The sequence below is a fragment of the Pleurodeles waltl genome, chromosome 1_2 (assembly GCF_031143425.1).
Source record: "Pleurodeles waltl isolate 20211129_DDA chromosome 1_2, aPleWal1.hap1.20221129, whole genome shotgun sequence".
In the NCBI taxonomy this organism is placed as follows: domain Eukaryota; kingdom Metazoa; phylum Chordata; class Amphibia; order Caudata; family Salamandridae; genus Pleurodeles; species Pleurodeles waltl.
In genome coordinates, this window is record NC_090437.1 from 941,138,015 (window position 1) to 941,282,193 (window position 144,179).

Below are 144,179 nucleotides of genomic sequence, written 5' to 3' on the forward strand. Positions count from 1 at the left end.
TGGGTCAGCCACAGGGGTATGGGATTGGGAAGAGGAAGGTAAAGGGGGGATGGAATACAAAGGGTGACTGGCTGCCATCAGTGTGGAGGCCAGAGCCTGAAAGGATCTTTGTAGACCAGCCAGTGCACAGTGAATGGCCTCCAGGAATGCATTACTCTATTGGACTTGAGTTGCCAGTCCCTGGATGACATTGACAATGGTCGACTGAACCACAGAGATGGACCTCAGGAGGCCAATAGCATCCTCACTGAGGGCACCAGGGCTGACATGGGCAGGGGCAGAGGCATCTGCAGCAAAGGAGAGCTCCACCCTCTTGGTTGAGTGGGCAAGACCAACTGGGTGGGGAGCTACAGGGAGGACGGTGGTAGTAATGGGGGTTGGTAGACAAAGATGGTGTTGGGATGGTCCCAGATAGGTCTGCCACCACCAGGGATTTTCCACTGGAGGAGGATTCTGATGATGAAGAAATGGATACTGTCTCCTCCGTGGCACTCCCCTCACCCTCCAGGCCACTGGGTGTGTCGGGATCAGTGGTCTCAGCACTCCAGGACCTGTGGCCGACAGATTCCCCACTCAGCTGCCCCTATCTCCTTCACCAGCCGATGCTGATGTACAGAAAGAGAGAGAGAGGGAGAGAGAGAGACAGAGAGAGAGATAGTCATCACATTCTTCACACACACACACAGATATTACAACATTCACATCACTAGCTATACTGTACATCTTCTCCTAGGAAAGCCCCAGTTAGAAACCCTTCAGAGCCTACCTTGTGTCACAACAAGATACTTCCAAATCTCCCACTTGACAACAGTCTCACCGACAACATAAGCCAAGTACCTGACCACTACTTGACCATCCCATCAATTCAGCTGTAACTCAAAAGCATCATGCACATGATGGGTTGGCTAAACCAAAAAACTATACCCATACAGATCATCACTGTCCATCATCATATCAGTCTAAGGAAACGCAGGTGACTGATAACACAATATAATGCCTACTCCGACTCCATACCTGCCCAGTCCATCACCAAAAGTCATGCTCTATGAAAGTTAACTCATCCCACTTCACATACAACACAACATTTTGCCTTCCAATCAAATGCTCACTGGTTATTCTGTACATAGCTTACACAATGGCAAAAATCTCTGATCAGTACACTACATGAGGCATTCCCATACAGTGGGCATCAATCACAAAATGACATACCATGTCTGTGAAACATCTATCTAAATACTAGAAAATGGTTAATTAGGAGTTTGTGCACCCACTAATCTGATACATTGGCACATCAACAGCAACTCCATGTACTGCAATTAGGGCCTACTTAGCACACAAGATACTTCCACCGGGAGCATAGCTACACAAACTAAACGATAGACACCAAACAATGTGCTTGAATGGCTCATACCATTTCACCAGCGTTGCTGAATGGAAGCCTCTACATGACAACATTAGAACACCTACTTCACTAACAACTGCCCTGACATGTGATTCTCACTACCTATGTCCAGATCTAACACTTACACAACTGATTACCAATGTACCCATGAATGACACATACACCTAGATTCAAGCAAATTTACTGACAGCATATCGCACAACAGTAACAGGTGCATGTGATATGGAACTTCTGCTCCACCATTCAGTCAGGCAGAAATGAGGGAAACATGTCCATAACTGTCCAAACAGCCTCAGATCAGCAAAGTTAAGTCTGGGAAAAAAGGCTACAATATCTAATCAGCTGCAAAATGTTAATTGACATATGCTGTAGGCAATAAATAGCATATGTAGCACTCGTATAGGTATGGCATTGGCCTACGTAGCATGGAAAATACACATGGGCTAAGGGTTAAGCAGCCTTGCCGCTTGCCTTCACTACATTAAAGATATTGGGACATACACTATTTGTACATATGTCAATGTAATATAATGAAATGTGATGGTCTAATTGTCATCATGAGTTACATATTGTAGGATGCTCATCCTTATCAAATTTCACATTTCCCAATGTATGAATCTGACATGACAATGGGGACTCCTCCTCAGACCTAAGAGGGAGTGTACTAAGTTGACCATACCAAAAGCCTGATTTGGATGACAGCCACACATGAAGTGTCCAACTATTTCAGGACTCAGGATTACTTAGCCCTGTAAGTCATCTGTCAGACCCAATGGTGCACATAAAGTAGATCCAGTGAAATATGAATGGGAAGACACCTTAGAGCTAAATAGCTCACCTTTTGGGTGAATGGACTTGGGGACACCAGGTGGGAATGATCACGGAGCAGGTAACAAATATATATGGATGAGTAGAGTCACACTTATGACTCAGTCACAAGTGCATCTCCATGAAGTCATACTATTTGCTAGACACAGGTGATCAACATGTTCCTGTGCACAATACAATGGCAGGATCTGTGTTTGTGTATTGGCAACAGTAACAAGCATGCCTAATAGTCAACATACCTGTAGTATGTAAAACATTGCCACAGCTGCCCACATAGTCATCATACACTAAACTATCAGAGGAAAGTACATGGATTGTGTCAGTACTTACGTCCTTGTGGCTGCTGGATTACCCTCAAACATCCATCCACCTCAGAGTAGGCCACTGCCAAAACCCAGGCCAAGTGGGGGGATCAATGCCTGATTGGCACCCCTCCCTCATTAGGAGGACATTCCCAGCTGGGCCTCTGCGGTCTTCCAGGCCCAGCATCTCAGGTCCTCCTACAGTGGGTGCTCCACTAGCTGTGGACCCCCAGGGTCCGCACTTGCTAGGCAATGGCACTCCAGATTCCCTTCTTCTGATGGGTGTTGACCTGCATAGATAACATAAACAAAAGGAACAAGTCATGTCCACATGCACCATACCAATAGCAGTGGACAAAACACTTCAGTGACAGCAAGTAGGCAAGTATTCCCATCCTCTCAGCTCACACTCCTTTACAAAATACCATCTGCATGCATCAACACCTTCACTACTTTATATTTTAGGTACGCCATTATACACCACATCTATCACACATTGGTATTACATTAGACTCACCTGCTTCTCTAGTGTACCATATAGCTGTTCATACAAGGGTAGGACCTCCTCCACTAACTTCTCCAGCTCTTCTGGGGTGAAGACTGGGGCCCTATCACATGCACGATGTGGCAGGATAGCTCTCAGAGGCAGTACACAGCCACTCGGGTTGTTGAGGTTTTCCCGGCAGTAGTGTCAGGAGTCAACTGAGCAACAGTACAGTAGAATGGCGGTCATTTCTGCCACGTACATGATTGTCACCACTGGTGGATATCACCACTGTCCCAAGTACACCAAAGGCAGCAATGTGTTCCAATGGCAATTAACACAGCAGTTGTGACTGCCTACTGCCAGGGCGACATTCGACAGCAGACGTAGGTCACTTTCACATGTCCAGTCCATTAGGTCAGGTGGCTGCCATTTTAAGCACATTTCATGTATGTTTTATAATCTGTGTCATTAACCATACACCGTATCGTGCAGTACATCTGTAAGTCCTGCCCTCATGTTTATGTGACGTTTTGTGCCTCTGTGCTGTAAATGCTGTTATTAAGGACATGTGGTGATAGCAATGTACAACTACTCTGAGGTTCCTATGTCTTTCGACAATGTAGATTATGTCCAACTATATGTCAAAACAATTGGACTTACAAACATGTATAGTAACAGATTAATTTGTATGTGTAATTCCATAGTTAGTTGAGGGAATGTGCACCAAGGAGGGTGTCATCAGATGCATAGCTATGTGTTGTACTGTACATGTCAAAGGTTGTAGCCATTCACAACAGCAGTTATGTACAGTGGCCCAACTGCAGGGATATCTCAGCCCATGTTCAGTATGGCCTTGAAGGATGTACTGTGTGCATTGTTTAAACACCTGGACAGCTACATCAGGTTTCCCCAACGTGCCGATTTGACCTATGTGAAGGCAGAGTTTTATGCTGTGGGACAGATTCCACATGTGGTTGGAGCAATTGATGACACCCATGTAACCTTGATTCCCCCCAGTTCCAAAAGAACAGGTGTATAGAAACAGGAAAAACTACCACTCAATCAGCGTTCAAGTGGTGTGTCTGGCAGACCAGTACATTTCACAAGTCACTGCAAAGTATCCAGGATCAGATCATTATTCTTTCATCATGCAAAACAGCAATGCCCCACTGCTGATAACATGAATCTACACAGAGAAATCCTGGCTCGTTTGTAAGTTACAATTGAAATGTGTGTTTGCAATGTATGTCTCCTGCCATAATAATGTTGTTTGTGTTGTTCAACCAATTTGTTTACAGGTGACTGGCTATCCAGTGAGGTACCGAACGGTGCCAGAGGAAGTCCACTGCAATGAGGCCCATGGGAGCACAAAGCTTGTAGTTGTGTAGACCTTTGGGCTCATGAAGGTAAGATTTAGGTGCTTTAACTTATCAGGAGGAGCCCTCCTCTACTCACCCAACAATGTATGTCAAATAATAGTTGCCAGCTGCATGCTCCACAATCTCACCCTGAGACGTCAGACACCATTTATACCAGATGAGGGGAAGACAACAGACCCTGTGGGTAGAAATGCAGATATGCCAAATGAAGAATACCCAGGGAAAGATGAAGTAGAAGTCTCTAGGGCAGCTCTCATCAATCAGTACTTCAACTGTCTAATAGGTATGGCATGTAGTTGTATTGTTGTGATCTCATTGTGCAACCTGAAGTTGATGGCTAGCATGTGGGGATGTAGATACCTCCAATGTCTATGAATGAGTTGTGCTTGCAGACTGCAAGTTTGTGTTGTGTACAGTACAGAGTGGTTTACAGTATCATTGTTAGAAAGGGGGTCTTTGGTTGACAGTCAGGTTACCCCCTGTTCAAGCAAGGACCCTCACTCTAGTCAGGGTAAAAGAGAGTCACCCTCAGCTAACCCCTGCTTCCCCCCTTGGGAGCTTGGCATAGCAGTAGGCTTAACTTCAGAGTGCTTGGTGTAAAGTATTTGTATCAACACACACAGTAACTTAATGAAAACACTACAAAATGACACCACACAGGTTTTGAAAAATAGAGAATATTTATCTAAACAAAACAAGATGAAAACTATAAAAATCCACAATACACAAGTCAAGTTATTAATCAAAAAGCAAAAAGAGTCTTTATGTAGTTTTAAACACACATTAACACTGTTAGTGTGAAAATTTACCTTAGGTGCGTCAAAAATAACCCCGCACGGGCGAGTGTGCGTCAAAAAGGGCTTGCGATGCGTCAATTTCACTCACGAGCGAGACCTTACGCCATTTCTCCTTTCATCAGGTCGGGGCATGTCGTTTCTTCTCTCCACAGGAGAGCAATGCGTCGATCCGGTCAGCACTCTCGGGTCCGGGCAGGCCTTGCGTTGTTTTTACACGCAGCAGTACTTGCATTGGAAATCCAGCCGCACGATGATCTAAAAACCACGCAGCATGGGTTGCGATCTCCCACCCTCCGTCAGCGATGCTGCACATCATTTCTCCAGGTCCGTGCATCGATTCTTCAGTCACGTTTCCGGCGAGCATCAATTTACAGCCGCAAAGCAGGCGGCGCTCTGTTTCTTCAGCCGCAGATCAGAGTTGTGTTAATCTTTTCCCCGCACAGTGGTCTGTGCATGGATTTCCTCCGCTTAGGCTGCCAGCTTCTCCTTTAAGGGTCCCAGGAACTGGATGGGCACCACAGGGCAGAAGAGGAGTCTCTCCAGAGACTCCAGGTGCTGGCAGAGAGAAGTCATTGCTGTCCCTGAGACTTCAAACAACAGGAGGCAAGCTCTAAATCAAGGCCTTGGAGAGTTCCACTCAAGATGGAAGGCACACAAAGTCCAGTCGTTGTCTCTTACTCTGGCAGAAGCAGCAACTACAGGATAATTCCACAAAGCACAGTCACAGACAGAGCAGCACTTCTTCCTCAGCTCTTCTCCAGGCAGAGGTTCCTCTTGTTTCCAGAAGTGTTCTAAAGTCTGTGGTTTTGGGTGCCCTTCTTATACCCAATTTCTCATTTCAAGTAGGCCTACTTGAAAGCAAAGTCTCTCCTGAATGTGAAATCCTGCCTTGTCCAGTCCAGGCCCCAGGCACTCACCAGGGGGTTTGAGACTGCATTGTGTGAGGGCAGGCACAGCCCTTTCAGGTGTAAGTGACCACTCGTCCCCTCCCTCCTAGCACAGATGGCTCATCAGGAAATGCAGACTACTCCCCAGCTCCCTTTGTGCCACTGTCCAGTGTGAAGTGCAACCAGCCCAACTGTCAAACTGACCCTGACAAGGAATCCACAAACAGGCAGAGTCACAGATATGGCATAAGCAAGAAAATGCTCACTTTTATTAAAGTGTCATTTTCAAACACACGCCCCGCCACAGGACCACCACACCAGCACCCCACCCCCTGCAGACGGACAACCACCACGCAAGTGGTCCCTGAGATCCAGGAACAGGATAGAGCAAGATGGCAAGACCCCCGCCAGGAAATGAGACCACCCTGATTGTCCTCCCACTGTCCCACTTTGTTACCCTGTCCATACTTAAACTGCCCCAGCTCCACTTCCTATGTCCATATTGGCAGTGCACCTGTGAGACTAATAGACTGGACTCTGCCATGGACATTCCTCCACCATCACCCATCACCATTTTTCAACCCCCCTCCATTTTTGAGCACTTAAATAAACACCCTTGAACCACAAAACAATGTCGAGTCAGTCTATGATTTGGTAAAATGTATTATCAATGACAGCGTCAAAATGCATTTCTAGTTGTAAAGGCAACATACCTATGTCACACATCACAAGTCCTTGAAGGATGCATGCAGATGACACACGTTGGTAACCACACCTGTGAAACCGTAATGGAAAGGTACAACTCAGTTACCAAATAATGCTATGAAATTACACACAGGATAGATGAAGACGTGTGACAGTGAATGTAATGGTAAAAATGAAAATGTTCTCACCTATGTGTCACTGGAAATATTGCTGTATGACTGACTCCCTGTTGTCGTTGTCTTCTTCCTCAGCTTCCTCCTCATCACCGTCCACAGGCTCCACAGCTGCCACAACACCGTCATCTGGACCATCCTCCTGCAGAAAAGGCACCTGGCATCGCAATGCAAGATTGTGAAGCATTGAGCAGGCGATGATGATCTGGCACACATTCTTCGGTGAGTAGAATAGGGAACCACCTGTCATATGGAGGCACCTGAACCTGGCCTTCAGGAGGCCGAAGGTGCGTTCGATCACCCTCTTAGTCCGCCCATGGGCCTCATTGTAGCGTTCCTCTGCCCTGGTCCTGGGATTCCTCACTGGGGTCAATAGCCAGGACAGGTTGGGGTAAGCAGAGTCTCCTAATAGCCACACACGGTGCCTCTGGAGTTGACCCATCATATCAGGGATGCTGCTATTCCGCAGGATGTAGGCGTCATGCACTGAGCCAGGAAACATAGCATTTACCTGAGAGATGTACTGCTCTGCCAAACATACCATCTGTACATTCATCGAATGATAACTCTTCCGGTTCCTGTACACCTGTTCACCCCTGTGGGGGGAGACCAGAGCTACATGGGTCCCATCAATAGCACCTATGATGTTGGGGATATGTCCAAGGGCATAGAAGTCACCTTTCACTGTAGCCAAATCTTCCACCTCAGGGAAAATGATGTATCTCCTTACGTGTTTCAGCAGGGCAGAAAACACTCTGGACAACACGTTGGAAAACATAGGCTGGGACATCCATGATGCCATGGCCACTGTTGTCTGAAAAGACCCAAATGGAGCACTGACAGCACCTGCACGTCAGGGGGGATTCCAGTGGGATGGCGGATTGGTGACATCAGGTCTGGCTCCAACTGGGTACATAGTTCCTGGATGGTGGCACGGTCAAACATGTAGGTGACGATTAAATGTCACTCCTCCATTGTCAACAGGTCCACCAGCGGTCGGTACAACGGAGGATTCCGCCATCTTCTCAATTGTCCCAAATGACAGTGCCTAGGAAGGACAACAGCGACCACAGAGTCAACTTTTTTCCAGGTATGTACCCACAGTTACACAGAACACGACACCAAACACAAAACCCTTACTGTATGTGTGTTGAGTGTAGGCCTAGCTATGTGTGACGCAGAAGTAAATGAAGCCATGTGGGCCCCTGAAATGGCGGCTGCCTGACCTCTAAACTGGGACAATGGGATTGTGAGGTAACCGTGCTGCCGTTGCACACCGTCGCGGTAGGCTGTCGTAGACCGCGACGCAATGCTGCATTGGTTAACATTGGACCCTATGGGTCCCAGGAGCCAATGAACAAGTGCGCCGCCGGTGATGATACGCACCGCTGCGGACGTCACCGCCGCGGACGTCACCGCCATTTTCTATCTGTTCAATCACTAGATACCTGATCTTCGACAGGAGAGGACCTACACTGCAAGTGCTGCTGCGACGATGGCTGCTGCGTCTGGGGAAAGGGCCCCTGCCTTCACTGCTCAGGAGTTGGAGAAACTAGTAGACGGGGTCCTCCCCCAGTACACGCTACTCTACGGTCCTCCAGACCAACAGGTAAGTACACAGGTAGCACGTTGTATGGGCTAGGCCTGGGTGGAGAGGGCTGGTTGTAAGAGGGAAGGGGGCAGAGTTCAGGGAACATTAATGCATGTGAATGAATGTGCCACATGGCTAGGGTAGGGAGGGGGGACACTCACATCGACGGTGCAGTTGGTAATGACTTCTCTTCTTCCCTTGTGCATGTCATGTAGGTCAGCGCCCACCAGAAGAAGGACATTTGGCGTGCCATCGCCAAGGACATCCGGACCCTGGGGGTCCACCAGAGACTCGGCACCCACTGCCGGAAAAGATGGGAGGACATTCGCCGCTGGAGCAAGAAGACGGCAGAGGCTCAGCTGGGGATGGCCTACCAACGTGGGAGGGGTGCCCGTCGCACCATGACCCCCCTGATGTTCCAGATCCTGGCGGTGGCCTACCCGGAGTTGGATGGGGGCTTGAGGGCATCACAGCAGACACAAGGGGGTGAGTACACTCTCATTCTGGGGACTTTGCGCGCAGTTGAGGTGTCTGGGTGGGGGAGTAGGGCTGTGGGTTTCCCTATGCCAGGGCGAGTTACGTAGGCTAGGCCCCTCCGTAATGCAGGCCATGTGCCACTCCACCCCACCTCTGTAGAGTGCCAAGTACAGGTATACATGCCCCTGTGGCATCCATGTGTGCAGATGTCCACCATAGCCATGTAGGCCAGATCCCAGAAATTGCATCTGTAGAGGCCAGAAGCACAAGTAGTGCAGGGGGCAGCTGTGTCTGTATTGTCCGCCAACGGTAGCGGTATGCCATGCACTCAACCTGTCTTTCTTCTGACTTCCCCCCCCCTTTTTGTGCTCTCCCTGTTCTTTTGTGCATCAGCATCATCAGGCGGAGGTACAGTGTCACCGGAGCACGAGGGTGCTGCATTCCACATGGCTATGGAGGGCCACACCATGGACTCAGAATGCACCAGTGGGACGGAGGGCGAGGAGAGCTTCACGTCGGCCACCGGATCACCAACCAGCAACACGGACTCGTCCACCGATGGGAGCTCCCTTGCGGTGGCGGCACCATCTGTGCCCCCCACTTCTACAGGTACAGCCACCACCCCCCCTACCAGCACTGCCCTCCCAGCAGCCCCTCAGCGTTCGTCCCGTGCCCGCTCACCCAGGAGGGTGGGCATCACCTTCGCCCCAGGCACCTCAGGCCCTGCCCCAGTCACCCCTGCTGCCCTCAGTGAGGAGGCCATTGACCTCCTCAGGGCACTCACTGTTGGGCAGTCTACCATTGTGAATGCCATCCAGGGTGTAGAAAGGGAGTTGCAACACGGTAATGCATTCCTGGAGGGCATTCATTCTGGTCAGGCTGCCCTTCAGCGAACCCTGAAATCTCTGGCCTCAGCACTGATGGCAGCCATTGTCCCTGTGTCTAGCCTCCCCCCTCCAACCTCCTCCACCCAGACCCAATCCCCTGTACCCCAGCCCATCCCAAGCACAATATCAGACCAGCATGCACACACCTCAACACACAAAAGTAGCTCAGGCAAACATAGACACCACACAACCCACAGGCACTCACACAAGCATCACACACATACAGACACAGCAACATCCACTGCCTCCACTGTGTCCCCCTCCTCATTGTCTCCCTCCTCCCTCCCAGTGTCGTCTACACTCTCACCTGCATGCACTATATCTACAGGCACTAGGACTCGCTCCAGAACACCCAGCACCACACCCCGCTCACCTGCACTCACCACCCCCACTACCATTTACACGTCCCCTGTGTCCTCTCCCAGTGTGTCTGTGACGCCCCCTCCCAAAGTACACAAACGCGGGCACCCACACACTCAACATCCATCCACCTCCAGTACCTGCACCTGCACCCAAAACACCTAAAGTGACACCTCCTACAACCACCTCTTCTTCCTCCACTCCTAGACCCCTTCCAGCTACCCATCCCAGTGTTCGTCAGAAACTGTCCCTCTGCAAAGTTTACCTTTTTGCCCCCACCCCTCCAATTCATCAGTCCCGTCGTAGCGCCTCAGCAAAAAGCCTCCAGTACCAGTGGTGCGTGTTCAAGGTGTGTGGAGTGCACCGGCCACCAGGGCAGGCAGTGTGACACAGAGCCAAGGCACTGCCAGTCCACCCCCTGTAAGGGCTCTGAAGTTGGAAAGTGGCCGACTGGACCGAGTGAAGACTCCTGGAGGCAAAACAACTCACAGGGGTCCCAGGGGGATTGCAGAGTCAGCTGTGACTCCTCCAAAGGTGGGGAAGGGCCAGAAGAAGTCTGCACAGCCTGGTGTGAGCATCACGGCGGAGAAGGGCGGCATCCTTCCCGGCGGCCGGGACGCCACCGCCAGCACTGTCGTCACTGGTCAGGAGACCACCGCCAGAGTCATTGCCCAGGAGGGCACAAGTATCGTCACTGGTCAGGGGACCACCGCCAGAGTAATTGCCCAGGAGGGCCCAAGCATCATCACTGGTCAGGAGACCACCGCCGGAGTCAGTGCCCAGGAGGGCCCAAGTATCGTCACTGGTCAGGAGACCACCACCAGAGTCATTGCCCAGGAGGGCCCAAGTATCGTCACTGGTCAGGAGACCACCGCCACCGCCGGAGTCATTGCCCAGGAGGGCCCAAGTATCGTCACTGGTCAGGAGACCACCGCCAGAGTTAGTGCCCAGGAGGGCCCAAGTATCGCCACTGGTCAGGAGACCACCGCCAGAGTCATTGCCCAGGAGGGCCCAAGTATCGTCACTGGTCAGGAGACCACCGCCGGAGTTATTGCCCAGGAGGGCCCCGGCAGCCACAGCCCCGCTGGCCAATGAGGGACCGTCATGCCACACACCAATGCCCAGTCCAGAGAACGTCATGCCACACACCAATGCCCAGTCCAGAGAACGTCATGCCACACACCAATGCCCAGTCCAGAGACCGCCATGGCAAGGCACCGCTGAACAGTCCAGACACCACCATGGCAAAGCACCGCTGAACAGACCAGAGACCGCCATGGCAAAGCACCGCTGAGCAGTCCAGAGACCGCCATGGCAAAGCACCGCTGAACTGTCCAGACACCGCCATGGCAAAGCACCGCTGAACAGGGCATGCACTGCCATGGCAAAGCACCGCTGAACAGTCCAGACACCGCCATGGCAAAGCACCGCTGAACAGGGCATGCTCCGCTGAACAGGGCAAGCACCGCTGAAGAAGGAAAAGACCGCCACATCAAGCATCATTATCCCATGTGCAGCTGGGACAGTGACAGGACAGGAACTGTCACGGGGAGACTAATCCAGTCTGGGCACCAGTCCCCCTCCAGAACCAGTGGAGAGATCTATCCACTCTGTCAGTCCTTCACAGGATGAAGCACTCTGGGCACTAGTCCCCCTCCAGAACCAGTGGAGACATGCATCCACTCCGTCTGTCCTGCACAGGATGAAGCACTCTGGGCACCAGTCCCCCTCCAGAACCAGTGGACACATGCATCCACTTGTGAGACTGTGGCTTTGCACTCCCCAGGATGGAACAGTGGGCAACCCACCCACTGTAGAGACTTGAGAGACTGGCTTTGCACTCCCCAGGATGGAACAGTGAGCAACCCACCCACTGTAGAGACTTGAGAGACTGTGGCTTTGCACTCCCCAGGATGGTCCAGTGGGCAACCCACCCACTGGAGAGACTTGAGAGACTGTCGCTTTGCACTCCCCAGGATACATCAATGGGCATGGAGCCCCGTCGTGGATGTGGCGTGTTGCTGTAATCCGGCTGAGGTGCCCCCCATTCCCTTCCCCCTGAGGTGCCGGTTTTATTTCTCTCTCATGCCCCGGCAGTGTTCTCTCTGTTTGTGGACAGGTATCTTGTGTGGGCCTCGCCCATGCATTTTTGGACTAGTGGTGCACGGACATTGATATGTGCATATCTGCACTACTTCTCGTAATGTATATACTTTTCAATTATTTTATTTGTATATATTTGAAACATGTATATTGATATATTACCATGTTTGAACTGATTTCGTTTTGTCTTTGCATTCTTCCGGGGTGGTTGGGGGTTGTTACTATGATGTTTCTAAATGCATTGGTGTGTGTGTTGTATATGCAAGGGTGGAAGTGGGGGTGTTGCGTGTGTATCCCCCTGACTTTTGCTTCCCCCCTCCCCTATGTCATAGGTGCAGTACTCACCGTTGTCTTTGTCGGCACCGGCATTGGTCTTTGTAGATGAGTAGGAATACAAGGGCCGGTAGGATTTGTAATTCCGGCTCCATGGGGTCCTCTTTCCTCTTTCCTCGTGGGATGTGTTCAGGTGAGTGTTTTCCCATTGCAGAAACTGTTTCCGCCGTGTTTTTATCCACGGTGAATCCGCCCCGGAAAAGGTGGCGGATTGGCGGGTTGTGATACTATAGGCGGTACATTGTCTTCCGCCTGTCTGTTGGCGGTGACCGCCGCGCTGCTTGTCTGTACCGCCGTGGCGGGCGGTGTGTTAAAGTGGCAGTCTTTGTTGCCGGTTTCCGCCACGTTCATAATTCCCTTTTTTTGTCCGCCGGCCTGTTTGCGGTATTACCGCACCTTTAACACCATCCACCAGGGTTGTAATGACCCCCATAATCTTGAAACTTGCTTGGTTTTCTGACCACACCTACTGATTTTCTCAGCACTGTTCTCAGTTTGATTATCCGAAACATACTGTTCATTAGCCGCATGGCCAGAATCCAAATGATTTGTTTTTTTCCAGTCCAAAAGCCAATCAAATTTGCATTGCTTGTTTGCCGGAGTGACATCCTGTGCATGAATGATTTCCACCTTTTTCTTCTCAACTGGAAAAGAATCACAATTGCCACACATAGCTACAGACAACAAATGCCAAACCTTCCCATCGCTCAACAAAACTGAATTACAGTAAATCTTTTCCACCCTAAGGGGATCTGTAAATCGATTGCAACCCTTCCTAATGAACCCAGGTTTCATAACCTTCACCCAATCCCCAATTTTGATGATCTGTTCAGAACATTTGTGTTTTGCATCAAAATAATGTTTACCTCGATCTTGAGAGCACTTAATATTCTGGGTAACTTGTTCAATAGTCCAATCCATTTTTTTACCCCCAGTCAACCAACCTACATTATCCTTCCCCACAGGAATTCTACCTCTCACTAATACAAAAGGGGAAAATCCAGTAGAATCACACCGTGTAGCTCTGTAGGACCACAAGTTTCTCATTAGTTCGCTCGTCCAATCCTCATTACTGCTGTCGGCCAACTGAATGACACTCTTAATCACTCTATTAAACCTCTCAACTGTACCATTTCCTGGAGGGTGATATAAAGATGAGGTATTATGCAACACACTCTTCCTTTCCAAAAACTCCTTGAAAGTATGAGAAACAAATTGTGGACCATTATCACTAACAACACACTTAGGTAAAACCTCTCTCAAAAAGACTTTGTCTAAAAAACGCATTATAGATTCAACATCTGCCTTATAAACAATCTCCACCTCAGGCCATTTGGTGAAATGATCAAACAACACCAGTAAAAACCTTTCGTTGTCATTATGCATTATCGGTCCCGCAATATCAATTCCAATTCGTTCCCATGGCCCATCTGGACACCTTAACGGATGCAAAGGTGGTTTTAGTGTTACCTGTGATTTATCAGAATTAACACAAGCTTGACAGTTCCTAACTTTCTTTTCAATATCAGCATCCAATCCAGGCCACCAATATGCACATTTTACCTTATTTCTGGTCTTCCCAATGCCTAAATGTCCCTCATGACATAAATCAACAATTCTTTGTCTCATAGAACTTGGGGGAATAACTCTGCCATTTCTCAATACCAAATTACCTTCTAAAGAAAGTTTGTCTCTTAACTCCCAAAACACACAAAACTTCTGATCTAACATGCGCTTTATGGCCACCCCTTTCTAACGTAATCACTCACAACCATAAGCTCATCATCCTGCATAAGTGCTTGTTCCCACTCCCCCTTAGAGATGCCAGGTAGATCAGCAACTAAATTTGCGACTGTAAACAAGTCAAGATCAACCTCCTCACAATCCTGCGCGGGTAACGGCATTCTGCTTAGAAAATCTGCAACCACATTTTTGACACCTGGGACATATTGTATGTTGTAATTAAAATCCAAAAGCCTAACAGACATGCGGGCTATACGTGGTGAAGCTGTAATTAAACCTTTCGTCGTCAACACCTTTGTGAGAGGTTTATGATCACACCTCAGCAACACATTGTAACCCCAAATGTAGTGTCTAAAATGTTCCAACCCCCATACACAAGCTAATGTTTCTCGTTCAATCACTGAATATCTTTCTTCCGTGAGCGTAATAGAACGTGAGGCAAAAGCTATGATTCTCTCAACACCCCGACTGTCAATTTGAGATAGGGTTGCGCTGATACCTTTGGCACTAGCATCTGTGGTTACAATACTTTGTAACATAGGATCAAAACCATGCAACAGTGGAGCACTAGCAATTTCACTTTTAATAACTTCAAATGCACTGTCACACCGTTCATCCCACACAAATTTGCTGCTAGATTTAAGAAGTTGTTGCAAAGTAAACGTTTTTTCAGAAAAATTGTGTACAAATTTGGCTTAAAATCGGCAAGTCCTAAAAAAGCTCTTACATCATCTTTAGATTTTGGTCTAGGTGCATCCTTCACTGCTTCCACTAGTTCAGATTTAGGTTTGATACCCATCTCAGAGATCTCGTGACCCAAGTAGTTTATCTTATTCTCTGCAAATCTGCACTTACTAAGTTCAGCTGTTAAACCATGCTCGCTTAGTCTTTGCAAAACTTCATCTAGAACACAGTTATGTTCCTCCAAATGTTTTCCCATTATCAAAATATTATCCTGAAAAATCAGTACATTCCTCATGTTGGTTAACACCTTATGCATCAGACGCTGAAACATGGCAGCAGCGGAGGCTAACCCAAAAGGTACTCTCTTGAACCTAAAACAACCAAAAGGGGTTATAAGAGATGTGAAACTCCTACTATCTGCATGTAATGGAATTTGATGATATGCAGCTTTAAGGTTTATACTTGAGAACCACTTGATACCTTTGGTTGTAGCTAGCATTTCATTAATCCTGGGTAAAGGGAACTGATCCACTACAATACTCTTGTTAAGATCCCTAAGATCAACACACAACCTCAGATTTCCATTCTTTTTCTTAACAACAACCAAAGGTGAAATCCACTCTGATGCCTCTACTGGTTCGATAATACCATCCTTCTGTAATCTAAGTAACTCCTCTTCTACCTCTTTCCTTGCCGAGACAGGAATACATCTAACTTTATGTATACACGGAGGGGCGTTAGCTTTCAATTGTATTTTATGCTGGAAACTTTTAAGTTGGTGCGTACTCGCAGCGTAGCGTTTCCTTAGCATGGAAACGCCGTATCTGGATCGTCTATAATATAATAGCTTTGAACTATACAGCTTTCAAATACTGAGCATATAAGAACCAAGGAACTTGATGTATGTTTGTGGTGTACTAAGCAGTCATAATAAGAACAGTACCTACCTTTTGAAGTAACATAAAATTATTTGGAATTGGGAGTATATAAGAGCCCTGAAGAAGTCATTGGGGACTAGAGGACTTTCCCATGACGAAACACGTGTTGGCTCGGAGTGTATTTCCATGAAGGATGCTGTAAATTTGAAGATGTGATCCAATAAACTTCTGGATTGGATTGGACTTTATAAAAAATTGGCGTGAAATTTCAGATTGCGTTCTTTTGAACTTTACTCACTAGAATTTTGACTTACTTGATTTGTGATTAGAAGACTTTGGGCGAGGGGGGCCTCACATTGTGTTAAATTATTGTTGGATTCATTTTGAACCTTGAAGGGATGGGTGTTTTTCCCTTGTGTAGGCAACCCCTAATGTTATATTTGGCCAATTAGTTTCCTAAGCGCCATTAGTCCCCTGTTATTACACCCCTTTCACTTATTAAGTTTCCCAATGTTACCTGAAAAAACAGTAGGGAATTATTTTGCAATTCTTCCCACAAAATCTGTCTCTTGCTGGACCACAGACACGGGAGTCGCACTGCTGGGATCCAAAACTATACCCAGTTCACCTTGATCCCTCCTTCCAAGCACAGATGGCCCTGTGTCCGAAACATACACCTTGCACATAGCCTGCTTATGTTTGAATTTAACTAAAAGTTTCCTGTAACCCATGATATTAATGGATTCACCAGTGAAGGTTTTTGGCGCAATGTCGGAAACTTCAAAACCGTTCCCCAACACAGGTTCAAAATATTGCCTCCAAACTTCTCTGTTGATAATGGTGTAAGGAGAACCTGAGTCAGCAACTACAGAAATTTCAATGTCTTCTTTTGAGATTTGACATAAAGGCCTACAACCCTTACCTTTTACCTTTTGATCAATGTCGATCACATTCAAAATGCATAAGTTAGAATCTGAATCTTCAGAAGAACTATTTTCATGCAGTTTAGACTCATTCACGCACTTAACGTAAGACTCATGAGCACTCATTTTCTTTTTACCACAAACTCTAGCAAAATGTCCCAAGACCCCGCAAATTGAACACTTCTGATTGCGAGCAGGACATTTCTTATCATTCGCCAAATGAAACTTACTAGCGCATCTAAAACAAGCTCTCTTGTCTTTTACAAAAACATCTTGTCTGTCTTTGCGTAATTGTCTGCTATTCCTACTGAAGACTCTGTTGCTATTCTTCACAAAATTAATGGAGGTTTTTTCATCCAGATTTGTTGAAGGCTTGTCCTCGCTGCATAGTACAGCTTTGGCACATCTTCCTGTTAATTCAGCCGTCTTGACCATTTCAATGACCTCCTGTAATGGTGCTTCTCCTCTAGCCCATAACTTCTCTTGTATGTGAGGGTTAGCAGTGTGCATTATCACTTGGTCTCTGATCAAATCATCGTGTAAGGCTCCAAATGTGCAGGAAAGTGCAAAATTTTTAAGTGCAGCAACAAAGTCTTCCACAGATTCTTCCTGCTGTTGTTTCCTATGAAAGAATTTGTACCGATCCACAGCTACACACACCGTGGGTTTAAAATATTCAGAAAGGTCTTCAAGAGCGTGCCTATAAACGTCACCTTGACCAGGCAATCTTGTTTTTTTATGTATACTGTTATAAATCTTTAAACCCTTTGCGCCCAAACAATGCAATAATATATATTTTTTCTTTTTTGGTGTGAACTCTTCTTCATTTTCAAATGTAGAAATATAATTCTCAAAGTATTCTCTCCACTCTTCCCACTTCAGCAAAGGTTCTCCTTCCCTAGGCATGAAAGGTTCAGGTGCAGAAATATTCCAGATGTTTCCTGAAGCCATAGTGGTTATAAAAAATAAATAAACTGAAAACACTGAAGAAAAAATAATAATAATAATAATCACGACGTATACATATGTCGAGATGTGAAAAAAAAAAAATTTGCAGGTTCCAATAAATTGTAGGTTGCAACAAACGTTGTACAGTGTGAATTCCTACTTCCAGAATCCACAATTATACTTAAGGTTCCGAACAGGTAAACAGCGCGTTCAACAATCACAGTTCTGTGCGCTCATTTCAGTGCGTGACTCATAGGCAAGCAACATGCGCGAGGAGCAGTACGCGCGCCCATGGAAAAAAAAAATCAACAAGACGCACAATAGGTGGTACGAGTATAAACAGAGCGTGTTTCCGCAGAGCTACATCAAAACGCACGCAAGGTAGTGTGCGTGCCAAAGTTCCTGGCTGAAACACGCCACAAATACGCCGATCAGTAGTAACAGAACAAAAAATATATATATAATACCGAAAGTCCAGAAAGCGAGTTGATCGCTCACCATAAGTTGCGCTGTAGAATTCTGCTGACGCAACAAAGTCCTTAATAAGATCCAAGCCGTCCAAAAAAAAAAAAAAAAAAAACTAATGGCTGGATGAGCATGGGTTCGCAGTCGGGGCTAAGCTCATTGCCAATTGTGTTAAGAATGGACCAATTCAGTAAGGTTAACAAGAGGTTTATTGTCCAAAGAAGAGGCCCCAACAAAAGTAAACGGCACAGCGCTCCTCGCACCTCCCGTCCCGAGTTTCTCCCAGCGTCCCTCTCTGAACCTGGAAAGCCTTCTCCCCGTTGCTATGCTCGGAACAGTGACACGTAAGGCAAATGCCCGTGTCACTGAGCGCGAGCATTGCAACAGTAACCAAGATTGTTATACCGTCAGGACACTGGGATGGAATTGTGTTTTCTGGAATATTTTACCTGTTGGGTACAGGAGGTTGCCAAATGGTGTATTTTCTGTCTGGAGATGTGTCTGACTTAAGTGTAAATGTAGTATCATAGCCTCTCCCATCCCAGTGGGTTCAGTTGTTTGTAATCTACCTTGGACCTAGCTCTCAGTGTATTCCTACTTTGCAGACAAATGTTCATGCCACTGTGGACTGACATAGGTGAGCGACATGCATATTGGTATGGTACCAATGTAAGTGAAAGGTTTCAGGACTGGGTATCTCAGTACTCGTCTTTGTATGTACGATGAGATATGAGATTTTGGAGCTATGGTATTGATATGTGATAAGGCTTTAGCAGGCGATATAGAGGACCTATCAGTGTGCCTCCTGCCTTGTAGGAAGATTACCATGACCCTAACTTCTGTATCCTGTGTTTTTGCATTGTGTGACACCTTAGCAAATATCCTGATGCTACTCTCAGTTATGCTCTATATTCTGTTCGCATATCTACCTATACATGTGTGCAGATAGATTTCAACTTCTTTGCAATCTGTCTTGTTACATTTCAGTTGTAATGAATCTCCTGTTTATGGAGTCCCCTTTGATGACCATAACAAGACGTATACAATACAGAGTGACGTATTCAGAAGAGAGTTGGCATGCATAACCATTGTACATGGATGATAAATGACACATACACAGGACCTGTGTTTCAGTGTGATTTAATGGAGATATAAAACCAGAATGTGACTATTAATGTTAAGAACAAAACAAACTAGTGAGTGGTGAAGTCATGGGGGATGAAATAATCAGGGTAGATGCTACACCATTTGAAAACACAAGTCCAGTGTTCTAGTACCATAGGAAAATGGAGTTAGATTTCAGAACAGTCAACAGGATGTATCTGTGGCACACAAGGGGAACAATTCAGGAGAGTCCTGGCAGTGGGTTTGATCTTTGCATCTTCTCTTGCTGGATGTCTGAGGATTCATCCATATTTGTGGGGGGTTCTTCAACTACAGATTGTGGGGTGTCTGAGGCATACCCTTCCCCTGGCAGGGCCTCCATTCCACTAGCAGCTGCAGATGTTGAAGGGACTGATGTTTCATTGCTCATGGAAGGGGCCATATGTTGGGAACAAATCCTACTCAGGGTGGAATTCATGTCTCTCAGCACCTCTGGAATAGAAGCCAGGAGGACATTTTGTGCCTGCCACTGCACCATGACTTCCTGGTGGTTTTCCCTCTGCAGCATTTGGATTTCCCCAAACATGGTGATGACTTGGCCGATTATGCCTTGGGAACTTTGGTAGGTTCCCAAGACTTGGGAGATCATTTCCTGGTCAGTTGTGTCCCTTTGAGTCCCAATCCTCTGGCCCACAGCATCCCTCCCACATACCCTAAGCCCACATCCATGTGCCCCTGGTATAGTGTGCCCACTCCCAGCGGTTGCAGGCCCATCATTGTCAGGGATGTCAAAGTAAGGTAACTGTACTGTGGGGCACACAATAGATGATACAGTCCTTGGGAGACATGTTCGGGGTGAATGATTGCTTGTGATGTCGATGCAACAGGGCTGGGAGGAGTTGATGTGGGCAGGGTGAGGCTGAAAGTTGTTGACTGACCAGGTGTCCCAGATGGGCCAGGTTTGTCATCTTTGTCCAGACATCCAGGGGTGTTGGCCTCACTGGGGCCTTCATCCAGAGTGGAAGTGACAGTCTATGGTATACTCTCCATGGTGGCAATGGCAAGGTTACCTGTGGAGGGAGTGAGACACAGAGTTCAGGTTAAAATGGGTGCATTGTTGCATTTGTGTGAGATGCAGGCAGTGCCTTACCATGACCCCCAGCAATGACATTGACAGCTGCTGCACAGTATACGTTAGTTCTACATACTACTCTATGAGTTGAATTCCATACTGCATGTAAAGAGTTGTTAGAGTAGGTTGGTAGTAATATTACTGCTGATGGCATCTGATATTGTCTGTGTTAGAAAAAATATGCCAATTAGTTATGAGCCAATCATACCAATTTTAAAAGGGAGAGCACATGCACTTTACCAGTGATTAGCAGTGAAAAAGTGCTCAGAGTGATAATGTCAGCCAACAAAGGTCAGAAAACTAAGGAGGCAAAACGCAAAAAGTCTGCGGAATGACCCTGTAAAAGTCTGATTATAGACATGACTGTTTACCATCTTTCACCTAGTGAACTGTCTGACATGCTAAATGGAACAAATAAGAGCTGTACAGTGCACATTGGTGTCCTTATAGGAACAGAGTATGTGAGTAAGCAAGGGACATTGATCTGTCTTGGGATGTACTGCACGTGAATCAACTCAGCCTTCTGACTTTCCAACCCAGGTGAGACTATTTCTAGCTTGGGATCTTTAATCTGTGGCCATAATAAATGGGCACTCAGCTACAGCTGTGTTTTGCTTGGATGCTAGTGTGAGTGAGCCATTGCATTGCTCTCATTGTCATGCACACTAGAACAATCAAGATGGTGTAGATAGTAAATTCATTAAACATGCATGACGTGATATTTTGTGCACATCCCATGTTTTTACAATGATGGTATATTGCATTCTGGGAGTTGTAGTGATATGATTAGCCAGTACTTCATGTACCATTTCAGAGGGTTGTGGGGCTAGATGAGATCAGTGGAAAAGTGGCATGCCAGAGAAGGGTACTAGGTGATTTGGACAGAGGTGTAGCGTGTTAAATGTTAATTGGGGTGAGGGAGCATGCAGGACAAGACAACTGTGTGACATGAATGTTGTGGGTACTTACCAGACTCCACTCTCCCATGTATCCCTGTCAAGCCCTTAGGATGCAGTATGTCCAAGCCCTTCTCCTCCCAAGTTGTAAAAGTCTGGGGAAGACTGAGGGGGCCCATCGCCAGTCTTGAGGACTGCCAGCTGGTGCCTGGATGCCATGGAATGTACCTTCCTCCTGAAGTCGATACGCCTCTTCATGAAGTCTTCCATTGTGCATGGATAACTGCCTACAAAATTGACCATGTTGACTATTCTTTGCCACAACTCCATTTTCCTGGCCACGGATGCTTGCTGGACCTGTGCTCCAAACAGGTGTGGCTCTACTCTTACAATTTCATCCACCATAATCCTCAACTCAACATCAGTGAAATGTGGGTGTTTTTGTGAGGACATGGTAGTGGTTGTGAAGATGGTATGTGGGGATGTTGTAAGTGAAACGGTGCAGTGTGTGGGAACTGGTGAGAAGTAGGTGCTGTGATGTGAGTGGGTGACGGTTGTAGCAGATTGTGTGTGCTAGTAATGTGTGTATTGTGTATGTTGTGCTGATGTAGGGAGAGTGCTTAGTGAAATATATATGTATGCCTAGAGTTTAAATAGCTAATTCTAATTTGTTTTGCTTCTCAGGGGTTGTCTGTTCTGAATGCAAAGGATTGTGGGTTGGTTTGTCGGGTGTGTCAATGTGTATCAGGTGTAGGGTATTCAAACAATCCAATGTGGTGAGGTGTTCTGACTGAATTGAGTTTAGACTGTCGCAGTTCGCACTGACAATGGAAGAACCAATGTTGTGTATGGTGGATCGTAATATGATGGGAGGATTTTTGTCTCTGTGGCGGTGTGGGTAGTAGGACCACCTCTTTTGAGTCCTACATTGTCCTGGCGGTCTCAGAAATTTGGCAGTTTTTTTTAAGAGTTCACAGTGTGATTAATAATACGGCGGTTGTATGACCGCCATCATGACGGTCTTTTGGCGGCCGCCACTGCGGCAGTCTTCACAAAAGACTGCCAAACATATAATGAGGCCCTTCGAGTCTGCAGTAGTAGGAGTCAACCGTGTTTAAAGTAGTACTTGTCTGGATAGGTAGGTAGGTTGTGTCATTATTTGTATACATATCTGACTGACTGTATCAGTACCTCAATGAGAATCTCACCAGATATTTAAGTAAATATGGTAAGTATGGGGATATGTAGCTGTGTGTGCAACTGGTTCCAGTACTGCTGGAAACATAATTGCTGTCTGAGTGTCTGTATGAATGTATAAACATCCCTCTCAGAGTCTGAGTGGCTGTGTCAGTGTCTCTCTCCTTTTGATAATAGCTATATGAGTAGCAGTATGGCCTGGACACTGAATATATACGTGAGCATAGGTGTATGCAAGTGCATCTCTAACTCAATGAAACTTAGAAGGACGTTTAGTGTTTTAACGACAAAGCACCCTGCTCTGTCAGCTACCTACTGACTAGCTGAGTGCTCAGGTTTCTGAAGTAAAAAGATAGTTTGGGGCATCTCAAGCAGCCTTTCTAATGGGAACCCGAACTTCCAGTAAAAAAGTGCACATTTAAACCCTGCATTAGTACCATGTTTAAAGTAATACTTGTTTGGATAGATGAGTAGGTTTTGTCAGTATTTTTCTATGTTTCTGACTGACTGTATCAGTATTTTATTTTATTTAAATACATTCGGTCCAAAAAGTTTGGACCATTTAGAATTAAAAAGAAAAAAAACAGTCTTACATAGTTGTATAAAATCCATTGGGATCGCAATAACTCATCATAATTCATAATAACAATCATTCAAGGTACTGAAAAAATCTAATAATCAACTAACATATAAAATATTCAGTAAAATCCTTACAACTAAGGTTAAAATCGGGCTTAAAATATGACAATTAGCAAGTTTTGGCATAAAAAAAGATCTCTGTAAACTTGTGCGATCTCAATTTGCTCCTACAAAGGGCCACGAATTCTTACTAAAATACAAAAGGGATGTCGCATATAAATTAACAGGTTCAAAATAATAGCAAGGTACGTGGTACGTTTAGAAAATAAGGGGAGGAACGAAGGAATATGAATCTTGTTGAAATCTCCCTCTATAAACAAACAAAGGCTCAGCCAGCTCTAGGGGCCCTTCAGAGAAATGAGCCTACGGCGGATACACCAAGCCTCCGATAAGAATTTGGTAACTGAGGAGGCTACCAGTGTAGATGTATCATATTTGCATATTCTGGTGGCATTGGCTCTGTCCAGCAGTGATACATTTTTACAGAGGGGGATAATCCACTTTCCTCTAGGGCTCTTATCTAAAGGACAGAAGAACAGAATATGCTCGGCTGTTTCTTTATAATAAGGGCAAGATATACATCTATCAGTTGAAGGGTCGCTGGATGGCCAGTGGCCCGTATGATTATTAATAGGCTGTATCAGTACCTTCATGAGTGTCCCAACAAATGTTATATGGTGAGTACAGGGGTATGTAACTGTGTGTGCAACTTGCTCCAATACTGTTTTAAACATAACTGCTTTCTAGGTGTATGCATGAATGTATAAGCAGCCCTTCAAGTGTGTAAGTGGTTGTGTCATTGTCTCTATCCTTCTGTTAATAGGAATACGAGTTGCAGTATGTATGTCAGAGTCTATATGTATGGGGGCATAAGGCTCTGCAAGGCCACCTGTAACTCAGTTAAACTGAGAAGAACATGTTTCACTTCTTAATTACAAACTAGCCTGATCTATGAATTACCTATAGATAATGTAAGGGTTGAGCCTTGTGTGCTAAAAGGAAACAATAATCTTTCTTTGCTGACTATTATATGTTTCCTTATTGTTAACGCATAGTTATTATTTATATTCCTTTTTAGTTGGTATGAACATGCTGCTCACTCTCATTCATCTTATATACAATTTTACCTGTAGTAACACATGTTAAATTAAAATACATTATACTATTCATACCTGTTAAGTGTGATAGTTAGTCTCTATATTTGTCTTTCAGTATCAGTAAGGATTTCTTCTCAATCAAAATACATAAAAACAAGCAGAAGAATGGTACACCACTCTCATGCAAGACAGCCATTAATGGCAACCCTTTGAACTTTGCTTTCAAAGTGACTTAATCACAAAGCCAATCATAATGTCTTTTTCATATTTAACTTTTGCTACATATCTTCTAATGGGATCTCATAGTTAACCTTTTCCAACACTCCTCAGAAGATAGGAAAATGTGATTCTGGTTTTCACCGGATCCACGGATCCACTGCGGCCATCAGCACACCCCACCCGTGTAACACAGTGGGTGGATCTGTGTGGGAGTACACATTTTATTTTTTCAATAAGCTGTGAAATACTGATACATATATATATATATATATATATATATATATATATATATATATATATATATATATATATAACCAGCAATCAAACGTTACCTGCACGTGAAAATGAAATACCGTGCAGACGATGGACCAAATCCACACAGCGAATTTTATTTCAATAACAGCAGCGTTACAGCAGCATTAAACCCAACACGTTTTGGAGCCCTCGCTCCTTGATCACAACTGGTTCGGGTATCTATTACATTCCACCAAAGTAACTCCTATAATATGAATTTGATGTGCTCATAAACAGCAATGACGGACTAACAAACATTAACAAACAATTAACACACTATTAAGAAACGTATTGGCCATTGTGCAGCATTTCGTATACTTGTTTAACCTTATCTCTACTATAATTATTTTGTTTTGTGGCTGCATATCATATCAATCATGAGGCTGTTTTTCAGAATAAAGTTGAAGAACCATTGCTTATAAAAAACTCTATTGTTATCATTTCTATAGAGCACTGTGCTCAAAAGACACAAAAAACTGACATTCAATCCTTCTCTTTTTCTATATAGTGAATCTGCCATTTTAAATTTCCCAAATACATTTCGATATTTTTTGTAATGTTCATTAGAATCTGACTTAGTAGCCATAAAATTACACACAATTTTTTGGAAATCTAAACAATTGTTTACAACAGCTTCACTATAATTATTTTAGTTAAAGAATTTTGTTTTCATGATTAATCGAAAAAAACAAAAAGGACAAATGTATCTCTAATACACCCAATTATTCATTGAATTCCACATGAAATCATCATAAAAACACAAATCTGTTAAGGTTTTGTGTTTTGTAAAGTATCCCTAATCGGCTGAGAGGCGGAAACAGGGTGCAGGAACTAAGGAGATTGGAATCTAAAGTTATTATTAAATACATAACTCTTCATCCAGTGGGACTGAACTTGAATTAAGAACTATCAGTGTACCAAGGTTAAGTAATAATTTGCAGGCAGTATTTTAGACATACAGATGCATTCTTCTAATGTTTCTTTTTCTCTATCCCTTCCTTTTTCTTTCTCTTTTTCTCTTTAACTTTTTCCTTACATTCTTTAGAAATATAAAGTGGGTTTATAAAATAATATGAGAATTATAGGGAATGTGTTTTTGTTTTTTGTCTTAAGATTTGATTTCATACATTTTATTATATATGTTGGAGGGAGAAGATTGAGCTGAGAGAAAGAAGCAATTTAATGTAGGAGAGCTACTATATCTTACCCCCTATGTTGGCCTGAGAAAAAAACAGACAACATTAGTATATAATGAAACAACGTAGATATAAGATTTTCAAGTGGAACTCATTGAATAATTGGGTGAAGTAGAGAGACATTGTCCTTTTGGGCTTTTTTGATTAATCATGAAAACAAAATTCCTTAACTAAAATAATTATAGTGAAGATGCTGTAAAAAACTGTTTGCATAAAAAGTGTGTAATTTTATGGCTACTAAGTCAGATTATAATGAACATTGCAAAATATGGAAATGTATTTGGGAAGTTTAAAATGGCTGATTCACTATATCGAAAAAGAGAAAGATTGAATGTCCATTTTTTGTGTCTTTTGAGCACAGTGCTTTATAGAAAGGAATGATGACAACAGAGTTTTGTATAAGTAATGGTTCTTCAACTTTGTTCCCAAAAATGATCTCATCATTGATATGATGTGCAGCCACAAAACAAAATAATTATAAGAGAAAATGTACATGATTTCACTAGTAGAGATAGGGTTATACAAGTATACGAAATGTTGAAAAATGGCCAACACCTTTCTTAAGAGTGTGTTAATGTTTGTTAGTACGTCATTGCTGTTTATGAGCACATCAACTTCATTTTAGAGGAGTTACTTTGGTGGAATGTAATGGGATACTCAAACTCGTGATCATGGAGTGAGGGCTTCGAAACGTGCTCGGTTTAATACTGCTGTAACGCTGCTGTTATTGAAATAAACTTTGCTGTGTGGATTTGAGCCACGGTCCGTCGTCTACAGGGTTTTTCATTTTTGCGTGCAGGTGATGTTTTATTACTGGATGCAGTAAGGAATCGCTACCCTGCTGTGAGCTGGCCTCGTTTGAGCAGCTAGGACTTAATGATAAACTATTGGTGTTTATATATATATCTTTCTGTTTCCTTAAAATAATTTATTCACTTAAAAACAAAACACTTTTTTAATATTTTTTCTCAGTAGAACTGCAACTACAAAATCACAGTCTTGCCTTTTTTACCCCCTTCTGCCCACCCTCTTGTAGCTCTGCTACCATGGTAACATACTCTGCAACATTCTCTTGGAGCACGTTCATAACAGTTTTTGCAAGCACCATGCTCAATTGTAAATGAAAAATACTAGTTGTGGTGGCATTTTTCAAATAATACACATATCCCAAACAGTAACACTGTTTATTCTTTCTCAAAACCCAATTCAACATCTGTTTACTTTTTTCGCAAAATGACTACCTAGCTTAATGTACCAACATATTTAGAACAACCAATAAAATGTGTTCTTTTAAATTCTAACTAGTACCCTCCATTTTAACTGCATTTCGTTTCAAAACTGCCTCATTCAACTGCAGTGGCACACCAGATTCCCTCTAAAGCGCTTGAAGTGTGAATTGTAGGTCATAGCTTTTTATTTTGGGAAAGAAAGAGAGAATAAGAAAGAGTGGCAGGGACCTTGGTTTACCTAATGTGAATATTACTTGGGTTGGCTATAGAGGGTTAAAGTGGCGTTTTTCCCAAATACTGCCTTTGTTTTTTCATACATTTGTCAAAGGCAAAAGTGTACGTTGTCAAGTTCATTCTGTCCACAAATAGACAAATCCAGGAAGCAATTTAGTAAAACTGTTTCTGCATTCCTCAGAGACCATATAATGGGCTCCATATACCACAATAAGTTACAGCTTGAGATGGATGATATATATAGGAATGATGGAGTTAATCTGAGAGAGGAAGTCAACTAGGTGTTCCTGCAGAACCTCAAAGACTGCACCCTGTTTCATCTGTAGTCATCAGCTACACACCATAAACACAAAGACTCTTTTCAGAGCCAGCCCTTTTTAACTTAGATATAATTTTTTATTTTTTTATTCATACTTTTTAAAAATCTTTAAGATCAGCTGACCCACCTGCAGCTCTAGAAAATGCCAAATAAAATATATTGTATACATTTTACACCCATTATTATTTATTCTGCCACATTTGCATGAAGCCACTGGGGCCAGGGAATTTCTACACTGACTCCTCCATATGCATTCCAGTATACATTTGAGCCCCAGGACTGTTTTACATATAGAACAAAATCAAAATCAGTGTGAAAGTGTATTAGACTTGGTATCCTTGGCATGATCTCCCATAACCTTTTGCCTCTGTTTCCTAGGTTATTGGTGTGTGCTGGACTCTGTTTTCACAGTTTTTGATACTCTAGGCGCTTTACCACTGCTAACCAGTGCTAAAGTGCAGGTGCACCTGTGTGAAATATATGTATAATTGGCTATCCATGATTGATATATTGACATATTTGATTTACTATTAAGTCCCTAGTAGAGTGCGCTAGAGGTGCCCATGGCCTGTAATTCAAATGCTGCTAGTGGGCCTGCAGTACTGGTTGCGCCACCCACCTTGGTAGCCCTGTACACATGCCTCAGTCCTGCCACTGCAGTGTCTGTGTGTTGACTTGGCAAGTGTACCCACTTGCCAAGCCTAAACCTTCCCTTTTTATACATGTAATGCACCCTGAAGGTAGGCCCTAGGTAGCCTCATGGGCAGGGTGCAGTGTATGTTCAAGGTGTGACATGTACAGATATGTTTTACATGTACTACAGTGAAATACTGCCAAATTCAGTTTTCACTGTTGCAAGGCCTATCTCTCTCACAGGTTAGCATGGAGGCTGCATTTAAATATTATTAAAGTATAGATTTAAGAGCAGAACTAAATATGAAGTTTGGGATCTCAGAGCTCACAATCTAAAAATACATCTTTTAGTAAAGTTGTTTTTGGATTGTGAGTTTGAAAATGCCACTTTTAGAAAGCAGGCATTTTCTTGCTTAAACCATTCTGTGAATCTGTGACTCTGCCTTTTTGCGGATTCCTTGTCTGGGTCAGTTTGACAGTTGGACTGTCTGCACCTTTCGGAGAGGAGGGTGAGTGGTCACTCACACCTGACAAGGCTGTGCCTGCCCTCACACAATGCAGTCTCCAATCCCCTAGTGTGTGGCTGGGGCCTGGCCTGAATACAAAGGATCTTACAAACACTTGAGACTTTGCTTTGAAGTTTGCCAATGAGGTATAAGTATTGGACCCAAAACCCCTTCAAATTAGATTACTTCAAGGATTGAAGAGGAACCTCTGCCTGGAGAAGAGCTGAAGAGCTGAGGAGAAGTGCTGCCCTGGCGTGTTACTGTGCTGTGCTGGGCTATCCTGCAGTTGCTGCTTCTGCCTGTGCTAGGGGACAGAGACTTGAATTTGTTTTGATTTCCTGCTTGAGTGGTATCTCCAAGGCCTTGGAGTGGAACTTGCCTCCTGTTTTGAAGCCTCAAGGACAGCAAAGGCTTCACCATACAATTCTGAGTCTGCCTGCTGTGGACTCCAGCTTGCCAGAGGGTGTCTTTCCAGTTATTGGTCCCCTGAAAGTGAAATTCTGGAGAAAAACCTGTCTAACGACCCTGGATAATGCCGTGTGACTTCGTAAAGGATGCAGCTGCCTGGAACTGTGAGGCTGCCTGCCCCTAGTTAGAACTCAGAGAAGTGTGATGACCCTGACAGCCATGTAGGCTTCGTGATGCTGCAGCCACTGATCCCACCCGACTTCACTGACTTTGGAGTGTCGTACGTCCGACATCTGTGACATACAATGTCATCGCAGTCCCTGAGGCCATGTGACATCATCACAACCCCTTGAGGTTGCCCCGTAGTATTGTGACTTTGCTGGACTTCGTACGTGCTGGAACTAGGGGACCGACTTCACAACCGATTGCAATTTACCTCCACCGCTCTACAGTGAGGACCCAATGCCGTTGCATGACGCCTCTGCCCTTCTGCCCCGTAGCACCAGGACCACGCCGTATTGAATCCAGTGACACCTCACTCCCCGACTCCGTGCACCGGCCTGTTTTCTACTTGTTTGCTAAGGTACTGTACCTAAGGTTCAAACGACTCTGTAAATGGCACCATTAGCGTCACATTGTAGGAAACTACTCCGTCACGACACCGCTTAATACCAACTTGCAGAATTTGTGCCTCTAGGCACTATTTTTGTGCTTTTAAGTGCTAAATTCATATATTTAACTGTGTATTGTGGATATTTATTGTATTTGTTCTTGTTTATTTAGATAAAATAATAAGTATTTTTCTAAATCAGAGTTGTGTCATTTTGTAGTGCTTCACTGTATTACTGAGTGTACAAATACCTAACACATTATCTCTGAAGTTAAGCCTGCCTGCTCGTGCCAAGCTACTAAGGGGGTGGCAGGGGTTCCCTGAGAGTAATTCTCCTTTACCCTGACTAGAATGAGGGTCCTTGCTCGGACAGGGGGTAACCTGACTGCCAACTGAAGACCCCATTTCTAACAAGTGTGTATCTGGGTGTGAGAGTGGATGTTAGAGTATGTGTTCTGGTGTGAGAGTGCCTGTGTGGATGTGAGAGTGGCTGTAAGAGCACCTGTCTGGATGTGAGACTGGGTGTGAGAGTATTTGTCTGGGTATAAGAGTGGGTGTGAGAGTGTCTGTCTGGATGTGAGAGTGGGTGTGAGAGCATCTGTTCAGGTGTAATTGTGGGTGTGAGACGATCTGGATGTGAGAGTGAGTGTTAGAGTGTCTCTCTGGGTATGAGAGATGGTGTGAGAGTGTCTCTCTGGATGCGACTGTGGGTGTGAGAGTTTATGTCTGGGTATGTGAGTGGGTGTGAGAGTGTCTATGTGTGTGTGTCACTGAATGTGATAGTGTCAGTCTGGGTCTCTGAGTGGATGTGAGAGTGTGAGTGCGTGTGTGAGTGGGTCTGAGAGCATCTGTATGGGTCTGCACACACTCACTCACAGACCTACACAGACACTGGCAGACCTACTCACAGGCCCACTGAGACACTGACGAACGCACTCTCACACCCAGATACACCCTCTCATATCTATTCTCACACCCAGAGAAATAGGCCGCGGCCAATTCCAGCCACAGAATGCCAAAGACTGTGCATGGCACGAGGTTGGGTGGTTAGAGAGGCTGGCAGCAGGGTCTGGCCACAGGCCAGGCTCAGCAGTCAACCAACACCACCCACAGCCAAATTACTTTAGTTAGCAAAAAACATAGAAATTCACTGAAAAAACAAAGGTTACAGGGGCATTATAGTTAGGACATTGAACTAAAAAGATCCACAGAAATTAACTTAAAAAACAAAAGGTTACAGGGATGTTATAGCTAGGCTCAAATTTCAAACATACAAAACCATAGAAATTCACCTATTATAGTTAGAGTCATCTCAAGCAACTGTAACTCACACCCTTGCCATGCACTGCGAATTAGCCCACAAAGTAAGGTACTCATGACATCTTTGATAGAATCATTGATATCAATGCAACATTTGCAGTAAAACTTTTTATGAAAAAAACTGTGCGGTACCCCCTCCAATCTTATATTTGCCCCGGGAGGTGGTGGTCCCTTCGGGGACACAATGGACCCGTTTTTCTTTTATTTCAGCCCCAGGGAGGTAGTGGTCCCTGGGGCTGAGGAAGGAGGTGTGTGTCCCCCCCCCCTCCTTTAATTTAAATCAATAGCCCCCTGCATGTAATTGAAAGTTAGCCCCAGGGTGGTGGCGGTCCGCAGAGCTGTGAGAGACCATTCAGCCCCTTCGCATGTAATTGAAAGTTATGCTCAGGAAGGTGGCAGTCCCATGGCTTGCAGAATGATGACAAAGCCCCACCATTTAAGTCAATGTTTGCCCCATTATTCATTATTAAAAAATAATGTGAGTATGTATATATAAATAAAATATATTTATATGTAATGTCAATGTTATTATTTATTATAAACTGTAAACTACATGTGTGTATTAAATTATTTGTGTCCTCTATATAAAGAGATAGCTAGATAGCTAGATAGATAGATAGATAGATAGATAGATAGATAGATAGATAGATAGATAGATAGATAGATAGATAGATAGAGATATATATGTATGTGTATATATAGTATGCTATATATGGCTATATATCTTCACCCCTGGTGTAGAAAGGGCATTTTCTTTATGAACATGGTACCAGGTTCATCGAAGCGGCTGAGGATCTTAAGTTAGTTAGTGTGTGTCACTCACATAAATAAATTCACTTTCAGCCTCAGAGTGCTTGCATTTGCGTCCATTGTCTTTGTTCCACAGGAAGTGGACATGATGTAATAATAATAATATGCCTGGGTTTATCAATACAGTTTGCTGAGTGCATCAGTAGCTAGTAGAGTTATCAAAATGTTGTGCAGAGCAGCAAGACAAATGGATGTGCTGCATCAAAGGGAGAGGGCAGGAATGTACCATTTATTTATTAAGATTTATCATGCTTGCTCTTTCACTCAACTGGCACACCAAGTGCTGCCTAGCACACCAATGCAGACTCCCTTTTGCCATAATGGTGCAAGAATGCCATTTTATGTGGCACTAAACCTTGGAAACCTCCCTGCACAAAAATAATACTTAGAAGCAAAGGCAACACAAAACCTTGATAAATTAATGCTAAATGTTGCCAGCCTGTTGGTATTTAGGAATGTGGGAAGGGAGTGGAAACAAATTGAATGATCAGCCAGGATTCTGTTCCATTGTGAGCTAGGAAGGTGCTTGCTTGGCCTGATTTAATCCATGATTGTCAACTCATCATTTCTCTTACTCTTAAAATGGTACTATATTAGGGATGTTGTGTGACTTATGTTCTTCTCTGTGGCTTTATGTAGTTCATAGTCCGAAGCTCCTTGATGAGCAGTACAAAAAGGGGTACAGACGGGACTCATCAAAAGGGGGTGGAGAAGAAAAGGTCATTCTTTGTAATGCATGAATAGTTCAAAATGTTATTTAAGTTTAAGGATTATGAAACAAGGAATAGATCTAATTTAAAGAGTACAATGCTCTGACTGTCAAAATATTTTTTATTGCTACAGAAACAGCTCAAACCAAGGTTAATGGAAGCTCTCGCCAGGGGATTTCCATTGATAATGGATTGGTTCATTTCTGTCACGGGAACTAGGCCCAGCCACTAAAGTGGGGGACCAATTTTTATCGGCGTAAGTGGGGTGATTGAGGGTGCTAGACATTTTGTGGTTTCCTATGGATTCAAGAAGTTTTCATCACAGAAATGGGAGGAAAGTTTTTGATGTTAGAAAACGTGTGAGGTTTTCACGGCATTGTGGGTAAGAAAACCTTGTTGTATCTACACAAGGCATACCACCCTAGGTGCCTCTGGTTGTCTAGTTTTAAAAATGTTTGTGATTGCTATGTTAGCATAGTTAGTGCCACAGCACAGCCCCAAATATCACAGCTACCCTTATTGCTTATCTCTCAAGGTTGCCTTTATGTAGTTGTCTCTTGGCCCACCCACACATGTGCGGTATCATTCTTTTTGGGAGACATATGGGAACTCATGTTGGTAGGAAATTTGCGACTCCCCATTGATTCCTGTGAGGATATATGTATTCCTTAACAAAGTTTGACTTTGCAAAGGCTTCTGGGTAACTTAACCTAGTAAAATTCATTCAAGTCACATATGCCTGGGCTCCTGTGGCTGTATCATTCTAAACAATGTCCATGTTTGCTAGGATTTCCTACTTGTCAGCTGAGCTGGGGCCCAAATTCTGCAGCTACCACTTTGCAAAATTAAAGAGTCAGTTTTGAGTGGGAAAATGTGACATATCCATTTACATTTTAGGTCATTTCCTGTCACAGGCACTAGGCTTATACACACAAGAGAGGTGCCATGTTTATCAAGAGATGGGTGGGAATGCTGTATGGTGGGAAATGTGTGGCTTCCTGCAGATTCTATAACTTTTCATCACAGAAAGTTGAGAAAAATATGTTTTTTAGACAATGTTTGAGGTATGCAAGTGCTTCTGGATAAACATAGCCTGGTGAGAACTATATCGGTCACCCCACCATGGATTCCTCCAGGTGACTAGTTTTCTAAAATGTGTAAGTTTGCTAGGTTTCATTAGGGGCTGGCTAGGGCCCAAAATCTACAGCTAACCACTTTGCAAAAAAGGGTCAGTTTTGAGTGAGAAAACTTGATGTATCCATGTTGTGTTTTATGCCCTTTCCTGTTGTGGGCACTAGACCTACCGTACAAGTGATGTTACCACTTTGGGGGATGCATGGTGGAAGGACATTTCTAGCTCCCTGCAAATTCCACAACTTTCTATCATAGCAATGATCCAGCTGTGCATGTTCCTAAAAGCAGGGAAGATGGTAACTTTAGTATAACAAGCTGTTTGTTTGGGTACCTTCGTAGCTACCTGGATGTTGGAAAAAAGGGCACAAATTTGGAGTAGATTCCATAAATGAAAAACAAAAGTTATAGAGCCCTAAGTGCAAACTAAGTGCAAACTAGCTCAAATAGCCAAAAAGGGCTCATCACTGGGAGGTGAGGAAGGCTAAGCAGTTTAGGGGTTATTCCAATGCCATCCATAAATCATAGATGTTTCAAAACAACATATACCACAGGAACAGTTGTTTTATATACGCAATCCGTAGTACTGGCTGGATGGCCCAGAGGCAAGCTGAGCCACATGGTAATATAAATGAATAGTGCACATTTCATAAACATGGAGAAAAAGTGCTGAACTGTGCAACCTTTTTCCCACATAAAATCTAAAAAAATTATTGCAGAAAATGGGCCCCACTGCCACAATCAATTTTAAAAATTGAGTAAAAGGTACAAATACAAAATGCACCTTTAGCTAAATGTTTTCTATCGTACTTATTGTAATGTTGAGTTTGGCAGACAGAAACATCCATCCACCAAATTCCTGATGTCTCTGCCAGCCCCACCACAACTTTCCCACTGGGCTGACTGGTGGAAACCAAGGTTTCCGCTGGTCAGCCCAGTAGGAAAGGTGCAGCAGCATTGCTGTCAGATCATAATAGAGATGGCGGCAATGCTGCTGCACACCAGGGGCACACGCACCCTTGAAATGCGCACTGTCTGCATAGCAGACAGTGCGCATTTCAAGGGTGCTGGGCAGAGGGACCCCTGCACTTATCCTCCGCCAGCATTTTCATGGTGGTGGAACTGCCATGAAAAGGCTGATGGAAAACAAGGTTGTAATCAGCTGAGTTACTTGATGCTCTGGCTGATTACAACCAGCATAGTCATCAGCACAGTTGGGATCTAGGATCCTGGTGGGGCCAAGTGGTAACGTGGCAGGTCTGCCCACCAATCTGATTATATGGCGGTTGGATTGCCACAGTCATGGCAGTCCAACTGGCACTGTGAGTCTGGTGGTGCTAGGACCGCCAGACTCGTAATTGGGCCCAAAGTCATTAAAATCCAATGTCATATGCAGCAGGAACTGCAGACAAAGAGAGTGATACTTTCACCTTGAAATCCAAATGGAAAATGACATGGGGATGGACAATGGAAGGAGCCTTCTGGACAGGAAGTGGAAGTTGGAGTTGCTGTGGCACCTGTTTCCTGCTAGAAAATAAATACAAAAATCTAAAAAGTGCACTTTGAGTTAAAAAAAAAAAAACTACCTGAACTCTCAGTTTGAATTGAATGTTCTCCTAAAAAGGTATTTTCAAGTTGATTTAGCAGCTTCACGAATAGAAACTCTAGTGAAGGCACAGCCCTGACTGCTGGTGACTGCTTGTGACATTACAAAATGGCGCTAGAATGCTCTGTTGTATCTCAGAAATAATGCCAGTGCCTGGGAAAATCTTGCTCGCACTCACAAGTGCACATTGATGGAGCCTCTCATTGCTCCAGTGAACACTGTGAGGCTTGAATGGCAGAATAATTCCGCCACATGTGAATGACAGAATTTAGCAGGAACTCTATATGACAAGCGTAACACAGAAATACAAAATTCTGCTAATTCCGCAAGTGCAATTATAATTCTGCCCAGACCAAAATATTTTCACTTTATCTACTCCTTGTTATTTATGAAGAGTTTGAATTTAAATTGTAGCATCTTGTTCATTTGTTTGGTTTGTTTGCTATGTTTAGGGGCTATTTGGATGACAGATTGCTCCATTAGTAGCTTTTTGTAACTGTGCCCTTAGTGTAGGTTGAGTTCTGTCTAGTCTGGATTGGAAGACTTTGAGCCATCCTTCTACTGCATTGCTTGTATTGGCTTCCTGTTCCAAGGTGCTGTCATAGACACTTCACTATGATATTTGGATTTTGGGTTGTTATCTGTGTCCTGAGCTATGCAGTTTGGCAACCTAAGTGTCTTCAAAATAGTTCATTAGGGGGCTTAGTTCGTCTTCATTTTGTCGGTAGAAACAGCTTTCTATTAGTAAATAATACTCGCTAGCTACCTCGGTGACGGGTTACTCTTATCATCTTTTTATTTCAAAGGCAATATGTTATTGCAGATTGTTGAAGGTGTCTTCATATGCTAATAACAGCCTTGTATGGCTGTGTGGAGGTACGTTTTTTTAAACAGCATGAATCATGGCTTGCTTAAAGGCTATGAATACTTTTGTGGGTAGTATTGTTTCATGTTTAATGTGATTTAAGGGGGAATAGTAAGTGCTGCTTTGTCTATTTGATATTAAGATGTTTTCATGTTCACCATGTATGGTGTATATCTGAGTGAATGGTTTCAGACACATTTTGAAGGTCCCATCCATCTTCCAGGTTTGACAAAGGCTTAGTTTCAGTAAGTTATTTGCCATAGAGAATATTTTGATTTCCTTCTCAATGTTTACGTATTTACGTAAAAGGAAAGGTTATTATGTGTCATTGTCAAATGTTCCGTTATTTCTGTGTCTTGGTACCGTCTAGGACAGAAGGAGTATTGCTGGTGGCTTGTTCAGTTTCTGCAATAAAATGTTTTAATGCGGGAATAGGTGGATGTTGGCCTATGATGTGTTCAGTGACTTTATTTTTTATTATATATTGTTTTATTATTTTATAGCAGAATTCATTTGTATTTGATAGGAGTTGGACAGAATTGTATTAACTATTTACTATTTACAATTCTATGTTAATTAATAAGGGCCTTTTAGTTTAAAAATAAGTTTTCCTTGCTTGGTTAGGTAGTTTTTGAGATGTATATATTTATTATTTAATGGTCTAATCAGAGAATCTGACACAATGTCCTCTTCTTGCAGTGTTTCTCATTTTTTAGGTATTCAATTGTTTATATCACTGTGCCTTTTATATTGTTGATTTGATTGTTTATCTGATTTTATTGGTTAAAGTTGTTTATAATTAGATTTGTTGGTTGGTTTAGCTCTGGTTTTAAGTTTTTTTATCAATTATGTCCTTCTATGGTAAACACTAATTTAGGTTTTATTATGATATATAGTTTGATAGTTTTCAATACAAATGTATTCATATATATTTATAAATATATAGGTTGTTTTCTAAGTGTAGTTAATGCTATTTTTGGGTCTTTCCATTGTGATGGTTTTAGTTAGATACTTTATTGTGGTGTATGGTAAATATTTTGGTGAAGTAACATGTCTATTTGGGGGCGTGGCCAAGCAGCCAAAGATGGTGTGCGCATAACTCTCTGGCTCCGGAGGGGCCTGCAAATTATCCGGGTTATCAAGCCCGACCTCAGGGCCTCCCATGAGATTACTGCAGGCAGGGCCTTGGGGGCCTGGCAGGGAGCGGCGGAGCCCATTTCCGGGCTCTTGGAGGCGATTCCTGGTGGAGTCAGTGGGGCGGGGCGTCTGCAGCCTGGTGTGCAGCCCAGAGACCGCGGACTGACGTATTCTGACATGTCTGCGCGCGGCTGCCTTGGGCCGCCGGGCACGACGAGGGAAGTGGAGACGGCGCCGGACCTGTGGGAGTCTACCGCGGGGGCCCTGTGCGTTGTCCTGAACATTGAGGGTGCTGTGGGCTGCCCCGTCTCGGTGGCGTGGGGGAGGAGAGCTTGCAGCTTCCCCGCGCACGGCATTTCTGGAGGCCCGTAGCCAGAGGTCGAGGCCCGGGGACGCGGGCGGTGCGGCGCCTAGAGGCACTGAGCTGCATTGCATCGGACGCGGAGCGGGGAGCTCCGGTGGACAGCCCATCCCCTCTGGAGTAACGTGGGTACTGCGGCAGTGCGAAGTGGAACACTCCTCTGCTCTGAGTGGTGTTGGCAGGCCGATGCCCATACGGAGCACGGCAGGGGGAGCGCGCCACCGATGCCGGTACCATACTGTGAGGTGCACTGCAGCCCTTGGGGAGCGCTAAGAGGGGATAGCTGATGGGCCTGAAAACTGCGGTGAATGAGGTGCGGCGGACAGCCCCAGTGCGTCAGGGAGAGATCCTGGTGGCACTACTCCGCGCCCCGTGGTGGTGAAGGCGCTGTCACATTGGCCTCTTGGCTGGTCCTGGTGGATGGACGTGGCCAGCCTCGGGTAGACTCTTCACAATGTGCGGGTGGTTGGCCTCCTGGAAGGGACAGAGGGCACGAATATGGTGGAATTTCTTGAGGAATGGTTGCGTACAGTTGTGGCACCAGACCGACTGACCCCGTTTTTCACACTGGAACGTGCGCACCGAGTGCCCTCAAGGCTCATTGCACCAGGTAGGCCACCCTGTGTAGTGGTTGCCAGGTTACTGCACTACAAGGACAGAGATATTCTGCTCTAGAGGGCCAGAGAGACGGGCCCCTTTAGGGTGGCGAATGGGGAAGTGATGCTATTCCCGGACTTCACGTTCGATGTCCAGATCAAGCGAGCTTCATTTCTGGCAGTTAAGAGGGCTCTTAGAGGAGAGGGGATCCAGTACTCACTTCTCTTCCCGGCTAGGCTGAAAGTGATCCAGAGGCAGAAGGAATCGGGAAGGAAAGCGGCCCTGGAGGCAGCGGCCTCCATGAGCAGAGAGGCATCTCCTCCGGAGGGCTCTGGGGGAGAATCGGATGGCACAACTGTGTGCTCTGCGGGGGGCTCGGGCTGCTACGCGCGGGACCCGAGGGTAACCCCGCAGACAGCGGATGAACTTGGCTAACTGAGTATATAAGCTGGTCTTGAGGTGAGGAGCATTGTATGAACATGAGGCCCCTCCGAGCACGGCTCCTCCCAATCGATTCTCGTCCATTCCGTCAGACTGGCGAGAACTATATTTAAACTGTTGAGTAAGTTGCACTGTTGCAGTTTTCTGGGCAACCTACTGTTCAAGAGGCGCTCTGGGGAGGGGGAGTTGGGTTTTACTATTACAAGTTTTGATGGTGCTTTGGGAGATGTGGATTGCTCGTATAAGGTATTCGATAAGGTCCAGGGGAAGACCGGTAACCGGGCGGGGATGGGAAAACTGTATTGCTTATGATATATCTACACGGTAGAGTATAACCTCCTAACATGGAACATACGGGGGATGGGGTCACCAGCTAAAAGGCATAGAATATTGTCCCACTTAAAGAGGAGAGTTATTCAGGTGGCAATGCTACATGAGACCCACTTAGCTGCAGGTGAAGCAGAGAAGCTGAGACGCAGGTGGAGAGGGCAGATGTTTGCCACGGAATACTCTGCGTATGCAAGGGGTGTACTGATCTGGGTCCGGGCCGGGGTCCCTTTTGAGGTAGTGTCTACTGATATAGATCGGGAGGGCAGGTTTTTGATAGTGGAAGGGAAGCTTCATGGCACCCCGATTGTCCTGGGTAGTATCTACGCTCCTAATCAGGATCAGATCCCCTTCATGATGCGTTTATTGAGCCACCTTACCCGTCAGCAGACAGGAGAATTGTTAATTGGGGGAGAATTCAACAGCATATTAGATGTAGACCTGGACCGCTCCACTCCACCGATACCAGGGGCAGTGACACATATGGTAGCTAAAAAATTGAGAGAGTGGATGGGTTCCTGGGGCCTGGTGGATGTTTGGCGTGAGCAACACCCTACCGATAAAGATTACTCATATTACTCAGGTCTCCACCGAGTACACACCATAATAGACAGAGTGGTGTGCACAGCTAACCTAGTGCAGGGAATGACCCATTCTGAATACCTGAGAAGCACTTTATCTGACCATAATCCTTTACTGCTTTCCTGGAGGATGACTGAAGACAGGCCCCCCATTCCGACATGGCGACTGACCCCTGCTACACTAGAAGATCAGTCATATAGAGATGCCCTCCGCTTATATTTGACTGACCATATTAAAATTAATAAGGGATCTGCCTCTTCTAGATCCATGGAGTGGGAAAACACTTAAAGTAGCAACGAGAGGTTACTGCCTAGGTCAAACGGCTGGGGTGAGATGTACACTAGAGCGGGAACTGATTAGACTAGAGAAGATTATACACAAGGGGGAACGGAGATGGGGAGGAGAGGCACCAGAGCAGGAGGAGTATGACCAGGCACGGAGATCCCACTCCCAGGTTGAAGAACAACTCCTTTGCCATAACATACAGAAATATTTAGCTTTGTTGCAATCTTAGGAGGGCAGATCAGGTAGGATGCTGGTGCTGTTGGTGCGGCCTGGAGGGGATAATGAGCCCATCACGAGTGTACGTGATAAGGAGGGGGAACGGAGACGCAGGTCGGGCCCTATAAATTACACTTTCCTGTATAGGAGCCCAGACAAGCTTAGGACAGATGATCTTGACAGTTTTTTACTACCGCTCCCTTTGACTACCCTGACGCACGAGGAGCGGGACAGTCTGGGTGGACCGCTGACAATGGAGGAAGTTCAGGATGCCATCTCGCAGCTGGCCCCTGGGAAGACACCGGGAACGGACGATCTCCCAATGGACTTTTACAAAAAGTATGTGGCGCTGTTGGCCCCCCCAGGTGGTGGAAATGTACACAGAGGCATTGCACCGCGGCTTGTTACCAGACTCGCTTAGGGAGGCACTGGTGGTCCCTCTACCCAAGTTGAAATCAAGGGAGGCATCGGTAGCTGATTTCCGCCCATTATCAATGCTGAACAGTGATTTTAAAATTCTTAGTAAGATCCTGGCCAATCGCTTGCTTCACTACATACCCACATTAGTGCACGCAGACCAGAATGGATTTGTCCCGAACCGCAGTACCTCCCTGAATCTCAGGCGCCTCTTCGCTATCTTACATATGCCTAGAGAGGAGAGACCCCCGTCGGGAGTGTTACTTGCAGTGGACTTTGAGAAAGCCTTTGTTCGTTTAGGTGGGACTACCTGAGGACAGTGATGCTTCGGATGGGCTTAGGGGAGGGATGGGTAAAATGGGTGGACCTATTGTATGCAGCCCCGCTGGCAAGGGTGAGAACGGGCAGGATGGTATCTGTAACGTATTCCATATATAGGGGAACTAGGCAAGGATGCCCGTTGTCACCATTATTATTCGCCCTGGCCATTGAGCCCCTAGTGGCTCAGTTGTGGAGTGACGGAGTGGGTAGGGAAGTGGAATGGGGACAGTCTGAGCATGTTATTTCTTTATACGCCGAACATATTCTCATCTATCACAGGGACAGGGAGTCTGGACTCCCCTGGGCCCTGCAGAGTTTAGACCATTTCGGAGGCCTATCGGTACTACACCTCAATAGGGGCAAAGCATTTCTTTTCCCATGATATCGAGTTGTGAACGCCCCTCCTCGTGCCCGGAGGACGTGGTTTGGGCCCCACGCACCTTTAAGTACTTGGGTATACAGGTGTTCCATTAAATGGGTGACCCCCGTGACGGAAACATCGGTAGGGCACTTCGCTCCCTGAGGGCGTCCGTTGGGTTCTGGCGTTCCTTGAAGTGATCTATAATAGCCAGAATATCATTATCTAAAATGATTACGTTACACCGCCTCCTTTATTACTTTGCTATCTTGCCGTTGCTAATCCCCTCGGCGTGGTTCCGTGAACTGAACACCCTGCTCAAGGAACTTATCTGGGATGATGGCCGCAGACGCACAGCGCTCTCGACCCTTTGTAGGCCGACTCTCTTGGGAGGTCTGGGAGCTCCAGATTTTGAATCCTATTACTTAGCATGCCAGTTGCAATGAGCCTCCAGGTGGTTCACCGGAAAGGGACATCTGGATAGATGTATTGTCAATGGCGAGATGGGCATGGATCCGATTATAGCACACATGATAAACCGGAGGGTGGCTCGCCAAGCAAACAGCCAGATGACGAGGGTAGCTTCGTCATGTTGGAAGAGATGCTCGAGACGGGTAGGAGTGGGCCCGCCCTACTCCCCTGCTCTGCCACTGTCAGCACTAATATTAAATGTGGAGGAGAAGAGCCTGGTGGGTACCGGATTGGGAGCCTGGAAGAAGGTGGGGGTGGAGACAATTGGAGGCCTATTTCGGGACAGGAGCTGAGATCCTTTGCTAACCTGGTGGACAGTTGTGGAGTCCCACATGGACAGTTCCTCTTATACCAGAAGTTGACACACACTTTAAGAGAACATTGGGACATGGTTAATGCAGAACCTGCTACCCACCGGCTATTACATCTTCTTACAACGTCGGGAGATGATGCCCACCTAATCACTAAACTGTACAGGGCCCAAAATGAAGATTCATTGGACCCATTGCAATCTCAGAAGGAGAGATGGGAAAGGACTTTGGGCGGGGACTTATCGGACGCGGAGTGGCGTCGGGTGCTAGCATACCCGCGGGTGTTCTCCCGAAATACGCTACTAAGAAATATCCAGTACAATTACATTCACAGGACGTACCTCACCCCACACCGCTTATCTTTAATATATGGTGGTGCCCCCAAGACATGCCCCAGATGTGACGGCATAAACACAGATTTCGATCACATGGTGTGGTGCTGCCCCGAACTCCAGCAGGGATGGGGCACGGTATTAGCCGACCTGACGGGCCTTTTTGATGTGGAACTGACTCTGGCCCCATCTGTATGTTTGCTGGGTCTTAGAACGGGATTCCTTCATGGGAAAGCGAAAGGTCACTTTCTGGATTTGGCCGTAGTGTTTTACAGGAGGTTGATCACTTTGGGTTGAAGATCCGCCAGGTGTCCCCCTTGAATGAATGTGTCACGGTTTCGGGCGGGTCTGATCAGGACTTTCGTTGGGACACCCCTTGAGGTCACCGAATATCCTAAAGAGGTAGTACACTGGGGCAGAGGAGCAGCTAAAGGCATACACGGAAAGGACAGCTATGGATAGGCACAGGAAACAGGAAAGTAAAAGCAGAGCAACCCTTGTGTGAACAAACAGGAAACGGATTACCAGTGGACAAACACGCTGGGGTTGTACACAGAGTAAGGCGCAGAACCTCCCACAGTGACAGGGAATCTCAATGCCTCTGTGCAGTTTGCTCTTACAGATAGTCACCCTGCCAGCCCCATAGAAAGGAGGCAGCAGAAGTGATTCTGTCTCTGGACCCTAGAGCACAAACAAGGATAGTACTTACATACACAGGACACGCTCTTGTGGGTCCAGCTCGAAACACAGTGGCGATCCCTGAGAAAACAGCAATAGCACACTGTCACTGTTAGGCACGAAATACAACGTATAACACTGGACAAGGATGGGGGCTGGAATTGCCTCCTGGAAACCAGGAGCCAACCCCAGTACACAGGAGGACACGTATACACTGGTGAAGACTGATAGAACACTTACCAGACACAAAGAACCAAGAAGAAACAGGAACAGAAGGGAACAAACAAAGAGGCAGAGGCAAGAACTAGGAACAGGCTCAGACTGAAGCAAAGGCGGGTCTAGGACTTGAAAACAGGGCGCAAACTTCTGGCTGGGACAGACAGAGACAGGACTGGGAAACTGAGAACAGGCTCTGGCTGGAACAGGCAAGGACAGGACTGGAATACAGGGAGTAGGAAATGAGCAGTAAACAGGACTGGGAAACAGAGAGAAGGTTCAGGCTGAAACAAGGCAGGAGCAGGGCAGAGAAACAGGGAGCAGGCTTTGGAAGAAACAAACAGGTACAAGGCTAAGAAGTAGGGAGCAGACTCTGGCTGGAACAATCAGGAGCAGGGCAGAGAAACAGGAAACAGGATCAGGCTGGAACAGAACAGGAACAAAACTGGAACACCATTCGACAAGGGGTCTGTAACACAAAGGAATTGAAGTCCGATGCACGACGGGGAGCTTGAGGAAATGGCTGCTTATAAGCAGTTCCAAACTGGGCTGCACAGGAGTGGTCACAGGTGTGTGTGGTTTCGGACACTTGCAAGTCCTGGAGGAGAGGATCCAGTGAAAAGGAGCAACTGGACTTCTCCCATTGAAGACAATGGGAAACAGAATCCGGGTTTTCCTGACTACCAAGCTGTGCATTATGGGATTTGCAGTCCCAAGAAGCAAATGTAGTCCTACACAAGTGTACCATGGAGAAAAGAGAAACAAACAGGAGTCAGCAAGGGACTCTAGATAGGTGTTCAAGGTGATTCCCAGGCTTCTGACAGTCCCCTTACAGCGCCCCCTGGAAATGGGACGACCGAGTCGTAACAGTATACCCCCTCCCACCAGTCTGCTCAAGAAGAGAAGGTGATCCTTTGGCTGAAAAAAGTTGAAGAGGAAAAGCCACAGCAAGAAAATCCAACACCAACCTTGGTTGATAAGTTTACAGTCCTGCCATAGGTGAATATTCCAATGAGCAAGGCATGTATTAATACCCATATGGGCTCTGATGTCTTTCCTCTTTATTGTTCGATTGATATGGGAGGAGTGCATGGAGTTGGTTTCTGGTGAAGTAGATTCAGGAGCAAGGAGATCTGGAATGGCATTACGGGCAGTTATCTTTATGACATTAGTTTCCTGTTCAATACTTTCCTCTTTGGAGGAGCTGATTGGTGTATTAGTAACTGTCAGGTCTGTAACACCTTCTGACAAGCAGGATTTGTCTGTTTCTGCAGCAGTATTTGCATCGATTGTGGTCTGAGGCTTGCAAAGCATAGAGACTTGGGAGACATGGGTAACTGGTGTTCTCAAGGTAAACATGAAAAAGTCAGAATTTTCTTTCATCTTGGATGACTTCGGAGTATCAAATTCAGGAGGAACAAGAGTTTTCATGTCTTTAGAAACTGGATTAACATCTGAAAATGTAGAAGTTCCACAAACTAATTCTTTAGGGTGATCTTCAGACAAGACTGGGATTTCTTCATTGCAAGTGCTCTGTGGCGTGTTCGTGGTATCAGAAATGGTTTCTTTGCAAGGTGTTTCTACTACAGGTAGTTGATCTTCAACTCTGTTAACATTGAAAGGTTGTTCTTTGGAAAGAAATAGAACTGGAGTCTCTTCAGAAATCACCTTTACACTGTTACCTAAATTTTCAGCTCTAGCCTTTGAATTGATGATGGTTTCTTGCAATAAAACACTAAGAACAGTACTTATCATCAGATCTTCGAATACAAGATTCAAATTCAAGTCTTTAGTTTTAGTGGGACATATTATATCTTTCAGCACTTGAGCTTCGGTTTCAGATTGCTGGTTTTCAGGAGTCTTTAGTTTCAGGGACACAGCAGGTGACGTTGGTGTGGCTGATTTTACATCAAGATCAGATACCGGTAGCTCAGAGATCTTGTCTTCACTAATCGTGGAGCTGGAAACAGGATACACATTGGCAGGGATCAGCAGGTCAGGATCAGTGGTTGAGGCTGCAACTGTGTCCAGTTCTAGGAGAAGGCTCTCATTTCTTATGACAGGCTGTTTAGTTTCAGATTGCTGGCTTTCTTCCTTGTCTGAAATATCCACGGTTTGCTTTGACACAGAAGAGATTTTTAAACTTTCTGAGAAGTCCATTATATTCTTAGTAACTGCGGGCATTTCTTCACGGTTAGAAAAATTCATTAGTTCACTTGAAACAGGAACTGTCTCTTCATTATCTGAAAATTCTATGATATTGTTTGAAAGGGCAGGAGTATCCCCACAATCTGAAAATTCTGGTGTGTGCGCCATTTGAACAGCACTATCTGCAGGTTTGTTCACGGCAAGGCAGGAACCACTGTCATCACTAGATTCAGATTCTTCAACACTGTTGCACAACTTCCCATTAATCTCCAGAAAAGTCATATCTTGGTTTCTTAAGGTGCAGCTATTGGAGTCTGCATCAGAACTCTCTTCTTCCTTTGGCTTTATTTGTTCTGATAGAGGGGCTGAGACACTTCCTTCTGAAGACTCTGATCTATCCTTTGAATCAAGAGGTGTCAAATCTCTCAGAGATGTCAGAGATTCAGTCAACTGCACAGGGATATTCTCTGGAAAACTACAAGCTGAGAGAGAGTCTGAAGAAGAGGCTGATATATTTATAACTGGAGCAGTCTCTTGACATTCATTCATAGCAGGGAAAATCTGCTCTATAGAAGTCTTTGGAGAGGCGCACAAAGTAGCATACTGTTCTTTAAGCCAAAGCTGGTGATCATTTTCTTTTTTCAGGTTTTCAAATTGCCTTGCAGTAGTTTCCATCAGCTGCTCTGTTACTTCTTCTACCTTACAGATAAACAGAATGTCTGGTTCTGGCAACAGTGAAATATGCATTGATGAAAAGAGCCCACGGGCAAGATTTCTAGTGTATGTTATAACATATTCATCATAGAAGTCCAATATCTGCCTTTTAATCTGCCAAAACTGCTCTTTTAGTGTGTGTATGTCCATATTGTTATCAAACCCACTCAGAATAGAAAAGGGTTTAGCAGAGCTTTTAGGGATTGAGACTGGTGTATTATCATCTAGTTTGGGAAGAGCACAAGCCTTATGAGTGGAACTAAGGAATCCCACAGTCTTTACTGATCCATTTGATACAGGGTCTAGCCTGCTGACTTGAAAGCTCTGAGGTACTGAAAGGTCTTTATAAGAGTCAGCACTGCACTTTGAATTCTGAGAAACTGGCCTAGATGGCCTGAAGCACTCAACAGAAAACAAGGGAATCCCTAGTGTGGCTTCTTGAACAGTGTCAGGGTTCTTTGTTTTGGCAGAGTGCTGGAAGTGAATTTGGGATGCGCTAGCATGAGGCAAGGAATTAACCAGTTTTTCTTGAGTGTGAGTGTCTTGTGCAGAGGTAGCAAAAGCACTTCCACGGTTACGAACATTCTTACTGGCTTCAGCTAATAGATATTGCAAAAACTCATTACGTCCTTGTAATTCTTCTACAGACAGGGACTGGGGGTCATAGCCACAAATAACATAATAGTCTATCATTGAAAGATTAGCAAGCCACTCAGTATAGTACTGAACTTGCAAGTTATGGTTTTCTTTAACAAGTCTATCCTTTAAACTAAGGTCTTTTTTAGAGGATTTCAGAGAATGTCTAGGTTTAGAAAGGGGTGTCTTAACATGACAGGAAAGCATTTTAGGTCTGTGTGTGCCTTTGCTGCCTGGGGAGCTTGAAATGTTTGGGTCGTGCATTCTGTCACGGTTTCGGGCGGGTCTGATCAGGACTTTCGTTGGGACACCCCTTGAGGTCACCGAATATCCTAAAGAGGTAGTACACTGGGGCAGAGGAGCAGCTAAAGGCATACACGGAAAGGACAGCTATGGATAGGCACAGGACACAGGAAAGTAAAAGCAGAGCAACCCTTGTGTGAACAAACAGGAAACGGATTACCAGTGGACAAACACGCTGGGGTTGTACACAGAGTAAGGCGCAGAACCTCCCACAGTGACAGGGAATCTCAATGCCTCTGTGCAGTTTGCTCTTACAGATAGTCACCCTGCCAGCCCCATAGAAAGGAGGCAGCAGAAGTGATTCTGTCTCTGGACCCTAGAGCACAAACAAGGATAGTACTTACATACACAGGACACGCTCTTGTGGGTCCAGCTCGAAACACAGTGGCGATCCCTGAGAAAACAGCAATAGCACACTGTCACTGTTAGGCACGAAATACAACGTATTACACTGGACAAGGATGGGGGCTGGAATTGCCTCCTGGAAACCAGGAGCCAACCCCAGTACACAGGAGGACACGTATACACTGGTGAAGACTGATAGAACACTTACCAGACACAAAGAACCAAGAAGAAACAGGAACAGAAGGGAACAAACAAAGAGGCAGAGGCAAGAACTAGGAACAGGCTCAGACTGAAGCAAAGGCGGGTCTAGGACTTGAAAACAGGGCGCAAACTTCTGGCTGGGACAGACAGAGACAGGACTGGGAAACTGAGAACAGGCTCTGGCTGGAACAGGCAAGGACAGGACTGGAATACAGGGAGTAGGAAATGAGCAGTAAACAGGACTGGGAAACAGAGAGAAGGTTCAGGCTGAAACAAGGCAGGAGCAGGGCAGAGAAACAGGGAGCAGGCTTTGGAAGAAACAAACAGGTACAAGGCTAAGAAGTAGGGAGCAGACTCTGGCTGGAACAATCAGGAGCAGGGCAGAGAAACAGGAAACAGGATCAGGCTGGAACAGAACAGGAACAAAACTGGAACACCATTCGACAAGGGGTCTGTAACACAAAGGAATTGAAGTCCGATGCACGACGGGGAGCTTGAGGAAATGGCTGCTTATAAGCAGTTCCAAACTGGGCTGCACAGGAGTGGTCACAGGTGTGTGTGGTTTCGGACACTTGCAAGTCCTGGAGGAGAGGATCCAGTGAAAAGGAGCAACTGGACTTCTCCCATTGAAGACAATGGGAAACAGAATCCGGGTTTTCCTGACTACCAAGCTGTGCATTATGGGATTTGCAGTCCCAAGAAGCAAATGTAGTCCTACACAAGTGTACCATGGAGAAAAGAGAAACAAACAGGAGTCAGCAAGGGACTCTAGATAGGTGTTCAAGGTGATTCCCAGGCTTCTGACAGTCCCCTTACAGCACCCCCTGGAAATGGGACGACCGAGTCGTAACAGAATGGACACGGGATGTGGTGAGATGGGCTAGGGCAGAGCTACAAGTCATGAAGAGTGAGGAAGCACAGGGCCTCCGTCGGACCCCTATCGCCCCAGTGTGGGAGGAAGTGCAGACAAAATGGGAGCGTATGGTGAGGGGAGGAGGAGCATCCGTAAAGGGGACTGCATGAATAGCAAGACGAGGAATGGGGATGGAAGAAGGGGAACGACATTATGTTTGTCATCGTATACTGCATGGAAAGGACCAGGATCCACACCTGATGAGTGGAAGAGAAGTGGCTGTAGGCCTGGGCTGGGACCATTAAGAAAGTAGAACAAGGAAGGGTAGGGTAGAGACAGACATTGAATTGGGTGACCCCTAACTCACCAATGAGCTGGTGGGGGATTGTGCAGAGAACCAGACCACGCTTCGTTGAAGATATAAAGAGGTTTACCCCAGCAATTAGAAATTACCTGCTCTCATTTGTACCATCATGTAAATATGTTGTTTAATATTAGTTCAAGTCTGTTATGAGTACATAAACACAAAAATTATAACATGGCTCACACATGGAGTAAATAAATCTATATGAAGCACCAACAAGTCTAGTATTAAGAAACTGCATACTCGAAATATAGACATAGGAACAATATGATGTAATTTCTATTTCGTGTAACATGTTGAGATGTTGTGAATGCTGATGATTAAGGATTGGACGGGAGCCAGTTTTTGCCATAACTTGATTTGCATTTGTATGACAGCAAAATGTTATTAAAAATATAGTATATAAAAAAAAAAAGTAACATGCCTATTTCATTTAAATATGTAAATGAAATGTTTTAGGTTTTACTTATTAATGCTAATGCAATTATTTTGGTGATAATATTCTAGTCAATATTGTGTGAATTAATATAAGTGACATCTAATATGTTTATTTAAAGTTGACAATATTTTAGTTTACGATATTTGTGCTTCCAATATAAGAAACTGTATTGTTAACAACAATATTTGTGTTCTCAATTAGTTAAGTACAGGAAGGCAATAAATTTGTTATTGATATTTATTTTCTGATACTTTTGTGTTTAAATACTGTATGCATCAAAATTATGTGAGTAAACTGGTAAAACTGCATGCAGAATTCTCTGAGCAATCTATTTGCCATATAAAACCTGGCAGAATATGCCTGTCTCTAAAAATGATGGCGTTGATTAGGAACATACATGTGGGAACACTGATTTCTATAATAAATTTGCATTCCTTAGGGGATAATTCAGACTAGTGTGGTCTTAATAAAGCCCCCAGAAATTCCTACCCCCATATTATTGGAGTTTCAGGTGCAGTATTGCTTTATCAATAGTCCCATAGTACTCAGAATGAGGCCCTAGATCCTGGCATCACACCCATCATGCCACTTATCATCAGGATGGCAACTGCCTTATGAAGCCTGAAAACCGCAACCAGTACTAAGCTGTATGCTTTAACAGCATCTCAGGAATACCTACCTCAAACTATTGCATAATTTGTTATTCATTATGAAATTATCTGAGAGGATTTTAGGGTTTATTGAAACAATTGCAGTGTTAAGTCCCCCTGCTGACTTGCTAGCTTAAGATGCAAGGTATGACCAACAAATGGAGTGCCTGATTATGTTTTCCTCACTTCCTAATAGAATCTGTAACCCCCTGCATCCAATCACATTTTGAAAGGTTTTTATACTTGCATTTTAGAGAATACCAAAAGCTGCATTACAGATGTGGAGTATGGTCCTGATTTGTGCCCCAGGTCACACTTAAATGTGTGTATTGAGCATAAACTGGGATAGTGCAGCATATCACAGTAAATTTGGTATTCACAGTGGAGGCAAGGACCTGTGCCTGTACTGTGAATTGAGCATTAGTGTCCGATAGACTGGCCATTTAAAGTCACCAGTGCACCTTTCACTGGAGAAAGCAGCCAAGTCTATTTCAAAGGTGGACAGAGATCCTCTTACAGGAAGGTGCAATAGGTGACAGCATCTGCCTGTTTGGGCATATCTTGTGATCCTGGGGTCCTCATGCTACCTTCACAAAAGGGGTGTTATTGGAAGACCACTGTATGTAACCTCTGTGTGGTGCATAGTAAGTGTGCGAGGAGCCACAAGTGAAATTCAACCACTTGTGGGTTGTGCTGCGGGGAACCCTTGCAGGGATCAGGTTGTGCGGGTCCTGGGACTAGAGGACAGCAGTCAGTTCACTTTGCTCTGGTCTGTTGGGTCCAGGTGCAGAGTTGTCCTGGCATTCTGTGGTTCTGAATGGGACTTGCGATGGTGCTGACTTTACCGCTTACACAACATTGCTGACAAAGAGATGCAAAATCTCAGCTGGCGCTGGGTTGCAGATGTCAGCTGCAGGCTGCACAATGCCCTGTGTAGGAGACTGACCTGGTTTGTAGTGGGTACCTAAGGTACTTACACCTTATACCAGTTCCAGTTATCCCTTATTAGTGAAATGTAGGCAGTGTTCTAGCAGCTTAAGCTGTCTAGAGGTAGCTGTGGCAGAGTAGCTTAGGCTGAACTAGGAGACATGCAAAGCTCCTGCAATACCACTATAGTTACACAGTACTTATACACAATAAAAGGCAATACTCAGTGTTACCAAAAATAAAGGTACTTTATTTAAGTGACACCTAGCCAAAAAAATCTTAGAGACAATACTCGTTCTGGAGGTAAATATTAGACACAATATATACACTAGAGACCAAAATCAGGTAAGTAAATAGTCTTAGAATAGTGCAAACAGTAGAAAAGACAATAGAATGCAATAGGCCTAGGGGCAACATAAACTATATACTAAAAAAGTGGAATGAAAATCACAAATTCCCCCCTAGGCAAGTGTAGTGTGTAGAGGGGTGCAGGGAGTGTAAGAAAACACCAAAGGTAAGTAAAATACCCCACCCCAGAGCCCAGGAAAATAGGAGTAAAGTACTGCAAGTTTCATCAAGACACACTACAAGTTTTGATAAGAGTTTTAGCAAGAACCAATTAAGACTGCAATCAAAAAATGGTGGCTTCCTGGACCTGAAGCAAAAAGAACAAGTGATGGACGGAATGCTGAACAATGTCAAACATTCACCCCCAGGACAGAGATCTGGGCCTAAATCCATTGTTTTTTTGCTGCCCATGCCATTCCAGTTTGGACCCAGCCATATGCAAATCAGTCTTGACCCTGCTCCCCATGGGAACAGTCCAGCCCAAACTGCCAGGTCTTCCCTGTGTTGTAGTTTAGCAGCGATTAGGTTAAGCATTAGCAGAAGACATCTTGTATTTAGCAACTATTGTGAACATTTCACGGAATCCATTTTGTATTCATGGCAGCCATTTTCTCTGCCACATGCTGCCATGTGCTCATCGTGTGCTCTGTCCTACCTTTCTGTTAACTACTCTTGAAAATCTTCCTAGTGACAAGTTATATTTAGCATCTCCCACTTTCGCACATGCTCAGTAAGGTCTGCAGCTGTTAGTCCTTGAAAACTGTCAGCCCCTCCTACCTGTCGACTGTGCATTTCCACATGACCTTACATGTATGCAAGTCTTGCTTCTATAATTGTACCACCTCCTTTTAGCCTCTACGTGGGTATAAAAGGACCATGCTCTCTCAGTTCAGTGTGCTACTTCAAACATTACCGAAGGGTGCTGTTTGAACTGTAGTACCACCTCATGAGGTTAATAAACTTTGTCTTTTATTTCAGTTTCTGTGCCAACTTCTTCCTACATGGTCTGAGGACTTTGTGCAGAGAAAGGTGAACCCCTTGCACTAGTAGGCCTTGCTGAGGCTTACTTCAACAAATTGGCGCCCGAACAGGGACTCATCGGTGACTCGGATGCCCAACGGATTGGTTGCGATGAAGGATTGGGATCTCGCTGCGGACGATCAATGCCTGAGGAGACCCGAGTCTTGGCAACCATGGCGTTTTTCCCTTCTTTCTGATTTGACCATCCAGGTGGCGCCGGTCCTCAACTGAGATCCTTTTTGTTCATTCGTCATGCAGTGACCATTTGGTCGATTTTAGAACTTGGCAGTTGGAACCTGGACACCCTGTGATTGGTAAGAGCCGTTTTACGGCACATGCTGTGTGTTTTGATGCCTTTGTTTGGTAATGTAGTTTAGCACTACTTACTGTGGCTCTCGTGTTTTGGGTGACTAGTCAATTTGTGTCCTTTGAATTGATATATAAATTGCAATTTATATAGGCAGGTAATGAGGAGAATTTTCTCCAATTTAATTTTGATTTGAACGGCACCTTAAGTGCTACTTTGATTATAATATTGCATGTTCTGCACTATTTTTTGGCATGCCTGTTTTTAGCGCACTTCGTAGGATGTGTTGCTTTTGTAATGGTACCAATTTGAGACTGGAAGAATCACAACCGGCACCCCCAGAGGGGATGCCCAATAGAGATATGTATGTTAAACATGGTCTTTCTTCTATAATGTACAGCACATTATGGAATAAATACACTTGGGCGGATCCTGAGTTACGTTGGCCTATGCATGGATCATTTGTTTTGCGAAAGATTGAGTATGTGGAGCAATGTATGTGTAAACGAAAGTCTAGGCAAGATATGTTTGACAGTGTACGAATGTGGGAGAAAGAAGCGCGTGGACGAGTGAAGCGGGAGCAAGCCTTGCTTGAGAAAGAGCAGCAGAAGAATGTATATGTGAAAGTATTGGAAATGAGAAAGAAAGAAATAAATGACTTAAAGGAGCTAGAAGAGAAAGAACGTAAATTACAGGTAACTGGCCAATACACCGTTAGGCAACCTCTCTATCCTATCCTTAATAAACCACATGATGATTTATTGTTATTAGATCGCCCTCCACCTCCGTATGTCGTTCCTTCTGCCCCTCATGAGTTAGTTAAAGCCTCCAGTTCGGAGCAACAGAAGATGCGAGACAGTCGCTCTATGTTGCCTGCTGACCGTGCGTCTGAGCTTAGATCTATTGCTCGTAAAACAATTTGTAGCATTGTCTCTGCTTCTGAACTTTTAGACAACATGAAAGGGTGGACGGAAAAGGAGCAGTTATATTTTACTGAGGCATTTGGCTCAGAAGTTATTGAACTATATCGGAAATATTCTGATGAGTTAGAGCCCGATGATGTAGCAGCTGATCATAAGCAAATGCGTGATGGTCTTTTTGTTTTCTCCCAGGTGGCTGATGCAATCAGGCATTTGGTGAAATTATGTGTTGCGGCAGTCTGTTTGCTAGAGGAGAAAAGGGCTATGGACGTAGTTGCACGGACATCTCAGACCGATGGGGTGCAAGCTTCCATCTTCGGAACAGATAAGACTATGATAGTTCACGCGAAACCAATGCGGGAGGCCGCGCCTTTGTATGTTCCTCCTAAAGGATTGGGTACAAGTGATGATAAAACTTCTATTGATGCTAAGGGTAATTTTATTTATAATTGGGTGTTTACTCTTTGGAATAGGGCAGATGTAATGGCACTTAAAACAGCATTACCTGACCCGCAGAAAAATCCAGCCACCTTTTATGAGGAAGTTGAGGGAGCAATTAGTTCTTGTACTATGACTTTGGCTGACATTGATTTATTTTTCGGATTGATATTACCGCCAGATATGTGGAGAACTGTTCGTAAAATTGAGGATCGTGCAGTTTTTGGGGCATCATGGAAAGAATTAGAACAGATGGACGGGGATAGGGAACCTGCGAAAAAGCCATATCAGTTGATTCTAGATCTTCCTGCAGCCATATTAGTTAAGTTAAAAACAATTATTCCCCCTAAAAAGATAGATTGGACTGTTTTAGCGTATTGTAAGCAAAAGGCAGATGAATCGGTCTCTGATTGCTTTACGCGCTTTGAAGAAGCATTTCATGATTTTAGCGGCCAGTTATTGTCAGATGATACGGGCAGACATTTGTTTGTCGATACATATGTCGCAAATCTGTTACCAGGAATAGCTAGTCGTCTAAAAGCTAGTGAAAGTTCATGGACTACCTCTACTCCGGTTTCTCTTTTGACTATGGCTCAGTATTATGAACGTCAGGAATTAGAAGCAAAAGGTAGCGAGGATAAAAAGATTAAAGAATTAAAGACGAAGGTTATGTTGGCTCAAGCTTATGGTCCGTCTTTTAGAGGTAGTGATAGAGGTGGACGTGGATCTTATGGTTCTTCTTACATTCGTTCGAATTTGTCTGTTGATCAGTGTGCGTATTGTAAAAAATCTGTCATTGGGCTGCCAATTGTCCAGCACTACGTGTTCAGCAGTGTTCACGTGGTGGGGGACAAATGAGAAATCGCTCAGGATATTCAGGACCTAGAAGAAGCACGAATGATCATGCTAGGGTTGATGCTAATGTACGAGGGCAGGATGGGTTTAACACTTTTGATAGACGGAACCAATACCAGATGTCTAACCATGTGCAGCCTCATTTCCAAGATTCTGCTTATGCATAGGATTGCCTAGGATGGGGTAAGGAATCAGTTGAAGTTCCAGTAGATCAGAGGGGTCCCTATGTTACAGCACATGTTTTGGGTTCTACTGATCAGTTTCTGGTTGATACAGGAGCTACTCATAGCCCCTTGTCTAAACAATTGATTCCAAGGGCTCCCATGTCTGGCTTAACCATTACATCAATAGGTTTTGATGGAACACTTTCCCCTAGCTCATTGTCACAACCACTTGCATTCCATGTTGATAAATTTACTGCTCCATGTCCATTTTTGCTTTCTCCAAATACACCCGACAATATATTGGGTCTTGATATGCTCAAGTATTTCAGGGTTACAATACGATGCTCTCCTGAAGGGGTGCATGTTTTTTTAAATGATAATCATCCTGTGATGGAAAGAGTTTGTCTTGTTAAAGAGGATATTGTATTAGCTTCACTTCCTAGTACTTTGTGGGCTACTTCAGATACTGATGTGGGACAAATGATTATTCCACCGGTACATATTAGTGTCAAGGAGGGAGCTGTATTGCCACGTTTGCCTCAATACAAAATTTCACAGGATGGCGAAGAAGCACTCACACGAATTGTGCATGATCTTATTGCAATTGGAGTTGATGAGGAAGTTCTGTATAATGTTTGTAACAGTCCGATTCTTCCTATTCTGAAAAAGGATACTGATACCAGGATTTACCGATTCATTATTGATTTACGAGAAGTCAATAAGATTGTGATACCACAATATCCTGTGGTATCTGACATCACAACACTTCTTACTTTGGTTCCCCTGACAGCAAGTACCTTCTCTGTGATAGACTTGAAGAATGCTTTCTTTTCGATCCCTATTCATCCTGACAGCCGATATTTGTTTGGTTTTACTTTGAATAAACGATCATATTGATTTTGCAGAGTTCCTCAAGGCTCTACTGAGTCCAAGTATTTATAGTCAAGCGTTAAAACGACAACTTGATTCTTTTGTTTTGCCTGAAGGTGTGGCTCTCATACAATATGTTGATGATATTTTGTTGGCGGCTGATACCCCTGAGCAATGTGAAAAGTGCACTTTGTCCTTACTTTCTTTTCTTGCTTCACACCATCATAAAGTGTCACGAAAGAAATTGCAATATTGTAGACCAAAGGTAACCTATTTAGGTCACCTTTTGTCTAAGGAGGGCCGTGCACTTACATCAGATCGTATTCAAGCAATTTTAGACACACCAGTACCCTCTACTAAGAAAGATGTTTGTGCATTCCTTGGTCTTACTTCTTTTTGTAGGCAATGGATATTAGGGTTTTCACACATTGTCAAACCTTTGCTAGCACTTTTGACTAAAGATACTCCAATGCCCCTCCTATGGACAGATGAATGTAAGACTGCTTTCCGGCAGCTGCGACAAGCCCTTTGTTCAGCACCAGTGTTAGGTACTCCAGATTACATGAAGCCTTTTGCACTTTACGTACATGAGAAAGATGGATGTGCATTGTCAGTTTTAGTACAGACACATGGCGATAAGCAGCGTCCCTGTGCATATTTTTCAGCAGTACTTGATCCTGTCGCTCGAGCGTTGCCTGGGTGTTTTCATTCAGTTGCCGCAACAGCTGTGTCAATACGTCAGAGTGAAGGGATAGTTTTGTCACATAAGCTGTTGGTGTTAGTACCCCATGCGGTTGATGCTCTTTTAAATCAAACAAAGACACAACATTTAACTAGTGCTCGCATGACAGGATATGAGTTGACATTGCTGGCTCCTCACATTACACTGAAGAGATGTGCAACACTAAATCCAGCCACTTTGTTGCCGTATCCGGTGACTCAGCCTCAGTCACAAGAAACACATGACTGTATATTCCTTACCGAAGAACATACAAAGGGTCGTATTGATTTACAAGATATGCCCCTTCTAGATGTAGACGGAGAACTGTGGGTTGATGGGTCTTGTTTGAAGTTGCCAGACGGTACGACCTCAGCTGCATATGCAATCACCACAATACACACGGTAGTGGAGACAGCTCGTATACCACAGAAGTCAGCTCAAGCAGCTGAACTAATAGCTTTGACACGAGCATGTGAGCTTAGTACTGACTTATGTGTGAACATTTATACAGACAGCCGCTATGCTTTTGGAATGGCTCATGATTTTGGTTTGCTTTGAAAGGAGAGAGGCTTTCTCACATCCCACGGGATGCAGATAATGCACGGAGAATTAGTGCATAACCTCTTGACTGTATTGACATATCCAAAGAAACTAGCTATTGTAAAATGTAGTGCACATAAGAAAGTGACCGATAAGATAGGGCAAGGTAATGCTCTTGCGGACCGCATAGCACGTGAGACTGCGATGCAGCGAAGTACTACTTCTATGTATGTAGTGAAGTCACAAGCTGAACGTTGGCATAATGCTAGACAAGACGTATTAGATATACAGAAATCTGCTTCTGTGAAAGAACGTGAGCAATGGTCTGAAGATGGAGAAGTGGATGATGAGGGCTGTTGGCGGAATAAGCAGATGGATAAATGGAAATTGCCTAGAGCTTTTGTACAACCTATGGTTCAGATGGCACATGGGCTGGCACATGTTGGAGCTTCAACAATAACGAAGTTGCTTACGCAAGTTTGGGAGCATCCAGAAATTTCCAGTACAGCTAAGAGAGTAGTACAGTCTTGTTTGATCTGTTTACAATACAATCCTGGAAAAGGGACACGTACTCCTGCAGGAGGGTTTGCTACACCAACTGCACCTTTTGAAGTTCTACAAATGGATTATATTCAGCTTGAACGCTGCAACAATTTAAAGTATGTCTTGGTGGTGGTATGTGCCTTCAGTAAATGGATAGAGGCGTACCCCACAAAGGATAATACTGCCATTACCACAGCGAAGATGCTTTTGAAAGAAATGTTCCCTAGGTTTGGTGTTTGCAGACTTTTATGGAATTATAACGGACATCATTTTGTTGGGGAAGTTATTAAGTATGTCCTGAAAGGATTAGGGATCAAACAGAAGTTCCATGCGGTTTTCCACCCACAATCAGCAGGGTTGGTGGAAAGGTATAATGCTACTTTGAAGCTGAAGTTAGCGAAGATACAGGCTTCCACATCTTTAACTTGGCCGGATGCATCTGTTGGCATTATTGTCCATTAGGTCAGTGCCACACTCTCGACTCGGCCTTAGCCCATACGAAGTGGTATTTGGGAGGCCAATGAACATTTGGGGAGTTCCTAAGCCAAATTCTGTATATGATGTACCTTGTGTCCTGATGAATGATTATTTGGCACAGTTAACCGACAATTTGGTTTCTATTCATCAACAGGTTCGAGAAGCACTATGAACTCCGACCTGGTGACCAGGTGATGATTAAGGGGGTCATTCTGACCTTGGCGGTCCATGACCGCCATGGCGGAGTGCGGCGGAAGCACCGCCAACAGGCTGGCGGTGCTTCCTGGGCGATTCTGACCGCGGTCGGAAAAGGGGAGCCGGCGGTTTTCCGCCGGTTTCCCGCTGGCCCAGGGAACCCGCCATGGCGGCGCTGCTTGCAGCACCGCCATGGGGATTCCGACCCCCCTCCCGCCAGCCTGTTTCTGGCGGTGTCCACCGCCAGAACCAGGATGGCGGGAACAGGTGCCGTGGGGCCCCTGGGGGCCCCTGCACTGCTCACGCCACTGGCATGGGCAGTGCAGGGGCCCCTGAACAGGGCCCCACAAAGATTTTCACTGTCTGCTGTGCAGACAGTGAAAATCGCGACGGGTGCCACTGCACCCGTCGCACCCCTTCAACTCCGCCGGCTCCATTCCGAGCCGGCTTCATTATTGAAGGGGCTGTCCCGCTGGGCCGGCCGGCGGTCTTCTGGCGGTCGCCCGCCGGCCCAGCGGGAAAGCCGGAATGGCCGCCGCGGTCTATTGACCGCGGAGCGGTCTTTCGGCGGGAAACGCTTGGCGGGCGGCGACCGCCGACCGCCGCGGTCAGAATGACCGCCTAAGTCCTTTGAAAGATCAAGCAGCTTGGAACCAAGGTGGCGAGGCCCAGAACAGGTTCTACTTGTGACAAGGACAGCAGTTCGAGTGACGAACCGAAAGAATTGGGTCCATAGTACTCACTGCAAGAGAGTGCTACCTACCTTGGTGGAACCTGCTGTGCTGACCGATCATCGAGAGATTTTGACTACGGAGAAAGGCCGTGCTATATCACCTGACGAATCTGCAGAGGTCTTCCCGGACCATACGACTTCTGGAGTGTCGCGATATAATTTGAGACCGAGGAAAGAATCTGATTTTTTTTTTTTAAACTGGTTGAGCTACCGCCCTGGGTTAGTGAAACGGAGAGCCAATGTGGCAAGGGGGGGGATCAGCCATGCATTAGAGTAGTGACACCCATCTTGGCCCGTGGTGAAGAAATCAGTGGCTGCCCAGGGATAAGAGCTCCAACGATTGTTTTTAATTAATTTCTGAAAGGGTCGATTATCACTGTTGCTAAAATGAATAACAAACTGATCATTAGTACTATGGGGTTTGTTGTTGTTTTGGTGATTATAGCAATAATCACTTGGTGTGTTGAAAAGAAGGCTCCTGCTCGTGAGTTTTTTGTTGCCACTACTCCAGTACCAGAGGATCACTATTACTTAACACTTCCCTATCAGGAGCAGAAGCACCGTCAATCGTACTTCAATAAAACTTTCATTCAGATGTTGCATCATACTCATAATGCTACAAATACTACTAACTGTTGGGTATGTGGAATGATACCTGCGCATCAAAAGAAAGGAGGAACACCTTTCATTCCTCTTCCTTTTTCACACAGTGGTTCTTGTCAAGCTTGGTACACGCTTTTGTTTGCATCTGGAAAACGTACAGAGGGCGGACTTCTTTTTTGCCTTAATAAAGTATGCTACCAAGACAAAGATGGGTATCCCCAAGCCAAAGGAACTAAATGGGAATGGGAAGAGTATCAACCGGACAATGTTTCAATACCATATGTCTGCACAACTATAGGAGACTCTGACAAGAAAGAACAATTTGTGATTTCTGTTACAAAAACTAAAGCAGATTTATGTATATGTAGCATTGGGCGAATTCCAGTAGGGATAAGCGATTGTACCTTGATTTTAACTAATGAGGGTGTAAATAATAGTAGTTTTACAGCTTCACATAATACATATTTTGTTTGTGGTAACTATGGATAATACCAACTACCTGTTGGGTGGTCAGGTGTGTGTTATGTATCTTTTCTATTGCCCCCTGTGTTTTTGGCCCCTGCATCATATAACCGAGATTTTAAACTGTCCAATGACATCATTAACAATAGATATAAAAGGGCAATAAGTACAAATGAGGTAGACCAAACGGATACTAGCCTGCAACAATATTATTTTAATTTAGGATTGTTCCCCTTTGTGGGTGCTGTGTTAAACAGTTGGAAAGTGAGACGATTGACTAGGGTTGTGGAAGCTGTTACCAATCAAGCAGCTCTGGCACTTGTGAATATTACTGAGTAGCTCCAAATTGCGAGGATTGTAGCGCTCCAAAATCGTATGGTACTAGATGTGATATTAGCTGACTGAGGTGGTGCATGTCGCATCATTGGTAGTAGTTGCTGTGTTTTTATTCCTGATCACTCACCTTCAGTATATGATGCAATATCTAAATTGCATAAAAGTGCTACAGAAATCCACACAGAGACTAGTACTTGGACTTTTTCTGGATGGTTTTGGGCTCTTGTTTCCACCTAGGGCTGGAAACTACTGACTATCCTGTGTGTAATGACTGCAATATTTTTCACATGCTGTATCTGTATTCAGTGTGGTCCAATGTTCTGCTCCATGTGTATTACTGCTTGTATGCCTACCAAAAGAAATATTACAGAAATGAAAGCACAACACATGTTAGATAAGGAAATAACTGAAATGATGAGCATAAGTATACAAGATGAATATTTAGATTATCCCAGAAAGACGAATGTCTTCAACTAATGCTGAAAGGGTCGTCTGTTGTAGTTTAGCAGCGATTAGAATAAGCATCAGCAGAAGACATCTTGTATTTAGTAACTATTGTGAACATTTCACGGAATCCATTTTGTATTCATGGCAGCCATTTTCTCTGCACATGCTGGCATGTGCTCACCATGTGCTCTGTCCTACCTTTCTGTTAACTACTCTTGAAAATCTGCCTAGTGACAAGTTATAGTTAGCATCTCCCACTTTCGCACATGCTCAGTAAGGTCTGCAGCTGTTAGTCCTTGAAAACTGTCAGCCCCTCCTACCTGTCGACTGTGCATTTCCACATGACCTTACATGTATGCAAGTATTGCTTTTATAATTGTACCACCTCCTTTTAGCCCATGCGTGGGTATAAAAGGACCATGCTCTCTCAGTTCAGTGTGCTACTTCAAACATTACCGAAGCGTGCTGTTTGAACTGTAGTACCACCTCATGAGGTTAATAAACTTTGTCTTTTATTTCAGCTTCTGTGCCAACTTCTTCCTACATGATCTGAGGACTTTGTGCAGAGAAAGGTGAACCCCTTGCACTAGTAGGCCTTGCTGAGGCTTACTTCAACACCTGGACTGGAAACAAGCATCCTGAGACCGATTTCAGGGTTTCACCCCTCATCAGCCAGGCTAGCTTGAATCTAGTGGCATGGGAAGCACGGGACCCATGTCTGGGCATATCCTTCCCACTTAGGGCGACAAATGCCAAAAGAACAAGTGATGAACGGAATGCTGAACAATGTCAAACATTCACCCCCAGTACAGAGATCTGGGCATAAATCCATTGTTTTTGTGCTGCCCATGCCATTCCAGTTTGGACCCAGCCATATGCAAATCAGTCTTGACCCTGCTCCCCATGGGAACAGTCCAGCCCGAACTGCCAGGCCAAGTCTTCCCTGGACTGGAAACAAGCATGCTGAGACCCATGGGGAGCAGTGTCAAGACTGATTTGCATATGGCTGGGTCACTCCCCTTTCCTTTGTCCAGTTTAGCACCAGCACAGGAACTGAGGGTCCCTGAACCGGTGGAGTGGCTTATGCAAGGAGGATACCATCTGTGCCCTTTAAAGCATTTCCAGAGGCTCTCGGACGCTACCCCTCCCAAGGCTGTAACACCTATTTCCAAAGGGAGAGGGTGTAACACCCTCCTCCCAAAGGAAATGCATTGTTCTGCCTTCCTGGGACTGAGCTGCTCAGACCCCAGGAGGGCAGAACCCTGTCTGTGAGGCTTCAGCAGCTATAGCTGCAGCGCAAGCCTCAGAGAGCTAGTTTGGTAGTACTAGGGGTCCATGGTGGAGCCCCACAGGATGCATGGGATTGGTCCCTCAATACCATATTTGGAATGGGGGGACGATTCCATGATCTTAGACACCTCACATGGCCATATTCAGAGTTACCATTGTGGAGCTACATATAGGTATTAATCTATATGTAGTGCAGGCGTGTAATGGTATCCCTGCACCCACAAAGTCTGGGGAATTGGCCCTGGAGAGCGTGTGGGCACCTTTGCTAGTGCAAGGGTGCTCTCACTCTTAGTAACTTTGCACCTAGCCTTCAGTAAATGAAGGTTAGACATATTGGTGACCTATAAGTTACTTAAGTGCAATGAAAATGGCTGTGAAATAGTGTGTGCACTATTCGCTCAGGCTGTGGCCACAAATTATGAGCACTGGGGTCCTGGCTAGCAGGATCCCAGTGAGACAGGCAAAACACACTGACAAATAGGGTTTTAACCGTGAGCACTGGGGTCCTGACTAGCAGGATCCAAGTAAGACAGTAAATGCACACTGACTCACACTCACAAATAGGCCAAAAGTGGGGGTAACCATGCTAGAAAGAGGCTACTTTCTCACACCCTGCATCTGTGGTGTTGCGTTTGAGGGTTATTTACCAAACTGGTAAACAACAAGCCTTGGAAGTAGTAAACGATTCCTTTGAGAATTTCTTGGGGTCTGAGGAAGCAGTGTAGTGGCCTGAAACTTGGAGGCCGGCTGGACTACAACTCCCAGAAGACACTGGACCACCTGGTTTTCGATGATCCCAAGGCAGGCTCGATGGCCAGTGAAGATTCAGAATGTGCGGTTGATTTCACCTGCAGTTTGCAGGGTGCACGTTCCACTAGTCCAAGGGAGACAGAAGGCGCTTCTGGCTTCCACATATGTCCCCCTGGTTAGGAGTTATAAGCTTAATCAAGGACGAAGGTCAGTCATGCAGTTTCCAGTCTGTTGCTTCAGGTACAGGTATTCCCTCTTTTGCTTTGGAGCAGTGGGCAGAGTCCGGCAGTCAGTGATGCAGAGCTTCTCTTGGTCCTTCTTTGAAGTTGGTCGATCATATTTGATGTTCTGGTGTCAGGGGTTTCAGGTGTGTCCCTTAAATCCTAGATTTAGTGGAGTTAAAGATGTGGAGACTAGAGGCCAATTAGCAGCTATCTCCTACAGCTAATCTGCCCCTGAAGTGACTACAACCAGTGGGAGGGTTCACGTTTAGCTACCCAGAACCCTCTATTCTGCCACTTCTAAGATGGAAGAAATCAAAATTTAGTTCCCAGACTGGGCTGCTCACCCTAGAAATGTGGTCAGCCTGCTGGGGGTGTGCACAGTCCTGCTTACCTAATTGCCCACCTGTCCACTTGCAAATATACCTGGAGGAGGGCTGTTTTCTCAATCGAGGACAACACTGATAGCTACCTGGAGCAATGAAGCCTCTGAAGTTCACTGCCCTGACGGCTCTATTCACTTGCCCAGCTGGGGGGGGCAGGAAGTGTGATCTCCTTCCTGTCTCAGCTTTTTGTTTATGACCTCAGGGAGCACCCAAGATACCTGTCAGGAGGGCAGAAACATGTTATGGTGGCAGCAAACAAGAGAAAAAGTGTGGGATGCTCAGCCAGAGTACAAAGAAGGGTGAGCAACAGGTGGACAGCCTCTAGTATGCCACCTGGGTGTATTCCAGCTGTTTGCTGTTACGAGAATCGTGTTAGGGGAGTAAAGGCAAGTTGTTTGACACCAAACTCAACAGACCTGGAGCATAATGGAGCTAGCAGCCCTTGTCAACCCGGGCATAAGTCCCATGTTATCCTATAGACTGTACTGCACTTACAGTGTACCTAAATAGAAAGGATGCAATAGAGACAAAGAAGCATGTGCTTCCTTCCTGAGTTGCAGAGGCCTATCCTAGTGGTGTCTGACATATATGTAAGGCAGTGCATTGGACTGTGCCACTCTTGGTGAGGGCAGAGTCGAACTCGAGAAGTTTGCACCGCTCCAGCAGTCTTCAATGGCAGGCCTGCCACCAGTAATTTGGGAAGGTCACCCAGGGTGGCACAAACTTGTGCTGCAGCCCTGGAGACCCCTTTACCACCTATGTCCTGGGTACCTTAGATACCATCTACTAGGGCTAACAACTTAGGGAGAGAGTACAGGCACTGGGGCCTGGTCAGAAGGTTTCCAGTGCTCTCACAGAGTCATACACATCAGTATTGGGGACTAAAAGTGGTTTGGAAAAAACCTATAACAGAAACGTGCACAATGGCATTTTGCAATACTCAGAGGGGTGGCTAAAAGAGATCAATAGGGAACATTGCTTGTTTATTATACTTGTTAATTTGAGTGTCATGGGCAATTTAACTCGTCAACTCAGAAAATATGTACTCAGTCTTCAAATGCAACTAAGAAATGTCCTGTTTCTTTACATAGTTACTCCAAATAGCTTGAAAACACCTTGTTATACTCTTTCCATGCCCATTGCTTTCGCAATTCAGCAACTAATATTTTAACTTAGGCGTAGATATTGAAAAATGGAAAACATATGGGTATTCAAAATTAAATCACTGTTGTTGGACTGTGAAGGACTGTAAATGAATAACTCTATACCACTCTAGATTTATAATGGCAGAAAAGCAGATGCCCATTAAAAGTGGGTAGCAGCTGCGTGGCTGTAGTAGCTAATGCCAAACTGGGCAAATCTTCACCTATTGGAAACTGTAAACAGCGGATATAATGAGCCCTAATGGGAACGCTACAAATGTGAGAAAGTGTGCATTATAAGTAGTTAGTACAATCTCCTAGAATGAAGTGAACGGGGACACCGAGGACCGAGAGTTCCAAGTTCTGGAGTAGTTTCTAATAAACAAACAGGCTGCGTTTTTCCTGGGGAGGATTGGCTGTTCACCTTCATCTTCTGCCACTGGTAAAGCATTTGCCAGAGTCATAAATATGCGGTTTTAATTTGTTTGTTCCTACATGAATTCCTGTTTCATATTTAAGACAATAACGAGCATACGGCTATCGAAAAGAACATTAATATCCCACGCTGCAATTCATTATTCATTTTCAACAAAATTCCTATACTGCTTTAGCAACGAGCAAGGTTTTTAAGCTGCAAAGCGTTTATGAAACATATTGGCAGAAAGAGCTCTGCTGAGAGAAGGTTAGGTATATATCTATTTACAAACCGAACACATTTCGAGGGGCAACTGTAAAATCGTTTGCAAGCAATCAAAAACCCCATTTAACGCACCATCTGCAATAACAGTAAATTGAAACGTTTTTATTTCTTCCCAAAAGATAACTCAGGGATTGTAAAGCTCTCATGTTTCCCTGACATTGTCAGTTAGACAACCCATGTAGCAAAGAAAAAGGCCACGAACAACATACTTTAAGCTACACACACCTACATCAAGGAGACCACTATCCCTTCTAGGATTGAAGAGACTACGGTCCCATTCAGAAGTGGGACACTAAGGTGGTCATTCTGACCATGGCGGTCTTTGACCGCCAGGGCGGAGGACCGCGGGAGCACCGCCGACAGGCCGGCGGTGCTCCAATGGGGATTCCGACCGCGGCGGTAAAGCCGCGGTCGGACCGGCACCACTGGCGGGGTCCCGCCAGTGTACCGCCGCCCCATTGAATCCTCCGCGGCGGCGCAGCTTGCTGCACCGCCGCGGGGATTCCGACCCCCCTACCGCCATCCAGATCCCGGCGGTCGGACCGCCGGGATCCGGATGGCGGTAGGGGGGGTCGCGGGCCCCTGGGGGCCCCTGCAGTGCCCATGCCACTGGCATGGGCATTGCAGGGGCCCCCGTAAGAGGGCCCCTACAAGTATTTCACTGTCTGCTGCGCAGACAGTGAAATACGCGACGGGTGCAACTGCACCCGTCGCACAGCTTCCACTCCGCCGGCTCGATTCCGAGCCGGCTTCATCGTGGAAGCCTCTTTCCCGCTGGGCTGGCGGGCGGTCTGAAGGCGACCGCCCGCCAGCCCAGCGGGAAAGTCAGAATTACCGCCGCTGTCTTTCGACCGCGGAACGGTAATCTGACGGCGGGACTTTGGCGGGCGGCCTCCGCCGCCCGCCAAGGTCAGAATGAGGGCCTAAGTAATTAAATGTCTATCACCTGGTCAAAACCCTGTTTGTGTGGGGATCAGAACTTTGAGATGATTACCACACCACAAAATAGCAAATGCTCAATTTAGGTCAAACTTACCAACATTTGTTGAATAAAAAAGCAGTTCTAGATTCAAAATCGTATGTATCAATTTTAGAAGTTGGTTTCTGTCATTGATCCATTTAAAAATTGGTTAGCCAAGGCTTTGTCACCATGCCAGATCAACAGAATATCTTGAAGGTATGGCTGCCACATTTTTGTGTTATCTTCATGATTTTGATTTAATGACTGAAGCCAATTCCTAAAATATCTATACTATTTCTAATAGAGAATTGGCTTATCTGAACCGTGTGATCATAGCTAGAGATGACCACCTCGAAACTAACGTTTACCACAAACCTATTGATAAAAAAAACAGTCTACTATAATTTAAGAGCTTTCACCTTTGCATGTTATGTGAGAATCTTTCCATGAGTAAGCTCTATGGATAAGTCGCAACTGTTTGTCAGTGTCAAATTGTGGCGAACAGGCAAATTTGCTATCATATAAATTCCAGAACTGAAATTATACCACACAAATCCGAGGAAAAACAAGAAAGCAAGTCAGGAGCAACAACTTTGAGGTTTTCCTAGAGACCTATCCAATTCCAACAGAGGGGAGCTTGAAATGTGTTACAACCAACAGTGCAATAGCTGATACAATAAAAGTGATCAATATACATCTTGCATTTCCCCAGGTCTAACAATGTTGACCCTGAAGTATTCGTTTGCGTAGTCTATTGGTAGAATCTAGAGCAGTGTCACAAAGATCAAATTAATACATTACCTTGTGGTGATTACCTTCAATGGTTGTCTATTGCCCTTGTGGGAACTCTAGTGTATGCCATCTCACAGAAGTCACATAAAGTGTTAATCTAATTTTTAATACTCCATGGATGCTTCATAAACATGCCATTTTCAACTCTGAAAAATTAATTTACATGATAACATGTCCTGGCAGATAGATATACATTGGGTCTAAAAAAATAATTAAATTCGAATCAGTGAGCACAGCAGCAATATGTAGAAAAACAGGGATATGACATGCCATTCCTTTACTGTTATTTGCACACACAGAGAATGACTTATACTGGGTAGTGATAGACAAACCATGGATTCAGTAACCAAATGTGACCTTCAAAGCATCATACTCACTAGGGAACAAAGAAGGATTTACGAATTAGGTACTCACATTCGGGGATAATATCCTTTGGAACAAACTCAACCTTGGATGAGCTAATCTGTTCCATTCCATATTGGTGCCTTTGGGAATAACTCTAATAGACCTAATCAAAGGACTAATCTTGTTAGGGATGGCTCAGTTACTTATATTAGCAGGAGATCCTAGCTTTTTCATTAATGTTGATCCCATGCTCCACAACAAAATAAAATTGGAAACACAGAGAAAGAACAACCATCTTTCTGGCTTTCTGATCATAGTTTTGCATAATAGTCAGGTAGCGGAATATGAAAGCGATATAATACCAGGAATCCTTGACGAGACCAAATAAAAGTGATAGGCCTGTTTAATTTAATTAATCAGGCAGCATAGAGTTATAAACACAGGCCCTCATTATGACTTCAGCCGTCTTTTCACAAGACCGCCGAAGCCGCGGCCGCCAGAAGCCCGCCATATTAAGAATCAAGTTGGGCAGAAATCTGACACCAACGGCCTGGCTGAGGGCGGAAGAGAGGCATTTCCACCTCCACCACCGCAATGGCAATAGGACTCCATCCACTGTATCACAATACGTAGTACAGTGCAGTGGTTTCCTGAACGGCGGTGTGGTGCTGGCAGTGGAAAAATACCCATCCCCTCCCGGATGACCACCTCGCTGAATCAGGTAGGTGGACCACCTGAAAGGGAGGAGGAGGAGGTCTTGTGTGCATGTGTGTGGTGTGTGTGTGTATATGTAGCGGTCTGGGTGTGCATGAGTGTGTGTGTCTATGTATGTGTGCGTGGAGGGTGTATCGCCCCGAATGGAAGCCGAGGGGAGGGGATGTGTCGGGTTGCGAGTGCATGTGTGTTTGTATGCAGAGGGGTGGGGTTATCTGTCTGAGTGCGTGTATGTGTGTGAATGGGGGTGTCTGAGAACATGTATGTGTGCAAATTGAGGTGTCTGAGTGTGTGTATGTGTGCGAATGGGGGTGCCTGAGTGCGTGTATGTGTGCAAATGGGGGTGTGTGGATGTATGCGTGTGGTTGGCAGTGTGTGTCTGCATATTTACAGAGGGGAGGGGAGTGTCAGGGTGCGAGTGAGTAGATGTGTGTACTGGGATACATGGAAGTGGGGGGGCATTTGAACAAGTCTGGGAGTGAGTGGGGGTGTCTGTATGCAAGTGTGCGGATGGGGGTGTGTGGAAGTGTGTGGATGAGGGGAGATGTTTGCTTGCATGCGTATGCGGAGGGGAGTGTGTGAATGTATGCAAGTGTGGAGGGGTAGGGTTGTGCATGAATGTGGAGGGGGTGGGGGAGTGGGTGTGCATGAGTGTTGGGTGGTTGATGGTGTGAATGATTGCGGATGGGGGTGCGTATGTGTGAGTTCGAGTGGAGGTGTCTGTATGTCAGTGTGAGAGCATGTGGTGGTGTTTGTATGTTTATGAGTGGTTGGGTTGGGAGGTGTTTTCAAGTGTGTGGACTGGTGGGGGGTATTTGCATGTGTGTGGACTTGTGGGGGTGTGTGTGCCAGTAACAGGAATGGGGATTCCTGTCGCTGGGTCCGTTACCGCCATGGTTTTCATGGTGGGATGACCGCCGCAAAGTCCTGACGGTTCACTGCCTCCTAATACAGCCGGCAGCCTTATGCCTGCTGCCAGCCTGCAGGAGCTCACCGCCGACTGCGTGATTCGACTGGACTTGCGGGACTGGTGGCATTGTGGTGGTTTGGCTTCAAACAAGCCACACAATTTGTAATGCAGCCGTCTTTACAGTCGGGTCCGCAGCAGTTACACCGCCACCAAGAGTTTGGTAGTCTCATGACCGCCCAACTCCTAATGAGGGCTACAGTGCTTTTCACTTCAAGATGCCTCTAATTCCTGTATAATATGAGCATTAATAATTAATTAGGAAATGTTCAGAAATGCTTTTGTATTCAGAATTGTTTAATATGATAACAAAATCAGACAAACATGATAATCAAGCTAGCACATTCAAGTCCATTTTATCATACATGTTGAGGCTTTATAACATCTTGTTTCTTTCAAATATAGTGTGCACTTTCCATAATTTTTTTATATTATGAAAAACAACTTAGGCTATGCCTCAAAGTGTTTATTATTTGAATTAAAGGCCTTTTAACAATATCTCTGACTACAATAAGCCCAGTTTTATGCTTTAAGTTGGTACAAGGGCTATTGTAGACAAGGACATGCCAATCAAAGGACAGCAACTGCTTTACTCAAATGTGACAGCAAGAAGAGTGGCCTATACTGTTGTCCCAAAACAGGTGAGCTGAAATTTGAGAATAAGCGTATTACTTATTGATTCAGTTATAGTTAGTATAGTGCTTACAGAGATCAGAATGAGAATGTTAGGACTGTAGTATTCAACAACAATGCTAAACATTTTCATGTTGTTCTCATTATCAATATCCTATTTTGTTGCATTTCTGTTCATATTTTGTGTGGTTACCATTCAAGTTTTATGCACTAGATTAGGATTTTAAAATTATTATTTTTTAATACATATCCTGTTTATTAGTGCTGCTTGAGTGTGTTATTCATTAGTGAATGAGAGCTTGTAATGCAGCAGCGTCCCTGAACTCACCTTATGGTACTGATTGTTACCAGGAAACACTTCCTACACAGTATTGTGTACTGGTTTGTTTATGGGTTACAGTACAACTGGATTTGTAATTAAGGTTGGCACATTGACTAAAGTGCCACTGGGTTAGAAATCGAGCCACTATTATTCTAGACTCTAGAGGGACCCTTGAGAATATATCAATGATCCACTCCTTTTTTTGTCGTCACTAATCATTTTTTTTTTTTTAAATAGTGACTTCATATATTTGCAATTGGCACAATATGAGCTGAACTCATGACTTCAAGTTCTTTCACTTCTCCTCTAGTGAAAGTAGACAAGGGTTGTTTACACTTGGCTGCCCATTAAAAGCACACATATCCTTACACCATTATGTCAGATGCAAAGTGGATGGCGTGGACACCAATTCAGATTGAATGGCTATTCCGCTTTGCCCGTATCCTCACAGGAAGAGAAGGGTGCATGCCAACACGAGCTGATACCACACTATTACACTTAGTAGGGTACTGAGCAGCGAACCTAAATCCTATAATAATCCCCTTTGCAAGTCTGTGTATTGATTTAGAAGCCTTATTTGTCCCTACAGTGTCTGACTACATGGAGAATATGCAATTTTATACTTCCTGTTTTCAAAATAGGACCCTAACAATACAGGGTGAGTTTGCAGTGCTAGTCATTACTGAATGTCTTTCATCTTTGTACGTGTGTGCAGTGCCTCACTGTTTGCTGTGAATCATTACGCTTCTGCATGGGAGCAGTTCCTTGCCAAGCAGAATGAAGCACTTCTAATGATGTGCTAACTGTTGTGTTTCATTTACAGAAAATTCCTGTGACAAAAAAGATATCACCAAGTACAAAACGTATGTTTTAGTTTGTATGTTTAATTGTCCTTCCATCACTATGACTGCCATAGTATAAGGTTGGACAGTGTGTGTCTGTAGGACAGTCCTGACAAATGTCAATATGCTAACTGAATGATATTTGTTGATGGAATGTCAATACAATGGTTGATGGTCCAGGCATATTTAATTCATCTGCTTGTGGTCATTAAGTATAATATCTAGAGCTCCCTCTTTGTGGTTGAGCCCATCAATGCTAATTTTATTTGAAGGGTAAGTTAAAAGCCTGACAGTGAAGCATGCCACAAGAAGGGTTTCTTTCTAAAAAGAGGGACCTCCTCCACATAGATTCTTTAGTATACCAAACATCAAACATGTGTTTCTCACTATACCACTTGGTGGTATTTGTGTTTCCTCAGAAGGAAGGAATAGTGAGATGCACATATCTCTCCCTCCATTCCTGTGCTTATAAAACTATTGGTCATGCCATAATTAGACCACTGTAAGTGTTAAGCATGAAAAACAATGACTTTGTCACAACCAAGTTAATCAATAGCATCTATATATGAGGTGGGTTCAAAAGTTTATGTTCAGTTCCTGCACAATCAACAACTCCTAGACTAAAATTAATGACCTTATTCACAAAGGTAAATTCACATTTGGATAAAGGTACATGTGTAAATTTACTCTTACACTTTGTAGCAAATGTAGTAATTGTGTCTGTTTCCCATTTCCAAGTGTGATGATGCTACGCAGTGTAGGCTGACATGACTCAAGCCAAATGTACAAGTGTAAAGTTACTCAACCAAAAATGGCTGTAACACCCTCCAACATAAAATATAGAGGCAGAGATTTAAATTAGAACCTGATAACAAATAATGTTAAAATAAATTAATGATTTTCAACTTTATAAAAATGTATATAAACATATTTCAATGCTAAATAAATTTATATGAAAAATATAATGTTATGATAAAGTATTTTAATAAATTTCATAAATGATGTGACTTTCAATTTAAAAATAATGAATCAAGTTGAATCAATTATTTGCAAACATTTAGGTTGAATCTTTTCAACGCATCTTTAAAAGTTTGAAGTCATAGTGAAGATGGAAGTTCATGAACACTTGATTTATAAACTTAATAACCAATTGTGACTCTTTGAAGATATCTGGTGGTTTTATAAATGTAGTTGACTCATGCTTTTTTTTGTCCTCGTTTACCATACACATATACCCCAATATGTTGATCCATAGAAGGCATACTTTATCCCTTCACCTTTTCCTTTTATATCTTCTATAGAGCCACTGGAGCTCAGATTCATTTGTAACCATTAAGATGGTCTGAGAGTCTGCTTCACCGGTGTAATTATGGGGCCTATCCCTGATCTTACCTACAAGCAAAGCGCGACCATAATGTTGAATTAGCTTTGCCATTACATTTCTTACTAAGCCGAAAACATAATAGACTCTAATTAACCATTTTTGTGAGGTTGGGGGTGTAGAGAAGATCAATTTCTTACATATCTCCACTCTAGCCAGAAACATTAGATAAACAGCAATCTTTAGTCAGCTCTCTGTCTTTTGTCGGCTCTGCTTAAATGTGCATATCAGACTGGGCTTACTATAATGATCACACTTATTTCATTCCAAGAGTCTGTTAAGGTAGGACAATTCACAAACGTGGATATCATCAACTTGTGTTTGTTGAAACATCTTGACAATCCTTACAGTCCATTATGTTCTCTGAGTGACAGAAAATGGTTTCTGCTTACTGATGCAGATTTAGCTGTTTTATATTGTGTGTATAGGATTCTTCCTATGACCTGGCATGATGGGAACATGACAGCTGGTAGACTAGTCGGGCAGAGAGCTTCATAGTATCAAGCTCCCCAGGTCAGACGATGTGAACATGGTATCTCATGACAGGAGTGGGGCATATTATTTTACTTGCAGCTTTTTAAATCAGAAGAATTTCTCACCTGAACACAGAAGATTTAATTGTGAACGTCTACTCCAGCCTTCGGTGGTGAAAGAGCACCAGCTGTGCGTAACTGATGGAACACAGCACAGCAGATGTCTGGACCTGAGAAGCCTGCTGTAAGATTCTGGTCCAAGGCAACAACATTGGGGGAACGTTTGGCAGTGCCAGTGTATTTAAAGGTGAAGCAAAGAGAGGAAGGCACTCAAAGGGAGTAGGTGAGATGCTGCCTCACGCAGAAAACATCACTCCTCTTCAGCACCTGTTGGTATGCTTTGAGGTCAGTGTGGGGAAAAAGGTGGCAGCAAAAAGCAGAGAAGGCGAGAACAAATCTGAAACTGAACTGCAACCCTCTCTTGCCAGCTCCATCCTCCTGGTAATGGCATTGTAGTATTTATTGAGGTCTGATAAAAATGTGAGCGCTAAAAAACAGAAGGGAGAGCATCGTTGATACTCAAAAAAGTTTTATCAATTCATCTAAATCTCTCAAAAAACAGGTCTGACGTGGGTGTCCAAAACAAGGCCATGATAAGGTTTAAGAGCCCAAGAAGGTCTAAAACACTGTTTAGCTCAAAGAAAGTAGATCTTGGGACTATTAGAATTAATCCATCAATTAGATATTTCTTTCATGTGATAGAAAGCGAGGGCATGTCTGATGGGAGAAAGAAAGCAGGCAATGTGACTTTAATTTAACATCATTCTTAACTGGTAGGCACATGGAAGGCACAGTCACATATTATGAGCTGCAAGGAATCAGATAGCAACAGAGGTCAGTCCAAAAAATGCATTTTCCACCTTAGCCACCTTTGGAGATAAGGAGCCAGCAAAATGCCCAGAAGATACAGGGAATCACCCGCCCCACATTCAAGAGCCACAAGCAAGTAAATCTATCCATAAACATGCGGCACACATCACAAATCTCTCTACTGCTTCCACCACATTGGATGCAGTGCACATTATGCCTATAAATTGACAGCCAGAAGCTAGGAGCAGCTTTAGAATCTCAGAAGGCAATCAGAAGGAGGCTTGAGAAGCATGCCCAATGATAGATAAAAAGTTGATGAACTAGAGAATAGAACTACTCTACTAGAAACTGCTCTGCAGAACAAAAAGTGCCTTGGTTGAGAGAAACACCAAGGAAATCGCCAACTAAGGTCATAAGAAAAGTATATTTTGGGAAACCCTGAAACAAAAAAGAAAAACACTCTGGAAGAAACATCTAAAATTTCTTAGGGTACCAGGAAGTTTAGAAGGTAAAAATATCAAGAGATTTTTAACATGCCTTCCTAAATATACTCAAAGATGACCTGGAAAAATAGATATTTGGAGTAAACTAAATCCCAGCGGACAAAAGCCAAGGAAAATGTAGTTTGTTTTGAACTTTACGTAGTCAAGGAGCATATCTTGGAAATTACCCTAAAGAAAAAGAGGCTAGTGTTTAATGACTCCACTTTCGCAATGTGGTCAGATATATGCCACACTACCAACGAGAGGCAGTGAAGGTTGAGAAAATTAATGGGTGAACTGCAGCAATTGGGTGCTAAGGTACAAATGAGGTTCCCAGCTCTACTAAAAATTATGTGGCAAAACAAAATGTATTGTATTTGAAATAAAGAGGATGCTGAGATTTTAATTGGTGAGATAAAGAAGTGCAGCATTGAAGGAGGAAGATTCAGGTGTATTCAGTAGCATTTACTCATATGTCAACAATGACAAGCTAAGCACCGTCTTGAGCTATCTTTACACATTTTGTTATATTATCCCTTGTTGGCCAGTGTGAGAAAGTCATCCTTTTGGCCATGATCACCCCCATTTTATGACTGATATTTTTGGTTACTGACTTTGACTGTGCCCTGGGCTCTGCTAACCAGGCCACCCAGGGCCAGTGTTCTGTTTAAAAGGCATATGGTAATTAGGGTTGATTATTATTGGATCTAACAGCCTACCTCTAGGTCTCTAATATATGGTAGGTCATGCAGGTTTAGGAAGCCAGTGGAGTTAAGACACTGATGTGGTGTCGGATGTCATTATAAAGGAAGCCCTGCCTTGCTGCCTGTTTTTAAAATAAAATGAAGCCCGTATTTGGCTATGGAATTAAAAGTACTTTCCAAATTCTTAAACTACCTTTTTTTTACAGATCTGTCACCCCTAAGGTCTGACCTAGGTGCCCCAAAGGTAGGGTGCAGTGTACTTATATGCAGGAACATTATAAATGTTGTTTTGTAAATCCTGGTCATGGACATATTTAGTGTTTACCCCTTGTAGTGCATTACCTCCATAGGATAACATGGAAAGGCTTTTTTAAATTAATAAAGTCTTACTTTTGATAGGAATGAGCTACAAATATCATTCAATATATCAAGTTAATAGTTAGATAAATCCAACAACTTGCTAATGTTAGATTTAATAAAGCTATTTCAGGGAAAGAAGTTTGAAATTCTTTCTTAACATTACCCAAAATCAGCTCTGTAGTAGCCTTTCTTGATTGGTCAGCCTTACATCTTAATGAGGTGTGAAGTGGCCTAAGCTTAGATGGAAAAATCTGGTGGGTGGAGATCTGCAACAGCAGATGGCAGAGCAGGAAGGGGGTGGGTGGCCAAACTGGTCTTCATAGGAGGGAAAGACAGCTGAGACAGGAACCACATATCCTCCATTTCCTCCAACCTCGGTCAGTTGGGAGCCCCTGTAATTAATAGGGGAGTGTAGGGGAAAGTTAGCCATGCCTGTGAGTGGGCTTTGGTAGACCTGCACCTCCAGGAGAGATATTCTCCATCTTGAATTTTTAAGAAACAATACTTTCTGGGATTGAAATGTGCCATCGTGCACTGGAAGTGGTCATCACAGAAGACCCCCAGTTGGTCAATTGAAATCTTACAGTCAAACAGAGCTGAAAGTGATGCATTGCGAATTACTGCCACGGGCTGTTGTTGGAGGACGTTATGGTTGTAGGAAGAAGCAGGGCAGAGCCCCAAAATATAGACCTCAGGGTACCGCCACAGAGAGGGACAAGCAGAGAGTGCCTGACCCCCACCACTACGTCTGCACTGCACTGAGAATGCAGAGTAAAGCTGTGGAGCCGCCACAAAGCCAACCAGTCTGACCATGGAAACATCAGTTCGGCCCTCGAGGCCCCCCAGGAGATCAGGAGGCCAGGAAAAGCTAGGCCAGAGGGAGCCTGCTCTAATATCTTCAGTGAATTGTGCACACCAAACTAAAGCAGCAAGGCCCATATTTATACTTCTTTTGTGCTGCATTTGCGTCATTGTTTGACGCAAAAGCGGCACAAACTAACAAAATATAATTGTATTTTTTATGTTTGCGCCGCATTTGAGTCAAAAAGTGACACAAATGCAGCGCAAAAAAAGTATAAATATGGGCCCAAGTGTGGTGGGTAAGGGGGAAGTAGGGTTAATCATGTCCATAGTTGAGCACCCACAGTTCTGTCCCCCCTACCTGAGCAGCACCTGAAGCAGGAGAGGCAAAGCCAGTGACAAAGACCTTACTCATGTGGGAACTGCACAGATCAGAGACTCAGAATAGTCTCAGAGCACCTGTGAAAAGGAGGCACAGGAGGCAAAGAAAGCAGCCTAAGAAGCAGGATGCATATTAGGCGCATACAGATTCGGGGCTCCTGGCGCACTGAAGTTTGTGACCGCCTTCTGTCACAAACACAACATCCCTGAACTCCAGATGTCTCTCATGCCACATCAGCGAGCATGCTCGTGCCTCTCCCCCAATTACAAGAGGGACATTTTTGCCAGGGGGAGGTGAGGCAACGCAACAGCCCAAACACCAGGCCACCACAAAAAAAAAGAAAACTTGCTTGTGCCCTTTCCCACAGTGTTCTGTTGAGAGTGCCTACCAAGGGGAGAAGAGGCAACGCTATCATTTTTTACCACAATTCTTGATCCATGAGATTGGGCAGATTGAGGAATTAACCACCAACAATTCAGCAATATAAGAAGAATAAGAAGGGTGGCAAAAAGTCTCTCAGTAGGCTTGGGGTGTCCTCCCCAATGACCCGAGACTTAATCAACAAAGCCCCATCTCAATCGCCCCATCATTGAAAACTGTACCGGACACAACTGCTAAAAGTTTCAAAAGTGCAGAAAAAGCCATTTGTCAGCAGCCATCCAGGACAATAGTGAAGCAGCATTTAAGGCCCCCATAAGGCAACTCTCCGGGATTTTTTAAAGGAAATCCTGGTCACTGAAAGGGTAGTCACTAGTACAAATATGGCCTCAGGAAAAGAGAATGCCCTTACCACACATGATAATCTGGAGTACCAAACAGGGAGAACCCCGCTACTCACATTCCATGCTATGGTGCACACAACCCTGCCATCGATGGGTGGTAACGTCCTTTTCGGCAATCTAACAGAGGTGAACAAGGCAATAAAACCTGCAATCCCTATGAATAAAACTGCACTGTTGGTAACTCCCACCACTAATGAAAAGGCTGATCTAGAGTCACCCCCACAGATGAGCCCCTCTGAACACAACCTATCTGCAATAGTTATATCAAGTGATAATTCACCAATTTTTCGGGATGCCACATCCTCACCTACAAATCTCCCCCAGCAGGGTGTGTAAGGCCTCCACCACAGGGACAACCAGATTCCGGCCACCTGCAGCTCAATGGGTATTTCTGGAGGTCACATCCTCACCTAAGGAGCTCCCCCATCAGGATGTGCAAGGCCTCCACAACAGTGACAATCAGATTCCTGCCACCTGCGGCTCAATGGGTCCACATTCCAACAGGAAATATAAAACCACTCACACCCCTGTAATCCTACCACTTGGACGGCTCAGATGCACCCAGAGACACGGAAATAAATGATCAGTCGCTCCTGGAATTGTTCTTCTTCTACCTAGTCTCCATCAGCACAAATGGGTCTCAACTACTGCAAACTCTGGTATCCATAGTTTTTGTTTTAAATTACTATTATGACAAACTGGATGTGCACATAGATCTCCTGAACACACTGGCAGTGTTCACAGCAGAAATAGACAACAGATTGGTTTACCTAAACAAACCGATTGTAGGAACGCAATCATTCATCAACTTGGTGCAATTAGTATGTTGCTGCTTTCCTATAACAGATAGTCTGTTGGCACTCCCAACGGTCCTTAGTACAGTCTTGACCAAAATCAAGAGACCCCTGGGGAACCTGCTCAGACCCAGCAACACATGACTGCAGCTACCCAGCGAGCTCTCAAGGGGCAGAATGATGTAAATTTAACATCCAACATTGGAAATGAAGCCTCCCGATCGAGGACCAGAATTCCAGCAACCATGGAAGTAACAATATCAAGAACTGTGACCACCTCCCCCCCACACCAGCACTATGAGTGTAAAGGACCTGAATAAATATCAGCCCTCCTGACAATGTGACTCTGAACAGTCAGGGACACTGATAATAACCCTGATGCTTATGAAGGCCCCTCTGGTCGGAGTGAGACAGCAGTGGGCAAGATGGACATTAATATTCCCCACCACCACAACCCCCTCAGTAAGAGGGAAAACAAAAGGCTCAGAAAACAGTGCATAAAGACAAGTTGTACCGCTTCACCTGCAACTTGTAACCTGTTCCCAGTATATGCAAGTAGAAAAGCAGAATATATTCCCCGAAATGGGATAGAATACACCCCCCTCACAGTAACAGCACTCTCCAATACCAACCTTGGATGCTTTAGCAGAATCCACAGACACCAAAACCTCCCCAAGGGTAAGTCAAGTCAATCATCAGGACACTCAGACTCTGGCAAGAGAGGAATATTATCCAAACCAGCCATAGCGGTAGCAAGCAGAGTGCAGCAGACCCAACCATCCTCTCTTTATAACACCAGTAGAGCAGGAGTATAACCAAGATTGACAATGAGAATCCAAGCGTACAAAACCAGCTGTCCCCTTGAAACATAGCAATGGAACAACCCAATTCCTCCAAGGATGTCAATGATGACCCCGTAAATCTTTAAAGGACTGGATTAGAGTAACAATAATTCCTGATCAGGGTCCCCATACTCCTCAAGTGGAGCCAACGTATACAATTTTGTATTTACATCAGAAGGGAGCAATACTGGATCCACACAAGGCAGAGCAGGCCCGGTGCCAGATTGGGGTGTCTAACCAAGGACACAACCATGAAACTTGTGTGCCAAATCAAAACACCTGGCTACTATTCACTCTGGAGTATCCCTCACAAGGTCCCCACATTATCCTAAATAGGGGAAGCACCCTCAGTTTATTTAAGTCCATCTCTGAACTGAGCAGACTGCAGTCTAGTAACAGTATAGCAATAATAGCAATTGAATTCCTCTCCCTTAAAGGTTATCAAACTACAGAACTCACACATTTATTTCAACAACAGATGCACAGCTAATATCAAAATCAGAGCTTTATAGCTCATGGGGTATCAAGATTATCCCGTTCAAAGAGATAGGTTAACCCACAGTATTAGCAAAACCAACAGCTCCCACAGTGTTTGAAAGGAAGAAGCCATTTTCAATTTTAAAAAATGCCCAGGGTTGTGCTATCACTAATCACAGTGACCAAAGCGTGCAAACCACAGACTACATGGGTAAAGACTGGGCCTGGCTGCCCGTAGAACTATCCAGCAGAAACCTTGGCTGAATCAGCCCTCAAGCAGCCACCTGTGTTAATTTGCATTACTATCCATGTGTTCCTGGAATGTCAATGGCCTCAATCAGAAACTTCAGTCTCCTGATGTGATTACATTTTTAAAGAAAAATGAACTCATAATTCTACAGGAAACATGGGCTGAGCCAAGCCTTACGATTATAGGCTACATTGAGCATTGTACCCTAGCCTTCAGGGAACACAAGCACGGCAGACCAAAAGGCAGGCTATCTATCTATATCTAAATCAACTTGAGGACAATTGGCCATCGGGAATAAAGATTTATAACCCATGATTACAGCAAGTGATATGAAAGAGAGAAAAAGACCAATTTAATCATCTAATACGAATGCTGTGGGACCTCGTCAGCGATCACCCCAAAGCAGTATGTTTGGTCAGTTTGGATTTTGAAATAAATCTCTTCCAAGATCTACAGAAAGACCAAGAGGATCTCCCCCTCTGGAGTGCCAAAATGCCATTAAACAGGCCAGGCAGGAGCAGGCAGTGGGGGGGTGGTCTCCATGGCCATCAGTAGTTCCATAAGGGGAGGATACATGCCGGTCCTCCAATGTACATAGCCTAGGGAAGGTGTTGGTCCATGCGGCCCCCTGTACACAATTAAAGAAATGCCTCAGGGATGTGGTGATCCTTGGGGCTGCGGGGGCTGCATCGCCTCACCGCACAAATTTGACAAATGCCCCGGGGCTGGGGAGCCCCACACAGTTGGACAAATTTCCCAGGGAGCACCCCTCTCCTTAGTTTTGATTAATGCCCCAGGAAGGTTGTGGTCCCCAGGCCTGCCTGAGGGGCCAGTCCAAATTTGCCAGATGGCTAGATCTTGGTCCGGAAAGCGTGCTTTTTGCTATTTTGCCATTTTTGCTAGTTGGTGTGAATCTGATCAGTGTTTTTAGAGACAGTAAAGGAAAAAAATATTCCCCTCTCCTGGGCCATTTGCAGCACCATGGACCACAACCTCCCTGGGGTTAGCCCTCGAAACAGAAATGAGGAGGGCTGTGTGGCCCTTCTCCTGGAGCCACTAATTGCCCTGAGGGCCACTACCTCCCAGGGCCAGCTCCCTGCGTCCCGAGGTGCCCACCCTCAGGACATATTAGTTTGCTGTTGCTTTGTGGGAGCCATGAAAGCTCCCACCAAGCAAGAACAGACTGTAAGTTAGCTCCCAGCGGTCAGGAACAGGAAAACTGCTCCAAATTGCCGGGAGCAGACTTTTCATCTGTTTTCCTGGCTGCAGTCAAGAGGGCAGAAAAACAGATGAAACAATTGTTCCTACATGCAGGGAGCATCATAACTTGGATTAAAGTAAGGTAATTTAATATTAACAAAATCATTAGAAATTCACTAAAAAACAAAAGTTAGAGGGACTATAGTTAGCTTCAGATTTTACATGCACAAATCCATAAAAATTCAACAGTTATAGTTAAACTTATTTCTAGATACTATAACTCATCCTCCAGCGTAACTATAACTTGTGCCCTCTCTATGCACTGTTACCTTACCCACATATTACAGCAATAATAGCATCCTCCATGATCTCATCTACACTATAACTCCGACATTTGTAATAAAATTATTGATGGGAATACATGGTGGGGGCGTGAGTTATAGTTACCTTGGAGCACAAGTTATAGTGTCTAGAGATAAGTATAACTATAACTGTTGAATTTCTATTATTTTCGGTGTGTAAAATCTGAACGTAACTATAACCTTAGCTCTAAGTGAAACTACATATATATATATATATATCCAAACAAACAATGTTATCCGGCCAGGCAAGGCATTATATCTCACTTTGGTCACAATAATGAGTCACTGTCACAGCTCTTAGTTGAAGTAAAGTTATAATGAATGGCAAACACCCAACGCATTTTGGAAACAAAGTTTCCTTGTTCACGGGTGAATAACCCTTCAACTTTTTCTTTTTTAAATGCTGAGTGCACCAAACAACAATTGACACTGAAAACGGACTTTGAATTCATAGTCATACAACTATAACAAAAAACGTGTTGGCCATCTTTAAATGACTTTTGTGCTTGAACAATTAGCAATTTAAGCATTTACAATAATATACAGGTTTACATTTTGACGTAATCCAACCATGACATTAGCAGCTATTATCGTGCTTATTAATATCTCACTGATTTAATTGAATCTTAATGTTACCCAACGTTATTACCTAACGTTGCATCATATAATCGGTTCATTCAGGTACAGATGGAGCTTTATTTATTGGATATCAGATCTCTAAATTATGACTCCCCAAAATTACAATTAATTACTTTTTATATCTTATGGTTGTTTCATCTCACCTTCTGTTTATATGTGGGTCATTACTCAGCCAGAATGAAAAAACACTGAAGGGAGTGGTTGTTGGAGGAGTATGTCTGCTGCACTTGGGTACAGGTACATGGGCAGTGTGCTGATGTGAGGTGGATGGCTGTTGGGTATCTGAGTGCCTGCGTTTGTGTCCTTTAGGGGGGACAGACAGGGTGGGAGAGGACACAGGGGATGTGTGGATGGATGTTGTGGTGGTGTCTGCTAGTGAGGTGTGTGTGCTGCTTGGTGTGGTGATGCTGGTAGTGGCTGTTGAAGCAGTGCATGCAGGTGTGAGTGTGGACATAACTGTGAGGGAGGTGAGGAGGAGGACGAGGAGGAGGAGGGGGAGACAGTGGAGGCAGTGGATGTGGATGCGTGTGCAACTGTCTGTTGTTTGTGTGAGTGCTTGTGGAATGACGTGTGGTGCCTGTGTTTGAATGTGCCACTCTTGTGTGATGTCTTGTGTGCATGCTCATCTGTATGTGTGCATGGGATGGGTTAGGGTTGAGGAGACTGGGCCTGGGAAGTGGTATTTGGAGGGGGAGGGTAGGAACAGGGACAATGGCTGCCATCAGAGAGGAGGCCAGGGACTGAATTGATCTCTGTTGGGCCACAAATCCACTGTGGATGTCCTCCAGGAATGCATTGCATTGCTGCATCTGGGATGCCAGCCCCTGGATGGCATTCACAATGGTTGACTGTCCTACAGAGATGGATCTCAGGAGGTCAATAGCCTCCTCACTCAGGGCAGCAGGGCTCACTGGGGCAGGGCTTGAGGTACCTGGCGTGAAGGAGATGCCCACCTTCCTGGGTGAGTGGGCACGGGCAACTCGCTGAGCGGATACTGGGAGGGCAGTGCTGGTACGGGGTGGTGGGTGTACTTGCAGCTAGGGCGGTCACAGCGGTGTCCGCCACCTCCAAAGAGCTTCCATCGGAGGAAGTATCTGAGTCAGCGTTCTCCCCTCCTGTTCCTGCCGTGGTGCTCCCCTCGCCCTCCGTCCTACTGGTTCCCTCAGCTTCAGTGGACTCTACCTCCTGGGTCCTGTGGGATACAGCTGCCTCTGTTACCGGTGCCCCTACTCCTCCACCAGAGGATGCTAATGCACACATGGACAGGATGACAGAAGGAGAAAGGGGGGAGAGAACTGGAACACTGGGTCAATTACAGCACCAACACCACAGTTGGCATACACAGCACAGTCACACACAGGGATCAGGATTGAGCAGTATGCATTGCACTGGCATTGAATTGGCTAGATGTTACAGCAAGATAAGGGTCCAAACACTACTAACTGCACACCTCCTGGGACCCACAAACCCCTGACTGACACTGAATGCAAACAAGCTAGGTTACCTGCATTTGCCATACACCCATTACCCTTGAGCTGGATCACACTGCAATGTCTGGCCTGGCATTAAGGGGCACCCACTAACTCACAACCACCACCCGGATCCCATGCCACCTAACAATTTTTGTAGTTAGGCCCACTGTACTCACCCCCTTATGGCTGCTGTGATGCCCTCAAGCACCCATCCAGCTCTGGGTAGGCTACCGCGAGTATGCAGGCCATCAGGGGGGGTCAGGTTTCGATGGGCACCCCTTCCTTGTTGAGAGGCCAGCCACAGCTAGGCCTCCGCGGTCTTATGTGCCCAGTGTCTCAGGTCCTCCCACCGTTTCCTGCAGTGGGTGCACTGCCTGCTGTAGACCCCCAGGGTCTGCACATCCTTGGAGATGGCATGCCACAATCCCTTCTTTTGATGGGCACTGACCTGCAGAGGGAATACAGATAGGAGGACAACATTACACATACAATCCAACCTGTCACACATATGTCCCACAAATCCTGTTTCTAACTCCATTGGCACACACACATCGCCTGGCGCACACCATGTACACTTCCACCAGACATACCTCCCCACATATGACATCATGCCTGCACACACATCTCCATGCAACTCTTTCACATGCATTGTGGCCAAGATGTGCTCAGCTGTTGGTCTGGAAGCCCATACAGCTGTCCATACTGGGGCAGGACCCCCACCACCAAGCACTCCAACTCCATCAAAGTGAAGGCAGGGGCTGTTTCCCCCCGTCACACGGGTCATGGTTGGGTCCAGACTCAGGTCACAGCAGCACACGCAGTGTAGGTGTTGTCCTGTGGAAAGTCAGGAATCAAGTGAGGTTATAGACAGAAAATGGTGGTTGTGTCTGCGGCAGTGCACACCGTCACCACCGACGCTGATCCCCATTTGCCACTCTACTCCATAGAGCCCCATATTAACCAATGAGGAATTGCATGGCGGTGCAAGACCACCTTCCTCCACGATGCCCAACGTCTGCAGCATTACCTCAATTCCACCTGTCCCTTGATACAGGACAGGTGGTCGATATTTCATGGTGGTGGACTACATACAGGTCGGCGTCATTTATGGAAATTGCACATACATTGGCATTCCCACTGTCCCATCACATTAATGTTGCATGTACACTGAGGTGGTGGTTCCATTGCACAAATTGTGGCAGCCTACTCACTCTTATGTCCTTTAGATACCTACCACTGCGGATGAATAGGAGAAGGAGACAACCCCTCATGTTCAGACCCCTTGTAGAATTGGCTACACTGGAGGACAGCCACATGATACTCTGACTGGACAGGGCCACAATCGCTGTGCACCCAATTGGAGCCTGGCCTGATATCAGCTAACCATCATCCAACTGGGATCCCCCCTCTTGTGCAGGTTCTATAAGTGCTCCATTTCCTGGCAACTGGTTCTTTCCAAGTGACGGTGGGCTTGGCAGCAGGAATGTCAAAGCCAGTGTTCTCGATCTTGCTGGCAATGGTATTGTCTGCCCTGGTGAAACACATGTGCAGCTACATTTCTTTCCCCCAGGTTGAAGATTTGGCCACTGTGAAAGCATGATTCTATACAATGGGACACATGGCCAATATTAATGGGGCGATTGATGGTACACATTATGCTTTTGTCCCCCCCCACCAAAATGAACAGGTGTTCAGGAATCAAAAGAGTTTCCACTCACTCAAAGTGCAAATGGTGTGCCTGGCGGATCAGTACATCTCTCACGTTACTGCCAAGTATCCTGGGTCGATGCATGTCGCCTTCATTCTGAGGAATAGCAGCATCCAAAATGCAACAGACCAACTACAGAATCTAATAGGTGAGCCTGAGTCCCCATCCACTGTATGTCAGTGTATGCCTTAAAGTGTTATCCCCATAGTATTGTGTAAGGCTAGATTGTGTCCTTCAATACTAGCTGGTGACTCTGGCAACCTAAACCAATCATGGCTCCTGACCCCTGTCAGGAATGCCAGGACAGAGGCTGAGAACCGTTATAATGATACACATAGGCAAACCAGGAGAATAATCTAGATGACCTTCAGCCTCCGGAAGGCCAGGTTCAGATGCCTGCATCTGACAGGGGAATCCCTGTGCTACTCACCTGAGAAGGTCTGTCAAATAGTAGTGGCATGCTGCAGGTTGCACAATCTGGCCCTCAGACTTTTCTGCAGGAGGAGGGAACGGGAGATGACCCTATGGCAGCAGTGGCCCTGAGGACAGTAAGGATAAGGAGGCAGAGGATGAGGACAACAGACATCAGTTATATGTCAATACTTCCAATGACACAAAGGCGAGACAGTGGAACTGACCATTACTCTGGCTAATGATGTTTTCTGTGTGGCTGTAGCATGAAGGCATTCACTTCCTTTGCATCTCAACTTACTGTCACCTATGGCTTGTTCTTTTACAGATGTTGGTGATATGACAACAGTGTCCTAATGTGTTTACTGCAGACACCTACAGGTCATTATTTGTATGCTATCACATTGCTCAGATCTTTTGCACTATATGTGACTGTTCCCATAAATGGACATTTTCAACACATAAAATAAGTCACTCAAGTTGTGTTCAAGGGCACTTATTGTGCAAACAATTGACTGAAAAGTACAATGGAATGAAGTGATGGTAGAGAAAAGTCCAGAGTATTGTTCCAGTCTGTTTGTAGCACAGGTCCAGTGTCCAAGGGGCCATAGGAAGGGGAGCAAAGGCAGTTCAAAGTGGACAAGGTGACAGGGTGAGACACAAGGGGGACAAACAGGAGAGTCTTATTTCCTGGTGGTGGTCTTGGTCTTGGCAAGTGTCTCTGGCTTCTGTCTGTGTCGCAGGGAATGTTTGTGCAGTGGTTCACCTTCTGCAGGGGGAGGAGTGCTGGTGGTCTGTGGGTCCTGTGGCAGGGCCTCCTGCCCACTGGCTGCAACGGACGTGGAAGGCTGGTCAATAGACTGGCTAGTGGTAGGGACCCGCTGGTGTGCTTTTGATTCCCTCATGATGTTAGCCACCACACCTGCTATGGAGATCATGGTGGTGACTAGAGCCTGCAAGTTCTCCGTGATCTCTTGATGGTGTTCCTCCTGCAGCCGCATGTTGTCCTGTATGTTTTTAAGGATCTGGCCCATCGTGTCCTGGGATGGGTGGTAGGCCCCCAGGATCTTGGTGAGTGCCTCCTGGAGAGTTGGTTCCCTGGGCCTGTCCTCCCTGTAGCACACAGTGGTCCTCCCAGTGTCCCTGTTGCCCTGTGCCTCTGTCCCCTGAATGGTGTGCCCACTGGCCCCAGGTCCCTGATTGTCCTGGGGGCGAGGTGTAGACTGGGGTCCCTGTACAGGTAGGTACACTGCTGATTGATGTGTCCTGGGGACAGAGGTTTGGGGATGATGGGTGGATGCTGTGGTGTTGGATAATGAAGGGGGAGGCTCTGTGGTTGACTGTGAGTGAGTTGGGGTGACCGAATGACCAGTGGTCCCTGATGGGCCAGGTAGTTCATCCAGATCCAGAAGTCCAGAGTTACTGTCATCACATGGGGCATCTTATGTTGGAAGGCTGGTTCGTCATGGCACCTCCTCTCCTCTGACATTGGCTGGGGCACCTGTGGGGATGTAAGTGATGTATTATGCTTCATGTCTGTGACATATTGTACATTCCTAGCTTCCCCTCTATCGTTGCTATTGCCCTGTCACCTTTGATTGTGTATGGTGATGTATGTTGTGATTGTTAGTTCTGTAGGCTGTACATGCTTTTGTGATGGGTGCCCGTGCAGGGCTGGGAGGGCTGTCCATGCATTGATATAGCATGCAGGGCTTGGCATTGTGGTTAGTCATATGTGTAGGTGCAGTGTGTGGGATGGAGTGGAGTGATGGGAGTGAGTGTGAGAGATGGCATGCAGGTATGGGGGGTGATAAGTAGTAAATGTTGACTCATCAGTGTCCAGTCCTCCAGCAACTCCAGTGAGTCCCTCAGGATGCAGTAATGCCAAGACTTGCTCCTCCCATGCTGTGAGCTGTGGGGGAGGAGGTGGGGGTCCACCAGCAGTCCTGTCTATGGCGAGCTGGAGCCTTGTTGCCATGGAACGTACCTTTCCCCGTAGGTCGTTCCACCTCTTCCTGATGTCATCCATTGTTCTTGGATGCTGTCCCATGGCATTCATCCTGTCCACAATTGTGCGCCATAGCTCTATCTTCCTGGCAATGGATATTTGCTGTACCTGTGCTACAAACAGCTGTGGCTCTACCCTGACTATTTCCTCCACCATGACCTGCAACTCCTCATCTGTGAAACGGGGGTGCCTTTGTGGGGACATGGGTGTTGTGTGGTGTGTGTAAGTATGTGGGTGTTGGGTACTGTGGTTGGGTGTGTGAAGTGGGGTGCGTGAGGCATGTATGGGAGTAGGTGTCTAGTTGTTGCAGTGGTCTTGGTGTCAGTCTGGTGGCAATAATTTGTATTCATAAAGGGTTGTGGGCAATGTGGTTGTGTGTTTTATAGTGCTGTGGGTGAGTGTGGTGTGTGTATGAGTGTCAGGTGTGTGTTTATGGTATTGGCCAATGTTGTGTAGTTTAGTACAGTGTCTATTTTGAGCACACTGGTGTGTACCACCAATGGTTTACCGCTATTGAATGTCCGCTGCGGTGATTTGTGGGTCATAATGTGGTGAGCGTTGTTTTGTTGGCGTAACCGTATGGGTATTGGTACCGCCACTTTAGCACTCACCTCTGGGCTGGCGGATTTGTGTATGTGGCAGTATTCTTTCAGATTTGTGTGTGCGTGTCATAATTTGGCAAACAGAAGTTCGCCCCTCGTCGGCGGTATGTTGGCAGCCATCACCGGAGTAGTAAGCAGGATTTACCGCCAATGTCATAATGAGGGCCTATGTGTACTTTTATGTGTAGTATCTTTATCACTGTGGAGAAATCAACACATTTAAAGGTATGACAGTCTCTGCAGTTGTAAAATTACTACACATAAAACAACACTTGTAGTTTTTGAATAGCAAAAAAAAGTAGAAAACTTACATCAAAAGTGTCAATTTACCTTTGTGAGTAAGCCCACGAACTATGTTTTTTATTGCAAAATGCTATTCAAAAACCTATGAACATCTCTCCTATTTTTTCTACGGGAGATCCTCACACTTGTAAATTTACTACTTAATAGTAAAGGTGTGTTCGTCCAAGCAACGTGACTGGAAAAAGGGGCATATTTACTGCTAAATGAGAGGATTGGATGAAGGAGTGATTAGGGAGGGATTTAGAAAGGGACATGCAGAAGGGAAGTGTAGAACAAAATACAAAATGCCACAACAGTAAGATCTTAATTTTAAATTCAATGTTTCATTAATTTAAATATATCAAATAAAATAAAATTGTTTTACTGAAGTTTAAACTAAAAAATTAATTCCCGCCTGAAGTAAAAAAAGATATAAAATGTAATTTATTTTATTATGCAATAATCATTATTTAATATACTGTACAGAAATAATTGAAAGTAATTTAATTTTATTGTACTAACAACTTAGATTAATGTTTAAATAAAGAAGTGTCTATCAAAATATTTTATTGGTAATAAGCATGAACTATTTTTTGATTGTTTTATTTCAAATTATATTTATTTTTACTGTTTTAAATAATGTAATTTAATATAACATTATTTACGGTGGGGCTCCATTTTAAATCTCTAACATTATTATTTCTGTGGAGGGTTTTTCAGTATCAGTAGTTGGCCATGTGTGATGCTGGACTTACTACTGTTTTTTGTTTTTTTTTGGCCCTAGCAACTCACACTTGTAATTCTGGCCCAACACCTTTTTTCGGGGCAATAAGATGTGTAAGGCTTAACTTTTAAGGAGCTCTCCTCAAATTTTGTGAATAGCCAAAAGTAGTAAAATTACTAAAAGCATAACACAAGTTTAAGTTAACAAGTTTATATTACCTTTGTGAATAGCCATATGTGTGTTTGGTGCATGCAACACTATGAAAATAGACTTATTAATTTATCAAACAGATTACCATTTTATGTTCTGAGACACTGTTTAAGATCAGAGAAGGCCTTTCAACTTAATATTCCAGCATTTCAGAGAGCCACTCTAATTGGAAGACCTGTCTATGTAATTGCAGGAAAGATGTGGAATGGTCTCCCACTTCAACTAAGGAAAGAACCTGTATTTCTTTATATCTGGAATCAGCTAAAAACCTGGTTATTTCTAGCATGCTAAGACTTCTGCTTCTGCTTAATATCTGTGAATGCCTTATTTCTGAAAGATTATTAGTTTTATGTGCCAAGGTACACACAATAAACAAACGAAACTTGTACTGAACAATCAATCAATCAATTTGTTCAATCAATCAATCAAGGATTTATAGAGCGCACTAATCATCCATTAGGGTCTTAAGGTGCGGGGGTGGAGAGCTACTGGTCATAGAGCCATGTCTTGAGGCGTTTTCCTGAATGTCAAGAGGTCTTGGGTCTGGCGAAGGTGGGGCGGTAGGGAGTTCCAGGTCTTGGCAGCTAGGTGAAAGAAGGATCTTCCTCCGGCGGTGGTGTGGCGGATGCGGGGGATAGAGGCCAGGGTGAGGCTGGCGGATCGAAGATTGCGGGTGTGGGTGTGGAAGGTGAGTATGTCGTTGAGGTAGGTTGGGCCTGTGTTGTGGAGGGACTTGTGTGCGTGGATGAGGAGTTTGAAGGTGATCCTGTTTTATACTGATAGCCAGTGAAGGTCTCTGAGGTGGGGGGAAATGTGGTCACGGCGTGGGATGTCCAGAATGAGGTGGGCGGATGCGTTTGGTTGTTATTCCTGCATATAGGGCGTTTCCGTATTCCAATCGGCTGCTGACCAGGGTGTGGGTGACAGATTTCCTGGTTTCGACGGGAACCCACTTGAAGATTTTGCAGAGCATGCGGAGAGTGTTGTAGCAGGAAGAGGAGATGGCATTGACCTGCTGAGTCATGCTGAGTGTGGAGTCCAAGATGAAGCCTAGGTTGCGTGCGTGGGTGGTGGGTGAGGGCGCGGTTCCTAGGGAGGTGGGCCACCAGGATTCATTCCAAGTTGAGGGGTTGGTGCCAAAGATGAGGATTTCAGTCTTGTCTGTGTTTAACTTGAGGTTGCTTGATTCCATCCAGCTGGCGATGGTGTGAAGTCCGTTGTGGAGGTTGTTCTTTGCAGTTGTAGGGTCTTTCGGAAGGGAGAGGATGAGCTGAGTGTCATCTGCGTAGGAAACTATGTGGTGGGTTCGTGCAATTTTGGCGAGGGGGGCCATGTAAACGTTGAAGAGCGTGGGGCTGAGTGAAGATCCTTGGGGAACACCACAGATGATTCTGGAGGCTTCTGACAGGAACGGTGGGAGGCGGACTCTCTGGGTTCTGCCTGAGAGAAATGACGAGATCCAGTCGAGTGCCTTGTCACCGATTCCAGCGTTGTGGGCGCGTGTGCGGAGAGTGTGATGACATACCGTGTCGAAAGCTGCGGAGAGGTCCAGAAGGATAAGTGCTGCTGTTTCTTCTTCGTCGAGCATGGTCCTAATGTCGTCTGTGGCAGCAATGAGTGCAGTCTCAGTACTGTGGTTTCTGCGGAATCCGGATTGGGAGGTGTCAAGTACCTTGCTGTCTTCCAGGAACCGGGATAGTTGGCTGTTTACAATTTTTTCGATGACCTTGGCTGGGAAGGAGAGGAGGGAGATCGTCCGGTAGTTCTTGGGGTCGTTTGGGTCTGTCTTTGGTTTCTTTAGAAGGGCGTTGATTTCTGCGTGCTTCCATCTTTCTGGGAAGGTGGCTGACTCAAAGGAGCTGTTGATGGTTTTGCAGAGGTAGGGGGCGATGATGATGTTTGCCTTATTGAAGATATGGTGTGGGCAGGGGTCCGATGGTGATCTGGAGTGGATGGAGGCCATGGTGGTGTCCTCTATGTTGACGGGGGTCCAGGTGTGGAGGAGGTGGGTGTTGCTTGGAGCGTTGGGTTCTTGGGTGTTTGTAGTCAGCTGGTGGGTGTGGGGTTTGAAGCTATTGTGGATTTCTTCTATCTTTAGACGGAAGTGGGTTGCCAGTGAGTTGCAGAACTCCTGTGATGGCGGGGGTTCGTTGGAGCAGGTCCTAGGGGTGGAGAGCTCATTGACGATGCTGAAGAGCTCTTTACTGTTGTGAGCGTTGGTGTCGATGCGGTTATTGAAGTGGGTCCTTTTGGTGGTGTGGATCAGTTGGTGATGTTTGCGTAGGGCATCCTTGAAAGCGATGTGGTTGGAGTTGGTAGGGTCAAGGTACCAGGTTTTTTCCATTCTGCGACATAGCCGTTTGGATTCCTGTAGTTCTGGGGTGAACCAGCTGGCCTTGATTCTGTGGGAGGTGTTTTTTTTTTTTTTGAGCGGTGCAAGGGTATTTGCGCAATCTTCTATCCAACGATGCAGGTTGGTGGTGGCTATCTTGGGGTCTGGGGTCCCAGGAGGTGGGGCCCGGGCGAGAGTAAAGATCAGTTGATCCGTTGATATTTTGCTCCAGTTGTGTCGGGGGGGTTGTGTGCGGTGGTGGTGAGTGACTGGTTTTTGGTAGGAGAAATGGATGTAGCGGTGGTCTGTCCAACTGAGTTTGGTGGTGTTGTTGAAAGAGACGTGGTTGCTGGCTGAGAAGATGGGGTCGAGTGTGTGGCCTGCGGAGTGGGTGGGTGTTTTGATGAGTTGCTTGAGGCCGAAGTTGGCGAGGTTGTCGATTACTTTGGTGGTGTTGATATCATTGTTATTTTCTAGGTGGAAGTTTAGGTCACCAAGGAGGATGTAGTCTGTTGAGGTGAGGGCTTGGGAGCTGATGGCGTTGAAAACGAAAGTCGTTTGTTGAGGTAGGCTGGTCCGGTGTCGTGGCGGACTTTGTGAGCGTGAATAAAGATTTTAAAGATGATCCTTTTGTTGAGGGGGAGCCAATGGAGGTCTCTGATGTGGCCTGAGATGTGTTCGTGGTGAGGGAGGTTGAAGATGAGACGTGCAGAGGCGTTCTGGATGCGCTGGAATTTTCTCTGGTGCTTGGCCGTGGTTCCCGCGTAGAGGGCATTGCCGTAGTCCAGTGTGCTGCTGACGAGGGCGTGGCTAACCGCTCTCCTGGTTTCTACGGGAATCCACCTAAAGGCCTTGCGGAGCATGAGGAGGGTGTTAAAGCCGGAGGATGATATGGCGTTTACTTCCTGGGTCATGGAGAGGGAAGAGTCTAGTATGAAGCCAAGATTGCGTGCGTGGGTGGTGGGTGTTCGGGGTGGCCCCAGGATGGCCAGCCACCAGGAGTCGTCCCATGCTGATTTGTTAGGTCCGAAGATGATGATTTCATTTTTTTCTGAGTTCAGCTTGAGGTTGCTTGCTGTCATCCAGTTAGCGATGGCGAGAAGTCCGGTGTGCAGGTTGTTCTTGGCGGTTGTGGGGTTCCTTGTGAGGGAGAGGAGGAGCTGGGTGTCGTCCACGTAGGATATGATGTTAAGTTAATGGGGTTGGACGATGCTGGCGAGCGGAGCCATGTAGATATTGAAGAGGGTGGGGCTGGGTGACTCCGCATATGGTCTTGGTGGCCTGTGACCGGAACTGGGGGAGGTGAATTCTTTATGTTCTTTCGGAGAGGAAGGAGGTGAGCCAGTCTAGGGCTTTGTGGCAAATTCCGGCATCGAAGAGGCGTGTCTGAAGGGTTTGGTGGCATACGGTGTTGAATGCTGCGGAAAGGTCGAGAAGGAAGAGGGCAACGGTTTCAACTTTGTCAAGCCTGGTCCTGATGTCGTCGGTGAGGGCGGTCTCATTGCTTTAGTTTTTGCAGAATCCAGGCTGGGAGACGTCAAGTAGGCTGTTGTCCTCCAGGAAGCGGGAAATTTGGTTGTTGACTATGTTCTCTATGACCTTCGCTGGGAAGGGGAGTAGGGAGATAGGTCGGTAATTTATTAGGTCTTCGGGGTCGGCTTTGGGTTTTTTGAGCAAGGCGTTGACTTCTGCGTGTTTCCAGCTTTTCGGAAAGATGGCAGTCTCGAAGGAGTTGTTGATGGTGGTCCGGAGCCGGGGAGCGATGATTTGGCTGGCCTTATTGAAGACGTGGTAGAGGCAGGGGTCTGTGGGGGAGCTGGAGTGGACGGTGCTCTTTGTTTTGGTGGTTTCTTCATCATTAGTGGGGCTCCAGGCGCTCAGTATGTTGGTGCAGTAGGGTGCGATGGGGTTGACCATGTCCGTGGTGGAGGTGGTGGGGGACGGCATTGCGAAGCTTTAAAAATATGTCAGCAGTTAGGAATACACACGTGAAGCACATTAATTTGTAATTGTGATTGAACCATATATTTTCATATATCAAGACATTTTACTTGGTGATGCACAAATGACAATTATTTGCAAAAACCTAATATGCACCAATTATTATTCGTGTGTTGTATAGTTTTTTTTCTCACTAAAACTACATGTCTGTGCACATTTTGCAGGCCATTTCAATGGAAAATGTCGGTATATGAAAGTACACTACTGTACAATGCTGTAGTAATATATTTGTGTGCTAAAAAATGCACCATTGACTACATGTTGCACCCTTATCACTCTCCTGCTGAATTGGCATTTCTCATTTTCAACCCTTGTTCTTTGTCTGTTGCTTGGATTTTTCACAATAACTATGACTTCAGCTGCATAACGTTGTTGACAGTACCCTCACTCTGAAAATGCTTCCAGCCCTTCTGGTGCTAGGGAATAGAAGAGGGACTAAGGATGCTTAGGGTGGGGTGCCTAAGGGTCCACAACGTGTTCTATCATTCTCATACATAGACTAACTAACCACTTTTCCTCCCAGCACCATCATTTTCTACTAGGCAGAGTCCACTAGATTTTACCCTTTTAAATAAAATAGAGGAAGGCCACTTGATAACTGCAGAAATGTCCTTATGAAATGCCTATTCAAGTAGCAAAGCCTAAGAAGTTTTGTAACTCCTTCTCTCAAGCTGCACTCAACGCTTCTACTGTGGATGCCACCTTCTTAGGATACAGCTGTACACCTTCTGAATTGAGTATGAATCCAAGTACATTCACTATCAGAATGTTAAACTAGCACTTTCTCAACTTGGTGTGTGTTTTAGGTGTTCCCATAGTGTCTCCATCTTGTTCTGAAATGTTCATTGTGAGCGCAAGGTTGTTAGAGTAAATGAAAATGTCATCAATGTGCTTAACCGTAAGGATATAAAAACTGTTCCTCAAACCCTCATTCAAGAAATACTGAAATGTCAGAAGCACATTGCATAGGCCATGAAGCATTTTCATGTATTTGCATCAAGTCTTGTATCTCATCTTCTGTTCATTATCATTCTGTCATACTTTCTTCAGGACCATAAATACAACAATCAGGTAAATTCTCTTGGGGGGCACCAATGAAGCGACTCCTGATTTTCCTTACTTATGACTTATTATATATTGGTGGAACATAATACTCCATTGCAACAGCTATGGATTACACATATTGCCAGTATGAAGGTCCCCCAACCTGATTTCAATGTGGGCATACCTTCAGTTTGGCCACAGTAGAGACTACTCTATCACCATCATGGTCGAACTTCTCTGATGGACCCAGGGAATAAGGGTTGTCAGAGAAATAACTTCAAGTCTGCCCGTCCAATTGGGATCAACGGATATGTCATTTTTTTTACTGTTTTTTACAGCCAGGTAAAACCTAGTAGTAAGTTACAGTAAACTTGTTATAATGCATTACCCAGCATAGAAGTTTCCCATGGCAAGGGGAGCATTATATTTTCTTTTAAAAAAGAAAATCCTGTTTGGGGATTTTATTTTTCAAAAGAAACTAGGATTAATCTGTGCTCTAGTGCTGAGTCCTGCTGCTGCAGCCCCAGCCCCATAGCACAGACTAATATGCATTGCAGGAACTGCCACTACATGGGTTTCTGGCAAAACTTTTAGATGTGACTGCCTGCTTGCTAGTTATTCATAAATTAGGTGTGCAGCTTCTCCATTATGGAGCTGGAATAATTTATTCCATCCTCATGGCAGAATGGTAGCCACCCGCAGTGAATTAAATTACCCTTTTCTGCAGGTAAAATGTCTAATACATATCAGTTTTGCAGAACCATTGATCTAATCAATACTAGTTCTATGCTTCAACTAATAGAGCTCCAGAAGTACTAATTCTAGCTTGCCTACTACTGTTGACAGCTTTCTAATCTTCCTAACATTTGATATCACTCCTACTGCTGGAATGATTGCTCCAAATGGTCTCTCACTAAATGTTTTCCCTCATTTACACTGCATGAGCACCTGTGCACAGGTGTTAGTTTCAATGTGTCTAAGCTTTGTATGTGATACATATTTGGAAAAAACAAGCCTACATAGTCAGTTCCCTCCCTGTCAGCAGGTTATCTGAAATAAGCATTCTCCCAAGAAATAAAGTACACTCCAGCTACAGCTGGGTCCTCTCCCTGCAACGTTTTTCATGTTCCACCAGACAGCTCAAAAACATGTTCACCAACACTATCTCCGGTTATCTCTTTTAACCATGAATTAATCTTTTAAACACACCCACTTTCCACTTGTTTCTCTCATGTAATTTGAGTCTGGGATTAGACCTTTTCTTTCTACATTTTTTTTTTCTTTTCTCCACAGATTCTTCAAAACATCTTCCTTCATTATGTGCAAAATGTGTTCCTCTGTCTTTCTACATCATGATGAAAGTCTTTTCAAATGGGTTCATTAAGCAAGTTTGATTGATTTCATAAGTCTTAACAAAGCTTATAGGAAGGAAAGGTCTCAAATAATGTCAAGCTGATTCAATTTTTTAACAGCAAAGTTAATATTCTTGATTTCAATATGTAATATTCTTGATTATCTTCTTTTTACTTCTTGCAACTTGTTAGTTTATTGTAGCTTCATTTACCACAATCTTCGTATAATCTTCCTTAACCCAACTCCATGATCTTCTAAAATATTATCCCTACACTTGTACTGCTGGCTCGGGCCTAGGTAGACTTATTTTCTTCTTAGTAACCTTATCAATATTTTTTCATACAGTTCGTTTAATGATTTTATCGTAACTGAATTTCTCTTGGCAATTTCAAGGAGGTTCAGGCACTTCTAATTTCAGTTGAGCAGATGTAATATTGAATGTTTAGCTCTTGGCTTACATACATGTTCCATTCAGGTGCAGAATATCTTCAGCAAGGTTCTGTAGCTCTTTTAGATCTTAAAGTTTTTATTTAACTCCCTCTATGTCATTTATATCACTCAACTCTGTCGCCTCATCAATTGACAGAGATATAGCTCCAACTGACACACTTGATTTCAATTTCTTCCAACTTTAAGCTTTTGGCCATCTGGCGTTGTGGACATCTCCTTTTGTCCTTGATTTAGTGCTTGTTCTGTCTTCTGGACTTTCTTGTTAATCTGAAAGTATCTCAATTGGCACTTCAGCTTGAGTTCTTGCTTCTCCGCAGTCTAGACCAAGAGCTCCAATGCCACTCTGCGAGATATCCGACAACTGGACTTCTTCACCTGTCTGCAGTTCTCCTCCCCTTTCTTCTTGCCATATGAAATCATGAATTTGAATAACTTGTACAGCTTGAGGTGGTACATTCATTAATGTCCCAGGTTCTAACTCATAGAACACTATTTCTTCATATGGATCTCTTGTTTTCTGAGAATGAGAATCATGTACCCACTTTGGCACTCCAGCACATTTGACAGCTGTGTTTGTGATAAGGATTACTTGAGAAGGGCATTTCTACCTTGGCTCCAGACAGGACTTTCTCACAAACTTCTTTATCAGCACCCAGTCACTGGGGCTGAGCTCATGACATTGTTCTTAATGTGATTTTCCAGTGACAGCTTCAAACAGTCAAAACACAGAACGCACCACATCAGCCAATCATTTGCAGTAATCAAGTACCATGTTATCTGTTATGTTCATAGTCAAGTCAAGTGTACTTCGAAGACTCATCAGTACCAAAGTTAAACATCCGGCCATTTCAGTGAAGTGGATGCACAGACTTTCCCTAATCTTGACTTAATGGTCCCATTGATCTGTTCAACCATACCCAATGCATCCGGTCGATAACTACAATGTAGCTTCTATTCTACTTGTAATGCTGCACACTATTGATTTCTTTTTCTTTTTATGTTTCTTTGCCCACCTTGTTCAGGAATGTAATTGCACACTATTGAATTTGTGAAATGTGTTTGCAGATGGGGTGACTTTGAAAGTCACCCCCTCTGCAAACACATTTCACTAAATAAATAAAGTGTAATTGCATTCCTAAAGAATGCACCATTTCAATGGTTTCATTATCTATCTGCATTGTAAAAAAATCTGAAATGAGACACTTCTTCAAATATCTACATCATAATTATTGGTAAATTCAATTTGTTTTATTATGTACAGTTACAGCTCGCCTTGTCATTTTGTGCACAAGTAAATAATTCTTCTTCGTCATACTGATTCACATGTTCCAAATTAAAACAGCCTCTAATTATTTTTTATAATTCTATTTTTAATATTGTAATATCAAATGTTTTTTTCTCTTTCTGCACTCCCACATGTACCCAGACTCTGTTCTTTCTGTTTTAGCACTTTCTCTGATAATCTCATTAAATTCTTGTAACACAGTTCCACTTTTAGGCAAAATCGTTCCACCTTGTATTGTTTGAGATGTAAGGAAAACTCCACACAACAATTTGAGAATTCTGTGAAGACTGAATAAATCCAGTTACTGTGGCTGTTTGAGCTGTTTTGTGAGTTATTACATTTGTAGCCACAGAAGCACACATGTCAGTGGTGTTACAACCTTTTCATCAAGTGCCTCTACAGTCACATAGAAATGTATTACTACATTTACAGGATCAAGTAGAATAGGCATATTACCTGGGATAACAGATTGAAAAACAGGCTGCCATGACAGACTGCTCTACAGTAGGCCCAAGCACATAACTCCACTCTCCCAGTAGAGTTATCAGAATTCAATCACTTCGTGCTGGGGGTAATAGTGCAGAAATGCCAAATCCCACTTTCTGGCATGGTGCAGAGTGTGTTCATGTTTGCAAAATGTATTTGTGGTGCTTGCGAGCAGCACAATACTCTCAAGCCACTAGCTAACACGCACAAGACTTCACGTACACTCACTGCTTCTGGCCATGGTGACAGCCAAACCAGCGCTGCTTGTGAGCGCAATTACATTCTGGAGTAGATTTTGTACTCTAGATGTTTCTAAATCTAGTCAAAAAGAGATTTGTAATTAGATTCTCTTCTCTAATGGACCCCTCAAGATGTTTTTAGTGTGAGAGGCCTTTTTTCTCAAACAGGAAGGAATTACCTCAGAAACTCTAAATTCCTGTTCTTGTCCAGCAGGACCCTCCCAGCGCTTTGCCCATCTCCTGGACACTTTTTACTTGGATTTTGAGGTGGATGGATCACTCTATTTGTCTCCTGAATTTATCTTTGGATTTAAGGACTTTGGCCCTCATTAGAACCCTGGCGGTCAGTGTTAAAGCGGCGGTAAGACCGCCAACAGGCCGGCGGTAAAAAAAAAATGGAATCACAACCATGGCGGAAACCGCCAACATAGACAGCCACTTTAACACTCCAACCGCCACAGCGGTACAAACAAACACTGCGGCGGTCACTGGCAACAGACAGGCGGAAGACAATGTACCGCCCACACTATTATGAGAGGCCAATCCGCCACCTTTTCCGGGGCGGATTCAACGCAAACAAAAACACAGCAGAAACAGGACTTGGAAGGGAAAGCACTCACCTCTACACAACCCACGAGGAACCAGGACGCCATGGAGCCAGAACTCCAAATACTCCCTGCAATAGTATTCCTGCTCCTCTACCAGGAGCATGAAAGACAGCGGAGACGACCACAGTGACTACTGCATCTACAACACAGGGGGGGGGGAAAGAGAGTGACACACACACGCAACACGCAACACCCCCACCCCCACCCTCACCCACAACATCACACACACAAATACATGCCGCAACAACAGATTTAAACCCCCCAACCCCTCCTGGAAGAACACAATGACAAAAGGAAATGAGTTGAACAATTGTAATCAATAAAAATCCATCAGTCAAAACTTTAAATACAGTATAAACAATTATGTACACCAACTTTACAAGTCCGGATAGTGCACCATTAAAAGTCTGTGGACCACTGGGCCTAAAATGGCCCACACTCAATACCAGACTGCAAACGGAGAGAACACTGTTGGTGCATCAGATCGAAATGAAACAGGCACATCAGGGGGAAGGGAAGAGGAGGCACCTCAGCCGGATGAGTGCACGACGTCAGCTCCACGAGGGGGCTCCATGCCCATTGATGTATCCTGGGGAGTGCAAAGTCACAGTCTCTTAAGTCTCTCCAGTGGGTGGTTTGCCCACTGCTTTAACCTAGGGAGTTCAAAGCCACAGTCTCTCAAGTCCCTCCACTGGGTGGTTTACCCACTGCTTTATCGTGGGGAGTGCAAAGCCGCTTTCTCTCAAGACTCTCCAGTGGGTGGTTTGCCCACTGCTTTATCCTGGGGAGTGCAAAGCCACAGTCTCTCAAGTCTCTCCAGTGGGTGATTTGCCCACTGCTCTATCCTGGGGAGTACAAAGCCACAGTCTCTCAAGTGGGTGCCTTTCTCCACTGGTTCTGGAGGGGGCTTGGTGCCCAGAGTGCTTCATTCTGCCAAGGACTGAGGTAGTGGATGTGACACTCCACTGACGGTGGTGCAACATGGAAGCTGGCCAGGCTCCTGGAACTGACCACCAGCCTTGTACGACTGACCACTGGGGATGGCAGCCATGTCTGCGGTGGGGCCACTGGCTCTGGATGTCGCAGGCCGCTGGCGTTGCTGACTTTGGATGAAGGTGCATAGGCTGGAGGCTGTTGTGAGGTGAATGGCGGTGTGTGTGACTGCTTTTGTGTACTTTGGGAGGAGGGCTCACAGACACACTGGGATAGGACACAGGGGATGTGTGAATGGTAGTGGGGTGGTGAGTGCACGTTAGCGGTGTGTGGTCATGGGCGTGCTGGTGATGGAGGTAGTGGCTGAAGATGTAGCGCATGCAGGTGTGAGTTTAGAAGAGACAGGGAGGGAGGAGGGAGACGTGGAGGAGGTGGACACAGTGGAGTCAGTGGATGTTGGTATGTCTGCATGTGTATGGTGCTTGTGTGAGTGTCTGTGGGATGTGTGGTGCTTATGTTTGCCTGAGCCACTTTTGTGTGTTGATGTGTGTGCATGCTGGTCTGATGGTATGCTTGGGATAGGCTGAGGTACAGGGGATTGGGACTGGGTGGAGGAGGTTGGAGGGGGGAGGCTGGACACAGGGACAATGGCTGCCATCAGTGCTGAGGCCAGAGCCTGAAATGCTTGCTGTTGGGCTGCCTGGCCAGAATGAATGCCCTCCATGTCAGCATTTGCTTGTTGCAACTGCCACTCTACACCCTGGATGGCATACAGAATGGTAGACTGCCCAACAGTGAGGGATCTCAGGAGGTCAATAGCCTCCTCACTGAGAGCAGCAGGGCTGACTGGGGGAGGGGCTGAGGGGCCTGGGGCAAAGGAGATGCCCACCCTCCTTGGTGAGCGACCACGGGACACACGCTGAGGGGCTGCTGGGAGGGCGGTGCTGGTAGTGGGATGGCGGCTGTGCCTGTTGATGCGGTGGGCACAGAGGGGCCCGCCACCGCAAGGGAGTTCCCATCAGAGGAGGAGTCGGTTTTGCTGGTCTCTGCGCCTGTCCCCGCCGTGGAGCTCCCCTCGCCCTCTGTCCCACTGGTGACTTCAGACTCTGTTGTCTTGCCCTCCAGGGCCATGTGGGATGCAGCTCCCTCCTGCTCATGTGGCACTGCTCCTCCGCCTGATGATGCTAATGCACACAAGAACAGGGAGACCAAAAAAAGGGGGGGGAGAAGAAAGACATGTTCAGTGCATGCAATACCGCTACCGTTGGCGGACACTAGAGACACAGCAGCCCTCTGCACTACGCCATGCACTTAGAGTTCCCTAATTAATCACAGGGACATGGGGTACAAGGCCTATGCCAGATTGCTGCACACATGGAAGTCACAGCAGCCTGACTAGGTATAGATGGCTCTTCCACTGGTGGGGTTCGAGTGTCACATAGCCTGTCTCACAAAGGGTCCTTGCCTACAAAGCTCACCCTGGCCCAGGGTAACCCACTGCCCACCTCCCCCACCCAGACACCTCGTAATGCGTGCAGAGTCAGAAGGATGTGACGGTACTCACCCCCTTGTGGCTGCTGTGATGCCCTCAAGTGCCCATCCAACTCCGGATACGCAACTGCCAGGATCCGGAACATCAGGGGGGTCATGGTGCGACAGGCACCCCTTCCACTTTGGGAGGCCATCCCCAGCTGGGCATCTGCCGTCTTCTTGCTCCAGCGGCGAATGTCCTCCCATCTTTTACGGCAGTGGGTGCTCCATCTGTGGTGGACCCCCAGGGTCCGGTCTTCCTTGGCGATGGCACGCCAAATATCCTTCTTCTGGTGGGTGTTGACCTAGAGGAATAGTACAGGGGAAAATGAAAAACTTTAACCGTCCGGACCGCCACAGTCATTGGCTCACGTTCCCACCCTTGCCCTGACACACATACACTCACCGTCCGCTCATTTAGGCCTCAGGCCCCCCGTATCTTCCATCCACACCACTCCAAACAGGCATTGCCCATATAGCATGCTCACAGTGTACTCACCTGTTTGTCTGGAGGACTGTAGAGTAGCGTGTACTGGGCAAGGACCCCATCCACTAACTTCTCCAACTACTGAAGACAGGGGCCCTTTCCCCAGACACATGAGCCATCGTCGCTTCCAGACACAGGTCACAGCAGCACTTGCAGTGCAGGTCCTCTCCTGTCGAAGGTCAGGTATCAAGTGAGTGAACAGAGAGAAAATGGCGGTCACGTCCGCGGCTGTGCGTACCGTTATCGCCTGCGTACATCGTCATTGGCGCCTCAGACCCATAGGGCCCAATGTTAACCAATGCAGGATTGCGCTGCGGTCTTCGACCGCCTACCGCGACGGTGTACAACACCAGCGCAGTTACCTCATATCCCCTTGCCCCACATTACAGGTCAGGCAGCCTCCATTTCAGGTGGCCACAAGGCATTATTTTTAAATGCGTCACACATATCTAGGCCTTGCATATACACAGTGACAGGCACATAGCGGATTGACAAATGTGTGCAATAAATTATTTTTTTACTACCTCAATGTTGGCTGACTCTGTGCTTGCTGTTCTCGTCCATAGGGCACGTCCGCTGGGGCAGGTGAGGAGATTGTGGCATCCTCTGGTATACAGACTGCTGGTCGACCTGTCGACAATGGAAGACAGACACATCATTATCACTTACAGACTTGATCGGACCACAATCCTGGAACTGTGTCCAGTTGGAGTCAGACCTGATGTCAGCTATCTACCATCCCACAGGAATCCCCCCTCTAGTGCAGGTCCTGTCAGTACTCCATTTCCTGGCAAGTGGGTCTTTTCAAATAACAGTGGCATTGCATCAGGGATGTCCCAGCCTATGTTCTCAAACGTGTTGTCCAGAGTGTTGTCTCCCCTGCTGAAACACATGCTCAGCTACATTGTTTTCCTTCAGGTGGAGGATTTGCCCACAGGGAAAGGTGACTTCTATGACCTGGGACATATCCCCAACATCATTGGTTCAATTGTTGAGACACATGTGGCCTTGGTACCCCCCCCACAGGAGTGAACAGGTGTACAGAAACAGGAAGAGCTACCATTCACTGAATGTGCAGATGGTGTGTTTGGCCGACCAGTACATCTCCCATGTGAACGCCAAGTTTTCAGGCTCAGTGCATGATGCTTACATTTTAAGGAATAGCAGCATCCCTTATGTGATGGGGCAACTCCAGAGGCACCGTGTGTGGCTAATAGGTGAGGACAAGGACCCTATACCCTGTGAATAGTTGTCTGGGGTTGTCCCTAAGGGTTAGTGTGTGTCTAACAGTTGTCCCTCGACATTTGCAGGTGACTCTGGGTACCCCAACCTGTCATGGCTACAGACCCCAATGCGAAATCCCAGGACAAGGGCAGAGGAACGCTACAATGAGGCACATGGGGGAACTAGGAGAGTGATAGAAAGGACCGTCGGCCTCCTGAAGGCCAGGTTCCGGTGCCTCCATATGACAGGTGGTTCTCTCTACTACTCATCAAAGAAGGTGTGCCAGATCATCGTGGCCTGCTGTATGCTGCACAACCTGGCTTTGCGACGACAGGTGCCTTTTCTGCAGGAGGATGGTCCAGAAGGAAGTCTTGTGGCAGCTGTGGAGCCTGTGGACAGTGAAGATGAGAATGCAGAAGAAGAGGATATCGACAACAGAAACAACGTGATCCAGCAATACTTCCTGTGAGACACAGGTAAGAAGACATCACTGCCTCCTACAGCTCATAAAATTGTGAGACCTATCATATGTCTGTCACTTTCACCCAGTGTATGGACCCTGACCTGTCACTTTGCCTTTCCATTTCACAGATGTGGGTCCAACTGTATGACCTCTGCTATGTTACCTCATGGACTAGAGCTGTGTGACATAGGTATGTTGACAATACAATGGACATTGCTATGTTCCTTAGTTATAGCAAATATACATATGTGAAAGCATAGACTGACTCCAGCTTGTTTTGTGATTCAAGGGTGTTTATTTAAGTGCAAATTAGTGGAGGGGGTTGGAAAATGGTTAGGGTTGATGGTGGAGGAATGTCCATGGCAGAGTCCAGTTATTTGTCTCACAGGTGCATTGTCCAAAGGGGCATAGGAAGTGGAGCTAGGGCAGTTTAGGGATGGACAGGGTGACAAAGTGGGACAGAAGGATGACATTCAGGGTGGTCTCATTTCTTGGCGGGGTCTTGGCATTGTTCTCTGTCTTGTTCCTGGATCCCAGGGACCGTTTGTGGGGTGGTTCTCCATCTGCAGGGGGTGAGGTGCTAGTGTTGTGGTCCTGTGGCGGTGCCTCATGTCCACTAGCGCCGGCAGAGGTGGTGGGCAGTTCATCATTGAGGCTAGTGTCAGGGGTCCCTTGTTTTGCCACAGTGTCCCTCCTGGTGTTCACAAGGTCCTTCAGCACCCCTACAATGGTGACCAGGGTGGTGCTGATGGACTTGAGTTCCTCCCTGATCCCCAAATACTGTTCCTCCTGCAGCCGCTGGGTCACCTGAAACTTGGCCAGTACCGTTGCCATTGTCTCCTGGGAATGATGGTATGCTCCCATGATGTTGGAGAGGGCCTCATGGAGAGTGGATTCCCTGGGCCTGTCCTCCCCCTGTCGCACAGCAGTCCTCCCAGTTCCCCTGTTTTCCTGTTCCTATGTCCCCCCCCCTGAACCGTGTGCCCACTGCCACTGCCACCAGGTCCCTGATGTTCTTGGGGTGGTGGGTTTGCCTGGGTTCCCTGTAGTGGTGGACACACAGCTGCTTGACATGCCAGTATGTGGGGAAACGACTGTCCCGAGGTTCCAGATGGGCCAGGCTAGTCATCTAGATCCAGTTGAACAGAGCTGCTGTCATCACTGTGGGCCTCTTCTGTGGGGGGGTGGACATGTCTGGAACCTCCTGTCCGGTGACGTTGGGTAGGGGTCCTGCAGGGGTGGAAAGGCATGATTATTACATCTGTGTGTGCCATTGTGTGCAATGGGTGGGTGACCCTGTACCCCAGTTCTTACATTCTTGTCTAGGACCTTGTGTGATATTTGGTTTGGGGATCTGTGTGGGTATCTGTAGTGGACATGCTTTGGTGATGGGTGTCCATGCTTTGGTGTTGCATGCAGGGCTTGATGTTGGGATGGGTGGGTTGTGATAGTAGGACATTTGTGAGGTGTTGGAGTGATGGGGTGAGGGTGGGGTATGTGATAGCATGCAGGTAGGGTGGGGGATGTAATAGTTAAGATTTGACTTAGCAGAGTCCATTCCTCCTGCTACTCCTGCGAGGCCCTCAGGATGCAGTATAGCCAAGACCTGCTCCTCCCATGTTGTTAGTTGTGGGGGAGGAGGAGAGGGTCTGCCGCCAGTCCTCTGAACTGCAATCTAGTGTCTTGAGACCACGGAATGCACCTTCCCCCGTAGGTCGTTCCACCTCTTCCTGATGTCATTCCTAGTTCTTGGGTGCTGTCCCAATGCGTTGACCCTGTCTACGATTCTGCACCATAGCTCCATCTTCCCAGCAATGGAAGTGTGCTGCACCTGTGATCCGAATATGTGTGGCTCTACCCGGACAATTTCCTCCACCATGACCCTGAGCTCCTCCTCAGAGAACCTGGGGTGTCTTTGCGGTGCCATGGTGTGGTGTGGGTGATGTGTGAGGTGAGGGGATGTGTTTGTGTATGTTGTGTGAGGTGCGTGGATGTTCTGTGAGTTATGGTGTTGTGTGCCTGTGGATGCTAGTTTGTTGATGGTGGTGTCTCTCTCTGTGCTTCATTCTACATTTTTGTAGTAGGGGTTTGTGGGTGACGTGGGTGGGTGTTTTATATTGTATTGGGTGTGTGGGAGTGGTGTGTATGTGTATCAGGTGTGTTTATTTCCATTTGTCCAATGTGGTTGTGTTTTGTAAATGTGTGTGTATTTTGATCACGGCGTTGTGTACTGCCAATGGAATACTGTGGTTGAAAGACCACCGCATGGATTCATGGGTTATGATAGTGTGGGCGTATTCTTGTTGGCGTGACGGTGGAGGTTTTGTTATTACCAGTTTATCACTGACCTTTGGTGTGGCGGACTTGTGTGGGTGTCTAGATTTTGGCAGATTCCGGCCTGTGGGTCGTAATAGCTGTAGCGGATTTCCCCGGCTGCAGCGATGTGTTGGCGGTCTTCTGCACGGCGGTAAGCAGCATTTACCGCCAATGTTGTAATGAGGGCCTATTTGTTTTGTGAAATAACACAAGCAGGTTAAAAAACTATTGTATAAGGGTGTTGTTTGTTTGATTGGGCATGCACTAGTATTTTTTTAATTTGATTTTAACATTTTCTAGTGGTGGGTGGCCTGCAGTTTAAGTATGGGCCTAGGTATTATTTATTTTGCATTTCATTGATTTTTCACCTTTTCTAAAAACAAAATGTTGCACAGCTCAGTACCTCTTTTACATGTTTGTAACATTTTCATTATTATTTTACAATGTGGCCTAGATTTACAAAGGACCATCTAGCCAGTACGCCCAGTACTAGTAGTCCTCAATGCATGAAATACATGTTTCAGTGGTATATGTTTTTGAAATTTCATTTAGGGCAGGGATGGCATTGATTTAAAAAGGTTTGGCTTATTGTTTGCACTTTTTTTTTTTTTTTTCACAAAAGGTGTACCTGTTGTGGGTTATTTGATAGCATATTAGGATGTGAGTTGTTGTGAACTTTTTATAGCTCATTACATGTTCGTGTTTTGTATTGCTGAATTAGATGTAGTGTTTTCTTTAGTGTTACCACCATGCCTTCTTATGGTCAGAGTGTGTGAGTGTGTGTGTTTGAAATTCTCCGCCATGTGTTTCTTCCTAATGCCGTGTGGCCAGGGGCCATTGTGTATAGTCTCTGTCCATAGGCTTGCATGTGTTCTTTGTTCTCCATGCCTCCATTCTCCTTGTTGTTGTTTAACCATGTGGTTGGCAGACATTTTCTTCATCGAGCCAGTGTGGTTCTGCCATAAGCTTGCATGTGTTCTTTCTTCCCCATGCCTCCTTTCTCCTTGTTGTTGTTTAACCATGTGGTAGGCAGACATCTTGTTCATCAAGCCAGTGTGCTTTTGCCATAGGCTTGCGTGTATTCTTTGTTCACCATGTGTCCTTGCTCCTTGTTGTTGTTGTTGGACCATGTGGCTGCAACCATTTTGTGCACCCAGACAGTGAGAGTCATTATGAGTCTGGTGGTCTCAGGTCTACAATGTTGGTGTTGGTGCCATACCACTAACAGGCTAGTGGAGAAGACCACCAAATTATGACCATGTAAGTATTCACCACGGAATAAAGCCAAAGCACTACCAGCACTGTCACTGCAGTCTGGCTGCCATGGACGACTGTTGCCATCTGCAAGCCGGCGGAGACCATGTTTCCTCTGGATAGATTATGAGGTTTCACACCACCACGGTTTCCATCACAGTCGTACCACCACAGAAACCCAGGCAGAAACCAGCTGCATAAAAGGAGACACTCACCTTCAGGAAGCTAAACTTATTCGAAGGCACCATGGAACCAGAACTACACATCTTCCAGCTGCTCCTGCTCACCCGAAGAATTTGGAATGTTAGACGATGACAACAGCAACCGTAAGTACACACTCTTACCTGTTACTGTTATAGATTGTCAATTTTTGTACACTCACACAACAGATATTCAGGAAGGGGTGCAAGGGCAACACTCACACATAACCGCACACCAACACTCACATACAGCCACATACACACTCACATATACATAACAAACATGCCACAGCCGCCAAAAACACACAAGCACATGTTACAGACACACACAGATATGCATGGAAACACTGCACAGGCCTACACTCACACAGTACCACACAACACACAACACATCACAGAGACAACACAATCACTCCACTCAGTTGGCAGGGACCCACAGGAGATACTACCTAGGTACACATCCCAAATACATCACATTGTAACACCAAGAGGCAAAAAATACATACAAATAAACATTCATACAACTTACTTGCACGTTTGTGTGAGGTAGGTTTGTGGGTGGTGAGTGTCTGGTGGGTGGGTGAGTGAGGGCATTTATGTGTCTTGGGAGGAAGGGGGTGGAGGTGCTGGGGATGCCATAGAGGGTGGGTGGCTGTCTGTTCATTACTGTGTATCAACAAATCATCCTTAACAAATGGTGTTAACTGACATCACAATACCATGTCTACACCTAATCCATATCCGCCCAGTCCATCACCAGTATTTATGTTTCATGAAAGGAAACTCATTTCACTTCTACTACAACACAACATGTTGCTTTGCAATTACATACCTAACATGTGACTCTTACCCATAACATTCACAATACCAAATACCTCAGATGAAATCATAACATTTAGCATACCCAAGAACTGAGGAGCATACAATTATGTGGCATGCCATTAAAACATCTATCAAAATCCTTTAGGAATGTTTAGATATAGTTTCTGGATCCACTTATCTTACTCAAAGTCATGTTTAGCAATAGGGTCCAACTTAGCACACCGGATAAACCCACAGATAACCACAGGGAGCATACCGACAACTCCTATAAAATGGTCACTAACCAGGTGCATTAAGGCCACATACTATTCCACTATTCGTGCTGAGTAGAAACCTCTACATGACTACATAAACAACTTATCACTAACATCTGTCCAAACATGTGTAACTTACATCTTAGGACTGAAGTAACACAGACATAATCCACTTCTAATTTACTTATGATGGACACATACACCTATAGTCCAGCAAATTCACTGACAAAATGTCCCATTCCACCAACATGTGTATGTCAAATGGAACACCTTCTACACTAATAAGTCAAGTTGGAATGAGCTGATCCATTACAGAATTTATCTTAACAGCCTCAGATTAGCAATGGTAAGTATGGCAAAGTAGAGATCTGAACATAACAAAAGGCACAAAGCATCAATTGTAGGCACAAAACAGAGTATGTTGCACCCATATAGGTATAACACTGCCCTATGTGGCATTGACAAAATACATGGCCTAAGGGATCAGCAGGCTAGCCACTTACCTTCCCAATACCATATAAATGGTACAGCATTTAAAACACATGTCAATGAAATGTCTTGTACTGTTAATGTATAATTACCACCATGCGTTTCACTAAGTATTATGTCCACCCTGATCAAATATCACATTTGCCAATGTATAGTTCAAACATAACAATGAGGACACCTCCTCACACCTCAGAGGGAGAGTAGTATGCCATGTCAAATTCCTGATTGGGATGACAGCCTCATGTGAAGTTTCCATCTTTTGCAGAACAAAGGATTATTTGGACCTGTTACTCATCTGTCAGACCCAGTGTGGCATGTAGAGTTAGATCCAATAGCACAGGACTGGCCAGAGACCAGAGAGCTGGAACACTTAACAATTGGGTATATAGGCTGTGGATCAGTAGGTGAGTAGGATGACATAGCAGGCCCCAGTGAGGTACCCAACAATGCCAAGGGAAGTCCTCTCAATGAGGCTCACTGAAGGCTGAGGCGTGTCATGGAGTGGACTTTTGGGCTCCTGAAAGCAAGAATTTGCTTCCTGGACATATCAGGAGGAGTCCTCCTCTACTCACCAAAGAAGGTATGTCAAATAGTTGTTGCCTGCTGCTTGCTTAACAATCTTGCCTTGATATGTCAGATACCATTCCTACCAGATAATGGGGAGCCAGCAGAATCTGTGGGTGGAAATGCAGATTTGCCAGGGGATGATGAGACAGATGAAGATGAAGCAGGAGACTTCAGGGCAGATCTCATCAATCAGTACTTCAACTGACTCAAGGTATGTGATGTCTTCTTGATGCTGTGATTTAATTTTGTAACCTAGAGTTGTTGGGTAGCATGTCACCTCCTTTCAACCCTCAGCTAGAAACACCAAATCCACAGAAGCCCAAAACAACTTCAGAAAAAACACGTACCTCATCAGAAGCACCAAAAGAAAAGCAGTACAAGACAGTAAATCCCACTTACCGCCATGCTGACTGCCACCAACATACCGCTGCGGCGGCGGATATCCGTTCACCATATTATGACACACACACACCAATCCGTCACTATACAGACACAACTCCGGCACACCAAAGGTCAGTAATAAACTGGCGGTATCAAAACTCACACCAGTACGCCAACAGAGCAACGCCCATCACATTATGATCCACGAATCACCATGGCAGACACTTAATGGCAGCAAACTATTGGCGGTACATATCGCTGTGCTCAAAATACACACACTCAAACAAAATAACACCACATTGGACAATTCAAACTACACACACCTGACACCCATACACACACCACACACCCACACCACTATAAAACACATACCCACACTACCCGCAACTCTTTACGACTACAATTAATTGCCAAAAGAAACACTACTCACACAGCACCCATGGCACCACAACGACAACCCAGATTCTATGAGGAGGAGCTAAGGGTCATGGTGCAGGAAATCATCCGGGTAGAGCCACAGCTACTTGGAGCACAGGGGCATCAGATATCCATTGCAAGGAAGATGGAGCTATGGTGGAGGATCGTCACCATCATGGGACAGTACCCCAGAACAAGGGATGACATCAGGAAGAGGTGGTAGGACCTACGGGGGAAAGGTACCTTCCGTGGCAGCAAGACACCAACTAGCTGTACAGAGGACTGGTGTGCACTCCCACCTCCTCCCCCACAACTAACAACATGGGAGGAGCAATCTTGGCAGTCATGCATCCTTAGGGCCTTACAAAAGTAGGAGGGGGACTGGACTCTGGAAGGTCACCTCTCTACTACTACTACCCCCAATAACTGAATGCTATCACATACCCCCACCCTCACATTAATCACTCCACCACCTCCCACAAACACCACCATCACAGCCCTCTCTTCCCAATGCCAAGCCCAGCATGTACCACCAATGCATGGACACCACTCACAGACCTGCATGGACACTTATCACTAAAGCATGCACACTGGAGAATCACCTAGCCCACTACAGAACAACTCACACAAGGAAAAGCTGCCAGGGCAATAACATCCATAGAGGGCAACCCACCCATGCACAATATGTCACACACAGAAATAATAACACTGCATATACATTCCCACAGGTATCCCAGCCAATGTCACTGGAGAAGAGGTGCCTGAAATATTCAGTTCCCCCACAGAAGAGGCCCACATTGATGACAGCGACTCTGCTCGCCTGGACGTGGATGACCAACCTGGCCCATCAGGGACCTCGGGACAGTCGGTTACCCAGGCACAGTCACACACCACCACAGAGCCTCCCCCATCAGGAAACACCACCACAGCACCCACCCAGCATGCCCATACCTCTGTCCCCAGGACACGTCAATTAGAAGTGTGTCCACCACTACGGGGACCACAGGGCACCCCCCATACCCAAGTCAATCAGGGACCTGGGGTCAGTGGCAGTGGGCACATGGTTCAGGGGACAGAGGCACAGGACATCAGGGAAGCTGGGAGTACTGCTGTGTGCCGGGGGACATAGGCCCAGGGAACCTACACTCCAGGAGGCACTCACCATGGTCCTGGGAGCATACCAACATTCCCAGGATACACTGGGACAGATCATGGACAAGTTGCAGGAGAACATGCGGCTGCAGGAGGGACAGTATCAGGGAATCAGGGAGGACCTGAAGGCTATTGACACCACCCTGGTCTCCATTGCAGGGGCGCTGGCAGACATGGCCACCATTATGAGGGCGGCAGTGTCACACCAGCGGGCCCCTGCCACTAGCCAACATATGAACAACCCTCCACCTCCACTGCCGCTAGTGGACAGGAGACCCCGCCACAGGACCAATAGGCCACCAGCACCCCTCCCCTGCAGAAGGAGAACCACCCTACAAAAATGTTCCAGGCAGAAGCCAGAGACTATTGCAAAGACCCAGGAAATAAGACTCTCCTGAATGTTAACCTTGTGTCCCACTCTGTCACCCTGTCCATCTTGAACTCCCATTGCTCCACTTCCTATGCCCCCTTGGACAATGCACCTGTGCTACCAATAGACTGCACTCTACCATGGACTTTCCTCCATCATCACCCCAGCCCATTGCACTACCCCCTTTTCTTGATAGCACTTAAATAAACATCCTTTGAAAAAAGTATGGAGTATGTCAAATGATTTAAGTATGTATTTGTTTAACAAGGTTTAAACATTCCAATTCAACTGCACAATAATGTATACATAGGAAAGACTTTTAATTGGCTGCAGTGAACACACCAGGAGCAATAGTGGGGCACCAACATCTGCAAAAAGCGTGGCCAAAGGGTACAGTGAGTGGGCATAAAAGTGGGAATTCACAGCCTGCCAGTGACTATGTCAAACACAAAACTGTCAATGAAATGTGAAGTTACAATGTGTAATTGGAAGTATTGACGCATCACTGCAGTTCTGTTGTCCTCCTCATCTTCACTGTTCACAGGGTCCACTGCTGCCAGACGGCCATCTCCAACCTCCTCCTCCTGCAGAAAAGGCACATGGCGTCTCAATGCTAGGTTGTGCAACATGGAGCATGCCACAATTATCTGGCAGACCTTCTTGGGTGAGTAGCACAGGGATCCACTGTCAGACGGAGGCACCAAAATCTGGCCTTAAGGAGGCCGAAGGTTTGTTCTATTATCCTTCTTGTTCACCCATGGGCCTCATTGTAATGTTCCTCTGCCCTTGTCCTGGGATTCCTCACAGGGATCAGTAGCCATGAGAGGCTGGGGTAACCAGAGTCACCTGCAAATTTCGATGGACAACTGTTAGCCACACATTTTGCCATATGGCCCACACCATACCCATACACCAACATATACTGGGTGGGAACCAGGGCTCACCTGTTAGCCACACCCTGTGCCTCTGCAGCTGGGCCATCACATTTGGGATGCTGCTATTCCTCAGGATAAAAGCATCATGCACAGAGCCTGGATACGTAGCACTGACATGGGAGATATACTGGTCCGCCAAACACACCATCTGCACATTTATCGAGTGAAAAATTTACGATTTCTGAAGTCATGTTCACTGTGGCGGGGGGACAAATGCAATATGTGTTCCATCAATCACCCCAATGATGTTGGGAATTTGTCCCATTGCACAGAAGTCAGCCTTCAATGTGGCCAAATGCTCCACTTGGGGGAAGACAATGTAGCTGCATGTGACATTCCTGCTGCCAAGCCCACTGTCACTTGGAAAGAACCAGTTGCCAGGAAATGGAGCACAGATAGGATTTGCACAAGAGGGGGGATCCCAGTGGGGTGACAGATAGCAGATATCAGGTCAGGCTCCAATTGGGCACACAGGTCTGTGATTGTGGCCCTGTCATGTCTGTAGATGAGTATAATGTGCCTGTCCTCCATTGTTGCCAAGTCCACCAGGACTCTGTACACGGGGGATGTCTTCATCTACAATTCATCTGCAGTGGTTGCAATCTAGGGGGCAAAAGAGTGAGGAGACGGTCATAATCTGTATATTGTAGCCACTACAGTTCAATGCATGATGTGAGTTATTAATGTATTAGTGGAATGTACAATTGTGATCTGTGATGCAGTTAGGATCCATGGTCTACTCCCCCCCTTGAAATGGCGTCTGCCTGTCCTGTATGGAGGGACAGGTGGAAGTGAGGTAATTCCACTGATGTTGTGCGCCATTGCGGGATGCAGTCGGGAACCGCCGTGCAACTCCTCATTGGTTATAATTGAGCCCTATGGGTTACAGTGGCCAATGGTGATGTACACCAGCAGTGACGGTATGCACTGCCACAGACGTCACTGCCATTTTCTATCTGTTCACTCACTTGTTACACGACCTTCAACAGGAGAGGACCTACACTTGATGTGCTTCTTTGACCTGTGTCTTGAAGCTACCATGGCCCGCTTGACTGGGTAAAGGGCCCTGCCTTCACCTCAGCAGAGTTGAAGCGACTGGCGGAAGGGTCAAACCCCAGTACCGACTGCTGTATGGGCCTCCAGACCAACAGGTGAGCACACTATGAGCACAATTCATGGAGCATGAATACATGGAGTGGTGTGTGTGAAGGCCTTGTATAGGGTGGGTTGGTGGATGGGGCCTGGCAAGCATGCAGCATGTATGCTGGGCCATATCTGTGCGTAAGGGGATGGGAGGGCTATGGTGGGCCATGAGTGTAACAGGCTGGATAGTCTAACTAATACCTTTCACTGTGTATATTTCCTCAGCAGATTAGCACCCATCAAAGGAAGGGTATATGGCATGCCATCGCCAAGGGCGTGCAGACCCTGGGGGTCTACGGCAGGCGGAGCACCCACCTTCGGAAATGGTGGGAGGATCTGAGACGCTGGGCATGGAAGACGGCGGAGGCCCAGCTGAGGATGGCCTCCCACTGAGGAAGGGGTGCCCTTTGAACCCTGATCCCCCTGATGGCCCGCATACGGGCAGTTGCCTATCCGGAGCTGGATGGGCACTTGGGGGCATCACAGCAGCAACAACGGGGTGAGTTCAGTGCCCATCATTACTACTTACATCTGGTGGGGTGGTATCCGGGTGGGAGATGTGTGCCTGTGGGTGCCCCTAGGCCGGGGCTGACATTGCAGTGTAGGTCCCATGTTGGACAGAGTTCTGATGTGATATTCCTCCAACCTAGCTAGTAGGTATCCACTACTGGGCAGGGGTGTGTGGGTCCCAGGTATGCTGCAGTGGGCAGTATGTGCCCCTCCCCATGCCCTGGTGACTAGCATTCTTACTGGTAGTGCCATGCATAGTGCGTAGGGCTGTTCCCTGTGTGTGAGGGTGCTGTGTAAGCCAACAGTAGTGTTGGTAAAGCTATGGACCAAGTGTATCCTTTGTCTCTCTTCCCCCATTTCTTGTTTTGTCATCCTGTCCTATGTGCATTAGCATCATCTGGCAGAGGAGCAGAGGCACTGGCGACGGAGGGAGCTGCATCCCACAGGGCCGAGGAGGCAGAGTCCACCGACGGTGAGGGCACCAGTGGGATGGTGGGCGAGGGGAGCACCACGGCGGAGACTGGAGGGGACAATTCTGACATGGATACCTCCTCCGATGGAAGCTTCCTGGTTGTGGCGGACACCTCTGCCCACCCCATCTTCAGGTACAGCCACCACCTCCCGTACCAGCACCTCCCTCCCAGCAGCCCCTCAGGGAGTAGCCCGTGCCCGCTCATCCAGGAGGGTGGGCATCTCCTTTGCCCCAGGCACCTCAGGCCCTGCCCCAGTGAGCCCTGCTGTCCTGAGTGAGGAGGCTATTGACCTCCTGCGATCCATCTCTGTTGGGCAGTCACCAATTATAAATGCCATACAGCGGCTGTCAGCCCAAGTGCAACAGTCCAATGTATTTCTGGAGGGTATTCACACTGGCTTGGCGGCCCAACAGAGATCAATCCAGGCTCTGGCCTCCTCTCTGATGGCAGCTACTGTCCCTGTTTCCACCCTCCCCCTCCAACTTCCTCTTCCCAATCCCATTCCCTTCAACCCCAACCTATCTCAAGCACACAGGCAGACGAGCATGCACACAGGACAACACACAAGAGTGAGACAGGCAAACACAAGCATCACACTTCATCCCACAGGCACTCACACAAACACCATCCAGATGCACACATACCAACATCCACTGCCTTCACAGTGGCCCTCTCCTCTACCTCACTCCCAGTTGCATCTACACTCACACCTGCATGCACTACATCCTCATCCACTACCCCCATTACCAGCACACCTATCAGAATACACACTTCACTGGCAGTCACCACGTCAACATCCATGCACACGTCCCCTGTGTCCTCTCCCAATGTGTCTGTGCCCACCTCCCAAGTTACACAAACGCAAGCACTCAGACACTCAACAGCCATCCACCTCACATCATCATCCAGCCCATGCACCTGCACCCAAACACAGCAGACAGACACCTCCTACAACCACTCCCTCTTCCTCCACTCCCAGACCGTCTCCCTCTTCCCGTACCAATGTCCCTAAGAAGATTTTCCTCTCCACCATTGACCTCTTCCCTAACCCGTCCTTCACGTCTGGCCAGGGTGTGTAAAACCCAGGCAAGTACCTCAGCCACCCAGTCCATGGTCCCAGTAGTGTCCACAGCAACTCGTGGTGGGAAGGGTAGGAGTGTCTGCCCCAAGTGCTGCCAAGAAGGTAAAGGTGCCACCCCTAGCTGCTACCATGAAGGTAAAGATGCCACTCCCAGCTGCTGCCAAGAGAAGCAAGGAGCCATCCCTAGTTTCTGCCAAGAGAAGCAAGGAGCCACCCCCAGCTGCTGCCAGGAGGATCAAGCAGACATCCCCAGTTGCTGCCAAGAGGAGCAAGGAGCCATCCCCAGCTGCTGCCAGGAAGGGCAAGGGGCTTGCACCCGCAGCCAGAAAGGACAAGGGGCCTGGTGCTGGGACTCAGTCGGAGCACCCGCCACCAACCATGGTGGTGCAGCCGTCCAAGGCTGCAGGGGATGGGCAGGAGCTTTCCCTCACAACCACCAGCAGCAGCAGCAGCACCAGCACCACAAGTAGCAGTGGGCAGCTATGCGAGGCTACAGGGGATGGGCAGGAGCTTCCCCCCACAACCAGTGGCAACATCACCATCACCACCACTGAGCAGCCATCACGGCCGGCGGACAGTGTGTAGTCCTGCATCCATGGGCAGTTGTGCGGGCTGTCCCTGCAAATCCTGTGGGATTGACACCCACCTGAGAGACTGTGACCTTGCACTCCCCAAGACCTGCATCACAGGGCACGATGCCCCCTTCAGAACCAGTGGAGAAGCCATCCACTCACCCCATCCTCCCCAGGATCAGAAGCACAGGGCACGATGCCCCCTCCAGAACCAGTGGAGAAGCCATCTATCCACTCCATTCTCCACAGGATAAAGAGCACAGGGCACGGTGCCCCCTCCAGAACCAGTGGGGAAGACACCACCTACCCCAAGCCTCCCCAGGATGAAGAGCACAGGGCAAGGTACCTCTTCCAGAACCAGTGGGTAAGGCACCCACCTACCCCAGCCTCCCCAGGATGAAGACCACAGGGCACGATGCTCCCTCCAGAACCAGTGGAGCAGCCATCCACTCACCCCATCCTCCCCAGGATCAGAAGCACAGGGCATGATGCACCCTCCAGAACCAGTGGAAAAGCCATCCACTCACCCCAGCCTCCCCAGGACGAAGAGCACAGGGCATGTTGCCCCCACCAGAACCAGTGGGCAAGTCACCCACTTGGAGACTGTGGCCTTTCACTCCCCAGGACCAAGCACAGGGCATGGTGCCCCCTCCAGAGCCAGTGGGCAAGTCACCCACTTGAGAGACTGTGGCCTTGCACTCCCCAGGAGTAAGCACATGGCATGTTGCCCCCTCCAGAGCCAATGGGCAAGTCACTCACTCAAGAGACTGTGGCCTTGCACTCCCCAGGACAGCGCACAGGGCCTGTTGCCCCCTCCAGGACCAGCGGTGTTGTTCCAACTGACGGCTGAGGTGCCCACCATTCCCCGTCCTTGTGAGGTGCCTGCCTATTTTCAAACTGATGCCCCTGCAGTGTTCTTTCTGTGTTGCTGCAGGAGACAAGTGAGGCCTTGGACTTTGTGATTTGGCCCTGTGGCCCATGAATATTGAGGACTGGGCATTGTCCCTTGATTTGTAAATATGTATATTCTTTTAGATTGGATGCACGTATTACTACTTTATTTATCTTATTACACTCACGTGTATCTATTCGTGTTGTCCTTTAATTATTCCTGAAGGGTCCGGGGTGTATATAGATTTTATTACTGCATCTGCTTGTGTGCATGGTGTTGGGAGTGGGGGTGTTGCGTGTGTGTCACTCTCTTTTTCCTTCCCCTGTGTGCTAGGTGGCTGTACTCACCGTGGTCATCTTTGCCGTCATTGGTGTTCGTGGTGGAGCAGGACGTAGAACAGCATTGGGAAGATATGCAGTTCAGGCTCCATGGCGGCGTGATTCTTCCATGAGCCTCCAAAGGTGAGTTGTTTCCCTTCTGTGCAGTGTTTCCGCTAGGCTTTTGATGTTGGTACCGCCCCAGAAAAGGTGGCAGTTTCCTGTCTCATAATACGGTTGGCAGAACATTGACTTCCACCTGGCTGTAGGTGGCTACCGCCGTGGTTCCTGTTGATTCTGCCCTGGCGGTCGGTGTGTTAAAGTGCCTGTCTGTTTGAGCTCTTTCCTCCATGGTCATAATTTGGCAGTATTTACTGCCAGCCTGTTGGCGGTATTATTGCCACTTTATCACCAGGGTTGTAATGAGGGCCAGAATCTCCTCACACGCACACAACAGCAAGGACAATTTGAGCATCATCAAGGAGTTTGCCCAACCCAACACGGAAACAACAGGCATCCCACCATCACAAAACCTCTGCGACAGACTCAACACCTAATTCCGCCACAAAATCAAGACCATCTATGACAGCTTCAACAAGGACAACTCATGTGCAGAAACCCCTCCACCGGAACCCGAAACCAACAAACCAACTATCTCTATCTGGACCCCCCTCACCACGAAGCCACTCTTAAGACGATGAAGTCCATACACTCCATGGCCCAGATGGACCCATGCCCCCACCACATCTTCAAAAGAGCCACTGACATCATCGCCCCCAAGCTCGGCCTCACCATCAACCGCTCCCTAGCTGACACCTCCTTCCCTGACGACTGGAAAGACAATGAGATCAACCCCCTCCTTAACAAACCCTCTGCAGAATCCACCGACCTCAAAAAACTTCAGGACCATTGCACTGCTCCCATTACCATCGAAAGTCATCGAGAAAGCCATCAACAGCCAACTCGCCACTTTCATCGAAGTCCACAACATCCTCGACACCTCCCAATCCGGATTCTGAAAAAAACACAGCACTGAAACACCCAACTCATCCTCTCCCTATCCAACTAACCCAACAAAGCCACACACAACTTCGAGAAGGCATGGGAGCAGTAGCCAACAGGTTGAAAAACAGCTGCCTCCAACTCAACACAAATTAGACAGAAGTTCTCATTATGCGCCCACAACCCGATGCATGGAACGACTCTTGGTGGCCACCCACCCTCGGGAACCCTCCCACCCCCACAAACTAAGCCCGAAATCTCTGGCTCATTCTGGATGCCAAACTCAACATGGACCACCAAATCAGCTCAGTCACATTCACCTGCTTGCACCCCCTATGCAAGACCTTCAAATTGATCCCCCTGGAACAAAGAAAGACCGTCACACACACCCTTATCACCAGCAGACTGGACTACAGCAACACGCTCTATGCCAGGATCAACAAGAAGCTCACCCGCGGACTACAGAACATTCAGAACACGCCCGCCAGACTGGTCCTTTAGCTGCCCCAACATTGCCACATCTCTCAGCACCTGCTAACACTTCACTGCCTTCCAATAGAAAAATGAATCACTTTCAAGATCCTCATCCACGCCCACAAAGCCCTCCATGACATCGGACCAGCATACCGGAACAGCGGCCTAAACTTTGCGTACCCCAAATGACCCTCCAGTCAGCCCAGCTCTCCCTCGCCGAAGTAACCACATCAGAAAATCAGAAACAGGGGGACGTTCTTTCTCCCACATGGCAGCCACGGCCTGGGACACCCTCCTGCTTCACCTCAAACTACCTCCCTCCTCAACTTCACGAAGGAGCTGAAGACACCACATCACTGATAGTAGCTATGCAACTTCCCCAGTGCCTTGAGATCCTTACGGGTGAGTAGCTGCGCTATATAAGCAATGTCTGATTGATTGAGCTATGAGGTTTTAGGTAGCTCCAATACTTATGAGTGAGTTGTGCATGCAGACTGTAATTTTGTATTGTGTACAGAAGAGAGTGGTCTTCAGTGTCATGTTTTGTAAATGCACATGCAAAGTGACTCTTGTGAACATGACTTGTCTGAATTGAGAAATGTTTCCTGCTATGTCCTATCTCTTATCTCTGTCAATCACAGAATTGCAGAGATCCAGCTTGGCTCCTTATCCTTGGCAAGTCAGAGATAGTGTCTAAGGCAGACGGGAATTGCAGGCATACATGAGAAGTGGACATGGCTGAAACCAGGTAATTATTGCCATGAGTGTGTGGAGTGTAACTAACATGGCCAGACTGTCGGGACACTGGGGTGGAATTGTGTTTTCCCATCAAGCTAGCCTGTAGGGTATAAGAGGTGGTCAAATGGTGTCATTTGTATATCCATGTGAAAGTGTAGAACCATAGCCTATACCATCACAATGTTTTTTGTTGTATTTAATATATATTGAACCTAGCTGTCAGTGTGTTCCTACTTTGCAGACCAATGTGCATGTATCTGTGGACTGACATAGTTGATTGGCAAGCCTACAGGTATGTGACCAATGTAACTAAAAAATCCTGAGATTGGGGACATAAGTACTGATATCTGTCTGTACCGTGTGGAATGAATTTTGAGAAGCTAAGGTATGGGTATGTGATAAGGCTTTACCAGGGACAATCTGTATACCTCCTGACTTGTAGGAAGACTGAGATGCTCCTAACTTTTGTATCATGTGATATAGCAGTGTCTGACACATTAGCAAACATCCTTATGTTACTATCAGTTGTTTTATATGTACTGTTTGTATATCTACCAATAGATTTGTGAAGATGTAGCATACAACTGTTTTTTAATCTGTCATTATTACAATCCTAATGTAATGAGTCTCCTGCTGTTAGAGTCCACACGTGATGTCCATAACAAAGGTTGTGCAATACAGAGGGGCATATTGATACTAAAGTTGGCAAGCGTAACAGTTGTACATGGTTGATAAATGATACATACACAGGACCTATGTTTAAGTGGAATTTATTTGTGGACAGTAAAATATTAGGTATGACTAGTAACATAATAACACACAATATAAACAGTGAAGAGTTCAGTCATGGGGGCTGTAATAATGAAGGTAGCCACTACACCATTAGGATACACAAGTCCAGTGTCCTTGCACCATGGAAAAATGGAGATTGGGTTCAGAACAGTCTACAGGGTGTATGTGAGGTACACAAGGGAAATAAGTCAGGAGAGGTTCACTTCCTGGCAGTGGGTTTGGTCTTGGCATCTGCTCCTCCTGGATGCCTGGGTGGATGTCCAAATTTGTGGGGGGTCCTCTGTTATAGAGGGTGGAGTGTCTCAGCATGTCCTTCCAATGGCAGGGCCTCAATTCCACTAGCAGTTGCACAGGTTGAAGGGCCTGAAGATCCAATACTAGTGGAAGAGGCCTGATCTTGTGCTTCAGAACTACTTATAGTAGTGTTGATGTCCCTCAGCACCCCAGCAATGGAAGCCAGGATGGCATTTTGTGTCTGCCACTGCTGCATGACTTCCTGGTGGTAGTCCCTCTGCAACTGTTGGATTTCCCCCATTATGGTGATTACCGACCTGGCCCATCATGCCTTTGTAATTTTTGTAGGCTCTCAAGACCTGGGAGATGGTTTCCTGGTCAGTATTTATGTTTTGAGCCCCCATCCTTTGGCCCACACCATCCCTCCCATGCACCCTACCCCCACGTGCCTGTTCCCCTTGCACAATTGACCACTCCCAGTGGTGGCAGAACCATCATTGTCAAGAGGAGAGTCAGGTACCTGTATTGTGGTGACACACAATGGATGAGACAGTTCTTGGGACACATGTTTGGGGGTGATGAGTTGCCTGTGATGAAGATGCAACAGGGCTGGGAGGAGTTGATGTGGGCAGGGTGAGGCTTACAGTTGTTGATTTCCCAGGTGTCCTTGATGGGCCAGCTTCATCTTCAGTGTCCACACATATAGGGGTACTGTCCTCACTTGGGCCTTCATCCAGAGTGGTAGTGACAGTCTCTGGTATCTTTTCCATTGTGATATTGGCAAAGCTAGCTATGGGAGAAGTGGAATATAGAGTTGCTGTTACATTTAGGGTATTATTGATGTTGTGTGAGATACAGACAGTGCCTTTATATCATCCCCAGAAGTGACAATGACAGCTGCTGAACAATCTTACTTTGTACAACATGTGAATCTGTAATTTCAACACCATACACCATGGTTGAACTTTTAGACGATGTTGGTAGTGATTGGACTACTGATACCATCTTATCTTGTCTGATTATTGGCATGGGTGTTTATCTTTGGCATCTAGCAAAGTGTTTGACATGATACATGGTATAAAAAAGAGGTTTACTATGCACAGTACTGTCAAAGTTGAAACACAATATAGGACTAAGCATTAGACATTGACTTGTAAGTGGATGTACTGCATGTGCAACTACTTTAACATCTACATTTCCAGCCCAGGTGAGTACCTTTCAATCTTAAGAATCTTTATTCTAAGGGCATTAGGATTGCGTACTCAGCTATAACTGTGTTCTGCTTGAGATGATAGTGGGAGTGTGCCATTACATTGCTGTCATTGGCATTAACTGTTTAACACTTGCACATACAAGATGGGTTAGATTAGAAGTTAGTTTCACATGCATGACATCTCACATTTGGTGCACTGTTCAGGTTTCTCAGTGGTGGGATATTGCATTCTGGGAGTAGTAGTGCTGGAGTTGTCTGTACTTCAAGTACCATTCCCAAGGTCTGTGGAGCCATGTGTGTTTAGTGGACATGTGACATGCCAAAGAGAGGTATTGGAACATTTCGACAGAGGTGGAGGGGGTGGTATTTTAATTGGGGTGGGTTAAGTTGGTAAGGGAGAATGCACACATTAACAATTGGGTGACTTAGGTTTTGTGGGAACTTACCAGACTCCACTTCCCCAGGTAATCCTGTCAGGCCCTCAGGATACAGTATGTCCAAGTGTTAGAAATGGGGTCTTTGGTTGACAGTCAGGTTACCCCTTGTTCAAGCAAGGACCCTCACTCTAGTCAGGGTAAAAGAGAATCACCCTCAGCTAACCCCTGCTTACCCCTTTGGTAGCTTGGCATAGCAGTAGGCTTAACTTCAGAGTGCTAGGTGTACAATATTTGTACCAACACACACAGTAACCTAATGAAAACACTACAAAATGACACAACACAGGTTTAGAAAAATAGGACATATTTATCTAAACAAAACAAGAGCGAAATGACAAAAATCCACAATACACAAGTCAAGTTATCAATTAAAAAGCAAAAAGAGTCTTTATGTAGTTTAAAACACACACTAACACTGTTAGCATGAAAATGTACCTTGGGTACATCAAAAATAACCCTGCACGGGCGAGTGTGGATCAAAAAGGGCTTGCGATGTGTCGATTTCACTTACGAGCGAGACCTTGCGTTGTTTCTCCTTTAGTAGGGTCGGGTGCGTCGTTTCTTCTCTCCGCAGGAGAGCGATGTGTCGATCCGGTCGTCACTCTTGGGTCCGGGCAGGCCTTGAGTTGTTTTTACACGCCCAGCAGTGCTTGCGTCGCAAATCCAGCCACACAATGATCCGAAAACCGCGCAGCACGGGTTGCGATCTCCCAGCCTCCGTCAGCGATGCTGCGTGTTGTTTTTCCAGCTCCGTGCGTTGATGCTTCGGTCACATTACAGGTTAGCGTTGATTTTCAGCCGCAAAGCTGGCGGCGCGTCATTTCTTCAGCCTCAGATCGGAGTCGCGTCAATCTTTTCCCCGCACAGCGCTCTGTGAATGGCTTTCCTTATCTTAGGCTGCTGTTTCTACTTTCAGGGTCCAAGGAACTGGATGGGCACCACTTGGAAGAACAGGAGTCTCTCCAGAGACTCCAGGTGCTGGCAGAGAGAAGTCTGTGCTGTCCCTGAGACTTCAAACAACAGGAGGCAAGCTCTAAATCAAGCCCTTGGAGAGTTGTTCTCAAGATGGAAGGCACACAAAGTCCAGTCTTTGCCCTCTTACTCTGGCAGAAGCAGCAACTGCAGGATAGTTCCACAAACCACAGTCACAGGCAGGGCAGCAATTCTTCCTCAGCTCTTCAGCTCTTCTCCAGGCAGAGGTCCCCCTTGGTTTCTAGAAGTGTTCCTACAGTCTGTGGTTTTGGGTGCCCTTCTTATACCCATTTTCTCCTTCGGAGTAGGCCTACTTCAAAGTAAAGTCTCTCTTAAATGTGAAATCCTACCTTGCCCAGGCCATGCCCCAGACACTCATCAGGGGGTTGGAGACTGCATTGTGTGAGGGCAGGCACAGCCCTTTCAGGTGTGAATGACCACTCCCCCCCTCCCTCCTAGCACAGATGGCTCATCAGGAAATGCAGACTACACCCCAACTCCCTTTGTGTCACTGTCTAGTATGAGGTGCAACCAGCCCAACTGTCAAACTGACCCAGCCAGGGAATCCACAAACAGGCAGAGTCACAGAAATGGTATAAGCAAGAAAATTCTCACTTTCTAAAAGTTCATTTTCAAACACACAATCTTAAAATCAACTTTACTAAAAAATTTATTTTTAAATTGTGAGCTCAGAGACCCCAAACTCCACATGTCCATCCGCTCCCAAAGGGAATCTACACTTTAATTAGATTTAAAGGTAGCCCCATGTTAACCCGTGAGAGGGACATGCCTTGCAACAGTGAAAAACAAATTTAGCAATATTTCACTGTCAGGACATATAAAACACATTACTATATGTCCTACCTTACCCATACACTGCACCCTGCCTTTGGGGCTACCTAGGGCCTACCTTAGGGGTGTCTGACATGTAAGAAAAGGGAAGGTTTGGGCCTGGCAAGTGGGTACATTTGCCAAGTCGAATTTACAGTTAAAACTGCACACACAAACACTGCAGTGGCAAGTCTGAGACATGATTACAGACCTACTCATGTGGGTGGAACAACCAGTGCTGCAGGCCCACTAGTAGCATTTGATTTATAGGCCCTGGCACCTCTAGTGCACTTTACTAGGGACTTACTAGTGAATCAAATATGCCAATCATGGATAAGCCAATTACATAGACATTTTGTAACGGAATACTTGCACTTTAGCACTGGTTAGCAGCGATAAAGTGCCCAGAGTAACAAAAACAGTAAAATCAGAGTCTACAACCTGGGGATCAGAGGCAAAAAGTTCAGAGAGACCATGCCAAGGATGAAAAGTCTATCACATGTTCCCCCCAGCTGAAAGTAGGGAGCAACTACCCAATCTCATGGTAGTTCTCATCAGTAAGGACCAAGAACCTGGACAGACCATCAGCGTTGATGCTCTAGACCAGGACGGGGTTCCACTGTAAAGTCCATCCCCTGTAGGGAAATGGACCACCTCAACAGTTTTGGATTCTCTCCCCTCATCTGCATTAACCATCTGAGGGGCCTGTGGTCAGTCTGAAATTGGAAGTAAGTCCCAAACAAGTAGGGTCTTACTTCTTCAGTGCCCAGACCACAGCAAATGCTTCACATTCTATGGCACTCCACCTACGTTCCCTGGGTAGTAACCTCCTGCTAATGAAGGCTACGGGTTGATCTAGGCCTTCTCCTCCCAAGATGTAAAAGTGGGGGGGTGGAAGGGGCCACTGCCAGTCTTGCGCAGTGCCAGCTGCCTAGATGGCATGGAACGTACCTTCTCCCTCAGGTGTTTCCACCTCTTCCTGATGACTCCCCTTGTGCGCAAATAGCTGCCTACAGAATTGACCCTGTCGACAATTCTTTGCCACAACTCCATTTTCCTGGCACTTTATGTTTGCGGAACCTGTGCTCCGAACAATTGTGGCTCTACCCTGACAATTTTGTCCATCATGATCCTCCACTCCTCATCTGTGAAACATGGGTATTTTTGTGGGGACATGGTAGTGATGGTGAAGACGGTGGTAGTGATCAAAGAAAACATCTGCAGAAAAAGGTAAATGGTGAGGTGTAGGTGCTGTTATGTGAGTGGGTGATGGTTGTGGAGGATTGTGTTTGGCAGTAAAATGTGTGTTGTGTACGTTGTGCAGGTGTATGATGTGTGTGTAGTGAAAGGTAAATGGGTGCCTATTCTTGGTTTTTGTTCCTCTCCAAAATGTTGGTTGTCTAACGCTGTGTGTGGTGTTTTGGTTGCAAAGGATCGTGGGTTGTGTAGGGATGTGTTTTATTGTGCAGTGTGTAGCTGTGTCAGGTGTTTGGATGCATATTAGGGGTGGGGTATTCACACTATCCAATGTGGTGTTATGTTCAGTGTGATGTGAGTTGAGACCTTCGCGGTTTGCACCATCAATGGTTTTCTGCCATGGAAGAACTGCTGTTGTGATTTGTGAATCGTAATTTGATGAGACGATTTTTGCCGGGCCAGCGGTGATGGTGGAGGGACCGCATCATTTCCATCCTCCAGTGTCCTGATGGTTTCAGAAATTTGGCATTTTTTTGCAGACTTCACAGTTTGGCTCTTAATACAGCAGTCAAATTATCGCCAACATGGCGGTATTTTGATGGCCGCCACTGAGGCGGTCTTGCCAAAAGACCATCATGCTCATAATGAGGTGCTGTGTGTCTTTACCATAGGCTTGCATATGATCATTGTTCTCTTTGCTCCTTGTTGTTTGACCATCTGACTGGTAACCATTTTGAGAATTCAGCCAGTGTGTGTTTGCGATAGGCTTGCATGTGTTTTTTGTTCTCCTTGCTCCTTGTTGTTGTTTGACCATGTGGCTGGCAGGCATTTTGTGCATCAAGCCAGTGTGCCGTTGCATAAGTTTGCATCTGATCATTGTTCCCCATGCCTCCTCACTCCTTGTTGTTGTTGTTTGACCATGTGGCTGGCAGCCATTTTGTGCATCAAGCAAGTGTGTCTTTGACATAGGCTTGCATGTTTTGCTCACTCTCCTTTCTCATTGTTGTTGTTGTTTCACCATGTGGCTGGCAGCCATTTTGTGAATTAAGCCAGTGTGCATTTTCCATAGGCTTGCATGTGTTCTTTGTTCCCCAGGCCTCCTTGGTCTTGTTGTTTGACCATGTAGCTTGAAGCCTTTTTGTGCATGCAACCAGTGTCTTTGCTATAGGCTTGCATGTATTCTTTGTCCTCTTTGCTCCTTGTTGTTGTTGTTTGACCATGTGGCTGGCGGCCATTTTGTCCATGCAGCTGGTGTGTCTTTGCCATAGGCTTGTATGTGTTCTTTCTTTCCCTTCTTCCTTGTTGTTTGACCATGTGTCTGGTAGATATTTTGTGCATTCAACCAGTGTGCCTCTGCCTTCGGCTTGCATGTGTTCTTTGTTCTCCATGCCTCCTTTCTCCTTGCTGTTCTTGTATGATCATGTGCCTGGTGGTCATTTTCGTGCATCCAGCCAGCATTTCTTTGTGTCATCGGCTTGCATGTGTTCTTTGATTGACATGCCTCCTTGCTCCTTGTTGTTGTGTGATCATGTGGCTGGCAGCCATTTTGTGTATGCAGCCAGTGTGCCTTTTCCATAGGCTTGCCTGTGCTTTTTGATCCCCAAGTCGCGTTGCTCCTTGTTGTTGTTGTTTGACCTTGTGGCTGGCAGGAATTATGTGCATGCAGCCAGTGTGCCTTTGCCATAGTCTTGCTTATGTTCTTTGTTCTTCATACCTCCTTGCTCCTTTTTGTTTGACCATGTGGCTGATGGCCACTTTCTGCATTCAGCCAGTGTCCCTTTGCCATGGGTTTTCATGTGTTCTTTGTTTGCCATGCCTCCTTGCTCCTTGTTGTTGTTTTACCATTTGACTGGAAGCCATTTTGTGCATCCAGCCAGTGCGTCTTTGCTTTAGGCTTACAAACAAACATTGTTGATTATTGATCATTTGTTCAATTTATGTTAATTATTTTTCTTACTTTTCTATTATGATTTTTTTATTTAATTTGTTTTGTTTTAATTATGTATTTCATTGCTTTAATGTAGTTTTTATTTTTTCTTATTTTAGTTTTTTATTTTAATTTTAATTTTTTTATTTTAATTATGGATATATGTATATATATTTTTAATTCTTTTTTTTTATTTTAATTAGATTTTTTCCCATTTCTTATTTTTTTAAATTGTATTTCATTTTATTGAATTCTGCATTTTGCCTTGATCCTTCCATCTACATCCGTTCTCCAGTCATCCACCCACCAAAGGTGCACAGCCACACTATAGCATTCTGGTACTTTAGGTGGACAATAATTCAATTTCCTCCTGGATACCCTAGCTGCATCAGCATAAATAATAATTTAATGATCATTCCATTTACCCATGCACCGTTATCTGACTACAACAGGTGTCTCCTTTAAAATAGATGGAGATAAAGCAAAGAGCTATATAGGCATGTTGTGCTGCCTGATTTGAAAATACATTTTATGGTGTGGTGGTATGGTTTGACTTTAGAATGTTTGATTAAATTGGTATTTATTGCATAAGTAACCAAATGCATTAATATTGCATTTGTCTGTACTACATCATAGTGCCACAATGCCACGTTTCTCTAATTATGTTTTTCTTGCTTGGTTGTGTTAGGGTGTACAAGAGAAGAAACGTCACATCACGCGCAATACTGGCAAAGAGAAGGCATGTACAGTCAACACCTGCTTGTGCAGCTTAGTGGCACTGCCAACTGAGAGCTTTAAGATGGCCCTAAAGAAGGTTACTCATGAGAAAGTGGTCAGTGAGAAGAAGCAGCTTTCTACCAGAGGTGTGATGACTGCAACATTTATCAGGAGATAAAGCCTCCCACACCGGCCACTTGGGAGGAACCTAGGAGCACCATTTCCACATCTACAGCACCAGCCAACCTAAGCCCAAGTCTGTCATTGAGGCAACGACTGCCGTCATGGTGATGCCGAAAAGCAGAGTCATTGAATTGGGTTTGTTCCAAAGTATTACCCAATTGTTTCAGGAATCAGAGCAAAGTAGAGAGCAGCTACCGCCAGCAATAGTAGATCTTTATGAAGTAGAAGCAGAACAGGAGCTCAAGCTTCTTCCTGTGCATGAACCTTGTCTTTTACAATCAATGGCTCCCAGATCTCCTGCAAGAAAAAGGAAGGGTACTACTCCACCACCCTCTTCGAGCACCACTTCTGATGACGATGATAGGGACATGCCAGGAGAGCCAAGAGAAAAGAAAAGTTCCGGAAAGCCTTAGAATCATGGAAGGGGATGATGGTGAGGAGGATGATGATGACAAGCCAGTCATTGTGGAAGATGGAACTGAGGAGTCTGACCTTACTATCCAACCTGCTCCGGAGGCTGTGGCACAGGCAGCACCGCTAGCTCATATATTTGTAAGGACCCAGCAAAGACCTGCACCAACCTATATGTCAGTTAAAGTATGTGCCACAGAGAGGCAATTGACACACTAACCCACCTCCAGTTCTTCCCCTAGCAATGGCAATGGCCCAGTAAGAAAGTTCTCCTCCCTTGTTTGGGGCTTTTTTACGATTAGCAAACAGGAGGAAATATGCTCCATTTGCCATGTGAGTGTTCCCTGAGGTAAGCCTGGTTCACATTATGGTACTGAAAGCCAGATGACCCAAATGAAAAAAACATCATGCAATCTGGTGTAAGGAGCACCTTAAAAAATGGCTGAATGTGCTTGTTGTGATGAAAGTGAAGAGATCTGAAAAACATCAGCTACAGCTGGTCAAACATGGTGGAAGATGAGGACGAAGATGAGGATGAAGAAGGTGACATCCTCACGCAAAGCAGCCCTGTCTCCAGCAGTGCGTAAGAATCAACTGCCACAGCAACCTTACAATGGCGCAGGAAGACTCAGAGCGAGATGAAGACACCAATCCATACAGTGATTGCACCATGATTCACATTGAGTCTACCATAACCTAAATCTCTAAACTTGACTGCGTCAGTGGCCCTACAAAAGAAGAAAATCCAGGCTACTATTATGGACATGTTTAAAAAAGAGGGTCCCAACAACCGCAACCACCCAATAGCATGTTTGTATAATGAGAAGCTGGCAAGGGGCAGGATTCTTAGAGTTTATGGTAGCCATCTGCCCAAAATAGCAGGTTTCAGCTCAGTACGAAAAACAAAGCGGGAGAAGGAGGTTATCTAGCTGTGTCTGTCCTCCTTATGGCCCAAGCAACATTACAAAAAAGGTCTAGCCGAAAGGAACTCACACAGGATGGACGACAAAAACAGATTTTCCTTTTAGAAAAACCCTCAGGGATACCCTGTGGTTGCATGTTTCATTATTGGGTTTATTCCCATTCCACTACGGAACGGGGCATGCTGCGACCGATGAAATACCTGGAAGCACTGATGTAGTCACTTCAATGTGAATCAAATGAGGGATAGGAGTGGTGGTGTCTTGTATAAGTTAAAAATACCTGCCTCCTAGTGGTTCCAATGGTTTAATAGAGCTCCTGAAGACGGCATGGTTAAAAAAGGGCTATGGAGGTTAGGTATGCCATGTACCTTCCTTCCAGGTCTACATGTTTCGAAGTCTTACCAAGGTTGACTCCCTGGTGCCACTTCTTGTAATCCACCTTGCACCTTATCACGTAGCATGTATTAGTTATTCTTACGATAGTGGTAGTTATACAAGGACTGGTACCATGACTCAGTAAGAGGTCTCAAAGAGCACACTGCAGGGTCACAGGCCACTCCAACTGAGGAAGGCACACCGGAGCCAACACACCTCAAAGATGACGCAGTGTCTCAGGAGCCAATGCACCTTACAAAAGAAGTGTTTTTCCTGATTGCCTGCATGAATAAATGTATGGCTGTCATGTCAGTTGCAGGGAGCCTTGACATGGTAGCACGTGGTCACCGGTTTGATGTTCACATCCTTCCAGCCCACAATTCTGAAGGTGCATTTTGCAGGGCTCAAACTGGCACTAATTACCTTCACACAAAGGGAAGGGGCCAGAATATTGTTGCCCACAACAGAAGAAGGTCCAAGCCAGACACTCAAGGCACTGACAGCTGGCCTGATCACTACTGTCTTCAGGTTCAGCATATGGGTGAGGCACCCCATCAGCCTCCTCAAACACAGAAGGCACCTACAGGGCACCTAGACATGAGCATCCTTATATTTAGGCTGCACTATAAATCAAGAGGTACAGGACACATCCTGAAATAGAAGCAACATTCTTTGGTTATTATGTCATATTCCAACTACTTCTGGTATGTAAACGACGGATCTTCTGGCCGTGGAGTTCATTCACCCAGAAGCATAGTCACTAAGTGAGGTGACTAAGACCACATGAAAGACAAGCTCAATTGCTCAGATAATTTTTCCTGAAATAGCCATTTTTGAGAACTAGGGTATAAACATCATTGAACATCACAACCCTGGGTATTCTTCCCCCTCATACCCAATGGACCAAGGCGGCAGACCAGTAGCCAGGGAATACTGACCCCTCCCTGTCCTCAGGGGGCACCCTGGGGTACTCACCAAGTAGAATGAAGGCAATGATAAGTACCACTCTAGACACCCAGAGGAATTTCTAGAACACTACAAATCTACATTATCTGGACATTGACCTTAGGTGGATCTCCAGAACAATCAACCTTCAAATGGGACCTGATGACAATCTCTAGAGATCAGTCGATGTGCAGCAAAGAAAGACACGCTGTGGCTCTGCTCATGGAACGTGAACGGCCACATTGCCAGGCTTTCAGATGAAGACTTCCTCCGGTACATCACAACTTTCAACATCATCCTAATGCAGGAAACCTGGCTGGCTGAACCACACACCTGCAGGGCTACATGTGTTTTTCTGTGCCAGCAGTGAGAGGGGAAAAGGTTGGACACTTGCAGGGTAACCTTGCCACATATGCCTCTCAGTAGCCTTCTCAGTCACTGTTAGGCCCATTAATTCCAACCTTTCATTTGTTTGCTATTACAACCATCATAACTGCAGTGAAACCGGCAGCTGAGCTACTAATTGTAGAACTCTACATCCATGCTAAGAGCAAATCCAAGGCTGCCCCTCAGCTTTTTGAACAGCTCATGGAATACAAAAGCAGGTGGGACACTGCAGGCATCATTTCCTTCCAGAACAGACTGATGATGGTGTGCTGCTTAGCACCTCAATGAATATTGTTGTGGTTTCTTTTGTGTAGTGCTTGTCTTTGTCATACCTTTCCCCAAATCCCCTTTCCCATCCATTCATCAAAACCCCTAACCCTCCTACCCTGGGCTATGTGATTTATTGAGGTGTCTGTGTGATTTATTGTGGTGTGATTTAATTTGATACCATGAATGAATCACACACTTGCTGTGAAAGTTAAGCCAACTTGCTGCATGACCTTCTATTACCTGAGCAATGTTCCACACCGGCCCATCATTAAGGCCATGTGCAACCACTCTTTACTCTGAGCACCATTTTCCTGACTCGAGCATTTAAATTTCTAAGTTTAGTTTTCATACTAGTTCCCCATTGTTCAGAAGAAGTTGATATTGCTGCTAGTTTTTATTATCATAGCAGGTCTTTTGCTGTGTGTCAAATACTGTCATTGTGGTAGTCTGGTCTCAGTCTTCCTAAAGTTATGATATAATATATGACCCACTAACTATTTGTTTTATTTCAATCTAGGTATTCTGCCTGGATAGTCTCCAGTCTCTGCTGCTGTAGACAGGCCACCATCTCCTGCCTGATAGGTGGTGCTGGTGGACCAGCAGGAGTAGTTCTAATGAGAAAACCAAAAATAAAACGGGCAAATTTTAAACAATGTTCTGTCCAAACAAAATTAAGTAATGGGTGGCACAGAAGCAGTACATTGCTGGCCCCCTAGAGACATTGAAATTTGATATGATTATGGTTAGGAGAGTCACTGAATAATTTTCATTTGTTTACACACATACCTCACATAATGCCTTTCACTTTCTACCCTGACACCAAAGAGGCATTTAAATAATAAAAAAGATACTTTGTCACATATGCCACATACAAAATGTGGATATTTTATCCTGTCTGCAGTAAGTAGATGGTGGGAAAAACATTGCACTGCACTACACGGAACAAAATGGGCGATATAGATTGCATTTGGCATGTCCCTCACAGATGATCGCTTACGCCAAACTTGAAATCAAATAAGGACTTACTAGTCCCCCTTTAATCATTGGCCTCACCCACCACCACAAATTATTTCCAAGAAATGAATTAGCTGGTCAGTGAGGAAAAGTAACTTGACTTACTCTACTGCAGGGTAAGGTGGCGGAATTAGGCAATAGGTAGAGCTTGTGCTGCAGTATCTAGGGGTGCCACTGATCATCGATTCATCATGCGCCTAAGCTTTGGCTTATTCAGTCACCATTATAGACAAAAGTCTAAAGGAAAAAATCTGAACAGGCATGAAATAAATCTGTTATGGGAAACCATGAAATATATTTTGGAGTCCCTTCACATACCATAAAAATGTGGCACATGGCAAGAACATATTTTTCAACTTTTGTTTGTAGCCTGGGATGGAGGAATTAGGAAAGAATAAATGAGTATAGATCTAGGAGGTAACTGAGTGGGTGGAGAGAAACACACCTTGTGTGTTCTGTTTGCAATACATTGAAAATGAATTGAACCATACTGCACATCTTCAGTCATGGGTGGCAAAATGCCATGGGAAGGGAGAGGGTTGATGAATGATGGGTGGGACATATACCTGCCTTGCTTAACAAATCCAGTGATTCAAGGGAGTCAATCAAAAATGTAAATACCCTCTCCCCCCTTTGAACCATAGCTTTGACAACCATAAAACAAAGCAAACAAAGTATGTGAGCAGTATGTCCCTCTCCAGAAGAGCTCCCTTGTTTATTCATCCAAATAAATAATCATCGTTTCATTCTTCCTACTATATTCACCCATAGTCACCATGATTACGCTTCACTTTTTCTCATCTAGTCTTTCACCAACATTTTCAATCAATTATCCATCCATTTAGTATCAACCCTTTCTTTCAATCATTCTTTCATCAATCTATCCATGTAACCAATACTCACCCATGCATACTTTTCCCCATCCACACATCCTTTTCTTTCACTCATTTCACCTTTCCTTTCTTTTAACCTTCCATTCTTTCCTGTTTCCATCAAGCCATCATGTGTATCGTACATTATACAAGCTTTTGCTGAGCTGCAGATAGAAGAGGCCATAACTCAACCACTGCTGTGGCAGGTATAGTGGGGGGTTAATGATCACAAATCACCATGATACCCCTGTTGCTAGTGCGTATGTTAGTGATTGGAAATAAGCAAGCAATGCGACTTACCACCTGTCTCTGTTACCACTTCTTCCCCTCCAATCGAATCTCCTCCTGCAGCGGAACGGTAGCCAGCAGCACTCTGGGTGGCTGGAAAAAAACATTCAACATTTTTTAGATACCAGATACACCTCTCTTCAATTGTTTTAATAAAAAAAAATACAACTGCAATACATAGCTACAGTTTGGTTAGCACTGCAGTAACTTCTATCACAAATATAATTCTGGGCATTTTGTTGGTTTACAATGTTAGAAAAGCCATGTAGTCAAGACAACCAAAAACATTTGGTAATCAAGGGGCAGAGGTATAGCCTATGATGATGACCCTGAATCACTGAAGCGCAATAAAGGGGTAAAAGAAAAATGGTCAATGAAAGATATATACTGCCTCATTTTGAGTTTGGCGGATGGAAAAGCCGTCCCCCAAACTCCCAACCGGGTAGTTGCCGCCTACGTGGCCACCTACCCACCAGAGTCCTTGCAATTTTTCCACTAGGTCCTGACTTTCCGCCTGCCAGCCTAATGAGAAGCAGGCTAAAGCATTGTCTCCGGCTCTTAATCGAGACAGCTGTAATGCTTCTTGTCTGAAAATTAGACAATGAACATTGTGATGGTGCTGGGCAGGGGGGGGCCTGCACTTCCCATACCAAGTGCATAGGCAGTGCAAGGGCCCCCCTGCACCTGTTCTCTACCAGCCTTTTCATGGCGGTGTTACCGCCATGAAAAGTCTGGCGGAAAATGATGTTGTAATCTGTAGGGCAGCAGTGCATGCAGCGCTGCCTTGGCAGATTAGGATCTCTGACACTACTAGACCACAGGGATCCAAGATCCTGGCAGAGATGGTGGTTCCCTGGTGGTCGTACAGCCAGGGTTGTTATGTGGCTTTCGGACCGCCATAGAAACATTCGTAATGAGGTCCATAGTGTCTGTTGGCACATGCACTGGTACCTCATATTTTCCAGCCATCTGCACTGTCATGGGTGCTCTGGTATATTGTATAAATGAGTTACATAGCACAATGTTGGGTTTGGAGGTGGGGAGCCCATGACCATGGCCACCCTCTTGTTAACTATTAGAGCAAGAACAAGAAAGCCTCCTCAACAAAAAACATGATGAATATCATTTATAATACTGGTTTGCCTGGGCCTGAAATCTTCACTGTAGACAGTAGAGTACCAAAAATATGTTCTTAGTCTTACAGTACCACCAGTTTGTAGGGGAGAGGGAAAGACTACCACCAAAGTAGAAGAAATCTACTGACTAGTATAGACCGGAAAAAGTCAGCTACCAAAACAACACATGAAATAAGGAAAAAACTAAGGGGGTGATTCTGACCTCGGCGGTAAAATGCCCTTACCGCCGGTCATAAGACCGCCATAACACCGCCGCGGCCGCGGTCAACCGCCACGGTCATTCTGACCCACAACGGCCAAACCTCCAAAAATCCGTCCTCCACTGCAGGCCGCCACATCGGCGGGCAGCGATAAACTGGAGATGACCAAACCTCCACCGTCACGCCAACAGAAATACGCCCATGCCATTACGACCCACGAATCCACACGGCGGTCATTCAAACGCGGTATTTCATTGGCGGTACACACCGCCGCGGTCAGAATACACACACATCACCAAAACACAGCCACATTGGACAATTTGAAATACACACACCTGATACACATACACACACCACTCCCACACAATCAACCAACTATAAAACACACACCCACATCACCCACAAACCCCTGCGACCCTAATTACTGAGAGAAGGAGAGAGAGACACAGCAGACAATCCATAGCAAGACACACTGAGGCACACTACACCATCACACACACCACATAGTAGCACAAAGCACCACTCACCAACACACTCCTCATCACATACACCACCCCACACCTCACCCACACCACCCCATGTCACCCCAAAGGCACCCACGCTTTTCGGACCAAGAACTCCGGGTCATGGTGGAGGAAATCCTAAGAGTGGAACCCCAGCTCTTCGGCTCGCAGGTGCAGCACACCAGTATAGCCAGGAAGGCGGAGCTATGGCAGCGGATCGTGGACAGGGTCAACGCGGTGGGACAGCATCCCAGGAATAGGGAGGACATCCGCAAAAGATGGAACGACCTACGGGGGAAGGTCCGATCGATGGTCTCCAGGCACAACATCGCGGTCCAGAAGACTGGCGGCGGACCCCCACCCACCCCTCCCGAATTTACATCGTGGGAGCAAGAGGTCTTGACCATCCTGCATCCTCAGGGCCTCGCAGGAGTAGCCGGAGGAATGGACTCTGGTAAGTCCAATCTCAACTACTATATCCCCCCCACCCCACCAGCATGCCAACCCACACCCCCACCCTCACCCCCAACCCCCCAGCACACATCCTCCCTGACAATGTCTCACCAGCACAACCCACCCATCCCAACACCAACTCCTGCATGCCAACACAAATCATGGGCACCCATCACCTAAGCATGACCACTGCACTAACCCCTCCCCCCCACTAAATACCCTCACAACACCTCCCTCCATGGAATGCCTGCACTGGGGGACAAGGGCACCCACAACACGCATGCTATTGCACACACAGAAATAATAACCAAACTCTCTTACCCCATGCAGGACCCGAACGACAACACACCAGCCAGGAGGGTCCAGAAGTGTCCATCCCACCACCGGAACAGGCCCACACTGAGGATAGCAGCTCTGTCGACAGTGAACCTGATGACCAGCCCGGACCATCAGGGACCTCTGGGCAGTCGGTTCCCCTCAGGCAGCCACAGGCCACACCAGACCCGACCCCCTCTGCCGACACCAGCACAGCTCCCACCCAGCGGGCCCATGCCTCTGTCTCTAGGACAGCTCAATCAGCGGTGTGTCTGCCACTACAGGGCACCCAGGCTAACCCAACACCCCAACAACAACAGGGACCTGGGGGCAGTGGTGGCGGGCACACCGTCCAGGGGACAGAGGCCGGGGGAAACCGGGCAGCTCGGAGGGCTGCTGTGCGACAGGGGGGTGAGGAGAGGCCCAGGGAACCCACTCTCCAAGAGGCCCTCACCACCATCATGGGGGCATACCACCACTCCCAAGAAACGATGGCGACGGTACTGGCCAGGTTCACTGAGATCCAGGCACAGCAGGAGGAACGCTACATGGGTTTCAGGGAGGAGCTGAGAATCATCGGGACCGCAATGGGGACCATCGTCCTGGCCCTCCACAGGATAGAGGACGCGTTGCGGGACCATGGTGCACCACACAGGGCCCCTGTCACTAGCCCGGACCAGGAACAGCCTACCACCTCCGCCGGCACTAGTGGACAGGAGGTCCCAACACCTCGACAGCCCCCCAGAACCCCACCTCCTGCTGAAGAACAACCACCCCGTAAGAGGAGCCTGAGACCAAAGAAAAAGACAGAGTAGGATGTCAAGACCCCCGCCTGCAGGACATACCCCCTCAAGTCTTCCCACTGTCCCACATTGCCACCCTGTCCAACCATGAACTGCCTATGCTCCATCCTTCCACAGGCAAAAGGACAATGCACCTGTGAGACTGAGAACTGGACTCTGCCATGGATATTCCTCCACCCCCACCCATCACCCTAAGAATCACATGTACCGATATCTAGCACTGTAAATAAATCACATATTGCACACAAATCTGTTTTGAGTCATGCTGTATTATTGACAAATGTATTACATATTACTGTTCGATTTCTGTTCTGTCAATTAGTCATGACAACATACCAATGTCAATACGCTGTATTTCATGGGCGAACCAAGCAGAAGTCAGGTACTGAGTCAGACAGCACTGAGAAGGGAAGGGAAAGGCAAAAATCAATGACAAACATCTGTGGGGAACTACAGAAAGTACAGATGCAGGAGGCTATAAGCAATTGTGAAATGGCGTGGGTGATTCTTACCTGGGTGTTACTGGAAATACTGTTGTATCACTCTGTCCCTATTGTCTGTGTCGTCCTCTGAGTCTTCCTCCTCTTCACTCTCCACAGGCTCCACGGCTTCTACAACACCACCATCTGGACCATCCTCCTGCAGGAAAGGCACCTGGCGTCGCAAAGCCAGGTTGTGAAGCATACAGCACGCCACGATGATATGGCACACCTTCTTTGGTGAGTACATTAGGGATCCACCTGTCATATGCAGGCACCTAAACCTGGCCTTCAGGAGGCCAAAGGTTCGCTCAATCACCCTCCTAGTACGCCCATGGGCCTCATTGTAGCGTTCCTCTGCCCTTGTCCGGGGATTCCTTACTGGGGTCAGTAGCCACAGCAGGTTGGGGTAACCAGAGTCACCTATTAGCCACACACGTTGTCTCTGTAGCTGCTCCATCACATAGGGGATGCTGCTATTTCGCATCACATACGCGTCATGCACTGACCCTGGGAACTTGGCATTTACATGGGAGATGTACTGGTCAGCCAAACAGACCACCTGGACATTCATCGAATGATAATTCTTTCTGTTTCGGTACACCTGCTCATCGTCTTTTGGGGGTACCAAAGCCACATGGGTCCCATCAATGGCACCAATGATGTTGGGGATAGAAATCACCCTTCACTGTAGGCAAGTCACCCTCCTCGGGGAAAATGATGTAGCTCCGCATGAGTTTCATCAGGGCAGACAACACTCTGCTCAAAATCTTAGAAAACATAGGCTGAGACATTCCAGATGACATGGCCACTGTGGTCTGGAATGACCCACTGGCCAAAAAATGGAGGACTGACAAAACCTGCACCAGAGGGGGAATCCCTGTGGGTTGGCGGATGGGGGACATCAGGGCTGGCTCCAGCTGGGCACACAGTTCATGGATAGTGGCACGGTCAAGTCTGTATCGAAGTATTATATGGCGTTCTTCCATTGTCGACAGGTCCACCAGCGGTCGGTACATGCGAGGATTCCTCCTTCTCATCGCAAGTCCCAGCGGACGGTGCCTAGGAAGGACAACATGGAGCACAGAGTCAGGCAAACCACAGGTACGTACAGACAGCTTGCACAGTTAAAGAATGGCAATGGGTTCAAAGGCGTGTATGTGTGGCAATGCAAGGCCTAGGCCTGTGTGTCGCAGTCAAAATTAAGCCATGTGGGCCCTTGAAATGGCGGCTGCCTGACCTGTGAAGTGGGACAATGGCATGTGAGGTCAATGCGCTGGCGGGGCACACCGTGGCGGTCGAAGACCGCGGCGCAAAGCCGCATTGGTTAACATTGAAGCCTATGGGTTTCAGGAGCCAATGACGAAGTGCGCCGGCGGTCGCGGTACGCACCGCCACGGTACGCACCGCCACGGGCGTGACCGCCATTTTCTATCTGCTTAATCACTCGAGACCTGATCATCCACAAGAGAGGACCTATACTGCAAGTGCTGCTGTGACCTCGGTCTGGAAGATACAATGGCTGCTGCGCCTGGGGAAAGGGCCCCTGCCTTCACGTCTGAAGAGTTGGAGAAGCTCGTGGATGGGGTCCTCCCCCAGTATGCGCTACTCTACGGTCCTCCAGACCAACAAGTGAGTACACCGGGTGCTAATGGAATGGGCTATGCCTGTGTGGATTGGGGTGGATGTAAGTTGGTGGGGTGGGGGGCGAATGAGGAGTGCAACGCCCGACAGATGAGAGCATGTGCCATATGGCAAAGTGGGTGGGTGGGGGCCAATTACATCTAACATGCAGGTCATTGATGATTTCCTCCTTTCCACCCTGTACATGTCTAATAGGTCAGCGCCCATCAGAAGATCGAGATTTGGCATGCCATCGCCAAGGAAGTCCGGACCTTGGGGGTCCACAACAGACGGGGCACCCACTGCCGCAAGAGGTGGGAGGACATCCGCCGCGGAACAAGGAAGACCGCAGAAACACTGCTGGGGATGGCCTCCCAACCTAGGAGGGGTGCCAGTCGCACCATGACCCCCCTGATGTCCCGGATCCTGGCGGTGGCCTACCCTGAATTGGATGGGCGCTTTAAGACATCACAGCAGACACAAGGGGGTGAGTATCAGCACATTCTCCTATCTTTCTGTGCAGTGGAGGCGTCTGGGTGGGGGAGGAGGGCTGTGGGTGACATTAGGCCAGGGCGCTTTCTGTAGTGTAGTCCTCTCCCTTAGGCATGGCCCTGTGCCCCCGGCCCCCACCTCTGTAGGGTGACAAGTACAGCCATTGAAGGTCCAGCATCTCCCATGTGCGCGTTTGACGTCTCTTGGCCTGTTGTCTTAGTCAGTAGTACTGAGTAGTGTACCCCGAATGCGCGGCTTAGTGCATTAGGCACCTGTGTCTGTCCTCTCCGCCAACGGTGTTGACATTGCATGCACTCAACCTGGTCTTCTTTTTTCTCCCCCCACCCTTTCTCTTCATCTTCTTGTGCATGTGTGCATTAGCATCATCAGGCGGAGGAGATATGGCATCGGAGCACGAGGGAGCTGCAGGACACAAGGCCCCGGTGGGCCCAGGAACAGACACCGAGGGCACCAGTGATCCGGAGGGCGAGGGGAGCACCACGACGGGGACCGCTGGTGAGAGCAGCGAAAGCGACACGTCCTCGGATGGGAGCTCCCTAGGGGTGGCGGCAACATCCGTGCCCCCCGCCTCTACAGGTACAGCCGCCACCCAGCGCACCAGCCCCGCCCTCCCAGCAGCCCCTCAGTCTTCGCTCCGTGCCGGTTCGCCCAGGAAGGCGCGCGTCTCCTTCGCCCCAGGCACCTCAGCCCCTGCCCCTGTTGCCCCTGCTGCCCTCAGTGCGGAGCTCATTGACCTGGTAAGGACGCTCATTGTTGGGCAGACGACCCTTTTGAATTCCATCCAGGGTGTGCAAAGGGAGGTGCAACAGAGCAATGCAAACCTGGAGGGCATTCATTCGGGTCAGGCTGCCCATCAACGAGCGTTCACTGCTCTGGCCTCAGCACTGATGGCAGCCATTGTCCCTGTTTCCAGCCTCCCTCTTCTGACTGCCTCCAGCCTGTCTCTGTCTCCTGTTCCTCAGCTTATCCCATCCACACCATCAGACCAGCCTGCACACACCTCAACACCCAAGAGCAGCTCATCCAAACACAAGCACCACAGATCCCGCAAACACTCACCCGAGCAACACCCAGATGCAGACATGCCAACAGCCACTGCCACCCCTGTGTCCCCCTCCTCCTCGTCTCCCTCCTCCCTCCCTGTGACGTCTACACTCACACCTGCATGCACCCCAACATCAGCCAGTGCTTCCATCACCACCTCACCCTCCAGTACAGTCCACACTCGTGCAGTCACCACCCCACTGCCATGTACACGTCCCCTGTGTCCTCTCCCACTGTGTCTGTCACCCCCTCTTCCAAGACACACAAACGCAGGCAGCCACCCACCCAACAGCCATCCACCTCACGACAGCCTACAGCACCAGCACCTTCACCCAATGACAGCACACCTGACTCTCCTACAACCACCTCCTCTACCTCCACTTCCATCTCCACTTCTCCTACCCTTTACCTTGGCCCTAAAAAACTTTTCCTGGCTAACCTTAACCTCTTTCCCCCCGATGACCTCCCCCATCCATCTTCAAAGAGTCCCAAGAGCACCGCAGCCACCACCAGCCCAGCTTCGGGTGTCACTGTTGTGCATGGGTTGTGGAGCCCACCCTTTGCCAGCAGTGACACATCGATCAGCAGCAAGGACACGTCCAGCCCCCCCCCCCCGGCAAGAGGACCCGCAAAACCAAGGACCGCCGTGCGAGGACCGCCGTGCGAGGACCGACAGGGCTGCCCCCAAGGAGCAATGTGCGGCCACTTCACCCCCGACACCATCTAGGGGAGGCAAGGGCCCGAGAGCCCCATCAAAGGAGCGGAAGGCCAGCAGGAGCGCGGAGACGGTGGACCCCACATGCCACATCCCAGCTGGGAAGGAGGACACTAAGGAGGCCAGGAGTCCGTCCCCGAAGGGTCCAGAAACGTCACGGACCGAGGGCGACTGAGCAGGGAGTCGAGGCCAGGTCTGGCTCCCTTGACCTGCTGGATGAGCACCGCTGAACAGGGCCCCGCCGTGGAGAAGAGCACCGCTGAACAGGGCCCGCGGTGCAGAAGAGCACCGCTGAACAGGGCCCCGCCGTGGAGATAGGCACCGCTGAACAGGGCCCGCAGTGCAGAAGAGCCCCGCTGAACAGGGCCCCGCCGTGGAGAAGAGCACCGCTGAACAGGGCCCGCGGTGCAGAAGAGCACCGCTGAACAGGGCCCCGCCGCGGAGATAGGCACCGCTGAACCGGGCCCCGCCGTGGAGAAGAGCACCGCTGAACAGGGCCCCGCCGTCTCAAGCACCGCTCCGCTGGGCCCTTCCTCTGAGGCACCGCTCCGCTGGGCCCTTCCTCTCAAGCACCGCTCCGCTGGGCCCTTCCTCTCAAGCACCGCTCCACTGGGCCCTTCCTCTCAAGCACCGCTCCGCTGGGCCCCGCCGTCTCAAGCACCGCTCCGCTGGGCCCTTCCTCTCAAGCACCGCTCCGCTGGGCCCTTCCTCTCAAGCACCGCTCCGCTGGGCCCCGCCGTCTCAAGCACCGCTCCGCTGGGCCCTTCCTCTCAAGCACCGCTCCGCTGGGCACCGCCGTCTCAAGCACCGCTCCGCTGGGCACCGCCGTCTCAAGCACCGTTTATGGTTCACTGTGCCCACCATGCCTCCTCCTTGACCAGTGGAGACTGTCATCCACCTGATGGACTGTGGCTTTGCACTCCCCAGGATGGTCCAGTGGGCAGCCCACCCACTGTAGAGACATTGAGAGACTGTGGCTTTGCACTCCCCAGGATGGTCCAGTGGGCAGCCCACCCACTGTAGAGACATTGAGAGACTGTGGCTTTGCACTCCCCAGGATGGTCCAGTGGGCAGCCCACCCACTGTAGAGACATTGAGAGACTGTGGCTTTGCACTCCCCAGGATGGTCCAGTGGGCAGCCCACCCACTGTAGAGACTTGAGAGACTGTGGCTTTGCACTCCCCAGGATGGTCCAGTGGGCATGGTGGCTCCTCGTGGATCTGGCGTCGTGGACTCATGTGGCTGTGGTGCCCCCCACTTCCCTTCCCCCTGAGGTGCCTGTAGTTTTTACATCTGATGCCCCTGCAGTGTTCTCTCCAAAGGACTCAGGTCTCCTGTGTGGGCTTTGCCCTTGTTTCTCAAGACTTTGGCCCACGGACATGCTGAATTCGTAGGATGTGCAGGACTTGTTACTTCAGTTATACACTGATGTGTATGTCATTAGTTTTGTTGTGGATATCTTTCATGGTTGTACTCTAATTTTCTGGAGCTTTTTGGTACATAAATATTTATTACAAATATGATTACGTCCTGGCATTTTTCAGGGGTGTTTGGGTGGTGTCACTGTGACTTGGTGCTCTGCATTGGTGAGTACATAGTTGGGGGGGGGGTCGCATATGTGTGTGCCCGTGACCTTTCGTCCTCCCCCTCCCGTGTGTCGTAGGTGCAGTACTCACCGTTGTCGTCTGCGCCGGACTTCATACTCGTGGTAGATGAGAAGGTAGACGAGAGCAGGTAGGATGTTTAATTCGGGTTCCATGCTGTCCTCCTTCCTCCTGGAGTGCGTAGTGGTGAGCGTTTTCCCGTCCGTAGTCTGTTTCCGCCGTGTTTTTATCGGCGGTGCTCCCGCCCCGGAAAAGGTGGCGTATTGGTGAGTTGGAATAGTGTGGGCGGTACATTGTCTCCCGCCTGTCTGTTGGCGGTGACCGCCGCGCTGTTTGTTTGTACCGCCGTGGCGGTCGGAGTGTTAAGGTGGCTGTCTGTGTTGGCGGTTCCCGCCAGGCTCAGAATCCCATTTTTTTTACCGCCAGCCTGTTGGCGGGTTGGCCGCCGCATTAACACCGACCGCCAGGGTTAGAATCACCCCCTAAATATGCAGGGATAACAGGAATTAAATACAAATTGGTAGGGGAGATTGGACTGGAAAAAAGGAGACAATATAAGAAAAGGACACCAGGCAAAATTGAATGTAGTATAATAGGGATGAGCTGAGCCCT